The sequence below is a fragment of the Macrotis lagotis genome, chromosome 1 (genome assembly GCF_037893015.1).
Source record: "Macrotis lagotis isolate mMagLag1 chromosome 1, bilby.v1.9.chrom.fasta, whole genome shotgun sequence".
NCBI classification, from domain to species: domain Eukaryota; kingdom Metazoa; phylum Chordata; class Mammalia; order Peramelemorphia; family Peramelidae; genus Macrotis; species Macrotis lagotis.
In genome coordinates this window covers 537791187-537935365 of record NC_133658.1, presented here as the reverse complement: position 1 = coordinate 537935365, position 144179 = coordinate 537791187, and positions in this window count along the sequence as shown.

The window sequence follows — 144179 nt, the reverse complement described above, 5'->3', positions numbered from 1 at the left end:
TTTGGTCATTCCTTCATTTGGTCATTTGGTCATTCCCTTCTAGTTGTACTTTTAGTAGTAGTACAATGTTTCAGAATTACAAGTATCATCTTCCAATGAAGGGATGTAAATAGTTCAGAACCATTTATTTTTTTTTCCTTTTTTTAACCTTTTTAAGTTTCACTTGGGTCTTGATATTGGATGCTGTTGTTGTGGTTTTTTTGGTTACTGTTCAAATTTAGTCTTCTCTTTGGGAAAGCTTTAAATATTTCTATTTCATTGAATGATCATTTTTTTCCTTGAATTATTTTTTTCTGACCACTTGCAGTATTTTTTCCCTCAATTTGATAGTTCTCTAATTTTGTTATAATGTTCCCTGAAGTTTTTATTTTGGTAAATCTTTCCTAGGGTGATAGATGAACCCTTCCAATGACTATTTTATCCTCTGGTTCCAGGATATCAGGTCAGTTTTCCTTGATAATTTCTAGAAAGATATCATCTATAGTCTCCTTTTGATTAGGAGTTTCAGGTAGTTCATTGATTCTGGCATTGTGTCAGCTAGGTCTAATTTCCAGCTAAGTTTTTTTTTTCCAATGAGGTTTTTTCCCCTTCATTTTCTTCTATTTTATTCATTCTTTTGAATTTGTTTGATTGGTTCTTGATGTCTCAGAAAATCAGGAGCTTCTGCTTACTCAAATCTAAAGTTTACAAAGTTGTTATCCTCAGCTTGTATACTTCCTTTTCATTTGACCAATTGTACATTTTAAGGAGGTGCTTTCTTTGGTGGATTTGTGTATCTCCTTTTTCAGTTGGCCAATTCTACTTTTTAAGCAATTACTTTCTTTTTCTAAAACCTCTCTTACATCACTCTCATTCTTTTTCCCTATTTTCTTCTACTTTTATATGATATTTAAGTTAATTTTTGAGAACTTACATTAGTTTTTTCTGCTCTTGAAATCACTTCATGTTTTTTCTTTAGGGTTTTGTCTAGAGTTTTGTTTTGACATAATTGTCTTCTTCTGAGTTTGTATCTTGATATTCTCTCTCTCTCTCTCTCTCTCTCTCTCTCTCTCTCTCTCTCTCTCTCTCTCGTCTTTTTTTAAAAATTAAGTTCTGACTTCTGGGACAGAGACAAGATGGTCGTACAAAGCTAACCTGCTCCTAGAGCCTTTCCCTACCAAAGATAAGTGAAGCCTCTACTATGAAATTCACTCTACAGATCCCACCAAGAAAAAGGGAAGATTCAAAGAAGTTTTCAAATGTAGATATCATGGAGGATCTTCTGTGAAGATCTTTCTCTTTGGGGGAAAAGGGGAAGCAAAGTCCAGGAGACAAGAGAGTGGGGAAAGTCAGCTGGAGGCTGTTAGTCAGAGTGCAATTCCTATTCCAGCAGCTTAAAAATAACAGTGATACTGACTGCTAGATAGAAAGCCATCAGGGAGAATCCCAACCCAAAGAAAGTCTGAACCCTGAGGGCACCTGGATAAAAACAGGACTGAGTTGAGAACAATCCTCTGTTAAGTCAGAACCCAGACATAAAGGAGGAAACAAACCTCTGCAAAGGCAAGGCCTGAACTGCATAGGCAGCATCTTGGCCAAAAATGAGCCAGGGATAAGACAGCAGTCCCAGCAAAATAAGAACTTGGATCTATACTCAATATATCCCAGGAGCAGAACTACAACAAAAATGAACAAAAATGCTAAAAGAGCCCTCACTATAGAAAAATACTTCACAGATAAAAATGACAGCAATGCCATGTCTGAAGAAGAAAGCAGTGAAAAATTACTCCAGAAGAAGTATTAAAACAGTGTATAAACTGGACTCAAATACAAAAGCACCTCAAAGAGCTTAAAAAAAGAATTTAAAAACCAAAGAAGAGAGGAAGAAGAAAAATGGAAAAAAGAAATGAAAGTCATGCAGGAAAATTGTGACATGTTAACCAAAGAAATCACTTCCATTAAAAGTAAAAATAACCAACTGGAAAAGGAAACATCGAAGATAAATGACAAAAATAAAATCCTAAAAATTAGAATTGAACAGCTATAAATTAATTAATCTACAGGACTACCATATTCCATTAAACAAAATAAAAAATTGAAGATGTTAAGTAGCTTCTAGGAAAAAAGAATGACCTAGAAAAGAGATCCATGGAAGACAATCTACCAATTGCTGGATTACTAGAAAGCCTGGACCAACAGAAGAAGCTGGAAAACATTAGGCAGGAAATTATAAGGGAAACTGCATCAACCTACTAGAACAAGATAACAATACAACAATTGAAAGAATGCACAGAATTCCTCTAGAAAGAGCCCCCAGAATAAAATCTCCAAGGGCTGTAATAGCCAAATTCCAGAACTCTCTAATAAAAGAGAGAATATTGGAAACAACAAAAAGAAACCAATTCAAATATGAAAGGAACACAATCAGACTAACACAGGGACCTATCAACCTCAACATTAAAGGATCAAAAGAACTGGAATAACATCTTTCGGAGAGCTAAGGACCTGGAATTACAACCTAGAATGTATTATCAGAAAAATTCAGCATATATTGTCAGGGAAAAAGATGGATGCTTAATGAAATAGAGGACTTCCAGAATTTCCTGCACAAAGACCAGAATTGAACAGTGAATTCAATCACAAAATACTTGACTGAAAAGCTACATAAAAAAAGAAAAAGATAAATGAAAAGGGGACAAAAAACAAAATTATTTTAAACAAATGTTGATCCCTAGAAGGGATAATAGAACAATTCTAATTCTTTAGAACTTTATTTCTCTAATGAAAATTAGAGGGAAGAATATAATTGAAGAGAATGAACATAAAGGGTAGAGGTATAATTGGGTCTGGTCTCTCAATTGAAGAGGTCTGAGATCACATCACTATGTTTGAGACAGAAAAGCCCTGGAACAAAAAGCAGGAGTGGTAACTTAGAGTGTTTCATTATACTATAACTCACTTTACTCACTGAGCACCTTTTCCAATGAGAGCATCATGAGCTGTGAGGATCTGAGACAAAGTCTCTGCTGCTTACTATCATTTGTAAAGTTCTCAGTGAGACTTCTAGAGCATCCCAGTACTTAGAAATCTTCAAAATTCTTATAATTAATTAGATCAGTATCTGGTGCTTCACTTAACAAAGGGTTAAGGACCCTGGGTGGGGAGGGGGAGGGTAAAAGGGGAGAGACAATTGGCCTTGGTTCACTTAACAAGGTGTTCAGGACCTGGGGTGGGGGTGGAGGTAAAGTGTGAAAGAAAATAGGCCTGGGGGGGGGGGGGGGTGATAGGGTTTTGAATAATACTTTGGCTCATGAAAGAATTGTATGCACTTGAAATATACTTGAAAATGAGGTAAGTTTAAAAAATGATGAAATTTACAATTTGATGAAATTTAAGTCAATGCTACTTATCAAGCAATCAATTAAACAATCTGAGATATCTTGATAACAATAGGAGCTTATCAAGCCATCAAATAAATGCACTGTGTTTAATAATATTAGAGCACTGAGAAAAGAGGCACAAAGAATTATAATTTTAGAGAGAAAGAAGGGAGAATGTGAATGCTGAGTGAATTCTATTCAATAGATTTACCCTTGTGAGGGAATAAGATACATCCCCACTTGGGTTTAAAAATCTAACTTAATCTACAGGGAAGGGGGGCAGTGAAGGGGAAGGATAAGGGAAGAAGGAACTGATAAAAGGGAAAGGAAGGTATAAATGAAAATAAACTGAAAGTTAAATTCCTAAAAGAAAAGTCAAAGGGGAAAAGTAGTAAAATTTTGGTGAGGAGGAATAAAAGACCAAGAAACAGTTAAATTTAAGTGGAAAAAGAAAACATGGAGGGAAATACAGAATTAGTAAATTTAACTGTAAATGTGAACGGGATGAACTATCCCATAAAACAGGAACAGATAGCAGAATGGATTAAATTCCAGAATCCTACAATATGTTATTTACAAGAAACATATTTGAAGCAGAGAGATACAAACAGGGTCAAGGTAAAAGGCTGGAGTAAAATATATTATGCCTCAGCAGAAGTAAAAAAAAAGTCTGGGGTAGTGATCCTAGTCTCAAACAAAGAAAAAGCAAAAAATCAATCTCATTAAAAGGGATAAAGAAGGAAACTTCATCTTCTTGAAAAGCAGCATTGATAAAGAAGCTATATCACTATTAAAGTTGTTTGCACCTAGTGGTATAGCATCCAGATTCCAACAGGAAAAGCTGAGTGAATTACAAGGAGAAATAGAAAATTTTAAAAATGGGAGAAATCAATCTCCCTCTCTCAGAACTAGATAAATCTTTTTTTTAAAAGAAAGATTTTATTTATTTTAAATTTTATAATTTTCCCTATTCTTGCTTCCCTCCCCTCACCCCCCCACAGAAGGCACTTTGTTAGTCTTTACATTGTTTCCAGGATTTACACTGATCTAAGTTGAATGTGATGAGAGAGAAAACAAATCCTTAAGGAAGAAACAAAAAGTATAAGAGATAGCAAAACTACATAGTAAGATAAAATTTTTATATTTTTTTTATTTAAAGGTAATAGTTTTTAGTCTTTGTTCAAACTCCACAATTCTTTATCTGGATACAGATGGTATTCTCTACCATAGATACCCCAACATTCTGTACGATTGCTGAATTAATGGAATGAGCAAGTCCATTAAGGTTGACCGTCACCCACATATTGCTCTTAGGGTGAATAATGTTCTTCTGCTTCTGCTCATGTTGCTCAGCATCAGTTCTAATAGAACAATAGTATTCCATCACATACATATACATATAAATAATTTGCTAGGTGATTCCCCAATTGATGGACATTCACTTACTTTCCAATTCTTTGCCACCACAAACAAGGCTGCTATGAATATTTTTGGACATTTGATGTTTTTATCCTTTTTCATAAGCTCCTCAGGGTATAGACAGTGGTATTGCTAGATCAAACAGTATGAATGTTTTTTTTTACCCTTTGTGCATAATTCCAAATTGGTCTCCAGAAAGATTGGATAAGTTCACAGCTCCACCAACAATGTACTAGTGTTCCAGATTTCCCATATCCCTTCCAACATTGAACATTTTCCTTTCTGGTCATACTGGCCAGTCTGAGAGGTGTGAGGTGGTTTCTCAGAATTGCTTTAATGTGCATTTCTCTAATATGTAGTGATTTAGAGTGATTTTTCATATGACTATGTATTGCTTTGATCTCCTCATCTGTAAATTGCCTTTGCATATCCTTTGACTATTTGTCAATTGGGAATGACTTGGTTATTTTTTTTAATGTGACACAGTTCTCTCTCTCTCTCTCTCTCTCTCTCTCTCTCTATATCTACATATATATATATATATATATATATATATAAAAATATATATATATATATATATATATATCTTAGAAATTAGTCCTTTGTTGCAAAAATTGTTTCCCAATTGACTACATTTCTTTTGATCTTGGTTATTATAGTGGTTTTGTCTGTGCAAAAGATTTTTAATTAAATGTAATCAATATTACCTAATTTGTTTTTAATGATATCCTCCATCTCTTCCTTAGTCAAAAAAATGCTTCCCTTTCCATAGATCTGACAGGTAAACTATTCCTTGATCTCCTAATTTATTTATAATATTCTCTTTTATGTCTAAATCCTGTATCCATTTTGATATTATTCTAGTATACGGTGTGAGGTGTTGGTTTAATCCAAATTTCTGCCACACTAACTTCCAATTTCCCCAACAGTTTTTAATCAAAGAGAGAGTTTTTATCCCAAAATAACAGCAGATTACTATAATCAAACAGCAGATTACTATAATCTTTTCTTGCTATTGCACCTAGACTATTTCACTGATCCACCACTCTATTTCTGAGTCAATACCAGACAGTTTTGATGACTGATGTTTTCTAATATAATTTTAGATCTGGTAGGGCTAAGCCACCTTCTTTTGCACTTTTTTCATTAAATCCCTGGAGATTCTTGACTGTTTATTTCTCCATATGAATTTACTGACAATTTTTTTCTAACTCATTAAAGTAAATTTTTGGAATTTTGATTGGTAGGGCTCTTAATAAATAGTTTAATTTTGGAAGAATTGTCATTTTTATTATATTAGCTCAGCCTATCTGAGCAGTTGATATTTGCCCAGTTATTTAAATCTGATTTTATTTGTGTAAGAAGTGTTTTTTAATTGTTTTCAAAAAGTTTCTAAGTCTGCCTTGGCAGGTAGACTCCTAGGTGTTTTATATTGTCTTCTTACTTTGAATGGCATTTCTCTTTCTATCTCTTTCTGCTGCATCTTGCTAGTCACATAGATACAAATGTTGAGGATAAGGGTTATTTTATATCCTATGATTTTGCTAAAGATGCTAATTATTCCTAGTAGTATTTTAGATGATTTTGGGGGGGGGGGATTCTCTAGGTATACCATCATGTCATCTACAAAGAGTGAGAGTTTTATCTCCTCCTTCCCAATTCTAATTCCTTCAATTTCATTTTCTTCTCTTATTGCTGAAGCTAACATTTCTAATACAATATTGAATATTAGCGGTGATAATGGGCATCCTTGTTTCACCCCTGATTTTATTGGGAATTCCTCTAGCCTCTCCCCATTGCATATAATGCTTGTTGATGATTTTAGATGGATACTGTTATTATTCTAAGCAACAATCCATTTATTCCTAGACTCTCTAGTGTTTTTCGTAGAAATGGATGTTATATATGGTCAAAAGATTTTTCAGCATCTATTGATATAATTATATGATTTCTGATAGATTTGTTATTGATATAATTAATTATACTAACAGTTTTCATAACATTGAACCAGGTCTGCATTTCTGGGATAAATCCTACTTGGTCAAAATATAGTATCCTAATGATAACTTGTTGTAGTTGCTTTATTTAAGATTTTTGCATCTATATTCATAAGGGAGATAGGTCTATAACTTTCTTTCTCTGTTTTAACTTTTCCTGGTTTATGTATCAGTACCACATTGGTGTCATAGAAAGACTTAGGCAGAGTTTCATCTTCACCTATTTTTCCAAACAGTTTATAGAGAATGGGAATCAATTGTTCCTTAAATGTTTGATAGAATTGATTTGTGAATAAATCTGGCCCTGGAGATGTTTTCCTAGGGATTTCAATAATGGCTTACTGAATTTCTTTTTCTGAGATATGGTTTTCAGGTATTTAATTTCCTCTTCATTTAACCTGGGCAACCTATATTTTGTAAATATTCATCCATTTCACTTAGATTATCATATTTATTAGCATAGAGTTGGGAAAAATAATCCTGAGTTATTATTTTAATTTCTTCCTTATTGCTAGTGAATTCACCTTTTTTCATTTATGATACTAACAATTTGGTTTTCTTCTCTTTTTCTCTTTTTATTTTATCAAATTCGCCAAAAGTTTATCAATTTTATTGTTTTTTTTTAATAAAACCAACTCTTGGTTTTATTTATTAGTTCAATAGTTTGCTTGCTTTTGATTTTATTAACCTCTCCTTTAATTTTTAGAATTTCTACTTTGGTATTTAATTGGGAGTCTTTAAGTTGTTCTTTCTCTAATTTTTTTAATTGCAAATTTAGTTATTGATTTCCTCTTTCTCTAATTTATTCATGCAAGCATTTAAAGATAACAATATATCCCCTGACAGCCATCTTGAGTATATCCCATAGGTTTTTGCATTTTGTTTCATTATTGTCATTATCTAGGATGAAATAATTATTTTTTTCTATAATTTATTCTGTGATCCATTCATTCTTCAAATTGAGGTTATTTAGTTTCCAATTAGTTCTGGGTCTATATCTCCCTGACCCAATATTGCATGTCAATTTTATTGCATTATAATCTGAGAAAGATGTATTCACTATTTCTGCCTTTCTGCAATTGGTCATTAGGTTTTTAATCCCCTAGTACATGTTCAATAGCAAGGGAACTGATGAAAAAAATGTAAAGGAAGCTGGCCTAGCTCTATCAGATCTAAAACTATACTATAAAGCAGCAGTCATCAAAACTACTTGGTACTGGTTAAGAAACAGAGTGATGGATCAGTAGATTAAAATAGGTTCAAAAGAAAAATGCAGTAAATTACTACAGCAGTCTACTATTTGACAAACCCAAACATCAGTCTCTGGGATAAGAACTCACTATTTGGCAAATTTCTTAGGAAAACTGTTAAATAGTATGTCAAAAACTAGGCATAGAGCCACATCTCACACCCTATACCAAAATAAGGTTAAAATGGGTACATGATTTAGACATAAAGAGCGATACCAGAGATAAATTAATAGACCAAAAAATACACTGTCTATCTGATCTATGAAAAGTGGATTAATTTATGACCAAACAAGAATTAGAGCATACTATAAACCTCAAAAGGAATAATTTTGACTACAATAAAATTAAAAGGTTTACACTAATAAAATCAATGGTGGCAAAATTAGAAGGAAAGCAGAAAGCTGGGAAACAATCTTCACAACCAGGAGTTCTGATGAAGGTCTCATTTCTAAAATATATAGAGAATTTCATCAAAGTCATCAAGTCATTCCCCAATTGATAAATGGTCAAAGGATATGAACAGACAGTTTTCAAGTGAAGAAATTAAAGTTTTATATATATATATAATCATATGAAAAAATGCTCCAACTCACTATTGATTAGAGAGATGCAAATTAAAACAACAATTGGATTAGCCCAGGTGAGAAAAAAAGAAGATGATCAATGATGGAAAGATTGTGGGAGGATTAAGACATTAATGCATTACTGGTGGAGTTGTTAATAGATACAACCTTTCTGGAGAGCAATAGGGAATTATGCACAAAGAGCAATAAAACTGTTCATATCCTATGACCCAGCAATTCCAATTCTAGAACTATATGCAGAAGAAATTGTAAAAAATGGGAAAAGTCCTACATGTTCCAAAATATTTATAAGCAGCTCTTTTTGTAGTGGCAAAGAATTGGAAACTGAAAGTATGCCCATCAATTGGGGAATGGCTACATAAGTTATAGTATATGAATACTATAGAATATTATTGTTCTGTAAGAAACCAAAAATGGTTCAACTCTAGAGAAGCATGGAATGACTTATGGGATTTGATGCTGAGAGAAGGACATAGAGCCAAGAGAACAATGTACACAATAGCAACATTATGAGATGAACAACCTTGATGAACACAACACCTCTCAACAGTACAGAGAGTTTGGACAACTGTATTAGACTGGCTATGAACTATTTTATTTCCAAACAGAGGAAGAAAGACAAAACAAAATAAAACACACACACACACACACACACACAGAGAGAGAGAGAGAGAGAGAGAGAGAGAGAGAAAGACCCCTACCAAATCTGATGAACACTTAATAAAAACTATCTCTTATCTCTTTCCCTTAATCCTAATTGCTCATGACAAAAATTACTGATTTGTAAATATGTTTAATACAATATGTATGTAAAATGCTAACCTGACTGTTCCCTACTGATGAGAGGGGGCTGGGAAGGAAGGCTGGAGGGAAATTTTGTAACTTGGAAATATGCATGTACAAATGGATGAAAATTTGAAAAGTTAAAAAAAATTAAAAAATAAAAAAAATAAAATTTGAGTTCTTCCCAGAGGCACGGACTGTATCCCCTCTGTCAGTGGCTATAGGCCCTAGCTATTTACCTGGTGGTGCACCAATATTGCCCTAAAGCTCATGGGGGACCCTCTTATCCAGTACTGTATTGAGAGCATTGGGTTGGGGGGTATAGAGGTCTGGAAGGTTACCTGGTGCTAAGGCAGGATCCTAGTGCTGACATCTGGCATGTACTAAGGATGGTGGTGTGTTTATCCATTTCATGGAGGTTCTGCTAAAGCAGGTGAAGGTCTGACCACAGAGGGCTGCCCCTTTTGCCCAGGACTATGCTACAGAATGTTTTGATTTGACCACTGGAGTTTGCCTTTTTGGTCCAGGGTTATATTAAAGTATGTGAAGATTGTTACCACTATAGTCTATCCATTCCCTTTGCTGTGCTGAGGCACATAGAGAGTCCTTGTGTTGCTTCCTTCCTGCTCCATTGCATTGGGATTCAGTATCTCCCACTGGTTAACTGAGGTAAACTTTACTTCTGACTTTCTGATTCACTTCTTGTCCTGGAATGTGTGAGACCGACCTTTCTTGCTGAACTTCCAAGCTTTTTGAGCTAAAAGACTATTTCATTCCATTTTTTTTGCTGTTTTGCTATTCCAGGATTTGTTTTAGGATAATAATTTATGCTTATTTGGGGGCAAAAAAGGGGAGATTTATGGTAATTTGTTTAGTCCTAAATTATTGTTCTTATCTCTCTATTTTTTAATTGATAAGAGATGGTTTTAATGATCTTTGACTATTAATCATCAATACCCAAAATTCTCTCTGTGTCTAGAAAGGAGGAGGAACAATTTTTCAATTCTTCTCTTAAGCCAAGCTTGACTATTACAGTATTTTAAATTAGTGTTCTGTTTCATTTTGTTGTTGTTGTTGTAATTAATCTATAATCAGTTTACCTCTGCCCCTATCTATTTATTACAGGGGACGGATTGCTAAGTAGAGAAATGGAGAGAATATACAAAAGCTGTCAATAAAAATTAACATAATGTTTAAAAGAATAGAACTAGTATTCTAGGACAAATCTGTATTTGACACTGCATATCAAAATGTTCAATAAGCATAAACTACCTAGGCTATAAAGGATATGAGATCAAATGATGAGTGAAAATGAGCAGTGATCCAAATTATGAATTCCATGTCAGTAAGACTAATATCATAGTAGCCTACCAGCAACCTGCACCAAAAACAATCTATCTTGAACTTGGGGACCTGTTGATAAATTCTGTGTCATCCTATGATGAAAATGTTCCGACCAAAGTCTGGCAATCTAGAAAATTACCACTTTCTGTTCTCTTTGAATAATATTTAAATAGTCAGGGAAATTAATTAATTTTCTGTCATAATTCACTTAGGTTATAATCTTTTTCAGGCAAATTGAGACAGAATTCATAAAGAGAAGAAAACTGCATCAAGCATATTCTTTTTTTTTTTTGCAAGGCAAACAAGGTTAAGTGGCTTGCCCAAGGCCACACAGCTAGGTAATTATTAAGTGTCTGAGACTAGATTTGAACCCAGGTACTCCTGACTCCAGGGCGGGTGCTTTATCCACTACACCACCTAGCTGCTCCCATCAAGCATCATTCTTAACAAAAGAATAAATGCTACAAACAGAAAATGGTAGTAGATGAACCCATTTTCCTGGATGAAAAACAAAACCCACTTTTTAAGTCAGTTATCTTTTTTATCCATCAGTTATCTGTTCCAATCATTTAGGAATGCTTATAAACCCCTAGAATGAATCTTCAGCAGGGATTAAAATTGATATTTTTTTCATTTTCTTACCCTGCCCATCCCTCTCTTTTTTTCTTTTTCTTTTTCAGGTTTTTGCAAGGCAAACGGGGTTAAGTGGCTTGCCCAAGGCCACACAGCTAGGTAATTATTAAGTATCTGAGATCGGTTTTGAACCCAGATACTGCTGACTCCAGGGCCGGTGCTTTATCCACTACGCCACCTAGCCGCCCTAAGCCCATCCACTTTCAAAGGCTTAAGTTATGAATATCTGCCTTTGTACACCTACACAGATACATGGAATCTCACATAAGCCCCTGTCACCAAATCCTGAGTCTGTATGCTCTTATCACTGTTAAGCAGTATTGGAGCCCTTGACACAGATGATGCAAACCTCTGCCTCATCTACTTGCCTTTTTTATCCTGGATTATCATAATAGAACTTATGCAATATATTTTTTCCATACTCTTCTTGCCTTTAATGATTTTGCCTAGTCAATCAGAAAGAGCATTGTTCTGATGGTTAAAGAGTTCTAGAAGAGGTTCTATCAGCAGCTAGCAGGACAACTGGACAAATCTGGCAGCTTCTTGGAACTCAGCTTCCTCATTTACAAAATGGATTTATTAAAGAATAAATGGAATGGTAAAAGATATCATATTTAAAAAGGCATTCTGAAAACTGGAGGGTTTTATAAAATGATGAGGATAATGACAATGACAATGACCAAGGTGCATGGTATGATGGATATAAATATGAATATAAAATTGCATCCCTGATATTCTTTCAATTCTCATTTATGACTTTGGGTTTACCTGGCTTCCTTCCAGACCTTGCTAAAATCTTATCTTTTATAAGAAGCTTATCCCTAATGTTTTTTCTCTACTAATTATCTCCAACATTCTATACATATACAAACATATGTCTTATTTGTAATAGTTGATTATATGTCATCTCACCTATTAGACTGTGAGCTCTTCCAGAGCAGGAGCACCCTTGTGCCTTTTTTTTTAGAGGGGGAGGGGGAGGGGGAGGGGATCATTGGCACTACCTTATACACTAGGCCTTTAATAAATTATTATTGACTAATGGACTTATTGCAAGGAAGACCTGAGTTCAGGTCCTTTCTCTAACATTTACTGTGTGATCCCAGGTAAGTTATTTAACATCTTGGTTTTTTTAGGCAATGCTCTATGTCAATAAGTTGCAGATATATTGTCAACCTGCAGTAATAACAGGAGTTTCTTCATCTGAGAAAATAATGTGTACAGACCCCTTGCTTTATTACTATTATAATAGGAGAGAATAGAATTATTTTCCTATAATTTCTTAAGGCAAAAGCAACTGAAGAGTCATCAGTAGAATTATGATGTATTCTACCCAATGTCCAAATACTTTCAAGTCTTACTTCCTGAAGCCAGAGATCATTCTTCATAGAACCTAATAGAACAGAATATACAATGGAACTTAATAAATTTCTATTGATTATTATTATCATTATTTTAACCTGGACCTATGATGTCACTGATATGAGGAATTCCCAATGTGGAATTCTTCCACTGATGCCCAGAAGTCTATAATTTAGAATCTTCTAGAGCATTGAGAAATAAGGAAACTCATCCACTATCATACAGTTTGTCTCAGTGGCAGGAGCTGAACCCAGCTCTTCCAGTTTCCAGGAACAATTCTCTCTCTCTCTCTTCTATACCATGCTGCTTCTGGTTATTTTTTCTGTTCAATTACTGTGTCTGTCTTTTTGTGATGACAGCACAGTTAATGTAAGAAGCTAGATTTGAACTCAGGTATTGCTGACTTCAGTTCCTGCACTCTGTCCAATGCACCACTTAAGTTATTTGCTTACCAACTCAAATGAAAATGGAAGGCATTGAATGTGCCAGGTTGTTCTCTATAAAGGATCTCAATAAATGTTCAACGGCCTAGATTGTAGAAATTTGTTGCTGTTTTCTCTAAGTATTAGATATTATTTTAAAAGATGTATCAAAGATTGATTTAAAAACACATTTTTTTATTTCATTATGAAAGTATTTTAAGTTAAGAAGCTCTGCTAGCAGATCTTCTCTCATGAGAAATGGCTCTTAAAACTATTCTACCAGACCAGTTTCTCATATCCTAAAATCAGTCCAGTGCCTTGCTCTGAAAACAAGATAAAATAGAAAAGATTCAGTGAAAATTTGCATAAAATCCCCTCCCATGAAACCACAGCAGACATTCAGCTGCATTGCACCATCAACTGCAGGGAACAGCATAAACCAACTCTATGTGGATCCAGAATATTTCTTTACCACAACCCCCCCCCCCCCAGTGAAACATTTGCTTTCAGAGATTTGAGTGAGGGAAAGCAGGGAAGAAGGGGGAGGGGAGGGGAGGGGAGGAGAGAGAGAGAGAGAGAGAGAGAGAGAGAGAGAGAGAGAGAGAGAGAGAGAGAGAGAAGAGTTGGCGAGACAGAGAAGGAAGGGAGAGAGTATAAAAACATCCCTTTCTTAAGCAGTGGTTACAAAGGATTCTTTTGAGAGCTTCGCTTGGTGAAAGTTGGACAGTCATAGAAGCATGTAATTTTGAGATTATGGGGGTGTTTTTACTAAAAGAGCAATTTCACAGTGGCCATCCCTAGACTAGTGGATAAAGTACCAAGTTAATGATAAAGTTCCTGGGTCCTATTGTTGGTTTTATTATAGACTCAATATCTAACCTAAGGCAAATTCACCCTCTATTAGCTATATGACCTTGCAAAGAGCATTTTACCCCTCCTCCCAACACTAAAATTCTGTATTCCAAATTCTGGTCCTTTCTTTAACATTATTTTAGGAATGAATAATATATAACACCTGCCTCTTGCTCATGTGAGAGTTATCCTGAATGCAGTGATTCTGGAAATCCCTTTAAAAGTCAGATAGGTAGATAGATAGATAGATACATACATACATAGATAGATACATACATAGATACATAGATATAAACGATAGGTAGATAGATGAGAGAGATAGAGATATATAGGGAATATTCAGGGTATAGTATTTAAGAACAGGGCTGTGGGAACATTTCCTGAGGAAAGAGCTGGGGGGTTTGGGAGGGAACTATAGTGGAGGGTGGGGTGGGAAGAACTACTCAGAAAGAACTTATTGAAGGTGCTAATCAGGTTACACCATCTTTTGCTGTTCATGTTCAAAAGAGAATTAATTGCCTCAATAGCCTGGCCAGCCCTTTGCTGCACCTAAATAATGCGGTCCTCCACCTCTGTGGAGAATAAACTAAATTCAATACAGCCAGGTTTAATTTGTAGCTAAAAATAGCCCCTGTAATCTCCTTGAGAGAACTCCCAGTACCTTTTTTTCCCCCTTTTACTGCTTTTAGAAAGGCTAGCTCCTTGTCTGCAGCTGATAATGAATGGATCTTGCTCCCTTGAGATACCTCCCCCCCCCCACCCACACCTTTTAAAAGATAGCTAAATTGAATTTGTTTCAGACATTAATGGCAAGTAGGCTTCTTTAAATCTGTGTGATCTTTTTATGAAATGACTCCAGTAACCTGCCACTGGAAGGCTTGGTAAATATGCCACACTGCCTAGAGGCCTTGTTTAAAAATTTAAAAAATGAATGACTTAGACTAGAGCTTCAGGTAATGGTTTAAAAGATAGATATCTCTCTTCTTGATTTCTTTTTCTACCTTCCCAAATATCCACTATTTGAATATCCTATCCATGCGCTCTTCCTTAACCCTTGGCAGCCTGACTTCCATCACTCAATCCAAAGCTTTCATTTAGTGATCACTGTTACTTTTTGAAAAAATAATTTATTTTTATAATTTTTATTACCACTATGATGATCCCCAAATCCATATCTGCCATTGAATTCTCTCCTCTGAGTTCTGATCTTAAATCTCCAATGATTTTTTTCAATCCCTTTTTGGATGACTTACAATCTTCTCAAAAATCAATATTTTTAAGGAAATTCATCACCTTGGCTCCCCAAACTGAATTTTCCCCTCCTAACTTTTAATTTCTAATAGTCACATTAACATTCCTGCAGCAGGCATCTAGACTCCAAAATTGAAATTCGTCTTTGATTCCTATTGAGTTTTTTTTAACAAAAAAGATATTGTGCTATTTCTTTTCTTGTTTTGTATTTTATAGTATGACAAACCACATACTCAGCTAATATTGAAGAACAATAACCCATTTAAAAAAACTGGATTTAACAATGGAAGCCTCAGATTAAAATCTTGGATGTTTTTTGTCACATATCACACATACAATTTTGGGCAAGTTATTCAAATTCTTTATGCCTCAATTTACTTGTCTATAACTCTCTCTTCAAAATAAGAGAGAGCATGTTCATGTCAGGAAAGCAAGTATGGTGATGGATCAAACTACACTAGATGAAGATTGTAGGAAGAAACTTAGAAAGTTTAGTCTAGGGAAAAGAAGACCTAGATTGATACATTTTTCTACTTTCAAATATTTTAACGATTATCATATAATAATTAAAATAATAATAATACAATAACAATTAGCCTTTATATAATGCTTAAAGTTTATAAATTTTTTTCCCCTCAGGATAATGACCTCTACATTTCACATATTTGTCTTGTCATTTAACTGATTAGGCTTCAAAGTTGGTGAGTTAGGGGGATGTCTTACCTGAAGATTCCTTGGCAGAAGGAGTGGATAAGAACAATCTATTCTAATGGCCAGAATGGAGGCTAGAGCAGATACAGAGGAAAACATGAGCTTGGTCAGACATCAGAGATGCTAAGATCATCCATTGAATATTGGTCATTGTTTGGGATTTGACTTTTGTTCTGCCACTGAACTTCTTTGACTCAGAAAGCGATAGTGGGACTGCTGATTTTGCTCCACTCCATCTCATTTAAATCCAATTGATATATAACTTAAGATCAGCCCCATAATGTCATAGATCTTTTTTGAATACAAAAAATTAACAGCAACAATTTTCTAAATAATAATAACAAAAGGGGTGGCTAGGTGGCGCAGTGGATAAAGCACTGGCCCTGGAGTCAGGAGTACCTGGGTTCAAATCCCGTCTCAGACACTTAATAATTACCTAGCTGTGTGGCCTTGGGCAAGCCACTTATCCCCATTTGCCTTGCAAAAAAAATAATAATAATAACAAAAAGCTAACATCTCTAGAACATCAGCTGTGTGAAGGCACTGTGATAATAAGCACTTTATAAATATCTCAACAACATTGAGAGATAGATATTATTATTGTGCCCATTTTACAGTTGAGAAAACTGAGCAGAGGATTTAAGTTACTTGCCCAATCCACACAAATGGTAAGTGTCTGAGTTGGATAAGATCTCAAGTCTGACTACAGGACCAGCATTCTATCCACTTTGCCACCCAGCTGCCAATGATTTGTTATGGTTCATTTTCTAGTTTCAAAAATTTATACTAAGATTGACATTCATTAGATGTTAAATGCTTTCAACTTGTTCATTTCTTTCAGTCTTGGTTGCAGAATGACATTTTTTTTAAAAACATTTAACTAAATTACACTTTTTAATGTTTTGATGCTCAGAATTTCTTCAAGGGACATTAAGGTAGTTGTAGGTATCACTTTGTTTACTGTTTTAACCAAGAACTCCAAATTAGAGCCTAAGGTGTAAGGGACTGTTCTGTTTGTGTGTGTGTGTGTGTGTGTGTGTGTGTGTGTGTACTGCAAATTTTTATCACCTGGTGTCTTTGAGCACCAAAGCCTTATTTAACTGGTTGATTGTAGAGTGCCACAGGAGTGGGAGTGAACCAGGGACTGGAGAGGATATTTAAGTACTTGTATTTGGTTTAATTAAATAGAAAACTTGGCTAGCTTGGAGAACAATCCACCCTTGTCTCCTGCCCCTTCAACATTTGCCTAGGTAAGGATAAGCTAGCCAGCAGGAACTTAACACTTCCTGAGCAGCTAGTCTAGCTAGAACCAAACAAATGGTGCCTGAACAGGGAAATGAAGGTGGAGCTAGCTGAGTGGAGTTTGGGATAAGGCCTTGCAGATGCAAACAAGAGAAATTCCAGGGGACATCCTGGAGCAGAAGACTTCGAAGAGGTAACAGGTTGATTGTGACCAGGGGGCTGATTTTAAGGAAGGTGGTATGAAAGAAAGAGAAAGTAAGAAGAAACAAATAAGTATCCAGCATTCAGGAACCAGCAGAAGTAAGAAGAAACAAGCATTCAGTATTGAGGAGCCAGAGAGAAGTGGAGTCTCCAAGGAACAGGGGACTGAGCTTCTTCCTCAACAGCAGTCTATCAAGGAGCACCAGTGACATGAACAGAATGCGGGGGAACTGCTTGCTGTGCCTTTTGGCCTCTGCTGCCTGCCTGACTGCTCTATGCATGTTAAACACAATCCAAACCCTACTCTGATAGAGACCCTGATGCCTATGACAAATTTCACTCCAGAAGCCACAACTAATTTCACTCTCCAATCTACAATCAAGTACACCACAACTCTTGCTCTGACACTAGAAAGCCGTGATGTATACACTAACTGCACTTCCTGTGTTGAGAACAATGCTATTGGACAATTTGTAATGGTGTTGATTACTGTTCAGAAAATGCAACAACTCCAAATTGTACTGTTGTTAACAACTCAAGTAATTTCAAATGCTCTCTATCATTCTTGGCTGCTCCCACCTTCTGCAGAGGGAGGGGGGAGGGAGAAGAAAAATCTTCCTTTTTGGAAATTTGAAATTCAAACCTATGTCTCAAAAAACTTATTTTAGAAATAAAGGGACTCCTATGCCTTCTTCCTGGTTTGGGGAGGGGGGGGGGTTGGGCAATGACTATGTTTTTCTTAGGCTATTGATTGGGAAACTTAGTGTTCAATTAGTAAAGAAGAAAAAGGGGAAGAAGACTTTTTTTCTGGGACTGGGAAATTCAGATTTCATCTTTTGAATTAAGCCTGTGCCTATGGCTAATATCTCTGTAATAGAGTAGATAGCTTTGAATTTTGTAAGTTGTTTAAGAATGCATTCAATTTTTTCTGATTGGCTATTTTAAGATTTTCATGAATATATATATATTATATATATATGCATATATACATATATATATACATATATATATATATATATATATATATATATATATGTGTATATATATATATATATGAGACTCCTCAAGAAATTCTGTTTGATTCCAAAAGTTATTTTTGACTGGTCTTAATTGGTGCGTTATATGTGTATATGTGTATTTAATCATCAATAGGACATTTTCCCATCTCTCCACTGGATTGGAGAGGTGGGAAAATGTTTCTATATTCTGATATCTGGTACTGGCCAGGGTAAATGTGATATAAGAGAGTTGTTTCTGTTGTTTGTGTCTGTGTGTGTAATTCACTTTTGAATTTAATTGCTTAAAAAGTTCTAGTTTAAGTAATTAATGTAGTTGAGATCTCAGCCTATCCACTTATACCATTTGAAAGTTTGTAAATTGCAAAGTTTGTGAAATGATCTCAGCTGTGAGCTAAGCTTTTGTTAATCTAATATTGATGGAGAGCTGTATTCAACTTATGCTAATTGAGACATTATGGTTTAGTAAATGTGGACTTCCTGACCCCTCCACCCTTTCCCACAAGGGGCAGGGCCCTGGATGAGGTGCCAAGGGATTGGCCCTCCCCACCAGGCACATTTCCACTGATCCTTGATCCTTAGGAGTTGGGTTGCTAAGGAATGCAGCCCAAAGTGGAGTAAATTTCCTGCCCTCAGGAGGTTTTGAAGAGAGGGAGGGAAAAAGACATCTACCTTGTGTTTAAAAAAAAAAAACTATCTGTGAGTAATTTAGTCACCTAAGTTTTGTAACAAGTCTTGAGAATTTGTATATGTTAAGAAGGAAACTATGATTGGGATGAATTGTATTTCAAGGAATTTGAGAATATTGAATCATATATAATCTACGAATTTCTTTTGGGAAAGAGATATTTGTACTACCTGATTTGTTTTGATGTTAAATTGATATAATTGTCAAACAGTTACTTTATGTTATATATTCTTTGTCTCATCTATCATCACTTATTTGTGGGAAGAGAAATATCACAAATCATGACCTCCTTCTGGAATAAATCTGTGAATTCATGCATTCATAAGGAATTTTGCTTCAAAAAAAAAAACAAAAAGGGGGGATATGTTAAGAACTGTTGTGTCTGGGACTACTGTAAACTTTCATCACCTGGTGTCCTTGAGCACCAGAGCCTTATTTTACTGCTTGATTGTAGAGTGCCATGGGAGTGGGAGTGGACCAGGGACTGGGAAGGATATTTAAACACTTGTATTTGGTTTAATAACTGGAGAACTCGGAGAACCTGGAGAACTAGGAGATCTTGGAGAATTTGGAGAACTTTCCACCCTTGTATCCCACCCCTTCAACGTTTGCCTGGATAAGGATAAGCCAGCCAGAAAAAACCTACCACTTCCTGAGCAGTTAGTCTAATAGGAACAAAACATTAAGGTCTTTACTCGGTAGATTATTATTGTTTCTCTTATGTTCTTTTTCATGTTTTTAATGGGGTTTACATTAGAAATGGTCTTAGATATGTAACTATCCTGCTATTATTCCTTTATTTTCAGTGTTTGACAGAAATATGGCATGAGTGAATAAAGTAACAGCTTCTTGTAGTCAAATAAAATTGTTAGAATGTTAATTCATCCTGTGTAGGCCTCCTGGAGGCATCATCGTATAACCCTTTTAGTGGACAGGATTATAGCAATAATATGTAACTTATCTTATCTTCCTATTCCCACATGATTCTGTCCTTCTGGGGGTCAGATCCTAAACTTAGAAAGTTCTTTGTTGACATAGAATGGAATTTATGAGTACTTTGCTAGAAATACACACGTATTTTCATACATATATATGTGTTCTAACTGTGTATGGAGGATAGTGAGTAGGAGAACTAGAGATATACAATTTTGGGCAAGTTATTCAAACTCTTTATGCCTCAGTTTATTTATCTATAAAAATGAAGGAATTGAAGTAAATGACCACTAATATCTTTCTCTATGGTCACTTCTTTTCAGAGAATATTTTTGGTATGTGTTTTCTTCTCCACTAGTATAGTGATTAGCCAGAAGAATGAAATCATGGATTTATTCAAACACTTACAAACAAGAGAGAGCAGGTTCATGTCAGGGAAGCAAGTATGGTGATGAATTAAACTACATTATGTGATGATTGTAGGAAAAAACAGAGACAAAAATAGAGAGAGACAAAGACAGAAAGATATTTATTTTTGTGGGTCAGTGTTATGTCTGAGCAATAGTGGATATTTAAAACCCATCCTAATAGTCTAATACAGTTTATTGTCCATTCCAGTGAGGTTTATTTACTAAATTCTCCAGCTGTCCAGTAAGGCTTATTTACTAAGTTCTCCAGCTACTTTGAAGTCTGAAATCTAGTATAGAAAGGCATCATCCATTTGTCCATTAATGGCACAACAAATTTCTGATGCACCCAACATATTATATCTCACTCAAAGTTTGGTTAGGTTGTTTAATTTTCATAAGTCTGTAGCAATGTGTTGTACTCGCTTAACTAATTCTTTACATAATCATATTCCTTTGGACTACTACTTATTTGATTTTCTGGTTTTGATGACCTTGCTATGAATTGCTATCATAAATCCTTCCATTTCCAAAAATAAATCTGTATAACTCAGATATTTGTTCAATGCTTTATTGGCAACATATTGAATGAGTTTGTGTAGATATTGACCATGGAGAGCTGTTTTATTCCACTCTTGCATCTTAGTTATTTATTAGATTTCATCCAGAGATCATCTATTTTCCACTATATTTAACAAATTCAATAGACTATCATCATCTTTTACTTATTTTCAGTTGTGTCGAACTCTGCAACCCCTTTTGGGGTATTCTTGGCAAATTACTGAAGTAATTTTCCATTTCCTTCTCCAACTCACATTACAGATGAGGAAACTGAGACAATAATAGCTAAGTGACTTGCCCAGGGTCAGACACCTAGTAAGTGTCTGTGATCATATTCAAACTTTTACTATTGCCTAGTAAATGTGAATTGATATCTGTTTATTGCAGAAATATTTCTAAAGGCTTTTGGCCTATTTATTATTTCCTCTTAGAATGTCTAAACTCAAACTGAAGAACTTTCTCTCTTCTTTTGAGATATAGTTAATAATTTTGTCTTCTTTACTCCATCAAATTGACTATCCTGCACCTATAAATACTGAAGTGTTGTGATTTGGATAAATTTCATTTTTTTGTCAAGGTGCAAATGAATTCCAAATGATGGCCCTTCAGGCTTTCTAATAATAAATTATTTTTCTATGCTTCAGCCCCTTGACAATTCCCACATCATATTTGTGATGTTCTAGCTAGGTATCTAAGTTATTCTCTCTAGATAAGCAGACACTCCTCTCTACAAATAAATAATGAGTCCCTACTGACTATACTGCTAATTGACAATCTATTGAAGGGGAAGAGGGTAGATTTATAACTTTGATAACATTGGATCTCTTATTTGAAAAGAGCACAATTCATGCCCTAGAATTCTCTTGATATATCCCATGGTCTATCTTGCTTTCTCTGTGATTGACTTAATCCCATTCAACTACTCCTGGCACACATATAAGACATGGTAACTCTTTTGATATAGAGCTTCCTGACTTCATGTCTCCTTGCTGGGTTTGTGCCTTTACTATGACAATGCTCAAACAAAGAGTGCATTTACTCTTCCCTCAAATCCATATAGCCTCAAACATAAAACAGAACAACACAAAATAAATTAAACCTTGAATGAATCCCCAAACTGTAATCTTACTGCTAAGTATAGGGGCATCTAAACACTCATTGGATATCCAAATTATATGTGTGTGTGTGTGTGTGTGTGTGTGTGTGTGTGTGTGTGTGTCAATCACCTCCAGAAGTCCTATTAGTCCCACTCCATACTTCTCCTCATATAATAAAGGAGCTTTGAGTTTGATTTGTAGGATTACAAACTACATAGTGGAAGATGTATTGTGCCTAAAAGAGATTTCAAATGACATAAGTGAAATTACAGAAAAAGGAAAATGATGAATTTATCTTCCAAAATGAATATCGTCTTTGCTAAAAAAAAAAAGAATTCAGTTGATTTTTAAACTCCTGTGTTCCTCCTCTAGGAGTATAAACTAATAAATATAATCATATGCTGATAAAGCTTTGTAGTCCTTGGGTGATGACTGCCAGTCATCTGTCTGTTCTTTAACTCTGGATTGGTAGATTATAATGGTACTAATTTTGTTTTAAAAGAGCAATATTTAATTAAAGAATTACTTTTTGAAAAATTCATCTCAGAGAAAGTGCATTTCTTCCCCCACCCCTGCAATTATTGTCAATATCACAAAGAGCTCTGTACATTTTTCTATTATTGTTCCATAAAGATATGTTGAAAAAACTGTTGAATCTTCTCCAAGAGTATGATTTTGTTTTAACAGATGAACCCAAAGCAAGAAAAGAATTAGTATCCATGTACTAGGCTATATTAGAGAGATGGAATCACCTGACGGATGTTTCACTATCCCTTTCCTCCTCTCCTTTTTAGTGTTCTTATATGTCTTCAAAGAGGATTGGAAAATTGAATTAACTAAATCCTGTGATTCCTTCCATCTTTCTTTGTTGCATAAGTCTCTAACCAAACCTTAAAATAGGCATCAGTTCTCTAATTGGAATACAATCACTTCTTTCTGTATAAACTTATTAAATAAAATATATTTTAATGACTTCATTATATAGGTTTATATTTTATTGATTTTGTCATATTGTTTAAAGATTGCCTTTAGATCCTTTGCTTTGTTTTTCATCATATTTTATTTTCATTTCAATTTGTCTGCAAATGTCAAAACCACATGTACACATAAAATAAAAATGAATATGAGTAAAAAAAGTTATGTCTTATTATTGGCAAAATATATTAAAAGACTAATCAAATGCCATTGCAGTTGTGGGAACCAGTTTTAGTAAAAACCCTCACAATTTAATTTATGCTTCATACTGAAGAAAAAATGCAAAGCAGATCTCATATTTACAAGAAAAAAGTCATGTTAATGTTAATTCAGCTGAATAAAATTTTCAGACAGATTTTAAAAATTGTATGTATCTTATGTAGGTCATCAACCTTTAACACTTTTGAAAGAAAAAAATAAGTAAATATACTGAACATCTTACATTTCATGAAATTTGATCTTTCTGAATGTGGCAGCATTTACATAGAAAAAAATATCTAAGATGTTTCTTTGAAGTTTTCAGGCACTACAATCCTATAAGATTTGAGAACACTAGAGACTCGGGGCTCAGAAGACATTTGTTACTAAATATGATCATAGATTTAGAAATAAAAAGACCTTCTACTCTCAACTCTTCATCTTGCAAAGGAAGAAACTGAAAGCTAGGGAAGTTAGGTATCTTGTCCAATAACACACACACAGTGAAAAATAGGTCTTCTAATCCAAGAACCCTGACTCCTTAAACTAAATCATATGTTTCCCCAATGGAGGGGATATATCATTTCCCCAGTGTGGGTACATTTTAGAGGTGCAAAATTGCACCATAATAACCTCCCTGTGCCATATGCTTTTGAATTTCCTTTAGACAGGTAAACTTTTCAAGACATATAAAAGTCTCATAAAATTTATAAAATGCTTATAAACTTATAAAACTTACAAAAGATTCCTTACACATGGAGATTTATCAGCTTTTGTTCTTTTTAAAAAATCAGTAGTATTTTGCTTTTTCCAATTTTAAGCATTTATTTTATAAGATTTGAATCTCACCTTTTTTCCTCCTTCCTTTCCTTCATCCCCCCCTCCCCTCTTCTGAAAATATTTGGCATTATGGTAAATGTATGCTATCATGCAAAACATATGCCCATATCAGATTCGGTTGTGTTAGAAGAAACAGATAAAAAGGAAAAAAAATAGATGCTTCAGTCTGAATTCAGGGTTAATTCTATATCTGGATAAGGATAGTATTTTCTTTTGAACTAGTTTTGTATCGTTTTGTTTCTGAGAAGAGATGTCATTCAAATATGATCATCACACATCACTGATACTGTGATCATTGTTTTCCTGGTTCTGCTCATTTCACTTTGCAACAGTTTGTACAAGTCTTTCCAGGTTTTTCTGAAGTCCACCCAATCATCATTTCTTATTGCACCATAGAGTTCCCTTACATTTATACAACACAGCTTGTGTAACTATTCTCCAATTGATGGGAATTCCCTCGATTATCGATATTTTACCATTACCAGAAAAGCTGATACAAATATTTTTTGCACATTATTATTTTATTACCTTTTTATGATCTTTTTGAAATACAGACATAGTAGTGGTTTTGCTGGTTTCAAAGGATCTGAACAGTTTAGTTGACCTTTGAATGATTTCAAATGTTCTCCAGAGTGGTTGCCTCAGCTCACAACTCCACCATTAGTGTCTCAATTTTCCCATGTCTCCAGCATTCATCATTTTCCCTTTTTGTCATCTAAGCTAGTCTGAGAGGTCTGAAGGTGTGGAATTGCTTTAATTTATATTTCTCTAATCAAAAATGATATAGAGAATTTCTTCCTATGCCTACAGATATCATTGATTTCTTCTTCTGAAAATTACCTATTCATATTTATCATTTGGGGAATAGCTTATGTTCTTATTAATTTGATTGTTTTCTACATATTTGAAAAATGAGTTTTTTATCAGAGATACTTGCTATAAAAATTGTTTCTTAGCTTTCTTCTCTCCTTCTAATCTTGGTTGCACTGGTTATGTTTATTCAAAAAAAGTTAATATAATTAGAATTATAACTCATAACTTCCCCAAGAATTTGAATGATATTCATTTGGTGCATATGTGTTTAGTATTAATAATACTATATATTTTATGGTATCATTTAGAAAAAATGTAGCTTTCTTTTCTTATCTCTCATATATTTTAATGTTTACTCTGTGTTTCTGTTTCAAGAGTGTTTCTTGTAAACAATATATTCTAGGAATCTGGTTTTTGATTCACTCTGTTCTTTTATTTTTTGGAAAGAGTTCATTCAATTAACATTGACTCTTGAGATTACTACTTGTAGGGGGCAGCTAGGTTGCACAGTGGATAGAGCACAAGCCCTGGAGTCAGGAGTACCTGAGTTCAAATCCAGCCTCAGACACTTAATAATTACCTAGCTGTGTGACCTTGGGCAAATCACTTAACCCTACTGCCTTTCAAAAAAAATCAAAAAGATTACTGCCTGTATATTTTTCTTTCAATTTATTTTCCTCCTTTTTTGTCATCTCTCTCCTTTTACCCTTCCCCCCATTGCAGTTTGCTTCTGTCTACCAAAGACCCTGATCTTTGCTCCCCTTTGTCAGTCCCCATCCTACTCCACCTTTGCTCCTACTTCCCTAATGGATAAGATAGATTTCTATATTCAACTGTTGTATTCCCTTTTTGAGCCAATATTGATGAGAGTAAGTTTCAAGTGATGCTCATCACTTTACTAAGTCTTTTGCACCTTTTCATGTGAAATAATGTACACAATTTTATTTCTCTTCCATCAAAAGCCATTTACTTTTCTTTTTCATCTCTTAACTTTTTGTCATTCCCTCAAATTCTTCCTATTCCTGAACTCTGTCTACATATATTCCCTCTATCTGTACTATTAGTGACATAATTTTTAAGAATTACAAGTGTCATCCCTTATATTTTCTTTTCATTTTTACTGTTAGTGCTTCTCTTTCATCTTGATATTGGAGGTCAATTTTGTGGCTTAGTTCTGGTCTTGTTAGTAAAACTTGAAATCCTTCTATTTCTTTAATTATTCCTTTGATTTATTGTGCTTAATTTTGTAAGATAGATGATTCTTGGTTCTAGTCTTAGCTCTTTTGCCTTCTAAAATATCATGCTTCATGACCTCTGATCCTTTAATATTTCAGCTGTCAAGCTCTGTGTTAACTAATTGTGACTCCCTGGTATTTCTTTCTTTCTGAACACTTGCAGTGTTTTTTTTTTAAGTAGACCTGATAGTTTTGAAATTTCCCTCTAACGTTTTTGGATTTTTCAGTTTGGAATCTCTTTTGAGGGGTAGTCAGTAGATTCTTTCAATGTGTGTGTTTAGCCCTCTGATTTCAGGACATCAGGGCAGTTTTCCCTAACAATTCCTTGAAAGATGTTCTCTGGGTCTTTCCTTTGATTATGGCTTTTAGATAGCCCAATGATTCTGATGCTGTCTCTCTTAAATCTGTTTTCCAGGTCAGTTCTTTTCCCCCATGAAGTATTTTACATTTTCTTTCACTTTTCATTCTTTTGAATTTAATTCCTTCTTGAAGTCCCATGGATGTCTCATTAGCTTCCACTTGCTGAAGTCTAATGTTTAATGTATTGTTTTTCCTCAATGAACTCTGTACTCTTTCTTTTCATTTAGTCAATTATATTCTCTAAGGCATTTTTTTTCCCTCAGTGGATTTTTTAATCTCCTTTTCTGTTTGATAAATTTACTTTTAAACTATTGACTCTTTTCCCATAATTTTCTGGAATTTATCATTTCTCTTCCCAATTTTTTCCTACATCTCTTAAATGATTTTTAAACTCCTTTTTGAGCTTTTCCAAGAGTTATATCTGGACTTGAGACCACTACTCTTTTTTTTTTGTTTGTTGGTTTTTTGGAGTTGTGCCCAAAGATGTTTTATATTGCTTTCCTTTTCTAAGTTTGTGTGTTGGTTATCCCTATCACCATGATAACTTTCTATGGTCACATTATTTTTATTATTTTGGCTCATCTTTTTTATGGAAGGGGTGTCTTTTTCCTTTCTTTTAGATTTGGGCTCTATTCCTATGGTGGAAAAACCACTGTCTCAGGCTTCTTGTGCCAGTGAATGCAGCTCCTGTCTATTTATCCTGTCTATTTACCTAGGGTTGCATTGATGTTGCCCTGAAACACACAAGGAAAGGAGACCCTTAGCACTGGGCTAAGGGAAAGAGGGGTGATTAGCATTGCTTGATGCTATAGGGATCTGAGATGGGATTGTAGTGATGGAACCTGACATGTACCGAAGCTGGTGGGATGTTTCTGTACTTCCCTGAATGACATTGAAGCACATGGTGCTTCTGGAGGATGCTTGTTTGCCTGAGACTGTCCCGAAGAATGTGATGATGATTCTTGGAGTCTGCTGGCTCTCCTAGTTAAGCTATTTCATGGCCAGGAGGTGGGGAAAGAGAGAGAGGGTACAATCATAGTGGGGGGGTGAGAGGGAAGGAGTGAGGTTGGTGTTGGTATTTGCCTACTCCAGACTGAGATGGATGTTTTTCAAAGTTCTTCCAAGTATCTTAGGCTAAAAGTTTGTTTTATCCTATCTTTTTGCTGCTTATGTTTTAATTTTTTTTTAATTGTTAGAATCCATGTTCTAACCACAACCATCCAATTTTATCTCCCACTCCTTCTCAGCAAGCACTTTCCATGCCAAACTCTTCTACTTGCTTTGTCCTGAATATTTCCAGCTCTAGGTTTTACATATTTTACTTACTTTATGTAGATACCCCTTTTTCTTTCTCTCTACCTGCATAAATCCATATCTACTGAAAACTGGAATCAAGACTGTTTTTCCAACCTTTTTGAACTTCTATAGAATGATACTTCAATGTAATTCATTTGGCAATTAATTATATGAGATGTGAATTGTCATTTTCCTGCTTTGTATGTGTATGTGTGTATTTAGAACCTAAAAAGGTTCTAAATATTATTCTAAATAATGTCAAGTATAAATAATTTCAAGTATAAAACAGACCCTTCTTTTATGGCCCCATGGTACCTGATACAATGTTGACTGCACAGAAACAATAAATAAATACAATGTGAGTGTACAATACCTTATGTGGACAGAGGGAAGCCAGGCATTATTTTAAGCTCTCCTGGCTTTCCCCAGAACCAACATGAATCAAGCTTCTTAACAGATTTTTGGATTGACAACTCACAAAGAAACAGATAGGAATATCTTCCAGGAAGGTCTGTCAGAGGGGAACTTAGGCATGTCCAGAATGGATAGGCGAGACCTAATGCATGGGTGGCAAGATGTTGGGGCTAACCTGAGAACCATGGAACAGAAGCCCTTATGGTATGTGCACTATGCATACTGGGATAGCTCCAGCATGGCTGCCTAGGACGCCCATTTGGTCAGTGCTGCTGGTCTAGATAGCCCAAACTGTTAGCCTCCGATGTTCCCAGAGGAGTCCCAGCCATCCTTGTAGGAGGGTTTGACCTTCTCCAGAACAAACACAGAACAGCCCCAGGTGTTCACACCTTTCCCTAAAACCCAGGTGGGTAGGGGACTTCCCCAGCACTAACATCCAGAGAAAACCTCTGGCATTTCCAGTCCTGTTGACCTAGCCCAGCAAGTGGATTGTGTAAGGAGAGTCTATATCCAGCTCCAGGCCTGGGGAGTGGGCTGTTGACATCCCCAAAACAATCCAGAGAAAGCTTCAGGTTTTTCTTCCTGGTTGATCCCTTGAAATTACTGAATCCAGTAAGTACCTGGGTTCTCAGCACCACAGAGCTGAATATAAGTCCCTCCCCCAACACAAGATCCTAGGGAAAATTAGCATCCCAAAATAAAAAAAAAAAATCCAACACAAAGGAGGGTCTATTGAATGTTATCCTGAGATTAGGACACTAGCTCAGAAAAAGAAGACAGAAGGGATGCTATACATGTAGCTTCAGAGAAGAATATGAATTAGTCTCCAGCCCAGAAAGACTTCTTAGAAGAAATCAGAAAGAAATTTAAAAAACAAAGGGGAAAATGGAGGAAGAAATGCAAGAGGAAAATTAATGTTTTAAATTAATTAATGTTTTAAAATAAGAAATGGTAGAAGAAAAATCATTTTAAAATACAATGCAGAAATACAAATACAAGATAATAAATCCTTTAAAAACAGAATTTGCCAAGTGAAAAAGATGCCAAAGCTAAATGGAGAAAATAACAACTGAGACCAGTTGGAAGCTAATGATTTAATGAGGCACCAAGGATCTACTAAAATTTTTTAAAAATGAAAAAATAGAAAAAAATGTAAAATATCTCATTGTTAAAATACTTGATCTAGAAAATAGATGCAGGAAAGACAATTTATCAGTTAAGAAGAAAATACTGTAGACAACCAGAAAGAAAACAATTCTAATACCAAAGAGCCATAGTTAGAATTATGTAGGACTTGGGAGCATCAACATTAAAGGATCAAAGGGCAGAATATGATATTCCTGAGAGCAATGGAACTTGGATTATAACCAAGAATCTAGTCAAACTGAGCCCTTTCAGGGGAAAAGATGGACATTTAACAAAATAGATGACTTTCAAACTTTCCTAATGAAAAGACCAGAGTTGAACAGAAAATATGATATTCAAGAGATACATGAAAAGGGAAATGGAGAAAAGAAAAAGACTGCTATCCAATAAGACTAAATTGATTATATCCCTATCTGAAAAGAAGATTCTCATAACTCTTGAGAATTGTAACTCTAATAGAGTGGAAAATACTTAGGCCGAAGGTATGGACATTCAGGGCATACCCATGACTTTGGAGTGATTTTTAAAAATAGAATATTTAAAGGGGGGACTGTAAAGAGAAGGCGGAAAGAGGGAGGTAGATTACATAAGATGAAAAGGTACAAGGTTACCTATTGCATTAGATGAAAAGAAGTCAGGAGGTATGAATCACCTGAATCTTTTTTATCATCTGATTTGACTTAAAGAATTAACAGACATTCAGTTGGGTTTAGAAATTTATCTTATTTTTCAAGTATTAGGAGGGGAAAGGTTGGGAAGGGAAGAAGGACAAAAGGGAAAGGGGAAAGAAAAGGGAGAATGGTGGACAGAGGGGAGGTGGTTTCCAGAAGCAAAACAGTGAAGAGATATAAGGTGAAAGCAGGGAAAAATATAAACAGAGGGGAGATAGCATGGAGGGTAATAAAGAGTTAATAATTATAACTGTGAATGTGAATGGATAAACTCTCCCATAAAAGGGAAGTCGATAGTAGACTGGATTAAAATCCAAAATCCTACAATATACAGCTTACAAAAAATATATTTGTAGCAGATATATGTATATATATACACAAAGTAAAGATAAAAGAGTGGAGCAGAAAATATTATGGTTCAACTGAATTGAACAAAGCAGGGATAGCAATCCTTATCTCAGACAAAGCAGTTGCGAAAATGGTATCATTAAAAAAGTTAAGTAAGGTAACTATATCCTCTTTAAAGGTACATAGACAATGAAGTAATTTCAAAACTAAATGTGCCTAACTACCAAAATAGTAACAAAATTCATCTGGAGCAACAAAAGACCAAGAATAGCAAGGGAAATGGTAGGAAAAAAATGTAAAGGAAGGAGGCCTAGCTCTACCAGAATTAAAACTATGCAATAAAGCAGCAGTCATCAAAACTGTCTGGTACTGGTTAGGAAATAGAGTTAATGGATCAATGGATTAGGATAAGTTCAAAAGAAACTGCAGTAAATGGCTACAGCAATATACTATTTGACAAACACAAAGACATCAGCTTCTGGGATAAGAACTCACTATTTGACAAAAATTGTTGGGAAAACTGGAAAATAGTATGGCAAAAACTAGGCATAGATTTTACACCTTATTCCAAAATAAAGTCAAAATGTGTACAGGAATTAGACATAAAGAGCAATACCAAAGATAAATTAATAGACCAAAAAGTACTCTGTCTATCTGATCTAATGGAAAGCGAATAAATTGATGACCAACCAAGAAGCAGAGAACATCATAAACTGCAAAATGAATGATTTTGAATATATTAAATTAAAAAAGTTTTGCACTAATAAAATCAATGCTGTCAAAATTAGAAGGAAAGCAATAAAGCTGAGAAACAGTCTTCACAACTAGGACTTCTGATAAGGTCTCATTTCTAAAATATATAGAGAATTGCATCAAATTTATAACATGACAAATCATTCCACAATTGGTCAAAGGGTATGAACAATTTTCAAATGAAGAAATTAAAGTTTTATATAACATATGAAAAAATACTTCAAATTATTATTGATTAGAGAAATGCAAATTAAAACAACAATGAGGGTTATCTGTGATGTAGCATACCGTTTATATCCAGAGAAAGAAATGTGGAGCTTGAACAAAGACCAAATATTATTACCTTCAATTTAGAAAAAGAACCCATTATCTTATTATGTAATTTTGCTATCTCTTATATTTTATTTTTATTCCTTAAGGATAGTATTTCTCTCTCATCAAATTCAACTTAGATCAACATATGCTATGGAAACAATGTAAAGACTAACAGACTGACTTCTGTGGGGGAGGGAAGCAAGATGAGGGGAAAAATTGTAAAACTCAAAATAAAATCTTTCTAAAAAAACAACAATGAGGTATCATCTCACACCTGTTACATTAACCAAGATGAGAAAAAGGGAAGATGATCAATGTTGGAGAGGCCATGGGAGGATTGGGACACTGATGCATTGCTGGTAGAGTTGTGAATGGATCTAATCTTTCTGGAGAGCAATATGAAACTATGCCCAAAGAGCAATAAAACTCTTCATACCCTTTGACCCAGAAATTTTAATTCTAGTCTATAACCAGAAGAAATTATAAAAAATGGGATAAATCCTACATTTCCCAAAATATTCATAGCAGCTCTTTTTTTGTAATGGAAAAGAATTGGAAATTGAGGGGATGCCATCAATTGGGAAATGGCTAAACACATTATGGTACATGAATACTATAGAATATTATTGTTCTATAAGAAACCATAAATGGTCAGACTCTAGAGAAGTTTGGAATGAGGAAGTAACTTCTTTCAGCAGTCCAGAGAGCTAGGGCAACTGTATTTGACTGGCTATGGTGTATATTAAACCCATAGAGAGGAAAAAAAAACAAACAAGAAAATACACACACACACACACACACACACACACACACACACACACACCAAAAAATCTGAATATGTTCATCTGAATCTGATGAACACATTATAAAAATCATCTCTTATGTATCTCTTTCCCTTAATCCCTAATTCCTCATGCCAAAAATTACTAATTTGTAAACATGTTTATCAAAATATGTATGTAAATTGCTAACCAGACTTTTTCCTGCTGAGGGGAGGCTCAGGTAGGGAAAGGAGATTGGAGGGAAGTTTTGTAACTTGAAAATATGCATGTTCATATGAATGAAAATAAATTAATTTAAAAACTAATTATGCATGCACTAAACAATTTAACATCCATATTCCTTAGAGGAGAAGCTAAACGAATAATAGGAAGATATAGAGAACAAACTTCAATCTCTCTCTCTCAAAACCGCATAAATCTAAACATAAAATAAACAAGAAAGTTGAGGAGGTGAAAAGAATATTAGAAAACTTAGATATGACAGAGTTCCAGAGAAAATTGAATGGTGATCGAAAGGAATATACCTTTTTTTTCTGCAGAACATAACACCTACACAAAACCTGACCATATAAAAGCCTCATAATCAGATTCAAAAAGGCAGAAATATTGAAGGCATCTTTTTTCACATCATGATGCAATAAAAATTGCATGCAACAAAGTTCCATGGAGAGATAGAACCAAAATTAATTGTAAACAATAATCTAATTTTAATGATCCAGCAGATCAAACAGCAAATCATAGAAAAAATTAATGATTTTGTCCAAGACAATGTACCAATATTATTCTCTAAATTGTTACATAAATAGAACAGAAAAAGAGATCAATAAACTGTGCATGCAACCAAAAAAGTTGGATAAAGAACGAATTTTAAAAAAACCTTAATTAACTATCAACTTAGAAATTCTAAAAAATTAAATGTGAAATTAATAAAAATTGAAAGCTGGAAAACTACTGAATAAATAAAAAACAAGAATTGGTTTCATGAAAAAAGATAAACTTTTGATTAAATTAATTTTAACAAAGAAGAAAATCAATTTATTAATACCAAAAATTTAAAAATTGAATTCATCACCAATGAGGAGGAAATTAAAAAAGGAATTTGGAGCTATTTCACCCAACTGTGTACCAATAAATTTGACAATCTAAGTGAAATGGATGAATATTTACATTTATTTCCCAGGTTAACTGAGGAGGAAATTAAATACTTATATAACACTATGGCAAGATGGCGACATGAAGGGATCCAGTCTTGGGAGCTCTCTGATAAAAACTCATAAACTAAGGACTCTAATTAAACTTTCGAGAGACAGAACCCACAAATGGACCCAGGGAGGCAGTTCTCCTACTCAAGGTAACCTGGAAAACAGCAGAAAGGCTCTGCTCCCCGGGGTCGGAGGGGCTGCCCGCCAGAGGGGTGGCCCGCCAGAGCAAAAGAACTTCAGCCTCGTGGAGGCAGCCCCAGGGCCCTGGGAGCCATGGCTCACAGCAGCCGGGGAGTCTCCTGAGCTGCACCCCAGGGAGCACCGGCACAAAGTGGGGGAACAGCTGGGGACCTCTGCCAGAGCGAGCACGTGGAGCCCAGCCCTCAGGGCACACAAGGAGCAGCTGGGTCTTTCTGCAGCCTAGACCAGGAAACAGAAGCAGGTGGAGCCTGTAAGCAGGAGCCCCCAGGGCATGAACCCATTGAGCTGAGGGAGGGGAGTGAAGAGAGAGAGAGACTGCCTAGCTCTGTCCTCTGCCCCTGGAACAGAACTCTGGGGCTCTGACCACATTCAGATCCTGATAGCAGTCTAGGCCCCCCCATAGAACAACAAGGCCCCCCCCCCCCACCTCGGCCCCATGGCAGAGGGGGGCGCTTATGGTCATTCACAGACCAGGAGGGAGGACAGAGCCTCACACACTGAGACCCTTGTGGGAGTGTCCCAAAAGCTCAGGAAGCACCCCCAAAAGCAGGCTTAGGCTGGGAAAATGAACAAGCAAAGAAACAAGAGGAAGACCATTGAGAAATATCTTGCAAATGAGCCTAAGAAGGATCAAAATACTCAGTCTGAAGATGAGGAAGCACAAGCTCCTGCATCTAAAGACTCCAAGAAAAACAGAAATTGGGCTCAGGCTATGATAGAGCTCAAAAAAGACTTTGAAAATCAAATGAGGGAGATGGAAGAAAAACTGGGAAAAGAAAGGAGAGAGATGCAGGAAAAACATGACAATGAAGTCAGCAGCTTAGTCAAGGAAATCCAAAAAATGCTGAAGATAATAGCATGCTAAAAAACCAGCTTAGGTCAAAGGGATAAAACAGTTCAAAAAGTTATCAAGGAGAAGAATGCTTTAAAAAGTAGAATTGGCCGGATGGAAAAAGAGATAAGAAAACTCTCTGAGGAGAACAAATCCTTCAGACAAAGAATAGAATTTAGGGAGATTGATGAATTTACCAGAAATCAGGAATCAATACTTCAAAACCAAAAAAATGAAAAATTAGAAGAAAATGTGAAATATCTCATTGAAAAAACAACTGATATGGAAAACAGACTTAGGAAAGATAATTTGAAAAGTATTGGAATATCTGAAAGTCATGATCAGGAAAAGAGCCTTGACATCATTTTCAAAGAAGTACTACAGGAAAATTGCCCTAATATTCTAGAAGCAGAGGGCAAAATAGAAATGGAGAGAATCCACCAATCCCCCCGAGAAAGAGATCCCAAAAAACCAACCCCCAGGAATATTATAGACAAGTTCCAGAACTCCCAAGTCAAAGAGAAAATATTACAAGCAGCCAGAAGGACACAGTTCAAATATCGTGGAGCTGCAGTCAGGATCACACAGGACTTAGCAGCAGCTACATTGGAAGCTTGTAGTGCTTGGAATACAATATACCGGAAGGCAAAAGAGCTCAGAATGCAGCCAAGAATGAACTACCCAGCAAGGCTGAATGTCCTCTTCCAGGGAAAAAGATGGACTTTCAATGAACCAGGGGAATTTCAAAGGTTCCTTTTGGAATGGCCAGAGCTGAACAGAAGGTTTGATGTTCAGATACAGGACTCAGGTGAAGCATGGAGATTGGAGGAGAGGGGGGAAATATGAGGGACTTAATGATGATGAACTGCATGTATAGAAAAATGATACTGATAATATTCATATGAACCATCTCAGTTAATAGAGCAGGTAGAGGGAGCTTTTATAGTTGAAGCACAGGAGAAAGCTGAATTCGAAGATAAAATATGGTGTAAAAATAGAGTCAATAGGAAAAAAAGGGAAATGGAATGGGAGAAAGAAAAAGGAGAGGGGGGAATAGTCCAAGATATCTCACCTAATAAGATTTTTTTTTTATTACAATGAGCTATTGGAATGATATGGAAGGGAGGAAGCAAGGGGGAATGAGGGAACCTTTGCTCTCATCAGAGATGGCTAGGAGAGGAAACGGCAAATATACTCAATGGGGTATAGACAACTGGAGTAAGAAGGAGGGGGGAGCAGGGGGAAGGGGTGGGGATGTAAATAAAGGAGGAGAGGATGGACCATGGGGGGACAGTGGTCAGATATAACACATTTTCTTTTTTACTTCCTGCAAGGGGCTGGGATTGGATGGCCCGTCCAGGACCATAGGGCCAGGTGGATTCTGGGCCTAAGGGGTGGTATGGGGGCTCAGGGCTTCTTGGCCCCAGGACCAGGGATCTGTCTGCCGCACCACTCAGCGACCCTACAGCAGAGTCAGAGTGAAAGGAGAGAGAAAATATAGTACATGGTAGTGGAGAAATAAGAAAGGAGGGAGTTGCGATCAGCAATGACAACGTTGGAAATATATGGAAGTAACTTTTGTGATGGACTTATCATAAAGAATGTGATCTATTCAGGACAGAGTTGATGGTGTTGGAACAAAGACTGAAGCACATTTTTTGTTATTATTATTTTGGGGAGGGTGCAGGGCAAGTGGGGCTGGGTGGCCTGCCTGGGGCCACATAGCAGGGTGATTTTTGGATGTCTGGGGCTGTATTTGGACCCAGGTGCTCCTGGCTCAAGGGCCAATGCTCTATCTGCCACACAGCCACCCCTACTATTATTACTATTTTATTTTATTTTGGGTCTTTTTTTTCTTCTTTTTGGTTTTTGCAGGGCAGTGGGGATCAGGTGGCTTGCATGTCACATGGCTGGGTGATTATTGTGTTTACGAAGCTGAATATGTGCTTGGGTGCTCGTGGCTCCAGGGCTGGTGCTTCGTCCATTGTGCCACCTGGCCATACCTACAATTATTACTATTATTTTTTAATTTTAATTTTTTTTCTCTCCCCTTTACTTTTTTGCCCAAGAAAGTCTATCTATATTCAAGGGGGGAGGGATATTTTGTTTACATGTAAACAAGTATATTTTATTAATGTAAAAAAAACATTTGTACAAAATGAGAATAAAAAATAAATTAAAAAAATAACACTATGTCAGAAAAAAAAATTGAACAAGTCAACACTGAACTTCCTAAGAAAAATCTCTAGGGCAAGATTGATTCATAGGTGAATTCTACCTAACATTCAATGAACAATTAGTTCCAATTCTATAAAAACCATTTGAAAAAGTCATTGAAGAAGATCGTCTACCAAATTCCTTCTATGACACCAATATGGTTTTGATACCTAAACTAAGAAAAGTCAAAATAGAGAGAGAGAAAATTATAGACCAATTTCCTTAATGAATACATAGGCAAAAATTTTAAATAAAATATTTGCAATGTGATTATAGCAAATTATCATTAGGATAATACACTATGATCAAGCAGGATTCATACCTGGAATGCAGGATTGTTTCAATATTAGCATAATTGGCCACATCAATAACAAACCTAGTAGAAATCATATGATTATCTCAATATGTGCTGAAAAAGATTTTAATAAAATACAGCACCTATTATTATTAACATGAGAGAGCATAGGAATAAATGGAATGTTCATTAAAATTATAAGCAGTATTTATCTAAAACCATCAACAAGCATGATATATAATGGGGATAAGCTTGATGCCAACATTATCCCCATTATTATTATTCACTATTGCATTAGAAATGTTCACTTTAGCAATAAGAGAAGGAAAAGAAATTGATGGAATCAGAATCTATAATGAAGAAACAAAATACTCTCACTCTTTACAGATGATATGATGCAATACCTAGAGAACCTTAGAAAATCATTTAAAAAACTATTGGAAACAATTAGCAACTTTAGCAAAGTCACAGGATATAAAATAAACCCACATAAATCCTCAGCATTTCTATATATTACTAAGAAGATAAAGAAGCAAGAGTTAGAAAGAGAAATTCCATTTATAATAACTTCAGATTCTTTGGAGTCTACCTGCCAAGGCAGACTTAGAAACTTTATGAAAACAACTATAAAAACTTTTTTACACACAAATAAAACCAGATCTAAAGAAATGGGTAAATGTCAATTGTTCATGAGTAGGCTGAACTAATATAATAAAAATAAAATTTATACCTAAGTTAAATTACTTGTTTAGTGCCACACTAATCAAACTCCAAAAAATGTCCTGTAGTAGAAAAAAATAATAACTAAATTCATATCCCTATAATATCAAGGGAATTACAGAAAAAAATGCAAAGGAAGGTAGTCTTTCCACACCAGGTCTAAAATTACATTATAAAGCAGCAGTCATCAAAACTGTTTGGTACTGACTAAGAAATAAAGTGGTGGACCAGTGGAATACCTTAAATTCATAAGAGACAGAAGTAAATGACTATCTCACTCAGCATCAGTTCATGCAAATCCTTCCAGGCTCCCCTGAATTTCTATCCCTTCTGGTTTCTAATAGAACAAAAGTGTTCCATCACATACATATAGCACAATTTGTTTAGCCATTCCCCAATTGATAGACATTCCTTCAGTTTCCATTTCTTTGCCACCACAAACAGAGCTGCTATGAACATTTTGTACAGGTGATGTTTTTACCCTTTTTCATCATCATCTCTTCAGGGTATAGACTCAGTAGTAGTATTGCTGGATCAAAGGGTATGCACATTTTTGTTGCCTTTTGGTCATAATTCGAAATTGTTCTCCAGAAAGGTTGGATGAGTTCACAGCTCCACCAACAATGTATAAGTGTCCCAGATTTCCCTCATCCCTTCCAACATTGTCCATTGTCCATTCTGGGAGGTATGAGGTAGTACCTCAGAGATGTTTTAATTTGAATTTTTCTAATAATTACTGATTTAGAGCAATTTTTCATATTATTATGGATGGTTTTGATTTCCTAATCTATAAATTGCTTTTGCATATCCTTTGGCCATTTGTCAATTGAGGAATGGCTTGTCTTATTTTAAAAAGTTTGACTCAGTTCTCTGTATATTTTAGACATGAGTCCTTGGTCAGAAACACTAGTCGTAAAAATTGTTTCCCAGTTTACTGCATTTCTTTTGATCTTGGTTACAGTGGTTTTGTCTTTGCAAAAGCTTTTAAATTTAATGTAATAAAAATTATCTAGTTTATTTTTAATGGTGTTCTCCATCTCTTCCTTGGTCATAAACTGCTTTCCTTTCCATAGATCTGACAGGTAAACTATTCCTTGATCTCCTAGGTTGCTTATAAATATATTTTTTTTTCTGTCTAGATCCTGTATGCATTTTGATGTTATCTTGGCATAAGGTGTGAGGTGTTGGTCTAATACAAATTACTGCCATACTAACTTCCAATTTTCCCCACAGTTTTTTATCAAAAAAGAGAGCTTTTATTACAATAGCTGGACTCTTTGGGTTTATCAAATAGCAAACTCCTATAATCAAGTCCTCCTATTACACCTAATCTATTCCACTGGTCCACCACTCTGTTTCTTAGCCAAAACGAGACAGTTTTGATGATTGATGCTTTAATAATATAATTTTAGTTCTGGTAGGGCTAAGCCACCTTCTTTTGCCATTTTTTCATTAAATCCCTAGAGATTTTTGACTTGTTATTTATCCATATGAATTTAGTTAGAATCTTATCTAACTTGTTAAAGTAATTTTTTGGAATTTTAATTGGTAGGGCACCAAACAAGTAGTTTAATTTTGGTAGAATTGTCATTTTTATTATATTTTCTCAGCCTATTTATGATCAGTTGATATTTTCAAGTTATTTAAGTGTGATTTTATTTTTGTTAGAAGTGTTTTATAATTGTTTTCAAAAAGTTTCTGAGTCTACCTTGACAGGTAGACTCCCAAATACTTTATATCATCTGAAGTTATTTTGAATGAGATTTCTCTTTCTAGCTCTTTCTGCTGTATCTTGCTAGTCCTATATAGAAATATTGAGGATTTATGAGAGTTTATTTTATATCCTGTGCCTTTGCTAAAGTTGCTAATTACTTCTAGTAGTTTTTTAGATGATTTTTTAGGATTCTCTAGGTATACCACCATGTCAGATTCAAAGAGTGAGAGTTTTGTCTCTTCCTTCCTATTCTTTTTTTTTTAGGTTTTTGCAAGGCAAATGGAGTTAAGTGGCTTGCCCAAGGCCACACAGCTAGGTAATTATTAAGTGTTTGAGACCAGATTTGAACCCAGGTACTCCTGACTCCAAGGCTGGTGCTTTATCCACTACGCCACCTAGCCGCCCCATCTTCCTTCCTATTCTAATTCCTTCAATTACTTTTTCTTCTCTTATTGCTGAAACTAACATTTCTAATATGATATTGAATACTAGTGGTGATAGTGGGCATCCTTGTTTCATTCACCCCTGATCTTTCTGAGAATGCCTCTAGGCTATCCCCATTGCGTATAATGCTTGTTGATATTTTCAGATAGATACTGTTTATTATTCTAAGGAATAATCTCTTCCTACACTTTCTGCTGTTTTTAGTAGGAATGAGTGCTGTAATAATTCACTCTTTTTTTTTTAGATTTTTGCAAGGCAAATGCGGTTAAGTGGCTTGCCCAAGGCCACACAGCTAGGTAATTATTAAGTGTCTGAGACGGATTTGAACCCAGGTACTCCTGACTCCAAGGCCAGTGCTTTATCCACTACACCACGTAGCCGCCCAATAATTCACTCTTCAAAAAAATTCCTTTGAAAACTGGAAGTCAGTGTGACAGAAATTAGGCATAGACCAACATCTCATACCCTTTACCAAGGTAAGTTTGAAATGGGTAGAGGAATTAGACAAAAGAGGTAATGTTATAAGCCAATTAGAAGAACAAGGAATATTTTACCTCTCAGATCTATGAAAAAGGGAGCAGTTCATGACCAAAGAAGAGATAAAGGACTTTATAAAAAACTGGATAACTTTGATTACATGAATTTAAAAAGGTTTTGCACAAACAAAATCACTCAAACTAAGATTAAAAGGAATAGAGTAAGTTGAGCAACAATTGTTCCAAGTAGTGTTTCTGACAAAGGACTCATATCTAAATTATACAGAGAACTGAGTCAAATTTATTTTTAAAAAAAACCAAATCATTCCCCAATTGATAAATGGTCAAATGATATGGAAAGGCAATTCTCAAAGTTATCTATGCTCATATGAAAATTGCTCTAAATCATTATTGATTAGAAAAATGCAAATTAAAACATCTCTGAAGTATCATTTCACACCTCCCAGATTAACCAACATAACTAGAAAGGAAAATGATCAATGTTGGAGGGAAAATTGGAACCCTAATGCATTGTTCGTAGAGTTGTGAACTGATCCAGTCTTCCTAGAGAGTAATTTAAAATTTTGCCCAAAGGAAAATTAAAATGTGCTTACCTTTTGATCCAGCAATAACACATGGACAAAAATAGTTATAGCAGCTCTTTTTGTAATGGCAAAGAAAAATTGAGGGGATATCCATGAATTTCAAGAATGACTGAACAAATTGCAGTATATTATGTGATAGAACACTATTGTTCTCTAAGAATTCAAGAGGGACAGGATTTCTGAAAAGCCTGGAAAGACTTGAAGTAATCGATGCTGAGTGAAATGAGAAGAACCAGAAGAGCATTATATCATTTCAGCAGTACAATAATCAATGACAATTATAAAAGACTGGTGATGGAAAATACTATCTATATCCAAAGAAGTAACTGTGAAGTTCAAATGAAGACCAAAGCTTATTGTCTTCACTTTGTTAATGTTATCTTATATATTGTCAGTTTTTCTCTTTAATATTTTCTTTCTTCAATTTGGACCTGATTCTTTTCTCACAACATCATAAATATAGATATATGTTTATCATGTTTATAAATGTTGTGCCATATCAAATTGCTTTCTGTCAGGCCAAGGGGAGAGGGAAGGGAGGAAGGGAGGGAGAAAAATGTAAAACTCAAAATTTTACAAAAAGATAGTGGTTAAAAACTGCTGATGCATATAGTTGGAAAAACAAATAGAATAAAAAGAATAAAAATTGGAAGAAGAAAGAAAAGATAAGAAAATACAAAGAAGGAAGGAAGACAAAGAAAGAAGGGAGGGAGAGAGGAAGAGAGAAAGAGAAAGAAAAACGAAAGAAATTGGGTCTCCAATGGGATAGTTCCAACCATTATTCACAGAGGTTGATGTTGATCCTTCATTCTCAAAGAGGACCATTACATCAAGGAGATGATACCAACATATATAAGTGAATTGGATTTGAGTGAGGGGGTTTTGTTCTAAGTCACCAGTCTCACTTTCTCCTTCAGAGTCATCTATGTCCAGTGATCAGATATGCATCGGGACAACTGAAAATGATCCTGTATGCAGGGTAATCAGGATTAAGTGGCTTGCCCAAGGTCTCATACCTAGTAAGTGTCTAGTGTCTGAGACAAATTTGAGCTCAGGTCCTCCTGACTCCAGTTTGGTGCTCTATCTACTGCACCGCATATATGTCCCTAAAGAAAGACCTCTTTTACATAGTCCAAAAAATAAAATAAAAAGTAACTTCTCTGCTAAGTATTTGAACCACCATCACTACAGCCACTCACCTAGACCCTATATCGGACAGATCTATATAAGCAAGAAATGCATGTTTTAGATTTGTTTATTTCTCTGCAAACTATTGCCCTGAAAAAGTCAAGGGAGAGTCCACCAAATGTATGACTCATACTTTTAATAGGGAATCTTTAAATGAAGATTTATATACAGTATTCTGGAATTCGCTTCTACTTTGAGACAAGGGCATGGAACTCAGAATCTTGTTTAAACTGAAACTCATATTTCCTTTTCTAGTGTTTCTTAGTAACCACTCAGTCAAAAGGACTATGCCACCACTTTCCTGTCAGAATACCTTCAATTTCAGTATGAGAGGTGTTATAGCTAAGTCATGCCAGGCACTATAACTACATTCTTTATCATTTGTCTTCCATTTAGCTGAAGTCTCACTATCCCATGAAGTGAGAACAAAGGAGCAAATAATGAAAGAGGCATGACTCATTGTATGGACAAGGACATTTGTAAGGACATTTGATTTATCAAATAGGTTAAACAATTTGCCCAACATGACTCAGGTGAAAAGTGGATGACCCAGGCTTTCTGACTCCTGAAAATTGAAATATATTGATTAAATATTGATAATTTAAATGTATAGAACTGGCCTAGCATTAATAGAGTTTTAGAAATATTTCACACTTAGTTGAATTTAATTCTCTAGCATGCTCACATTACTATTCTGATCATGAAATTAGACAGATTACTAGGATCCATAGGACCACTTTAACCCATTATTGAACCTATTTGGTACTTGATCTTAGATCTTTTTGTGATCAGTTAAACGCAAGTTTAAGAAATCTAAAGTTTCCAATTAAGATATCATTAAGTACTTTTTTGGTCCAAGTTTCATGCCAACTGGGTCAACTAAAAATTATTTTAAATAATCTTAATTGAACCCTTTTGGCAAAATGTTATTGTAAAACATATATTCCCTTGATTAACAATCTTCTGTGTAATTCTCATCAATGACTTGCAACTTTTTCTTTTCTCATGACTCCAATATACTTTTCTGTGTCTCTTTTTGCTCTCTCTCTCTCTCTCTCTCTCTCTCTCTATATATATATATATATATATATATATATATATATATATATATATATAGATAATAAATTCCTCTACATTTCTTATCAATCTCTCCTCTTTTACTACATTATCTAGGGAAGAGAAGCCTTTCTCCTTGCCAAGTTCAAACCCTCTACCTGTTGCATCAGTCATATATCTTCTCAATGGGCCCTGGAGTCAGGAGGATCTGCTTGAAAAAATCTGGCCTCAGATACTTGATACTTGCTAACTGTGTCACCCTGAGAAAGTCACCTAAACCTGATTGCCTCACATCCAGGACCATCTCCAGTTATCCTTATTCATTTATGACCAGGGGACCCAGATGACTCTGGAGGAGAAAGTGAGTCTGGTGACTTAGCACAGCCCCCCTCACTCAAATTTAAATTCAAATTCAATTTTTCACTTGCATGTCATCATATCATCTCCCTGATGTCATGATCTTCTTTGAGAACAAAAGACAACAATATCTTCTCATCTCTTCTAGGAGCTTTCCCATTGAACATTCCCATTCTATGTAATTTTTGATCTATCCCTTTCTCCAGCATTTCTCTATTATTTTATGCATATTAAGTTCTGCTCTATCCTTACTGATTATAGCTATTTCACAGCTACTTTATTGATTTTAATTGTTTCAACGAATTCCTATTAGGTGCCTTATATTTCTATTAAGTGCTCATTCTGTGCCAAGAATACGTAAGCAAACTATTCAGGCAGAGATTGAGTGACTTACCTAGGGTCACACAAGGTAAGGTAAGGTTAAATTGAACTCAGTTCTTCCTGACAATAGGTTTAATTCTATATATGTTGCACCATCAAGAATAATAGCTAGTATTTTTATCATCACCACTTTACAGATGAGAAAAATGAGGTAAAAAGGGTCAAGTGACTCATGAAGGATGTTGCAAAGTTATACATGGAGCCATAGTTGAAGGTAGGTCTTCTTAAGGTCAAGTGCACTCTTCTATTCACTCTACCTCGTAGGTGCCTCTAAGTAACAAGGTTAATAATAGTACTTTCTAAGGCTATACAGATTCATTAAGATGAATATTAACATTGATTTATTACTTATTATGTGTTGAAGCTAAGTTTAGCCCAGGGACTCTGGAGTACAAAAGTCTTGTTACCAAAAAGCTATTTCACTTATAAAAGAAAATGAGGTAAATATTGACAAATCAAATCATCAACAAGCACTGTTGTAAAGGCTTGGATATAAGGGACAAAATAGAAACTCTGTGCTTTCAAAAAGCTTACATTCTAAAAAGGAAAAATGTAGCAATATAGCAATATACAAGATGCATGCAAAGTCCTTGTAGTTCTCCCAGGAATCAAAAAGTTTTGCAACACTATAGACCCAAACCTTTTATCAAACTCTTTTCTAAAGATAAAAGATTGAATCTTCTATTACTATGATGCAGTGGAAACTTTTTGATTAATGTCATTTATGACAACAAATTTGGACGAACAATAGTAAGTGCTGGCATGCTGAAATGTTTATGACTATACATCCTCAAATTTTGTTCTGACTCCACCATGAAAAGAAATATGAGATTATCTCCATGATTCACCTCTATCAAATGATTGATGTTAATCTTAGATTAGGTACTTTTTGAACTGCTTATGGAATACATTTGTTTGTTTTGTTTTCAAAAGAAGATAATCATTGCAATGTCTTGGTCACACTACAAGCAATACACTCAAATATTATTCTAGTGAAAGTACTGAGGTCTTGAATTGATTCTGAGAGGGGAAAAGTGCTGTTAATGAATGTAGGGTATGCCAAATTACTCAGTATGACTAGTCAAAGGTATCTACTTTTCCTTGGAAAGTCATAAAGAACACTTTGGTAAAAATCCATTCATTTTACAAGCCACTTTCTTTGAAATAAATTCTTATTTTGTAAGCACTTTTGCATAATGAATCAAAGTATTCCTAGCTCCATCTCAGAATTATGTTGTGATAGTCACAGTACTATGCCAATTATTTGAAATACACTTTTGCCAGATGCTATCCTTTCTAGCAATGGGTTTGCATTTAATTCAACTTAGTTAAATTTTGGAATTTGTGAACAAAACCCTTAATATTTCCTTTTTCTTCTAGGAAATGACAAGATTGAAAAAAGTCTCATTACTTAATATGTTGTGGAAGGACAAGGACTGTTGAAAAGACATTGAATGCATTATTCCATGTTTAATAAAAAGTTAATGCTGCTAAATTAGAAGGAAATGACTTTTTTGTTGTCTTTTTCTTTTTAAATTTTGAGTTCCAAATTCTTTCCCTCCTAACCATCCCTTCCCATGTTCACTGAGAAGGCAAGAAATATAAAATCAGTTATACTTGTAAATTCATACAAAACATATTTCTATATTAGCAGAATTGCAAAAAAGCAATAAAAGTAAAGTGTGAAAATTATACTTCAATTTGAATTCAAAATTCATCAGTTCTCTCTCTGGAGGTGGATAGCAATTTTTTCATCATAAATCCTTTGTAATTGTCTTATATAATTGTATCGATCAAAGTTGCTAAGTCTTTCATAGTTGACTATCAGTATAATGCAAGTGTTGAAATTGTAGTCAAGAGAGAATTGGGTTTAAATTCCAGCTTTAATATTTAGAACTAGTGAGATCATAGCTAAGACATTTCAGTTTTCTTACCCTTAGTTTCCTCATTTGGAGAACAAGAATAATGAAATCTTTACTACTTTCATTTCAGAATTTTTTGTGAGAAAAATGTTGCTTAAAGAAGAAAGCACCAGGTAAATATAAATTAGTAGTGGTGTTTCTGTTTTTGCTTTTCCATTGTGTTCCATTCTTTTGAGGGCTTTCTTAATTTTTTATTTATCTATTTTGGTTTTGAATAATGATTTTATGTTTGAGTTAGTCAATGGTAGCTCCTCGATCAGAAAGAACTGTCATGTTGAAGACTTGTTATCCTTTACTTGTTTTGCTGATAAAATAATTGTAGGTATTTTTCCATACCTTGCAATTTCTATGCCTGCTACTCCCCTCAGGCCCATTTTATTTCACTTTGGCACTAGCAGGATCTAAATATTTAACAACTATCCTGCTAGTAATGAAAGAAATAAAACCTTTGGGTAATTATTTTTTAAGGAATCAGTTTAAAAAATCTGCCTAAAGGGACATGTGTCATTTTGACATGTTTTTAAAGAGAAAACTGAATAGAAAAGGACGTTAGAAAAATAATAATTTGCGGCATCAATGCATCAGATTCTCATTTCACTGAAAAAAGTTCAGATATAATACAGATAGTGCAGTAATGATATGAAAGTTATAAGAACTAAGAGATCAACTGGCACTCTCTAAATTCTCATGACCACAGAGATCAGAACCAAAAACAATGAGTGAAAGTTATAAAGAGGACAATTTAGGTTTAATAACAGGAGAAATTATCTAGCAATTACAGCTACTCAAAAGTGAAATGGTCTGCCTGAAGGGAGGTTGATCTCTCATTTCTTCTAAGATGGTCAAGTAGAGTATGCTATGGGAAGGGAGGAGGGAAGGAAAAAAAGAGAGATGGGTGAAAGAAGGGAGAGGGATAAAGGGTAAGAGGTATGAAGAAAGGAAGGAAAGAAGGAATGAAGGAAAGAAGAAAGGAGGGAAGGAAAGAAAGAAGAACTGATTAAGTACCTAATAAATGCCAGTAATTATACTAAGACTTTCACAAATATTATCTCATTTGATTCTCACAACAACCCTGGGAATTGGGTTCTATTATCACTACCATATTACAGTTGCAGATCCTGAGATAAACAAGGATAAGTGACTTACCCAGGATTGCACATTTAGGAAGCATCTGACATACAATTGTACTCAAGTCCTACTGAGTCCAGGTTCTATGATCTATTCACATAATAAAAATATATCTCATTAATAAATTGTACTTGGGGGCTGCTAAGGTCCCTTCCAACTATCAAATTTTGAGCTTCTATGTGATTCATCTTCAAAACTAACATACTATAATAGTGCCAAATCATACTAATATAGCCCTTTAAGTTTTCAAAGCATTTGACATATTATCTTATTTGATATATTGTGGGATATATTATCACCCCCATTTTAAAGATGAGGAAATTGAGTCTGGGAGAGTTTAATTGACTTGTCCGGGTCACAAAAATTTGAATTCAATTCTTTCTGACTCTAAATCAATATTCCATTCACTGAATCACCAAACTGCTTAATTTATAAGAAATGACATTGGAAGGATCTCGGAAAATGGTTATTGACATGTGCTCTTGTACTCAGAAGTACTCAAAAAAGATGGAGATCTTCCTCTTATGACAGCTAATTGTTATGAATTAACTAAATTTTCCCCAGTAGTTAATACAGGCATTAAAAATATAGGCCAGTTCCCAGATGGAATTATAGCAATAATGAAAGATAAAGGTGCCTCAAATGAGCTATATATTTGAATAGATAATAATAATTAAAGCAAGAATACAGTATCTGCTCAAGGAGAAAACTCCAATTGCAGTACCAAGGAGACCCACTAATCAAGGTCATCTGAACTAAAAGCTCTAATAATATTTATACTTGGCTGCACCTGGACTATATCACTGAGTCTTACAGATTTGAAATGTAAGTGGAGCATAGGGTTTCTTACAATCAATAGTACAGGGAGCCTCAGGTTAGAAATTTCCATCTGATGGGGATACATAAGTAGAATAAGAGAAATCTTTTCTTCACCATTTCTCACCAAGAATGAGGAACCTGTGTCAGTGAGAAGAATGGAGAGGGACTAGGAGCTTATTTCCCCTGTTGGCAAGGAGAGAGAGCTACTACTCTATTTAATGCAGGACCATGAAACCTTTGTTTATAAATATGGGGATGTGCTGGGAATATACTATGGCTGTTTTAGGCAATCTGGCAAAAACTATAATTTCTTCTAAAAGTGCTTTAATTTTATTTTTATTTCTTCATAATTGAAACAAATGCTGAATTTCAGTTTGAAGTTAAGGCAAATAAATTTTGATTCTTTTTCCCCATCCATGTTCTCCTTGAAATTCTCTTGGTTAAGAATCAAGTTAAGAACCCCTGATGTTGAAGATACAAGAGATAAAAATTGTCTTCACTAATCCTGTCTTTCATAAAGAAAATAATTATTTGTACAATCTCCAAAATATAAGAAAGATCTCACATTCCTACAGACCTCTTTCCTAGAGAAAAAGTAATGATTATTTGAAATTTCTGGGTATATTGATTGAATAACAATCAATAAATAATTAGAAACATAGTATATCTGATCCTCTTAAATATACCTTTCATTCATTTTGCTTCGCAGGGACTGCAGAAGTAGTAATGGGTCAGTTGAGTAAGAAATAAGTAGGTTATTTTTGACATCTCTCCACACAACATAAATAAACTTGCTAAATCCTCTTATTCCTTGCTTTAAAATTCAAAAAGGACTCCACCATCCTGTTTCCCTAACTCTCCCCTCCTACCCCTCTGATGGTCATATTGACAAAGCTATTTTTTCCCTAGGAGAAGGGGAGTGTGGAGTTGGCATGCAAAGGGAAGATGCCTAGCTAAATCTAATGCTAATAATAAAGGTTCCTAAGAAGCAAGAAACCTCTCTCTCTCTCTCTCTCTCTCTCTCTCTCTCTCTCTCTCTCTCTCTCTCTCTCTCTCTCTCCCCTCTCCTGCTCTCAATTTATTTTATTTTAAATTCCTAGTACAAAACAAACATTTCCACAATAATGCAATTACAAAAGATTATTGCACATGAAATTGCAAATCTCCCATATGCTGGAAAAGAAAGAACCTCCAAGAATTGAGGTTTAGCCTGAGTAGAAGTGAAGAACTACTTTTCACAGCTTGTGGCCCATCAACTAGTGTTCATTCTTTCGGTGAAATCTGAACCTTGTTCACTCTCTTGGTTTCTCAAACTTTGACTTGATCTCCTCCAAAACTCTTCATCTCTGCTTTATAACTGTGGTCCTTTGCACTCCACTCATGCTTCCAACTTGGAATTTACCTCCTGCCTAGCCCTCTTGACAGAATAATCACTGAGTCACAGTCTCTAGCCTATCTATTCCATATTTTCTTTTCTTATAGTAGAGTCTCTGAGCCTCTCTCTCTCAACTTTAAGGAAGCTCAACTTGTAAGGAAGAGATATTGCAACAATGCAAATATTCTAGGTCCATCTCTTTGATTATTTACCAATCCACACAATTTTTAGCAAATTCTGTTAAATTTTACTTTACCTTAATGCACTTACAAAGACACAAGTAGTCTGTTGGTGTGTTATGGATCCTAATTTCAATTTTTATTTTAAGTCTTTTAAGCCCAAACTAATTACTTTAACTGGATGTTTTTACTTGCATATTGAGACAAATAATTATAACCTTCTTTTCTACCCAGGTACCTAGGTATTTCACAAAACTACAGCTAAAATATGCCACTTTATTCTCTGTTTTAAATTGGCCTATAATTCTTCCTTTCATATCAACAATTCCTCTTTTCCTTACCCCCTCCATGTCTCCTAACACACATTATTTATTCATTGACTTTTTTCTTATTGCTATATTGAAAAAAGAAGGGGAAAATCAGTTGTACACTGGCTATTCTGAATGCCTAGAATTATTTACCTCAATCTTGTAGAATCTCTCTCTTTCTTTGGTTTGGAGTTCATGTACCAGCTTCTTCTACATGAATCCTCTACTCACTCTTTTCCCAAAATGTTAGAGATCTTCATTCCTAACTGCATTCACTGTATTAAATGAAATCTCATTTGCTTGAATTTATATACGTATTTGTCTTCCCATATTGAATGCAAACTCGAGTTGTGGCTGGTTCATATTTTGACCTAGCATTCCCAGGATGGTGCTAGAGTCAACTCTACACATCTTACAGATTAATTGTTATAATTTCAATGTGAACATTTAAAACTCAGAAATATGCTTCAAATCAGGATTTAATTTGTTCTTTTATTGTTTATAATTTCTAAATTGCTAATAATTCATATTAATAAAAATATATGTGAATACTTCCCTTCCCCCACAGAGAGTCTAGGTATTGCCTAAACCAATTCTTTGAGACTACAAGTTACAGATGAATTGATAATTGGTCTCCTTTGAGGAATTTCAATATGAGATCTTTCCAGAATGGATGAGATTATGAGTTTGTAAGACATGACCAGCAGTCAGTCAACAAACATTTTTAAAGAAATTATTACATGCCAGTAACTATACTAAGCCAAACAAAAAAATGCAAAATATTATCCTTATTTATTCTCAAAAAGTTCTCATTCTATTGAGGGATAATTATGTTCATGAAAGATATCTGCATAGTAGGTGAAGATTAATATTTATATGAAAGCACTAGATGGGAGAGGCAAGGATAATAAAGAGAAAAGTCTCAGAAATGTGATTTCTGAGTTGAGGTTTTGAGGAAAGTCTAAAAGGGTGAGGCAGAAGTGAAGAGACAGAATAAAAGACACAGAGATGGAATGAATGAGGAGAATCAGAGAGGAATGAAAAAATAGAGAAGAAAAAAATTCGTCACTTCTGTACAATGCATCTGAAAAACATATCCTGCTCACCACTACACACATTCATTTTATGCCTGAAATGATGAGTCCTTCTCTATTCCTTTCCTGTCTTCCAGTATCAGTACATCATAGATTGTACTAAGAAAGAAAGAAGGAAGAAGAACACAAGGGAGAAGAAGGAGGAGGAGGAGGAGGAGGAGGAGGAAGAAGAAGAAGAAGAAGAAGAAGAAGAAGAAGAAGAAGAAGAAAGACTAAATAAACCAATTCCAAAGACCACACAAGTAGATGGCACAGTAGAGAGTAGAGAGAGACTGAAGTTCAAATGTGGCCTCTACCTGTATGACTGGGGAAATCACTTAATCCCCACTTGTATAAAAATCCCCACTTGTATAAAACTGGAGAAGGAAATGACAAACCACTCCAGTATCTTTGCCAAGGAAATTCCATGGTCTCTTAGTCCACAGGAACACAAAGTGTCAGATGTGACTGAACAACAAAGACCAAACATGCAAGGTAGTAATTTACCTCTCTCCTATATGCCACATCCTTGTGTTTGATAAAAATCTGCCATCCATTTTACCACTTGAAAAGAGGAATTTGGTTGAAAAACCACAATAATAAAAAGCAAAAGATCATTAAAATGTTTTCAAACTCTGATTCATACATTGGTCAAACTTAACTCCAAATTCCTGAAGGGAAATAGGAAGTGGGCTTCAGGTGCAAAATTGTATCATTCCAAACAAAACCAATAGGATGGTTTATTTTGCTTGTATTTATTTATTCTAAAGGAAAATTCTATTTGAGCAGTGTGGAAGGAGGGAAGCACTGGGAAAAAAACCTGTGATATTAAAAAGATAATGCATGAATTTAAAAAATTAAAACAAAAGCATAGATTTTTGAGTGTTTCATATTTTTTTCACAGTGTAGATATTTAATAAATGGTTATTGAACACATGTACAAATGATTTGGAGAGGTCTTTGAGGTAAAGTCTTTCCCTCAAGAAATGTATTCATCTTATATCCATTTATTTATTGTTGGTGAATATTATTATCAAAGGAACTACTATACTTGCCAGCCACAGAGTCTTCTCTGTCCTTCTTTGTTCCTTATTTTGGAATCTAAGAAAATCAGTAGTTTTTAAAGATAAAGTTTAAAGTTTTAATAGTCAATAGCCTCTTTCATTATCCTTCGTAAGATATGTAGTAATTGATCATACAGCTGCCAAAAGTGATCAAGTGATCAAGGAACTGAATGAAATATGTAGCAGGATGACCTTTTAACTTGGAATTATTCACAATCATTTCATGTTTTCTACAAATTTAAAGTTTTGGAAAAACCACCTGCATTTCAAATCTTTTTTTTATGTTTGTATAGCATTTCTCTGAGTTTGTTATATCTTTTTTTAAGTGAAAATTCTTTCTACTATCCATGGATTTAAAATATTGATCCATTATACTCTTAAAACTCATATATTTTTATTTATCCCCAGTTCTTAAAAATATGTAAATAGATGGAAAGTATTCTTTTTCTAATAAATTCAATAGCTTAATACCTTAAAATCACCAACAATATTAATATCATCATGATTTCCCAAGTTTATTCTTTTTCAAATCTGAAACTGTTTAGCTAATGAACTTTCTTGACTCAAATAAGAAAATTCAGCAACAACTCACTTCATCTGCCCCAAAGTTCTTTGGTTACATGAATCTTAGTCTCATCTTCTTCACTGGATCATTAGGAACTTGCATTTCAAGGCTGAAGTACATTTTGAGCTTTTAAATAGTTGTCTCTCAGATATGGGGAAGAGGGAAAGGAGAAAAGCAAGTTTTATCTATTTTTTAATCAATCTAAGCCACAAGGAAATTGATTTTAGTGTCCCTACCTCAAATGCAAGATGGGTCTTATCTTATGTAACACAGTTCTCATTCATTATCATATCTCACTCATTTATCATTGATCTCATACTTCAGTTTGCTAGTTTTAGATTTAAGTACCTCAGATAATACCATACAAATCTAAATGGATATTAATTGCATTTTCCATTTCAATAGATATCTGTGCATGCCTCATTTTTTCTGTGCCAGAAATATCTAAAATCAGTGGTTGAAAATTTATTTGATGAAAACATTCCCATAGCCACCACCCCCATACCTGATTTAATAAGAAGGGGACAAATAACTGCTGAAGGAGTGAGAGAAGGAAAACCTTGGAGTGGGGTAAGGTTTATTAGTGGTAGAACATAACTTGACAGAGAAATGATTTATTGAGATGGTTATTTTTGAACATGTGAGTTTAGGGAATAGTTTCTGATAAAAAATTCTCCTTGCTATATAGTACTGAAAGTTAAAATTTTCCTGTTTAGAGTGGGGGTGAGGGGCAGAAATCATGCAATAGTATTTTAATATACTATAGACTCCAAGAGAATTCTATTCGAGGGAATCTTTTCACTCAATCCTAAGGATATTTTGGGGGAAAAGATATATGTCAAAATTAAGATAAATGCTGTCTTTTCATTCACAGATACTCTCAGACCATCCATATGAACTAGGCATCCAGGAAAGCATAAACTGAAGCCAAAAGACCCAAATTGTCCCAAAATCTTCCTTGAGGTTAATGTCAAAGTCTCTTTGCCTTCACAGAAACTTAGAGTTGCATGGTGCCCAATCTTCACCTAGGTAATATTACCTTCACCATCAGGAGTTCTTAATCTAGAAGTCCATAAACTTCCTTTTTTAAATTTATTTTGATAACTAGGTTCTAAAATAATTGGTTTCTGTTATAATACTATGTATTTTACTTTAAGCAATGAAAACATTTTTCTAAGAAAAGGTCTATATGCTTCATCAGACTTACAGAAGGGTTCTTCACACACACACACACACACACACACACACACACACACACACACACACACACACACACAATGTGATGCTCTATGTTATAATCAGCAAGTGGTAATCCAGTTTTCCTCTAGTAAGAGGAATTTATCACCTGATCTCCATTCTATTTTGTGGGCTCACTAATTGTCAGGAGGATTTTTTTTTCTTGCATGAAATTTAAATATGCTACTTCTCTACAGCCAGCCCTCTTCTTACTTCTATCCTCAGGAGTCAATCAGAACAAGTCCAGTCTTTTTCCTGTATAAAAGACCTTTATATAATTGATACAACCATCTTCTGCTCACCATGTCTTTTCTTATCTGAACTTAATTTTACCATTTTCTTTTTTTTTTTAGGTTTTTGCAAGGCAATGGGGTTAAGTGGCTTGCCCAAGGCCACACAGCTAGCTAATTATTAAGTGTCTGAGACCAGATGTGAACCCAGGTACTCCTGACTACCCCACCTAGCCTCCCCTATTTTTCCATTTTCTTAAACTACTCATATTACACTCACTGAAGCCTTTTTATCATCCTGGCTACTCTTCTGGAAAGAAGAATAATTATTATATTTACATTAAAATCAATTATTAATATCTTTCCTTCTTAAATATGGTATCTAGAACTAAGCAAAATATTCCAAATGCAGTTTGTCCAGGACAGAGTATAACAGAACTTCCATGTTTCTTCTCCTTGACACTTTTTAGTTCAATTAAGATTGCATTAGTTACAATTAATATTCATTTACATTTTTCCTTCATAATACTATTGGCTCATTGGGAATGGCTTCAAGTCATTCTGCATGGGCTGTCCTTGGGAGCAATTTAGCAAATGCACTTCTTTCTTATGTTCTACCTAATCACCAGGTTTTCTTAGCAGGTCACAAACATGTGGTAGGCCCCCTTCAAATGATCTCCCTATTGACTAATGAAATGCCTGTGACTCTCAAAACATTTCCCATCTTACAAACTCTCAAACACAGATCAAAAGGCAGATGTGACTCTTGGTCAAACATTATCCATCAGACACAGAGTAAATCATGTGATATGGCATTATATGTGTCTAATATATGAGAGGTCAGAATGAGCTTTATCCAAATATTACTGGCTAAGTGTCAAGGTGGATACTCAATTTGAAGTTAAGGAGGACTGAGTTCAAATCTAGCCTCAAATACTTTAGAAATTACATGGTGTTGGGGAAATCATTTAATCTTTATCTATCTCACTTCCCTTCTCTGTAAAACTAGACATAATAACAGCTACCTAACAAGTTGTAATGAAGATCAAATAAGACGATATTTAAAATACTATGCAATATAAATGTCAGTTTTACTACTACTATTATTACTACTATTCCTCCTCCTCCTCCTCCTCCTCCTCCTCCTCCTACTACTACTACTACTACCACTACTACTGTTATTTTTACTACTAAGATTTCATTGACACCAGTCTGTTCAGCGATTAAATTGCAATTAAAATATGCTGTCTATGGATTTTCTTTAGGATAGTATGATACCTACCTGCCATTTGGAGTAATGTAGTTGACTCTAGAATTTTGAGTTTAATAGGAGAAAATTCTAACAGAGAAACCATACTCAGGGAAATAATTCTCCATTGTCTTTTCACTCCCTTGTTTTGGCTAATGTACAAGTTTTCTCTCAAAAGAATGTCTATACTGGGTGAAATGATCTTTGACCTTTAGGATATTGTTTCTGTCATTTCTTTTGATTGCCAAAGACAAGAATTTTATGTGTCCTGATTCCAAATTTTTGCTGGTCCTTATACCTTCCAGACAATAATTTCAAAAGGCAGACTTGTCCTTCTAACACACCAAGGAAAAGTCATATTGTTCAGTTGTTTTTCAATTGTCTGACTCTTCATGACCCCATCTGGGATTTTCTTGGGATATATATATATATATATATATACTGAAATGGTTTGCCCTTTTCTTCTCCAACTTATTTTATAGATTAAGGACCTGTGGCAAAAAAAAAGGATTAAGTAACTTGTCCCAGGATTGTAGAACTCTTAAGTGTCTAAGATTAGATTTGAACTAAGAAAAAGAAATTTTCCTAACTCAAGATCTGGCTCATTATTCACTCCACCACCTAGCTGCCCCCAAAATCTTGTACTTCTTCCTTAATATCTGCTGCATAGTGTTCATAAATCTATGTTCTATACCAGTTTCAGAGTTCTCTAAGTTACCAAAATAATGATTAAATTGTTTCATTACTAGAGATTGCAGGAACTTGGATCCTAACAACTGACTTCCCGTATCTTGTATTGAATTCTTTTAAGGTTTGGTTTTTTTGCAAGGCAAATGGGGTTAAGTGGCTTGCCCAAAAGCCACACAGCTAGGTAATTACTAAGTGTCTGAGGATGGATTTGAACTCAGGTACTCCTGACTCCAAAGTCAGTGCTCTATCCACTGCACCACCTAGCTGCCCCCCTTGTACTGAATTCTTAAATAATCTATTGCCTCTTGGTTTCTCCATTTTCTTTACAGCTCCTCACTTCTTGGTACTTAAAGCTTAACTCAAAAACCACCTTCTGCATGCAGACTTTGCTAAATTTCCATTTGTTAGTGCTATCCACACTTCAAATTACTTTGCATTCACTTTGTGTAAGTTTTATATTTATGAAGATGTGAATATATAAATATATATATACATATATTTTATAATGGGGGAGAGAGAGAGAGAAAAAGAGAGGCAGAGAGGAGGGGGGAGGGAAGGAGAAAGAATTGAGGAGAGAGTATTTTGTTTTTCCCTTCTTTAGAAGGTAAGCTCCTTTCAGAAAAGGAACTATTTCCTCTTTGTTTCTGAATCTCAAATGCCTAGTGCAGTCTGACATAATAGGCATTTTTAAAAATGCATATTGAATGAATGAATGAATGAGTAAATGTCCAAATATAGGCAATAGTCATTAATGTTTCAATGACAACTACAGGGTATTTGCAATGGAGTATTTCAGGAATCTGTCTTTGACTCTATGTAACTCAACATTTTATTAATGTTAAATATTATATCTAAGAAACCATACTAATGAAATATTCAGATGATAGAAACCCAAAAGGAATACTTACTTACCACCCTGCATGATAGAGTCAGCATCCATAAAAATTTTGACCAGCTGGAAAGAAGGGCCAAATTGACGAAGATGAAATATACTCATGATAAAAGTAAGATTCCATATTTCAGTTTTTAGGCAGAAATGGGAAGGCAAGCTTAGCCAACAATTCCAGTTTTTTAAAAAATTCATTGAATTTTAGTGGATTTATGTCTGATATAGTAGATATGATTTTTTAAAAAATACTCAATAAATGTTTGCTGTCAGTCATAACTAGAGCAAACCTAGGCTGTACTGAGAGAAATAGTAACCTTAGGAAAGGAAGTAAGAGTTTGATTGTATTCTGCTCTAATCAGATCACATATAAAAGTGTTTCAGTTTGGGGTGCTATATTTCAGGAAGGATATAGAAAACTTTAATTAAATTTAGAAGAAAACAGCCAGTCTAGTATAAGTTTTTGCTGATTTTCAAGGGTTGAAGGAACTAGGTACTTTTAGCCTGGAGAAGGAGAGATTAAGGGATGCATGGTAGTTATCTTCAAATATTTTGATGTTTTGTTTCTACTTGGCCTCATAGGACAGACATAGAGCAATTGATAGACATTGCTTTTGTTGTTCAGTCATGTCCAACTCTTCATGATCCTGTTGAACATACCACACCAATACTGTCCATGGGATTTTCTTGCCAAAGAAACTGGAGTGGTTTGCCACTTCTTTCCCTAGTGCATTGAGGCAAACAGAGGTTAAAGTGAATTGTCCAGTAAATATCTGAGGTCAGTTTGGAGCTCAGGTCTTTTTGACTGATTCAGTATGCTACTCAGTGAGCCCCCTTCCAGAGATTGCATAGCAGCAAATTTAGCCTTTGATGTAAGAATAGTTCTCAGGCAATAAAAACTGACCAAAAGTGGAACATGTGACATCTTCTAATAAAGAGGCTTTCCCCTTATTAGAGATCTTCAAACAGAGGTTGCAGGATGACTCACTGGGTATTCTGTGTCTGGGATTATTTTACAGGTACAAGATGGATTGTATGACTTGTTTCTTAAGTCACTTCCAACTCAAATTTTGTGATTCTATGATTAGTAGAGGAGACAGAAAGAACATTTGCCCAAGTCCAATGTGACAATTGAAGACTTCAGAGAACCTTGGAAAGTCCCCCATTTAGTAGAAGTATATATATATATATATATATATATATATATATATATATATATATATATATATATATATAGCAACAGACAATCCCTATGCCCCTGATTTGCCACCATACCTAAAAACCTAAGGAACCTTTTTAACTTGCAGCTGAAATCTTTTATATGTTGTCTCCCCCATAAAAAGATGGGCTCCCTGAGAGTAGAAACCATCTTATTTTTCTATTAGTTTCCCTAGCAATTTTCACATAATGAGCATTTAATAAATGCTTTTTTATACATTCATAACATCATAACCTCTGAATAGCCTCTCATAATGCTACTGATGTCACATTTATAAAGATCTTTAAAAGCATATTTCCCCAATAGATCCTGTAGCAGAGTAACTTGGACTCAGAGTTGTTACTGTACTGCCCTTTGGGGTAGAAGAAGACACTGTATTATGGACAGGTTCAGTGACTGCTATCTTAACCTCCTTGGGGACCACCTCTGTGGTAGAGTACTTGGAGTCACTCCTTAAACACTACTCTTGTCCCACCCATCAAGGTAATGCATTTAAGCAAAAATCCCACCTAGGTGGTAGTTCACTCTTTCCTTGACTCCAGGCCAGGCTGCTTCCTCTCTTCTCTTCTCTAAGCTGGATCCATGTGATGTAATGCATAGTGTTGGAATAATATGGCCCCAGCTCCCTGCAACTGGATCTCTGTTGATCTAACCTTCTTTTCTTTCCCCTTTATCTTTTTAACTTGATTACTCCCTTCCCGGCTTGTAATTACAAATATAGTCCCAGCTCCAATTGGCTAAATCTATATTGATCTAATCTTTCCTTTTCCTTTTTCCCTTTTTAAGCACTTTAGTCTTTCTTAACCTCAGTTACTTCTAATCAATCTGTCCTTTAAGAAACTCACTATCATGATGCTTCTCCAAAGAAATTAATCTATAGACTTTGTAGTAACTTGCAAACTTTCTGTGCAACATGTAAATTAAAGTTGAAGTCTTTCTTATCACCCTGAGTCAGATTGGTGAGTTCTTTACCTCCAAATGAACACCATATGTTGATCTTTATCCTTTAAATTCTTTTTAGGTTTTTTGTGGAAGACAAATGGGGTTAAGTGGCTTGCCCAAGGCCACACAGCTAGGTAATTATTAAGCGTCTGAGACCAGATTTGAACCCAGGTACTCCTGAGTTCAGGATGGGTGCTTTATCCCCTGCGCCACCTAGCCGCCCCATATATTGATCTTTAAACCCTCTTTCCTGAAGCCCATTTCCTCCCATGTTCAATATTATAAATATTACTATCTCCATTGTAAAGATGAGAAAAGTAAGATTCTAAAAGGTTAAATGACTTCTCCACAGTCTGGAGTAAATGTCAAAACTGATACTTAAATTTACATCTTCTGACACAAAGGTTATTGTTATTTCCATTGTTTCTGAAAAAAAATGATGGATTCATTCTGTTCCGCTGATTTTTGATCAATTCCTCTATTGGTCAATATTCCATTCTTTTATGAACTGATCAGAAGAGTAACCTAGGAATAGGAAGAACCCGAATCAAGACCCCCAGAAGCATAGATAGAATTATTCCACAGTTTATAAATTATCCTTCCTGTTCTGACTTTAGTGAGAAATCTCTCTACAATGCTTAGAGCTTTTGGGATGTTCTTCCAAGAGGAAAGGCAAAGGTCTAGGGTATAGGTTCACTTTTCTGGAACATCAGGAAAGGAATGAATCTGATGGTCCCTACATACTTTGAGAGAGAGAGAGAGAGACAGAGCGACAGAGACAGAAAGACAGAGAAAGAGACAGAGAGAGAGACAGAGACAGAGAAAGAGACAGAGACAGAGAGAGGATAGACAGAGAGGTGGAGAGACAGAGACAAAGAGAGACATAGAGAGACAGAAAGAGAGAGACAGAGAAACAGATAAGGGGAGAGAGAGAGAGATAATGCTTCAAAGAACATTATCTGTAGAGATAGGAGAATTATATCAAGCATTCTTTATTACATTAAACTTTTATAAGGCTATTTTGGAAATTTCACTTGTACTAAAAAAAAATCATCTGTTTGGAACCTGAATCTCAAGTGAATAGATAAATACAGCAACCAGTGATATTCCTCTTTGCTATTATTAGGTATTCAACATTAACTCAGAAACCTTCCCAGCAACCTAGAAGGAACCATGGCCAAGAATCAGTGGGGACTGAAGGAAACTTGTCACTGACCTTGACCACCACTCATTAACACAGTCAGTTTGTTTGTAGATTTTTCTTGGTTTTAAAGGGTTGGAAGCCTGTTTAGACAGTGACTATCTGGGGATGAAGAAGTGTCAAATTGTTTGGGTAATAGTGCTAGTTTTCACTGTGTTTAAACTTTGATCATCATTATGGAGAGACAGAGAGGTCATTTTTGCCCTTTTCTCTGAAGAAATACCAGCTTTACTAATAATAAATTTACGATGAATTTCAATTCTTTCTCCCCAGCTGGGATATTCTAATTGATTTGTTCCAGTTATTTTGAATCTGAAGATGTTTAATTAATCTGTGCTTGGGTTTTGGTTTTGGTTGTGGAAGTATAGGTTTTTCTGTTTGAGTCATGTTTGGGTGAGCAGAAGATCTTGCCCTTCCCTCCCAGGCTCAGGAGCCTAATAGGATTTTACTACCCAAGCACATCTATCATTTTTAAGGACTTTTCTACAATTAAAATAATTTGCTTTTGAGAGTGGACAGTACTTTAGCTTGGAGTCAGAAAAACTAGGATTATAAACCAATCTCCTTAATATCTATGAGACCATAAGCAAATCATATAACTTTTTGGAACTTCAGGAAACTCACAAAAATATAAATTATGAAATATTGTGATGTTATATACTTTAATTAATCTTAATGTACTTCCTCTGAGAATATTCCCAATGTATCCTATATATCTTATTTATATGGAAACTGCATATTGTCTCCCCATTAAAATTATGAGTTCTATGAGACTAGAGCCTACTTTTTAACCTACCACTAGAGCCTACTAATTCTTACTTTTTACCCCTAATTACTCACTAGGTAGATGGACAAATCACTTGACCTCTCAACATCTCATTTCCTCAGAATAATGTCTCCTCTAAACACATAATGCATAGAAAGTACTTTATAAATCTTAAAGTATTAAATAAATTATTTTGCACTCACTAACATTTATATGGTGTTTTAAAGTTTGTATGGAACTTTTCAATTATTATCTCAGAAGATATTATCCACATTTTACAAATGAAGAAACTGAGGCAGGCAGCAATTACGGGAATTATTTGATAGGTTCATACAGTTAACGAGTATCTGAATCATGATTTGAACTCAGATATTTAAACATTAAAGTCCCAAACTTTTTATCCACTACATCTCTACTAATAGAGGAGGAGTACATAGAAAGCTAGAATCAATGAGAAGGGACTGGATTCAAGTCCCATCTGTGAATCCATGACCCTGGCATTTCACCCAACTTCTCAATGTTCCCAGGCAATTCTCTAATATGGCAAGCTGTCAAATAGTTGCTGAACTATGATGGAAAGAGGTTCATCACTGGAGAACTCTCAACATTGATGGCATCACAGATTTGGACAAAAATAAGTAAATATTTTAATAAAATTTATTAAAACTCCTTACTTACAATACTATCTTCATCAGCTTTACCCTAAACCAAACTATGAAGTGGGGGGGGTGATTTATATAACTTTTTTAATGTCCCACAATGGCTTAAATTTCTTTTAGGTTGAGCTCTTAGCAGTTCATTCTGTAAAGTCTGGTGCCTATGAATGTGATATGGGCACTGTATTTATAATTGTAAAATCTGGGAAGCATCTAGCAAGTCTTCAAGGCAAAGACCTCCCTGGGGACTGAGTTGTTATTGCTTTGAGGGCCACTTCTCAATTTCTTAGACAAAGAATTTCCAAGCTTTCTTCTTTTCTCATCTCAAAGTTCATTCCTCCTGGGAAGAATCTCTTTGACCCATCCCTTCTGTTTAATTGACTATTTATATGCAGCAATTACTACAGACTCTTTACCCTCTTGAGTGCCAGATAACTGAGCCCCAGACCTGACTTTTTTTTATTATTATTTTAATCATTCCATGGCAAGTCTCACCAGGTGAGAGAAATCTGCCTATGGAATAATTCTAAACTGATTTCATAGTACTCCCATGGTAAAATGCCATCAGGTGATAGGAATTTGCCTATGCACCAACTTCATAATGGGACCTTGTTAGAAAGACTACAAGGAGAAAGTCATGGGCACATTCTAATAAATGTCTGTGTCAGAGACTTGCATGAGTTTTCTCACCACATTTAGTGCTGGCAATGGTCCTTGAAATAGCTAGAAATAGTTTATGTCATCAGTTAGGATTAAAATCAGTAACATTTCCACATAAAATGCCCCTCATAAATCACAAATATCCTTGCACCGAATTTTAATCTGGTCTGCTTCTGAAGTTATATTTCATGTCTTACCTTTGCTTACTGTTTTACATAAGGCAATTTTTCACCTCCCCCCACTTTTTTTTAACAAATAAAATTCTAATCATTTTAAAATTTCCTATTCTTTTTTAAGCACTGGATGACAAAATATTCCAAACATGATATTGTAACTTTCATTCTTAAGAATTTAAAATTCTGCTATTTAAACAAAATATCACTTTATTACTTTTTTAAAATCACTTATCATATATGAATTTTTATTATCAGGAGAGAATTAGCTCTATAGAACTTTGCTGATTAAATTCTGCTTCCAGAATATATTACAGTAATCTAGCTTCCATCCTACTGAGTTCCCATTTCCAACCATCAAGTCTCTTTACCTATTTTCAAGTAAAGAGCTCTTATTATATTCTCAAAAAAAGCCTAGCCAAAGTCTAGCCAGCCTTAGTCCTTCCCAGGTCCCTCTAACCCAGTTAGTTCCTCTGGTACTCTGAATCGAACTACCAACAAACCTCAGACTTTGATATAATACTCCTTTTATCTCCTCATTTTAACCATGACCTGGTTCTCCTATGAAGTTGACAAATTCCATGCAAAACTCTTAATTGAAAACAACTTCTTATCTTACTACTCCACCATCACTAACACCACCAATACGTCCTGCCATAAAGAAGTAAAAATCAAATATTGATTCATTTAGCACTCACAACTCTAACTCCATTTTATACTTAAGAACACTGAGGATGAAAAAAGGAAAAGTGTCATCCAAATTCAAAGAGCTAGTATCTGAGAACAGATTTGAAGTCAGTAAGAGCTATTCCTATTATATTTCCACTTCATTCTCTTTGATCTTTTATTGTTTGATAAATCCATGCAATCTCTGTATGATATCCTACTCACTTTTTTGTCAATGTCTTCTATTTGGTTATACTTTAGACTTTCTTAATGATTTTGTAAGATTTTGTGGTATTTCCTTCCTTGCCTTCTCCCAATATGCTAAAGAACTTCAGTATTCATAGAGATTTTTCTTTTGATTACCAAATCTATACATTTCCTTTTCTCAATTCTTTTCTCAATTCGATTTTCTCAGTTCTCAATTTCTCAATTTCTTTTTCTCAATATTTTCCATTCCCCTCACTTCAGCCATAGCTGGTAAGGACTTCCATTAGTATTCACTTTCTTTCAGAACTTTAAAATTCTATTCTCTTATGCATTCATCTCTCCCACTTTCCTTCTCTTATTGAACTGACACTTCCATTTGTTTTAACAAATTACCTTCACCTCATCCCTATGTTCTCAACTATTTTCATTTATTTCTTTCTATGACTCATACCAGTCATTCATAATCCCATATTGCAAATTTTGTTGTTCTCAGTACCTCCTTCTTACTTCTTACTCCAAAATCATTTAAGTCCTATTTATTCCACCACTGCAATATCTTTTGAATCCATTCCCTCTTCTCTATTCCCACTGTTACTATCCTAGTACAGTTTAATTACTTTTTCCCCCAACCAGAATCAACCTAATATTCTTATTTGTTTTTCCTACTCCATTCCTCACTCAATCTGCCCTTCATAACACTGCCATAGTAATATTTTCTTATGAATAGATATGATCCCTTATTCAAAAATCTATGATCTCACTATGGTCTCATAAGTGGTTTAAACTCTTTTTCCTACTATTCATGGACCTCATCAACCTGAATCCAACCCTACACTTCAAGTTTTAACTCATATTATTACCCTGTATATAGTCTAACTAAAGAGATCCACTCTCTGTCCCATGAGTATAGCATAGGCTTTCCCACCTCTAATTATTTACACTGTTCTCTATGTGTGAAAAACCTTTCAATTTCCTTTTCACTTGCTGAAATTTAAAGCTGAATTCTAATCCTTTCTCCTCCTTGAATTCTAACATGATCAATCCTCCTAGTAGCAAAGTATACCCTCCTCTTGCCCTCCATGAAGCTTATGTAACATTTGGTTATGCAATTCCCTAATATATTAATAGATTGTGGTGCAAATTATAAATATTTATTTTGATGCCTTTCACCCCTTCTACACTTTAAAACCCTTATGGATTTTAAAAATCGTGTCTCACCTAACTTTTTACCTGACAGTGTTTAATAAATGCTTTAATAAATGCTTGAGTGAAGGAATTAGTTACTTACTTATATATTTTATCAGTTTGACTAGATTATAAGTTCCTTATAGATAGTGACTGGGCTTTACTTACTTTTGTAATTCTCCCAGTGGCCTAGAAAAATACATAGTATTTAAAACACATATGTTAAAGGTTACTTGAACATTAATCACACTTTATAAGGAGGCTGAACTAAGAGCTTAAAACAGCTCCAATATATTATTTATAACTGAACTATAAGGATAAAAATTAGCATTACTAGGACTAGATATTGGGGAAAATGTGAGCTTTCCTCATGTTTGTGAATTTTGTAATTCCCAATCTATAGCTATTCTGCCTTCAAGTACTCCCTCTTCTTAGTTTTATAATCTTACCACTATGAAAACTTACTCTTAAGAAATGAAAATTCACTGTCAGGCATAAGTGACTGATAGAAAAAGGGGATATGAATTTTTTAAGTAGTATGCTACTTCAGGGTAATAGGGTTTCAGAATTTATTGGGAGACTAAGGTTTCTGATACCCCAAAATTACATCATGTGACTGTTCACCTGCTTCACTTAGGGGTAAGTTAAATTACCTAAAGGGATCCTTTTATAGTTGTTTTTCATTTTCAGGTTCATAGAAGATCAATTTGCCAATTTAGCACCAGCTGGAATTCCTAAGGAGGAAAAAACAATCCCCAATAAGCAGCTGGCAAGGTTTGCTTGTTTATTGAACTAATATTATGACATGGACATGCTCTTGTAATGTTGGATTTCTTCCTGAAAAATGACACAGAAGTAAACATGTGTCCCTGCCAATGATAAAGTCCCACTCCTATCTTGGAGCTAGAAGAAATGCTAATCACTTCATTCATGTCTAGGCTCCAGCTACAGAATATAGAAAATAGAATTCCATCTCCTTGACACATTTTGTTTCAGCTATTAGGGAAATAAATGACTTCTCTGTCTTGCATCATCATTCATAGGCTATTACTGGCTTTGCTGGAGTGGCAGAAAAAGATTTCTGATTTGGATCTCCACATATCATTGGGATTTTTTCGTCTGCAACATTTAAGGAGCTTAATGCACAAAGAAAAAGCATTGTGTATCAACCTTAAACTGAGGCACTGAATTACTTATTATTATCTGTTTCCCTGAAAGTTCAAATTTAAGGGACAATGACAATTTCAAACTCATGTAGCCAAGTGTGAGCATTGTGTCACATGATATAGTTTATATATTGCTATAGATATTTATGCAACTGAATACAAATATTTATTAATTAGTCCTCAGTGGACAGAAATATGGAAGAGTATGTAGAAGCAATCCTTGGAGGAAGAAAGATGATTGGTTCAATTTCTGCATCTGACATAAACTGTATGATTCTGGGCAAATCACTCAACCCCTCCGTGCTTCAGACAACTCTTTAAATAATCATTTACAGATGTATTACTATTTTTCATGCAGAAAATATTTTTCCATGGGGAAAGATTTTGCAATATCAAAAGTTACTCACAACAATGAGATCATAGGACTACCCAAAAATAATGACCACTGTGAAAGTAAATAGTGCTTCTCAATAGATTGATGTTTTTAGTTCAAAGTAAATTAAGTGACTCTTAGTTGACCTTTTGCAAATCGGAAAATGGATATGTTGATTACTTTTTTATGAGCACTGATCTCAGGACCATCAAATGATTGACTTTTGAGGTCTTCTTAGAGTCCAATTCTTACATTTTTCAGGTGAAGAAACTAAGATCCAGAGAGGGCCATAGAATTTAGAGTTGAAAGTAGGAAGGAAGGAAATATAATAGATACTTGTGAGAAGCACTCTGCTTGAAGATCATTTGATCCTCACAATCACTCAGGATGGTGGGTACTATTATTATCTTTATTTTTTCAAGCAAGGAAAATAAGGCAGGAAGAAAGATTAGTGACTTGCTTGGAGCCACCTAGCTAGCAAATCTAACAGGTATTCAGGCCCAGCATTCTATTTACTACTTTACCTAATAATCTATACTAAACCTTATTTTATAGATTCCAAAGTCATACAGATTATTTTCAGCAAAGATGGAATTACAACACAGGTCTTTTGGCTAGAATAAATGAAAAAGAATTTGTTAATTGCTTACTATATGCTGAATTCGGAGCATACAAACGAAAAATTCCTCTCAAAGAGGAATGAGAATTATAAACAGAAACAGATGAATTCTAATTTCAGAATTAGAAGAATTAAAATTCTGATGGAGAGAACCATACATCTAGAAATCTTCAGCTGTCAGTCAAAAAGGAAATGATTCCTGGTCCTTAGGGAGCAATGACAATGAAAATGGTAAATTTTCATCTTTAATATCACTTCTGCTCAAGAAATCAAATCAGCTTCTGATATTGAACCATTTAATAATGCCATGGGCTTTGGTAACAAGATCTTTTTTTTTCTGGGTTTTCAGTAGCTGTGTCTCTGGCACCTATAGACACTTTTCTAAATGTCATTTCCTGAGATGATGGGCTGAGGACTGGAAAGGAAGTAGAACCAGTGTGATGCTAATTATCCAGCTCTTGGAATTACCTGAGCCTTTTAGCAGCAGTTTGTACTGGTACTTGTACAAATGGGACCTTTATCTCCAGGTATTGATCTCCTCAATGCCAGCTGTAAAGCCCAGCTTTAAAATAAAAAGGACCAGTACTCTTTAGGGTACTGTTTTTCCAAAGTTTTTCAGTTAAGGATTCTTATATTATATCTATTAGAGTTTGAAGATAGTGGTAATTGAGGGGCTAGATACCTCCTGTATTTTCCTCAGGTTGTCTTGTTACTTCAGATAGTGGTTTCCTTTCTACTTTACTCTGCTGACATATTTCCAAAGTCATACAACTAGGAAATTTGTCAAATTTCAAGTCAAGTTAGACTTTTTCTTCCTTTTAATAGAAATAGGTCTCTCTTATGTGAGCCCTCCATCACTATCAGATTACAACCCTTGCATGCCTTCTGTCATTCATATTCTTCTATAAATGTTCCCTAGAGTTTCTTCTACTCAATGGATTGAAAACCTGTTTCAAAGTCTTATAACCTTCCTTGAGTACCAATGTAACTGTTCATCTAACATATTATGTACAGTTCCCTGCTTCAAAACTCAAGAAGAATGTAAAAATATGAACATAATTCTAAAAGGAGTTCTGAAATTAAGTTATAGTTTTTTGAAACAAGTCATTAAAAATCATTCTAGCATCATTTGTTTAAGGTAAAGGGAAACTGAGAAGCAAGAAAAATAGTTAATTTTGCTTTTAATTGTTCACAACCATTTTCCATGTTAGACCTCAATCCACCCAATGAAATTAAGTTAAAACTTACAGGAATTGGCTTAGATCTAAGAATATCCCCAACAGAAGAAGTTCTCAAACATTTATGTGGGTTCCACAGATAATTTAAATTTCTTTCTCTGAGAATTTTAAAACAAGACTATCTCCTTTCAGTCTGAGATATCTTAAATGAGGTCCCATCTGACAATAATCAATGACAATTCTTTAGTTCCCAAACTGTTTAATAGGAATTGTGATGCCATTGATGTGGTATTACACTGATAGTAATTCAAATTTTAAGATGCATTATGCATTCAGAGGAAATTTAGAATTTCAGTCATTTTTCCTCAGGATAAAGAAACAACTAATTGTTATACTTAATTTATCTGTTCAGTAGCGATCACTGGAAAATATGAAAATTTAACATTTCATAACATGACTTCACAGTTCTAGTATAGTAGAATTCTATTTATGTATAAAATAGGAGTAATAATAATACCTACCTTTCAAGATTGTGAAGATCAAATAAAGCAAACATAAATAAATTATTGTACCAATTTTAAAGTGCTGTAAAATATTGTTGGTATTATTCTTCCTAATTTCTACATGAAGACTTTCCTGGTCATCCTCACTCTTAGCTTATTGATCAATTAATTGATGATTGCATTTTTAAAGTATAAATTTTTTTATTTAAGTGTGTATCAAAAATGTTATATTTAAGTTAAGAGAAAGGAAAATGAATCCCAAAATACATCAAAACACTTCTATCCAGAATAGGAAATATTTAAGTTATCCATTGACAAATGCTTCTTTTTGATGGTGAACAAGAAATTGTCCACTCTTGCAAGTAAGTAAAGATAGGTCTTGGCAGGTGTCATTCTTATTAAATAGACATTCCAATTAATCGGTGTTTGGAATCTAATTCTCTTCCACCTAACCTGTATGATTTTTATTTACTATTCTGCCTTCAGTTCAATCAATTTTGACCCACAGTAAGAAAGAAGAGGGGACAACTGAAGCATAAACACTGCTGGAGTCAGCAAAAGGACCCCACAGATATTTAAGACATTTTTGAAGTTCCTTCAAAATTCACACTGAACTTGTATAGCATAATTCCCAGTAAAACTTCTCCCTTTATTGAGCTATGTTCCATTACCCAACTAAAAATATGCAGCAAGAATGAAAGGTCTCTCATTTTCTTGAAATGAAAAATAGATCATTGTGCTTTGGATCATCAGTGAGTCCTAGAAAGCCTTTTTCAGTTAGTCCCAATTTTACAAGTCACATATCATAGTAACAAGATGACCATTTGGGGTCTCTCCTTGCATCCCAGAGGAAAAAATCAGGAGTTAAGTATCATCAAAATTAAAAACTAAGTGGAGCTTACTTTTTGAAATTCATTGTTGCTTGAATCATTGTGACTATAGAGTATAGAGTGTTCAGTGCATAGAAATAAGTAAGAAAAGCAATAAGATTTACTAAGAATATGGTACCTTTTTTGTTTCTTACAGTGCTTGCAGAGTAAATCATTCCAATATACCAAGTTATAGTTCTCCAATAATAATCTTTCAGTTTGTTCAAATATATATCTTTCTCTCGGGGAACATATGACTTTCTTCACTAGGGAATCCTATAGAAAAATATCAATTTTATTTGATACAACAAATATTTATTAGACAACTATTATGTTCATGATAGCATGTCAATTGTTAAAGTTTTTAATGCTGTGTCTCCCTCAAGGAACTTATAATCTATTAAAGTACCATGACATACAAAAAATAAATATATCATAGATAAAATATGACAGTGGTGATTGTGGTTGTTGTCCTTCTTTCTTAAAGAAGACCAAAAATGACATCACTAGGTTGAGTGTATCACAAGGTATAGTGTATCTGAATGTGACTGATAAAACCAATATGAGCTTCGAAGACTTTAGCACAGATAGGGCACAAATAGCTCTTTGGAGTAGAGATATTTCTAAATTTGTACATATCATATCTCTTTTGAGCTCTTTTGAGCTAAATTTCTGTTTTGCTCATAGAGCACAATGCCTTTTTAGATACTGGCACACCATGTTTGACAGTCTTATATTAGTATTATCCATGTCTCATAATCCATTACAAAGTTCTTTAGAGACCTTGTTATGATTTTTGTGTTGCTTCTTCTGACCTCCACTGAGTGCTTGCCTTGTGTAAATTTTCAACACAATAAATTTTACAACATAAGATATAAAAGATCAGATAAAAGAAATTAAAGGAAAGAAAAGATTGAGACAAAGTGGTCTAACAAAATTTGAAGAAGGCATCATTTTCAGCTAAGGGAATATAGGAAAACTTCAGAGAGGAATTGGAAGATGAAATAGTAATTGAAAGCAAGATTTCAGCAGGCAGAAATTTGGAGAGTGCATTTAATACATGGAAATTGGTCTGCATGGATGTACAGAGTTAGAAAAGGGTACCTTGAAACTGAAGAATAGCTGCCCCAGCTATATTATTGTTCAGTCTACTTAATGGGCTACACATGGAGTTCATGAAGAGTAGAATGAAATATTTATGGAAAAGTAATTTGAAATCAAATTAGGGAGAATTCTAAATGTTTAGGAATACATACTGGTAAGACTCAGCCCCATCATCTAGAGCAGAATCTACTCATAATTAAATAATACATTTTGAATATGGCCTTTGATCAGTTTTTGTTGGGTGATGCAGCCCAGGAGAGATAAAAGGTTGGACATATCTATTCTAAAGAGACTTAGAAATAGATAATGTCCAGGTACTGATACATATTCATGAATTCAGCACTGTCAGGGACTCTACCAACTCCCATGACTAGTTTTATTTGATCTATTCATAATGGGCATATTTCTAAGAGGTTCCCACTCTTTTGCATATTTGAACTCCTAAAAACTGCTCAACTAAAGTCAACTTCTTGGGAAGTCATGTATGTAATTTTATTCCTGAACCAGACAAGGATGATAAAGAATGTATTTCTTCTTATATCCTTTCTGTACAAGTGAGCAAATTTGCTGATGTTTTGCATGTTATCAATTAAAGGTACAGTTTGATCAATTGAAATGATATTAGAAAACAATTTTTTTTAAATCAACACTTCAAAAGAGTTCTAGGCTGTTTATCTCCTCCTTAAAATACCACTCAGATGTGGCACACTCAGTAAAAAGAACCTTACTTTAACTTACAGACACTGAGTAAACAAAGGATTTCAAATAAAGAAATAAGATGGTTAACCCTATCTATTAAAAAGATCAACTTGTCAGCTGTTAGCTAGTAGAATTGAAAATAATTTAAAAATTTAGGCATCAGGAGTCAAAGATGACTTGGAAGTTATATCTGAGTGGCTAGAAAGGTGTTTGTGTTGACCAGGGAATATGTTAGGATGTCATGGCAGAGGCAGTCTTTGAGGTTGCCTTTCTCTCTGATTCAAATGTTATTTTTACTGCTCAACAAGCTGTAAAATGTACTCCTTTCAGTCAACTGGGTGAATAGGAAGATGCAGTCTCCTGTATTAAAAAAAATAATGTGAAAGCCTTAGTTCTTTCTCACATTTTCTCAAAGATACTATAGATCTGTCATAGATATAAGAAAGTAATTGCTTGTGTATCGAAAACATTTGTTTATTGGTTATTGTTCAGTTCATAATAAAAAGAAAGTAAGAAAAAAGAAAGGTGGGATATATGACACTACTTAACGAACCTATTTCTATATCCTCTTATATTGGTTTAATTATCAGTATGTATTTTGTCTTCTCTATTCTACACTTCCTTGTTTTCCAGAATTTATACTTCAGAATCAGTTCTTTTTCTTCTTTTTAGACTCATGGCTGGTCTGATTGTTGCCTTCTTTTTTACCATAGAATCCCAACAGTTTCAAATTCTATTAATTCTAACCCCAAGTCCCTCTCTCTCTATTTATATTTCCACTATCTTAGTTCAGCCTTTAATTATTAAGAAGCCAGGTCCAGAAAGGACAATGGTACTCAGAATAGTGTATGATGATGGTAGAAAATAAGGTTTACTGTAATAAACACTCAGAGACACAATTCATCAGTGTTCTCAGTACCTACTCTCACCTTAAGACAATGGTGCTTGACCTCCATTTTGCAAAATTCTTTCTTTTTTTAATTTCTTTCTAACATTGTGATAATTGTTTTTCAATGTATTTCGTTGCCTTTGTTGGAAAAGGAAATGGCAAACCATTCCAATGTCTCTTCTAAGAAAACCCTGAATGAGATCATGAAGAGTCAGAAATGGATGAAGTGCATGAACAATAAAATGTATTATGCTATGTATTTTATTTTATGCATTTAAAAGCACCATTTTGAAAAGGGATCCAGAAGTATAACTAGATTGATAAACTTCATGAAACCTTAAAATATCTGAAAGAACAGAATTTCATCATCAAGGAGTGGGAGAAGCACTAAAATTCTGAATCTTTTAAAAAGAAAGAATGGACAATGAGCACATTTTCAGCAAGGATATATTAGAAAAGTGATGAGAATGATAAATTATTATAGACAAAAGTTGCCTGAGGAAGTAAAAGGTATGACATTTGAATAAAAGATTTATTTCAGTGGATAAGTGCTTTGCAACTAAGGGAAATAATTCATGATATCCTGGGGAAATTGAAAGTAGAAAAACAAAGTCTAAAAAATAAATAAATAATCACACTCTAAAATGATTAAGGAGAAATTCCTTATGGAATGTTTATGGAATGTTTATTATGGAATGTTTCAGAAATCTAGGAAGATAGCAAAGAAATAACTACAATATATTTATTATTTATTTATTTAATTTAAAATTTATGGAATAAAACAACCATTTCCAAAATATAATATAATAAAAAGATGATTGCACAGGAAACTATAAATCTACTAGGAACAATTTGCTATTCCTTTTAAAGTTGTAATAAATATAACATGTCAATTTCTTTTAACACTTTATTTCTTCTCTCCCCTCCCTAAGATTGTTAACGTTAGACACAAACAAGTGAATGTGTATAAATGCACACACATAGATGAGCAGAACCAGAAAAATACTGTACACCTTAACAGCAACATGGGGGCAATGATCAACCTTGATGGACTTGCTCATTCCATCAGTTCAACAATCAGGGACAATTTGGGGCTCTGTGCAATGGAAAATACCATGTGAATCCAGAGAAAGAACTGTGAAGTTTGAACAAAGACCAAGGACTATTACCTTAAATTTAGAAAAAAACTGATATCTTATTATCTCTTATACTTTATGTTTCTTCCTTAAGGATATGATTTCTCTCTCATCACACTCAATTTGGATTGGTGTATACCACTGAAACAATGTAAAGACTGACAAATTGCCTTCTGTGGTGGGGGGGGAGGGAAGTAAGATTAGAGGAAAAACTGTAAAACTCAAAATAAATAAAATCTTTAATATATATAAAAAAGAAGAAAATAAAGAAAATAAAAGAAAATTTAAAAATACACACATATAAATATAAATTGTCCTTTGCATAATTCTATTCATCAGTTCTTTCTCTGGAGGCAGATAGCTTCTTCTTATGTCCTTTATAGTTAACTTGACTATTTGTAATAGTTCAAATAACTCATTCACTCAAAATTGTTCCTAAAAAAATGTTGCTGTCACTGGATACAATGGTCTTTTAGTTCTGCCCATTTTTCTCTTCATTATTTCATGCAAATCTCATTGACCTCATCAATTCTTATATCAGAATAGTATACCTACCATCACAATTATATACCACAACTTGTTCAGTCATTCCCAATTTGACATATATTCCTGCAATTTTCAGTTCTCTTCTACTACAATGAGAGCTACAATGAATATTTTAGATCATATAAATTCCTTTCCTCTTCCCCTAATCATCATTGGTATTTAATAACCTTAGGGGCTTAATTCCAGATCAGTCTTTTGAAATGATTAGATCATTTCACAATTCTACCAACAATGGATTAGTGTCTCAATTTTCCCCCATACTCTCCATTATTTGTCATTTTCCACCTTCAGTCCTTTTAGCTAATCTGGAAGGTGCAAAATGAGATCTCAAGATTGTTTTAATTTGCATTTCCTAATCAATAATTATTTAAAGCTTTTTATTATATAACTATAAATTGTTTTGTTTTCTTTATCTAAAAATTGCCTGTTCATACTTTTGATTATTTATGGACTGGGGAATGACTCATATTCTTATAGATGTTGCAAAATTTTTTATGTATTTGAGATATAAGACCTTTTATATCTGAGAAACTGTCTCTAAATTTTATTTTTCTTTATTTTTTAATTATATGTTAGGATAGTTTTTTACATTTATTTTAATACAATTTTCTCCCTATACCTATCCTTTCCTCTATTCCAAAATAGGAAAAAAATCTGGTATAAATTAAAAATGAAAAATCATGTTACACATATTTCCAAATTAGTTATTTGGAGATGACACTCTTCTTAGAGTAGGCTAGGAAAAAAAGCAACTCTACTTTCCTTTTAAACTTGTCTCTGGATACACATGGTATTTTCCATTGCACAGAGCCCCAAATTGTCCCTGATTGTTGAACTGATGGAATGAGCAAGTCCATCAAGGTTGATCATTGCAAGCTTTTTAAGGAGGTCATAGGAAGAAGTAAGTGGGGATAGATAGCTCAGAGAGCAGAAGATTAAGTAATGAGAGATATGTTAGTGATGAGGCAGTAGTTGAAAGAGCAGAGGTGGTAGCTCAAAACCTTAATCCCTTCAGATTATGACAAGAATCCATTGTTTTATTGATAGGGTCTAGTCTTTTGCCTGGGGGTAGGGATTTACTGAGTCTTTGTCATGAAAGGGCATGGTACTTTACTAAAAGTTCTTTGACCTCATCTCATAGTTTGGAATATGAGACTGTGAGGGAGGTGGAAGGGGGTGGTCCATGTTAAAATAAGGTATATGATCTATTCAGAGGGAAGAGATTATTAACTATAAAAAAATTTCTCTATCCAATATTTCCCCTACTTCACTATAATATGTAGTTGAATTAGATTTAAGCAATTAGAATGTGCCAAAGCATCAGTCTCACTTTCTCCTCCAGAACCATCTGGGTCCAGTGGTCAGATATGGTTCACAACTGAATATGACCAGTGAAAGATATTGGCCTTTTAAAACTATGGTCTTTCCCAGGTTACAGTTTGCCTAAGGCAAAGCACATTCAGTGATTAAGGTTAGATAAGAGAAAATGGCCAAGAATAGTCACTTTTGCTTGAACTGGAATGAAAAGATCCTCAGGGCTTCTCTCTGTAAGAAATGAATAGTCTCTTTTTCATAGTCAAAAAAAAAATTGATCTGGTAATGTTTCTAGCTGAAACAGAACCAATTGCTTTTTACATTCACTCTGAATCACCCAGGCCCAAACTACAAACAAGTGGACTTAGCATGGGGTTCTGCACTTTTCTGAGCTCCCTGAAATGTTGTGACTCTTACAAATTCTAGAAAGTCAGAGCAAGTCCTGAGTGCTGAAACATTTTTTGCTCATTAAAAGATGATGAGTAATGGGTTTAATCAGGATACTGCTCTGATTTACAAATGAGATCTCTATCAGAAAAACTGATTGCAAAAAATTGTTTCCCTGTTTTCTACTTTCCTTTTAAACTTGTCTGCATTGGTGTTACTTGTACAGTTTTTTTTTAATTTAATGTAATCAAAATATCCATTTTGCATTTCATCATATTCTCAAACCCATGGTTGGTCATAAATTATTTTCCTTTCCATAAATCTGACAGGTTACCCTTTAAGTCTAAACCATATAATCATTTGGACCTTATCTTGGTATAGGATGTGATATTTGGTTTATGCCTAATTTTTGCCCTATTATTTTCTAATTTTTCCTAGAAGTTTTTGTCAAATGATAAGTTTTTATTCCAGAAATCTGAGTCTGAGTTTAGCAAAAGTGGATTATAATTGTTATTTACTACTTTCTCTTATGAACTTAATCTATTGCACTGATCCACCATTTTATTTCTTAGCAGTTTTGATAATTGGAGTTTTATAATATAATTTTATGTCTGATATGACTAGGCCAACTTCCTTTGCATTTTTTCATTAATTCTCTAGATATTCTTGATCTTTTGTTTTTCCAGAAAATTTTTGTTATTATTTTTTTCTAAAGCTCTATAAAATAGTTATGTTAGATTAAAGGTTAGATTAGTTCTGAATAAGTAGAATTATTTAGGAACATTGTGATTTTTATTATATTAGCTCAGTCTTCCCATCTACATTTGATATAATTCTGGTTGTTTGTATCTGATTTTATTTTTGTAAAGTGTTTTCTAATTGTATTCATATATTTCCTGTGTGTGTCTTCACAGGTAGACTTCCAAATAGTTTATGTTGTCAGTAATTGTTGTGAATAGAATTTTTCTTTTCTTCTCAGGACTTTGTTGGTACTATCTACACATGCAGATGATTTATGTGTGTTTATTTTATATTCTTCAACTTTGTTAAAATTATTAATTATTTCAAGTAGTTTTAGTTCATTCTCTAGGGTTCTCTAAGAATATTATCTAATCATCTGCAGAGAGTGACAATTGCCTATTTTAATTTCTTTAATTTTCTTCTTTTATTGGTAAAACTAACATTTCTAGGCAGAGCCAAGATGGTGGCAAGAGAGGAATGTCTCTCTTAGGTGCTCTTTCATAAAACTTATAAATTAAGGACTCTAACTAAATTTTTGAGACACAGAACCCACAGAGGGACACAGTGAGGCAGTTCTCCTACTCAAGGTAACCAGGAAAAGAGCAGAAAGGCTCTGCTTCCTGGGGTTGGAGGGGGTCCTGTCAGAGGGTTGGCCCACCAGAGCGAAAGAACTTCAGCCTCCCGGAGGCAGCCCCAGGACACTGAGAGCTGATGTTCACAGAAATGGGGGAGTTTCCTGAGCTACACCCTGGGGAAGCACCGGGAGCAAGCTGGGGGAACAGCGGGGGACATCTGCCAGAGAGAGCACATGAAACCCAGCAGCCCAGATGCAGGAAACAGAAGCAGTCAGTGGAGCTGGTAAGCAGGAGCCCCCAGGGCAGGAGAGTGAAAAGAGAGACTGCCAGGCTCTGTCCTCTGTCCCTGGAACAGGATGCTGGGTTTCTGATAGCAATCTAAATCCCCCCATAGAACAGCAGGGCCCCCCCACCTCATCCCTGTGGCAGAAGGGGGTGCAAATGGTTATTCACAATCCAGGAAGGAGGACAGAGCCTCACACACTGAGATCCTTGTTGGAGTGTCTCAAAAGCTCAGGAAGCACCCCAAAGACAGGCTTAGGCTGGGAAAATGAGCAAGCAGAGAAACAAGAGGAACACCATTGAGAAATATTTGCATATGAGCACACAAAAAATCAAAATACTCAGTCTGAAGATGAGGAAGCACAAGCTCCTGCATCTAAAGACTCCAAAAAAAAAACCAGAAATTGGGCTCAGGCTATGACAGAGCTCAAAAAGGACTTTGAACATCAAATGAGGGAGACCAGAAGGAAAACTAGGAAAAGAAATGAGAGAGATGCAGGAAAAATATGAAAATGAAGTCAGCAGCTTAGTCAAGGATATCCAAAACAAATGCTGAAGAAAATAGCATGCTAAAAACCAGATTAGGGCAAATGGATAAAACAATTCAAAAAGTTATTGAGGAGAAGAATGCTTTAAAAACAGAATTGACCAGATGGACAGAGATAAGAAAGCTCTCTGTGGAAAACAAATCCTTCAGCCAAAGAATAGAACTCAGGGAGATTGATGAATTTAAGAGAAATCAGGACTCAATACTTCAAAACCAAAAGAAAGAAATATTAGAAGAAAACGTGAAACATCTCATTGAAAAAACAACTGATATGGAAAACAGATTTAGGAAAGATAATCTAAAAATTATTGGAATGCCTGAAAGTCATGATCAGGAAAAAATCCTTGACATCATTTTCAAAGAATTACTACAGGAAAATTGCCCTGATATCCTAGAAACAGAGGGCAAAATAGAAATGGAGAGAATCCACCAATCTCTCCAAGAAAGAGATCCCAAAAAATCAAACCCCAGGAATATTATAGCCAAGTTCCAAAACTCCCAAGTCAAAGAGAAAATATTACAAGCATCCAGATGGACACAATTCAAATACCATGGAGCTGCAATCAGGATCTCACAGGACTTAGCAGCAACTACATTAAAAGCTCATTGGGCTTCAAATATAATATACCAGAAGCCAAAAGAGCTTAGAATGCAACCAAGAATCAGCTACACAGCAAGGCTGAATGTCCTCTTCCAGGGAAAAAGATGGACTGTCAATGAACCAGGAGAATTTCAAATGTTCCTGTTTGATCTTCAAATACAGGACTCAGGTGAAGCATAGAGAGTAGAGGAGAAGGGGAAAATATGAGGGACTTAATAATGATGAACTGCATGTATTCCTGTATAGAATAATGACACTGATAATACTCATATTAACCTTCTCAATTAACAGAGCAGGTAGAAGGAGCTTTTATAGATGAAACACAGGAGAAAACTGAATTTGAAGATATATTGTGATGTAAAAATGGAGTCAATAGATAAAAGGGAAATGTAATGAGAGAAAGAAAAAGGAGAGGAGGAATAGGCTAAGATATTTCATATAATAAGATTTTTCTTTATTACAATGAGCTATTGCAATGATTTGGAAGGGGGAAAGGCAAGGGGGAATGAGGGAAACTTTGCTCTCATCAGAGGTGGCTAGGAGAGGAAACAGCATATATACTCAATGGGGTATAGACATGTGGAGTAAAAAGGAGAGAAGGGGGACAAGGGGAAGAGGTGGGGATGTGAATGACGGAGGATAGGATGGACCATGGGGGGAGAGTGGTCAGATATAACACATTTTATTTTTTACTTATTGCAAGGGGCTGGGATTGGATGGCCTGTCTGGGAGCATAGGGCCAGGAAGATGATGGACCTTAGGGGTGGTATGGAGGCTCAGGGCCTCTTGGCCCCAGGGTCAGGGATCTGTCTACTGCACCACTCATCTACACTACGGCAGAGTCAAAGTGAAAGGTGAGAGAAAATATAATACATGTTAGTGGAGAAATACCAAAGGAGGGAGTTGCAATCAGCAATGGCAATGGTGGAAAAATATGGAAGTAACTTTTGTGATGGACTTATCATAAAGAATGTGATCCACCCGTGACAGAGTTGATGGTGTTGGAACACAGACTGAAGCACATTTATTATTATTATTATTATTTTGGAGGGGTGGTGCAGGGCAAATCGGGCTGGGTGGTCTGACCATGGCTGCATAGCAGGGTGACGTCACATTTGGTGTCTGAGGCCAGATTTGGACCCAGGTGCTCCAGGCTCAAGGGCCAGTGCTCTGTGCACCACCCAACTGCCCCTACTATTATTACTATTTAATTTTATTTTATTTTTGGGTCTTTTTTTCTTTTTTTTGGTTTTTGCAGGGCAGTGGGCTTGGGGTGGCTTGCATGTCACATAGCTGGGTGATTGTTGGGTGTACAGGGTTGGATATGGGCTTGGCTGCTCCTGGCTCCAGGGCCGATGCTCCATCCACTGCACCACCTGGCCATACCCACAATTATTACTATTATTTTATTTTAATTTTAATTTTTTTCCTCTACCTTTTACTTTATCACTCAAGCAAGTCTATTTTTTGGGGGAGGGGGGTATTTTGTTTACTCTTAAAGAAGAATATTTTATTAATGTATAAAATATTTGTACAAAATGAGAATAAATAGATATTAAATTTTAAAAACCTAACATTTCTAGTACAAGATTGAATAACAGTGGTGATACTGTTGCCAGTTATTAAAGATTTAGAGACTGAAGACAGAAGATTTAAGGTCACTGAAAAGGCGAAAGAATTCAAGCTCTCTTTGGGATGCAAAAAATGCTCAGGATTTTATTATTGTAAAAATTGTTAAAATTCCTGGAAAAGCAGTAACCACTTTAAGATAGGGTAGGTGAAGTTTGAATGAGAGTTAGAGAGAAGAGAGAGAAAGACAGACAGACAGAGACAGAGAAAGACAGACATTCAGAGACAGACAGACAGAGAGAGAGAGAGAGAGAGAGAGAGAGAGAGAGAAACAGATCTGGCCACATGGCATGGGGCCCATAGTGATCCTCCAGGTCTTAACATAGGAGCACATGGCCTAGATAGGAAAGAGAGACATAGACAACTTGCAGAATCAGAAGATAGAATCAAGAAGAAAAGCCAAGATGAGTTGGTGTTTCCTGTTAAATAGCCTTCTGTGGTAGTTTGGGCAAGGGGTGGCATGTGGGGAATGGTCTTACACCTGGGGCCAAGTATCTTCCAATGGCAAGCTACATACTAGTCCTTCCTGTTCCAAGGTGTGCAACCCCCAAATTCAACATATCACTTCCTGTCACCCTAGTCTGAGAAGGTAAGATGAAGGGGAAATCTTTCTCCCCTTAAATGACCAGAACCCAGGTGAAAGGTTGGAATCTGGGGATTGGAAATGACAAGACAGGATATAAATTTTGTATTAAACAATGAAACAATAAGAGGCAATTTATACCTCAAGAGCAAAGACCCTCCACCTATTTAACAAGATTTAACAACATTTAAAATTGTAGCATTTGTTTCTGACTATAAATTTTCACGTTAATAATTCTCTACATCACTCCCTCCCCTCAAAATTATTCAGGAACCAGATTCTTCTGGGCCTTTCAGGGTCCATTTGGAGATGAATGCAATGTAGCAAAGAACTCCATTGAGGCAGGTTTCAGAGGGTATGGCTATCAGGACCGACAAAACTGACTGCCATCCTGCAGAGGTTGATCTTGGAGATGTACATCTGGTAACCTAGAGAAACAAAACTAAGAAAAAAAATAGAGCAAGCAAAAATCAGATGGAGATTTTAACAGAGAAAGCTATTTAATAGAGGCCCAATAATAAGGAGAAAAGCCTAGAAAATCTGTAAAGAGCAAGAATTATACTTTTATGATCCTAAGCCAGTTTCAAAATACTTTTTATAAGAACATGGGTTCCAATATAACACATTCATTAATGGATGCCACATTAAGTTATAATCAAAAGTTCAAAAATAGTATAAACAAATGTGTTGAATAATCATTTTAGAACTACACATAAGGAATTTGCAACAAATTTTTGTATTTTAACTTTGGCCATGTTTTGAATGAACAAAAATTCTAGCTTAAGAATGGCTCTCTACTTTAAAGAAGTTAAAAAAAATAGATCAAATAGGCATTATTGCAGCCATAATGATATTTCTTTTCCCTAAGAGAACTTATTGTAATAAAGAATTTTATCCTATGTTAAAAAGCCAAGACTAAATACTTACCACTTGTTAAACCATGCTTAATTATGGTTCACCAGACATGATTAAGGTAATTTTATATTAAAGAGCAAAGTGGGACATGAAGACATGTTCCTTTATATATTAGATATCCTTTACAGGCAAAGGTTCTAGACAATTCTTTTCAATGAGCCAGGATCCAGGTCTGCCAGTTTAGTGCTTCCTTTAAAGGAATCCTATCTCAATTGAAGTTCAGATTGTTCTCTCAAGGGTGACTCACTCCATCTGCAGTGTTATATTCACTGGAATGCTGCTGTCTTTCTATTTTAACATACCTGATGTCAGATCAATTATCAATATATTGTAATAGAACAATTACCTATAACCAAAATTTCAGATGACTTGAGCTCTAAGGGATAATCAAGAGTCTTCCAGGCTGATATTTGGTATGAGATCCGGGGAAATATTATGATTCAATTGTTGCTCATGTACCTAAGGAGTTCTTTAAATGAAATGCAATAAGCAGAATTTGGGATATAAAATATAATAATCCTTATAAAAGTAACTTTTTACAATGAACTCATATATTAACTATGTTTAAAATAACTAAACAACTCATTTGGTCAGGGGATTGCCATCATCTCCAGACTTTTCACATAACAATTAGCTACAAATTGCCACAGAAAAATCTCAAAGTATCACTATTATTTTATCTTCCTCATGTTGCATAGGTGCTTTTCTCTCAAAGCAAACAACAACACTTTGGGACATACCCAAACACACACACATACATACACACATACACACATGTGTGTATGTGTGTATGTATGTGTGTGCATATATATACATAATGTATTCCAATACTTACATCCACAATAATCCCAAGTCACATATATAAATGGAAATTTTAATTTCTGTACATAAACTTGTTTAATTACTAGCTATATTCAAAATAAAAATTAATACTTTCAGAATTATTTTTTATTTAATATTTATTCTCATTTTGTACAAATAATGTTTTTATACATTAATAAAATATTCTTGTTTAAGAGTAAATGAAATGACCCCTCCCCCCATAAATATAGAGTTGCTTGAGTGATAAGGGGGACAGAAAAAAAATGAAATTTAAAAAAATAATAATAGTAATAATTGTAGGTATGGCCAGGTGGTGCAATGGACAGCGCACCAGCCCTGGAGCCAGGTGCACCCAAGCCCGCATCCAGTCCTGTACACCCAACAATCACCCAGCCATGTGACATGCAAGCCACCCGAACCCCACTGCCCTGCAAAAACCAAAAAAAGAAAAAAAAGACCCAAAATAAAATAAAATGGTAATAAAAGTAGGGGTGGCTGTGTGGGGACAGAGCATTGGCCCTTGAGCCAGGAGCACCTGGTTCCAAATCAGGCCTCTGACACCCAAAGATCACCCTGCTATGCGGCTCCAGGCAGGCCACCCAGCCCCATTTGCCCTGCACCACCCCCCCAAAAAATAATAATAATAAAAATTGTGCTTGAGTCTTTGTTCCAACAAGAACAACTCTGTTGTGGGTGGATTATGATAAGTCCCACAAAAGTTACTTCCATATATTTCCACTGTTGCCATTGATGATCACAACTCCCTCCTTTCGTATTTCTCCACTACCATGCATTATATTTTCCTTTCAACTTTCACTCTGACTCTGCTGTAGGGTAGCTGAGTGCTACAGCACACAGATCCCTGGCCCTGGGGAAAAGAGGCCCTGAGTCCCCATAACACCCCATAGGTCCAGCATCCGCCTGGCCCGATGGTCATGGATAGGCCGTCCAATCCCAGCCCCTTGCAATAAGTACAAAAGAAAATGTGTTATATCTGACCACTCTCCCCCCATGGTCCATCCTCTCCTCCATCACTCACATCCCCCCCTTCCCCCTGTCCCCCCCTTTTCTTCTTACTCCAGATGCCTACACCCCATTGAGTATATATGCTGTTTCCTCTCCTAGCCACCTCTGATGAGAGCGAAGCTTTCCTCATTCCCTCTTGCCTTCCCCCCTTCCATAACATTGAAATAGCTCATTGTAATAAAGAAAAATCTTATTATATGAAATATCTTGGCTTATTCCCCCCTCTCATTTTTCTTTCTCCCATTACATTTCCCTTTTTCTATTGACTCCATTTTTACACCATATTTTATCTTCAAATTCAGCTTTCTCCTGTATTTCAACTATAAAAGCTCCCTCTACCTACTCTATTAACTGAGAGGTTTCACCTGAGTATTATCAGTGTCATTTTTCTATGCAGGAATATATGCAGTTCATCATCAAATCCTTCATATTTTTCCCCTCTCCTCCAATCTCCATGCTTCACCTGAGTCCTGTATCTAAAGATCAAACCTTCTGTTCAGTTCTAGCCATTCCAACATGAACATTTGAAATTTCCCTGGTTCATTGAAAGTCCATCTTTTTTCCTTGCAAGAGGACATTCAGCCTTGCTGGGTAGTTGATTCTTGGTTGCATTCTAAGCTCTTTTGCCTTCCGGTATATTATATTCCAAGCCCTACGAGTTTCCAATGTAGTTGCTGCTAAGTCCTGTGTGATCCTGACTACAGTTCCATGATATTTGAACTGTGTCCTTCTGGCTACTTGCAATATTTTATGTTTCACTTGGGAGTTCTGGAATTTGATTATAATATTCCTGGGGGTTGGTTTTTTGTGATCTCTTTCTCGGGGGGATCGGTGCATTCTCTCCATTTCTATTTTGCCCTCTGCTTCTAGAATATCAAGGCAATTTTCCTGTAGTAATTCTTTGAAAATGATGTCAAGAATTTTTTCCTGATCATGACTTTCAGCTATTCCAATAATTTTAAAATTATCTTTCCTAAGTCTGTTTTCCATATCAGTTGTTTTTTCAATAAGATTTTCACATTTTCTTCTAATTTTTCATTTTTTTTTGGTTTTGAAGTATTGAGTCCTGATTTCTCATAAATTCATCAATTTCCCTGAGTTCTATTCTTTGTCTGAATGATGTGTTCTCCTCAGAGAGTTTTCTTATCTCTTTTTACATCTGGCCAATTCTGCTTTTTAAAGCATTCTTCTCCTCCATAACTTTTTGAACTGTTTTATCCATTGATCTAAGCTGGTTTTTAGCATGCTATTTTCTTCAGCATTTTTTTGGATTTCCTTGACTAGGCTGCTGACTTCATTTTCATGTTTTTCCTGCATCTCTCTCATTTCTTTTCCCAGTTTTTCTTCTATCTCCCTCATTTGATTTTCAAAGTCCTTTTTGAGCTCTGTCATAGCCTGAGCCCAATTTCTGTTTTTCTTGGAGTCCTTAGATGCAGGAGCTTGTGCTTCCTCATTTTCAGGCTGAGTATTTTGATCCTTCTTGGGCTCATATGTAAATATTTTTCAGTGGTGTTCCTCTTGTTTCTCTGCTTGCTCATTTTCCCAGCCTGACCCTCGTTTTGGGGTGTTTCCTGAGCTTCTGGGACACTCCCACAAGGGTCTCAGTGTGTGAGGCTCTGTCCTCTCTCCTGGTCTGTGAATGACCATATGCACCCCCCTCTGCCACGGGGCTGAGGTGGAAGAGCAGCTGCTGTTCTATGGGGGGGGGGGGGGGCTAGACTGCAATCAGTATCTGAATATGTTCAGAGCCCCAGAGTCCTGTTCCAGGGACAGAGAACCAGAGCTCTGCAGTCTCTTTCTTCCCTCCCCTCCCTAGGTTGAATGGGCTCATGCCCTTGGGGCTCCTGCTTACGGGCTCTACCTACTTCTGTTTCGTGGAACTGGCCTGTGGCTCTGCTGGTGCTGGCCAGTCTGCTAGCTGTGTGCCCTGAGGGCTGGGCTTCATGTGCTCACTCTGGCATAGGTCCCCCCGCTGTTCCCCAAATGTGTGCCTGGTCCTCCCCATGGCATAGCTCAGGAAACTCCCCCGCTTCTGTGAGCCACGGCTCCCAGCTCCCTGGGGATGCCTCCAGGAGGCTGAAGTTCTTTTGCTCTGGCAGGCCACCCCTCTGGCGAGCCTCCCCTCCAACCACAGGGAGCAGAGCCTTTCTGTTCTTTTCCAGATTACCTTGAGTAGGAGAACTGCCTCACTGGGTCCCTCTGTGGGTTCTATCTCTCGAAATTTTAGTTAGAGTCCTTAGCTTAATAGTTTTATGAGAGAGAGCCTAAGACACGATCCATTCTTGTTGCCATCTTGGCTCCAGCTCCTACTTTCAGAATTCTTTAAAACTATTAGAGCATCTTAGGTGCCTTTAAATTTCCAACATTCCATTATAATAAAACAATAAGAACAGCCAGGTATTCAATAAAATTAACACAAGAGTTATTAAATTTTACAAAACAATATTTCCATTATTATGCATCATTTAGTAATATTTGTAATACTTGTGGTGGCCTTGGTTTTGATTTTTCCCTTTCATTATCCTTACAAAATAATGAGGCAAATAGCTTATATATACTCAGAAGAGATAACCAAATAATAAAAAGTCTATAAAAACATTTCACATAACTGATAAAGATTTTTCCACATCTTACTTACAGACCCTTAAACACAACACACATCAGCAGAAAACATCCCACAATCAGGACATACTTTCAAGTTTCCTGTTCCTCTGTCTTCACTTTACATGAGGGAAGAAATCTGCATTTTTTTTAATTCTTTAAAATTAACATATAATTATTAACTTACATTAAACATAAGATTTCGATACTAACATCTCATTCCCCATAATAAAACTAAACAATGAAAAAAGAAAATTAAAACCCAAGGATTCGATGTTATGATATTTTTTTTCAAAATCCCAATTAACTCTTATTTATTCCATGAATGTTAGACAATTTTACAAGGTTTCAAATTGATACATGCTAGCCATAATTTTCTTAATTTACATATAAAAGTACATAGTTAGTTTATATATGAAGTTCTATTCTCAAGGTTCATCAAAAACTCCAAGGGTGGATGGCATCCCCATCAATACCAACACTGATACAAAACTTTGGGGTCATTTTATACAGAAAGAGCAAAGGATAATAAACACTGAATTAGGTAACCAATGAGATTTCACAATGATATTATGGTTTTACAATATGCCTCTCTCAAACTTTATAATATTTGCTTAAAATTCTTATTGACAAGAATCACACTTAGGCTGAAGAGTACATGCTTACAAATAACTATAAGATTTTCTCTCTCTTCTTCCAAAATGTCTTTTTTTTTAGTTTCATTGACCAGTAAAGAATTCACTGGTGCCATCATCAAGATGACCAGATAGTACTGACACAGTTCAAGTCAACATGTAGGAAACAGTCCTTACATAGCAGAGAAAATACATTTTCTTATTTTCAAATAACAAATGGTAAGTAGATTTTACTTTCAGTCATGTATATACATATATACATATATGTATATATGTATGTATTCCCCTCCATCAACATGTGATGTGGGACAAAAAATTATTACAGACTCTCTTCTTTTATCAACAAAAAGCCTTGTGAAATTGTCTACAATGTATTATCAATATTAATTTAAAAATCAAAACAAATCAGATCACAGAATTTAATAGAGTATTTTCTTTCCCAAAAGAAACCAGTGAATATCCCTTATAAGATAATATATTCTTCAGTATCATAGATTCCCAAGTTTCTTCACATACAATTAATCTCAATTAAATATTTTTTCTTTGTTACACATATAAATTCCCAAATTTGTTACAGAATTTTCAAATATTTTGAAGTTAAGAAAAGATTAAATTACTCTACAATTTAGAATTTTTTTCTTTAACCACAAGGTAGGAACCTTTCCTATTAAGAGTCTTCCAGCCCCCCCCCCCTTTTTAAAGCCTCTTGAGGGCAGGATGTCCTGAAAAGAATTGAGCTCTTTTTTCCAGGACAAATGAAACAATAAATGACAATTAGCTACATTTCTCTAAACACAAGAGAATAATTAAAATTTCAATTAATTAACACAGGCTAAATATAGTTGTCAATCAGTATCAGCTTAACGAAAAATTTAGTTTACAAGTATTTTGCAAAGGTTTTCATAGCACAAAGCTTATAACCTATACCCTTTTAGATGTAAGCACAGATTGGGCTGTTTACTTTCTAATTTATACCTGGTTTAAAGGAAAATATTCTTTGCAATTTATAATTGAGGTCAAATGGTATTAAAATTCCCTGGCAACTAGGAGGTAGGCTCAAATCCCAACTCCATTATTAATCACTTAATTTTAAATTAACCTTTTTAAAACAATTAAATCCAAATAACACAAAATAAAAATGAATAACATGTAACTCAGGTAACAAAAGGAACTATTTCAGATCTGAATTACACAACGACAAGGGATTTTAGAATCATAGACACAAACACAGTTCTTTTGAACAAAGGTTACACATTTACCAAAGTGAGATTTCTCTGAAGGCTCTGACCAGCCTTACCAAATCTCAAATGTAGAAACATTTTCCCATCTCTCCAGGTCAGTGAGAGGTGGGAAAATGTCCTCTTCCATTTCTGCTTTATACTCCCTTCAAAGGGAAAAAAAATGGATCTTTAATGATCCTGAACAAAATTGAAAAGAAAATTTGACATTTCAGCAAAGTACTCACGAAGAGTATTTAAAGCAAAACATGAAATATTAGTCATAAAGGGCTTAAAAGGAATCCTACCTCCTCCAACTAAGAAATAATATAGAGAAATATAGTCCTGATGTGGAAGTTAGAAGAAAAAGATGAAAAAAAAATCAGAAATGGAAGTCTGAATTAGATTAGCTATGACAAGAGGAAATATTAATCTTCTAAAATTGGAAGAAAAAATGGCAAGATGAAGGTAAATATAGAGATGTTGAAAAAAAGGTAATAAAGAACAAAAGAGACATTTTCCAATGAAGTCTCTTATTACTTATTTCTATACATTTGGTCCCATCATTGGACTACTTGCTATTCCCTGAACATGCCTATAGTTTTACTACATTTTTTCTTTTTTCTCAGCTTCATTCTTATTCCCAGCACAATATATTATACATAAATGACACTTAATGCATTTTTTTTAGGTTTTTGCAAGGAAAATAGGGTTAAGTGGCTTGCCCAAGGCCACAAAGCTAGTTAATTATTAAGTGTCTGAGACCAGATTTGAACCCAGGTACTCCTGACTCCAGGGCCAGTGCTTTATCCACTGCACCACCTAGCTGCCCCATACTTAATGCATTTTTAATGAATAGCAAGATAGATTGTCAAGAACCTTGAATGTCAGACTGTTGCAGCTTTTCTACAGTCATATGTGTCAACCTGTAAGGAAATAGTACTTTCCTTATAATTCAATCCTGGACTCATGACTGGTCCCATTAGTTGGTTCTTTGTGAATCTTTCTATTAACCCTATTTGTGTCTGACTTTGGTATGTGGGAAGGGGATTAGAAGGCTTTGACATTGTGTTTATTATAGCAAAATTTACTTGGTTAAAATCCCATTAAAAATATGGCAGCATCCAACTACAGGAAATCAAAAAGAGCAAAGCACTAATAGAAACAAAGAAGATATTTAAAGCAATAATACTGTGCCATAACTCCCCTGGTATTCATTCATAATATACTCATAAAGAAGTAGGGGAAGCATGGACCAGGGTCATAAGATCTAAATTCCAAATTTCCTTAGTATATGTAAATAACAAAATATTCATATACTAAAACAATCAATTTCCAACATCACAAGAGGGTAAAGAAAATACCCAAATCAAATCTCTATACCTTTGATGATATTCACTTCCTCTCTGTCAATATGAATCCTAAGCTGAATCCTTCAGGGATCCAATTTAACTCTTACCTCCTCCATGAAACCTTTTCTGGCCAGATCAGGGTGGTATGAACTTGCCATCCTCTAAACTATTCTATCAATTCTTGTTGGGGGTTTGCTCTTTACTGCCTTATATTCTAAGTTATCATTTTCATTTTTGATTTTCCTGTTTCCTGAACTAACTTTCTTAAGTCAGGGATCCTATATTATTGCCATCCAAATACCACATAACAATCAGAATAACATAAGGAATACTAAGTAGTATCTTAGAATCATAGGACCATAGATTTGTACATTAAAACTTGGAGGCCAATGATTAATTTTTAAGGTGATAAAACTGAGGCTGATAAATGATAACTCAGATCAAAAGTTAAAAATGTCTTGCGTAGGATTTGAACTCGATTATTCCAAATTTTATGCTCTGTCCACTAAGTCAACATGGATATTCATTTACTAGTTAGTTAATTAATTTTATATTATAAAAAGCATAAAATTCATCATTATAAATATATATTGACAGAAAAAGAAGTAGGTAGATTTTGCAACAGTAATGAGGGAAAAAAGCAAGAGAGCCTGAAGGCTATATTCATATCCATCAAATATTAAGAAAACAAAAGAAAAGGCTCCAGAGCATTGTGTGGTCAGTTGATATATCTCAGGCATAAGATTACTGTCTGCTATGTATGGTGAATGTGTGTGTGTGTGAATGCCTGTGTGCATGTGTGTACCATATACCAAATACCACATACATGCTATGTTTATGTGTGTATGTATGTATTTATGTAGTGTGTTTCTGAATAGATGCTTGTATATACATATATATGTGTGCATGCATGCACACACTCATACCCACACATATTACCAAAACATTTAAAGACTATGGAAAGTAATATTTGAATGTCATATGGTACATAGAATGGTTAAGAACCATTTTTGCATTGGTAATCCATCCCTTCAGCATCCTGATGTCAATTCTAAATGTAAACCCACTCACTGAGCACTGGGCAAGCAAGGTTTGATGACTGGCTTAAGAGCATAGGTTACCAATGAAACAAAAGAGATTAACATGGAAACATGGTTGGTTACCTTTAATTTAAATAAATTGAAATGATTTCTCTCCAAATGATAATAACAATAACACTAGAAACATTTGGCAGTTTCTCTGAATGTATAATGAAGGATTACACTTCCACCCACATTTATTTCCTGTAGTGTGCTATACTGATAGAAGGCCAGAAAAGTGACAACTCCTTAATTAGTTAACTGTAGGTGACAAATTGAGAAAACTTACTGCAAAATCTGTAGCAAGGGAGGAGACAGTAGAATTGGCCAAAAAAAATTTAGTTCACTCTCTATCTTATATATGGCATAAAATATAAGATATGAAAACCCAGAGAGATGATTCCTCACTAACTATGGTGAAAAGCACATGTAATTATGAACTCCTCATTTATCGAACCAGATATAGGAGTTTCTGTCATTGTGATTCCTCTTGTGATAGGAAGAACAATTAGAACAAAGAACTGGATTTTATTCAGTAATGTCTCTACTTAATGCAACCCAGTAGAGCATTCAAAATTGAGGTGTAACATGAGGTAAAATGACATGTGAAAAAAAGGTCTTTTATTTTTTCAGTTGACCACATGTTCCTGGCTTAACACTAACACTGAAGGAGCTTTGAAGAACAAGAAAATTCCCTTATTGGCCACTGAGTAGAAAGAATTAATGTCCCAGTAGATATTTAAAAGGGTGAGATTCAGGGGTGAACTACTCATGAGACCTGATAATTAAATTTTAGTGTGAGTATTTAAATATTAGAAATTGATAAACAATACAAATCAAGGTTTAATTTATTGTTTTGTTGATTTTCTAGACTTAAGAAAATGATGGAGAAAAATGCTAATAATACAGATTAAACTTGAAAACATCATATGCATACACATATACAATATGTAAATATATACATGTGTATGTATATGTGTGTGTTATATATACATATATGTATGTATGTATATATATGTGTGTATATATATATATATATATATATATATATATATATATATATGGATTCATACTTAGAAATGTTGTGGCTAAGCATAGGATGTCTGAGAAAGAATTCCCTAAATGAGGGTCATCTCCCAGGCAAGTAGGCATTTTGGGGGTACTGTGATGGAACAGTGAACTGAGAGATCTGGAAGATACTCTAACAAAGAGAGAGCTAACATTTTTATTTATATAGGGATAGAGGAAGGAAGAAAGAGAGTACGAAGTGTTCTCACTAGGTGATTAAATCTATCAGGGTGAACTCTGGATGTCATAAGCTGGTGCCACTAAGAGACACTTTATAATTGTTATTAATGTGCTTCTTAAGGAGGACTTTTTGGATATCTAAGAAAACCTGTAGATACTAATAATAGCTCATTTAGTCTCTAGGCAGAGCCTCATGAAGAAGATAAAAGGGCAAAGATGGCCTCAAGCAGGTCTGGAGCAGTAGGCACCAATAATAGCCAATCAGAAGACAAAAAGGTCTTGGACAAAAGCAGAGGCAACAGTGCCAATATTTAAGTAATAGCTAGAATTCCTGGTTCTAGCAATGACCCAGGAAGAACACTTAGAGCATATCTTAATGTTGGAGAGGGTTCATATAATAGTTGATTTCTGGAGTGATTTCTCCCTCTTCCTCTATTCTCAGTGATTTCCTCTTTTTTGTGGATCATGTTAACACACTCTCAAGCTACTTTCCAATAAAGGTAATTAAAATGAAAGCCTTTTTTTATCTTCCACCCTGGCTACCATGTAATAATAAACACATGACAGAAATTAAGAACTGAAAGAGACCTGGGAAATCATCTGATCCCACTCACCCTGAAGAAAATAGTGTTCAGAGAGGTTAAGTAATTTGTCTAAAGTCATAAAAACAAAGTCACAAAGCTAGTGTTGAAACATAGATGATCTGACTCCAAACCTCATTATGTCATACTTCCTCAAGTAGAAGCTAGCCATAATTTGTGTTCATCTTCTTTTAATATTTGTTCTTTCCTGATATTAGGTAAATATCATCTAGAGCAGACCAGTTTGAGAAGTAACATAATGAATCTGAGAAGTTCAGAAGTCTTAGTTTCCCTTTATTGGAGTTGACTGGTGGCCTGAGGAGTTCCTAATAATTTTTTTAATGCCCTTGGAGAAAATGATTTTCAACAAGGCAATGAACCCCAAACATGGCTCATTTTATCAGAAGACATAGACTAGTAGTTGTTTGGGCAAAAGAGAACCAAAGTCAAATGTAATTATACTTACTCAACAATCTCTCCTCTGTTGTTCCTCTATCTCTCTTACTTGGTTTTCAAAATCCTTTTTGAGCTCTTCCATGACCTGAGACCAATTCAAATTTTTCTTAGAGACTTTGGTTGTAGAAGTTTTGACTTTGTTATTTTTTTCTGAGTGTGTATTTTGATCTTCCTTATAACCATAGATTTTTTTTCTGTTATTTACTCATTTTTCTCAACCCTATGGCTTGATTTTTAACTCTTTATTAAAGTCAGGCTCTGCTTCCAGAGTGGAAGACACACTGTCTCAACAGTTTGGGTTTTTTGCAGCTATTTTCAGAGATACTTCTAGGGACCTGCAAGTTTTCAATTCTTCCAAGGTCTTATGATCAAATAAGAGATTATCATTATTTCTGAGACCTGTGCTCTTGTCTGTGGGTGGCCACAAACACTTCTTTCTGCCTTTCTGCCTTGGAAATGTGAAGAGGATTCCTACTTCGCTGTAGCAATAACTCTGTAAAAGAGAAATTTCATATGAGTTATCAATATCATCTTTCCTTGCAAGAATCTAAGTAGTTCAACATCATAAAGTCCCTTATGATTTACTTTCCTGTTTATTTTTTTATTCTCTTGAGTTTCATATGTGAAGATCAAATTTTCTATTAACCTCTCCATTTCATTAAGAGTTTGAAAATTCCCTATTTCATTTTACCCTGAAAGAGTAAGTTCAGTTTTGCTAGGTAGTACATTCTTGATTGTAATCCAAGCTATTTTGCCTTCCAGAATATCATATTCCAAACCCTGTGATCCCTCAATATAGAAGCTGCTCAATCTTGTGTTATCCTGACTGAGATAGCATGATATCTGGATTGTTTCTTTCTGACTGCTGGCAAAATTTTCTCCTTTACCTGGTGCTCTGAAATTTGGCTATAATATTCCTGGCATTTTTCCTTTTGGAAATGCTTTCAGATGGTGATTAGTCAATTCTTTTAATTTCTATTTTACCCTCTGCTTCTAGAATATCATGGCAGTCTTCCTTGATAATTATCTGAAAAATGTCATCATGGTTCTTCTTTTGATCTTGGCTTTCAAGTAATCCAATAATTTTTAAATGCTCTCCCTTGGATCTCTTTTCCAGGTCAGTTGTTTTCCCATTGAGATAGTTCACATTATCTTTTAGCTTTTCATTCTTTTTTTAATATTTCTTGATTTCACATAAAGTCATGAACTTCCCTTTGCCCCATTCTATATGTTAAAGAATTATTTTCTTCAGTGAATTTTTTAATCTCTTTTTCTATTTAATTTCCATTTCCAAAAAGTCAATTTTGCTTTTTTAAAGATTTTTCCTCCTGAACAGCTTTTTGGACCTTTTTTTTCCATTTGTCCCAATCTGGTTTTTAAAATTTTATTTTCTTCAGTATTTTTTGTATCCCCTTCACCAAGCTGTTGACTCAGTTTTCATGATTATCCTGCATCACTCTTTTTTGGGGAATCAGATAGAGGGAACAGCTTGCTATAGTAACTGAGAAAAAAATATTGAAACAACTTTCCCTGACAAAGAGCTCTTTTCTCAGAGAACTAGGTTAAAATCATAAAAAATAAGAGCCATTCCCCAATTGATAAATGAACAAAAGTAAGAATAGTTTTCAGATAAGATTATAAATGCTATCTATTTAAATCATTTAAAAACATCCTAATTGGAACAATTTTTTTTTTGTTTATTTAAAGCAATGGGGTTGTGGCTTGCCCAAGGTCACACAGCTATACAATTATTAAGTTTCTGAGGCTGGATTTGTACTCAGGTTCTCCTGACTCCACTGCTCTATCCACTGCTTCATCTAGTTGCCCCCTGGATGGAACAATTCTGAGATACCACCTTATACTAGTTGGATTCATTAACAGAACAGAAAGGAGGCAACAAATGTTGAAGGGGAGGCAGGGAAGGTGAGATTACTGCACTGTTGGAGAAGTTGTGGAGTAATTCAAAAATTCAGAAGAGCAATTTGAAACTATGCCCAAAGGACTATAAAACCATGTGTACCCTTTTACCTAGTTGTACCTTTGGTGGCTCTATATTCTAGAAGTGATTGAAAAACAGGAAGAAAAAGGAGGAATACATATAACAACTCTTTTCCAGTGACTGGGAACTGGAAATTGGGGAGATGCCCACCAGTTGGTAAATCACTGATAAATTATGGTATGTGATCGTTATGAAATGCTATTCTGTTACAGGAAAGGATGAAGAGGATGTTCTCAGTAAAAAAAAAAAAAAAAAACTTACATGAGCAGATGCAATGGGAAATGTCATATATGTAAAGTAACAAAAACATTGCAAGATGATAAGCTAAGAAAAGTTTACTTTTTCTTGGCAATACTATGACCCAAGACAACTTTGAAGAATTTATAGTAAAGAAAACTATCCCCAAAACAGACTTGATGGTATCTTAATTACAGATTGAAGCCATTCTTTTTTTACTGTATTTTTTTAAGGTTTCTCTTTCCTTGGGGCAGGGAGGGCAGGTTATGTTTACTTTTACAACATGATGGTTGTACAATTAGACTCCATTACCTCCAATGAATCCATGGTTCCAAATCAGTTACTAACTTGGTCTGCCACTGTAATGGAAGTTATAGGGGAAGAATAAAGTACTCAACCAATCATATATTCTCAGTTCTGAGATAACTCTGGAATGGCTATTTGCTTTGCAATTAAACTCAACCTCCTCTTCTAATAATAGCTACATTTCCCCCAGAGATTTATGTTTGCAATTATGGAATACCCACTGAGAGTGAGAACAGGAATGAGACAGAGAGAAGTCAGAAAGCAATAATTCATTTTTAACAATTTAAAAGTCCCTATGTTTTTTTTTTTCCTTTAGAAGATAAGAAACTATAAAGATGTTGGTTATGTCCTGGAGGGATAAAACTGGGTCACCATAGATATGTGTTCTTTAACTCAGAATTCTAAATTGTTAAAAATGCAAGAGATCTGACAGGTCTACTAGACCAATTTGACATTATGCTCAGTAATTTCATCTAAACCAACCCAGTGAATAGCCATCTACCCTCTTTTTTTTCTGGGAGGGTGAAGAAATTCATTTCCATTTGGGGTCAGCTCTCCTAAGTAGAAATCTCTTCCTCTAATTACATTAGTATTGTGCTTTTAATAAATTCAGTCCTGCTACTGGTTTTGTTACCTGAAACTAAATAGAACATCTAAATCCTCCTCTCTTAATAACTCTTCAAATATTTAAATATTTAAACTGCTGTTCTCTTGCAGCTCTCTTCTCACCTATATTTTCCACCAAAGCTTCCTCTGCTTCAATCAAAACATCCCCAACTCCTTCAGAGATTCTAAATAATGAAACTGTCAGATCCTCTACCATGCTATGGATACCCTATGCTGTGTCAGAATGTATTGCCCAGAGTTGAATATAATACTCTAAATGTGGTCTGACTTGCACAACACACAGACTCCTTTTTTTCTCTGGACATTCTTTTCTTATTAAGGTAGACTAAGACTTTATCAACAGTCACTGGATAAGACTGACACTGAAGTCAGAAAAACTTAAGTTCAAGTACTTTCTCTGACACAAACTGGGCAAGTCACTTAAGCTCTCAATTCCCTAGGCAACTCTAAGAATGCAAAGTCTCTACACCAATGCAACCATGTATTTGGGAGATGGAATAGATTTATTAACTGCTATAATAGCTACAAAACATGCCTAACTCATATAGAGTTTGTAAGCAAATAAAACTTCAGGCTTTTTCCCCTAAATCAGTATTCAGCTGGGTCTCACCTATCATATGTATATATATATATATATATATATATATATATATATATATATATATATATATATATATATGTATATGATATTAATTCTTTAACTCAAATATAAGACTTTTACATTTATCATCATTAAATTCCATGATATCTATTTGGAGCCCATAATTTCAGTCTGGTTGAGATCTTGGAAGTTGTTGCTGTCATTCCACAAGTTGTTCTGTTCCTCAATCATGGACATTCAGCTTTGTGAACAGTCTTATGAACCTGGATCCAGGTATAAGCAAAGATTGTTTCCTCCATAGATCAGGGAAGTTTTGAGGCAAAGAAGCAGACAGATAAGAAAAGCCAGGGCAGTCCAGATTTTAAATTATTAATGCAGGTGATAAGGATATATGAGAAAAGTACTGAAAGAAATCAACTGAGCAATTTCCTGTCCTGGGGGAAAACAAATATAAAACGCACTGAATACATGGGCAGAAAGCAAGTTTCAGGAAATAAATCAAATTGGAGTGAGAATAACACAGAAGAGATCCAAAGAGTCATATTTACCAGGTCTGACAACTTGATTGAATTGTTCCCTACCTGGCAGCATTTATTTGTACTAAGATGAGCTGAGTATTTGTTCAATTTTCCCCCCATTCTTTCCTGCTTAGTGGGATCCACCCTACTAAAAGCTGATTCTGGCAATAATCATGTCTTCTGAATTTACATTTAAAGTACTGCTTATAAGTTCAGTGATCAAGAATAATCCTGAGAGATCTATTAAAGAAATGCCATCCACATAAAAAAGAAAAAAAACATGGATACTGAATGCAGAGCAGAGCATACTATGTTCACTTTTTAAAACTTCTTTTATATTTTTACTTTCTTTCTCATGTTTCTTTTCCTCCTTAGTTCTAATTCTTCTTTCAAAACATAACTAATATGGAAATATGTTAACCATGATTTACATCTACAACCTCCATCAGTTTGTTTCCTATCATGGGAAGGGGAGTAGGAAGGGAGGGTGGTAGAAAAATGTGGAACTCAAAAGTTTACAAAAGAATAAGTGCTGACAACTATCTTTGTATGTAATTGGAGAAAAAATGTTTGAATTCATTTGAGAAATATATTTATTGAAAGTAATTTTTATAATGATGAACCTCAAAACCCCAAGGACAGAGATGCATATGATATATCACTAGACACCTTTTTAAGGTATTTTATAAATTTTATAAATTTTATTAATTTAAAGTATTTATTAATCTATTAATTTGAATATTAATCCTTTACAATTCCACCTAACTGGTGGGTTGATTTAGATAAAACCAAAATATCTGCTGCCAATATTTGATCTTATAATCTAGTAACAAGGTAAAAATGGAAATGAATATAATGTGAACTTAAGCTGCACTGTATCAGGGCAAGTTCACACCTTGGAAATTGTCAGATATTGCAAAACAGGACTTTATTTTTTTTTTTCTGAATTGCTTAGGCTTAAGAAAGATAAGATAAAATGTTGGTGACTCAGATTAAACTTTTAAAGTTTTTTTTTTGAGAGAACTGGTTTTTAACATTTACCAGCATTCCATAATTATCCTTTTTAAAAAATGTTTACAATAAATCTATTACTCTATTTTAGATTTTTCTAGAGACCAACATTAGACTCACTAATGTTCAGTATTTAAAAGACTCAGTCTTTACCTCTGTGCTCACTTCAAGCTTGAAATCTGTGATTCTATGATCCAACTGGTTCCTTTTTTTCAATATAAATCTTTTGCCATTCCCATACCTTTGGGACAACCTTTTCCTGTTCTCCATGATTTCTCAAAAATTACTGGCAATAATTTTCCAAACACATATAGGACTTTGTTAGAATCTTGAAACATAATTTATTTCAACCATAAACTTGAACTAAGTAAAAGTAGCTAGAGTCTTCTTATGAACTTCTCATATATCCTGAGTTCCTGGTATCTGTGAATTATATTTATTGTATTCATATGCCTAGCATATATAAGATGATTAGTAACTACATTGTTGAGGAATGATAAATCTGTTCAAGCAGAAAGAGAATAGCTGACAGATATCCAGGTGCCAAGATGACTAGGTACCTTATATTTACTTTAACAATGAAGGATCCCCTATGACTTCAGCAGCCCTTGCTAATTTCTTCCTTCTCTGATGATCCATGTTATTAATAGCTTTTAACAAAAATACTTAATACTTAATTTATAAAATTTATAAAATTCTCAATTATTTTAGATGGATTAGTTTAATTTCTACTAATAGACCAATATAGACCCATAGATTTGAGCTGGAAAAATACCTTAGAGGCCATAAATCCAACCATTTCATTTTACATATGAAGAGGATGGGTCTCAAAGAGGTAAAGTTACATTATTACGTAGCAAAGGGGCTCAAAGGTAGCTCAGATTTCTATATGTCCAGATATGAATTAGTCTTGATGCATATTAAACAATAAAATGCTTTTTAGTCATTTATTTTTTCAGTCACTTACTATGTACTTCAGACTCAGGTGCACCATTGCTGGTTGTCATCCTTTCTCAAAGAGGATCATTTTTTTTCAATATTTTATTTATTCATTTTTCCAACTACAGGAAGTGGTATTTTTCAACTATCATTTTTTTTGCTAAGGGTTTTTTCTTTTACATTTTTCTCCTCCTCTTCCCTCCCCCTCCCCTAAGAGAAAGCAATCTAATATAGGCTATGCATGTGTAGCCATACTAAATACAGATCCATATCAATCATATTATGAAAAAAGAATCAAATCAAAATAAAAAAATAGAGAAAAAAGTAACACCTAAGACAACTTTTAAAAATTGAAGATAGGAATCTTAATTCTATATATAAACTCCACAATTCCTTCTCTGGATATGGATGTTATTTTTCCATCACAAGGCTTTTTGAATTGTTTATTGGGCTACTGAAATGAACCATCATGGATGATTATCATCCAATGTTGATGTTAGTGTGTACAATGTTCTCCTGGTTCTGCTCACTTCACCCAATATTAGTTTATGCAAGTCTTTCCTGGCTTTTCTGAAGTCCCATCCCTCATGATTTCTTACAATAGTATTCCATCACATTCAGATAACACAATTTGTTCAGTCATTCCCCAGTTTATGGGTATCCACTCAATTTCCAATTATTTGCCACAATGAAAAGAGGTGCTATAAATATTATTTTCATATGAGTTTTTTACCCTTTTCCATGATCTCATGGGGATAGACATTAAGTAGTGGCATTGCATAATTCCAAACTGCTCATCAGAACATTTGAATCAGTTCATAACTCCACCAATAATTCACTAATGTTCCACTTTTCCCACATTCACTCCAATATTGATCATTTCCCTTTTTTAGTCATATTGACTTTGGCCTTTTTAAGCTAGTCTTTACTAGGTCTCAGTCTGAGTCAAAGTCCCTTCAATGATTTAAAGTTACATGAGAAATGAGACAAAAGATAGGTTTTTCTAGTCAAAAAAGAGACACAAAGGAAAAGAAAAAATAATCTGGGTAGGGAAGATGTTCTGGGTTTCTAGCCAGAATGGAAACAATTACACTCTTACACTCACTCAGAGTCCACAAAACTCAATGACCTACTTAAAAGCTTGGACTGGGACCTATTATTGGTCAATCAGTGAGAAACCAGTGATTGGATCTTAAGGCATAGTCAAGTATTTCCATTTGAATTCTTTGGGCTTTATCAAAGTCTTACTTTTCCAGAGTCCTCTTTCAAGAAATTTATATTTCTTTCAATAGAGTACACATATACAAGGATATGATTCATAAGGTGGAGGAAGGAAGGAAGGGAGGAAGGAAGGGAAAGAGGAAGAGGAGTGAAAAAGGAAAGGAGGGAGGGAAAAAGCAGTTACAGTAGGGCACTGCTATTTCCTTCCACATCTCTTTAGCTGCTTACACCTATTAGTATCTTAAGATGACTCTTTTCCTCCTCATTTGAATGTTTTGTAATTAAATGGTAGAATTTAATTTTTTTTAAAAAATGTGACACCTAAAAATCAACCTCTTAAACACAGGGGATTTCCAAAAAGTGAGGGGGGGGGGATATTCTAAGTTCAAGGAATGCATAGGTCTAAATCCTGTTCCTGGACCCTTTCTGAAGCCCTTGGCAGTGTTCTTTCCAAGGAGGTACACACTGACAATTTTGTTGACAATCTTATTGTTAGAGTTAGTTCAGTATTTGGGAGGCTCCAAAAGAAAGTGTGACAGACAAGAGATATTAGACTGACTACCAGACTGAAAGGCTACAGAATCATTCTGCTGAACTCATTGTTATATGCCTGTGAAACCTGGACAGCCTACCAGTGCCATGTCAGGAAACTAAATCACTTCCATTTAAATTTTATAACCTTAGTCAAGCTTCTGAAGAAATTCCAAAAAGGTTATGTTTCTTTTACCTCTGGATGAACTGAGAAATCCTATTTCAACGTGAAAAAATATGCATACATACACACACACACACACACACTTTATATATTCATATATATATATATATATATATATATAACTAAATTACTATATTAGCATAGTAATTGCATTTCTCCTTATATATGCACAAAGAAATACACTTAACAATGACCACAATTCATTCTTCTTTCTCAGCTCTGCCTTCACTCCATATATTTTAGCAAATATTTATTCATGATATTCCCAATTATGCAATTTTACAAGTCACCTTAAAATAATGCTTCAATGTATAAAATAAAATACTTAGGGTTACAAACAAACATTATTTACTTTCAACTAATGGATTAGCATGGAATATTCAACTGAGGATTTACTTTAAATAAAGAAGGATTCACTTTCCCCATGGGGAAAAAAAGTTGAATCTAACTTCTCTTTTTAGCTTGGATATAAGAAGCTTAAAGTATAAATTTTAGTCAGATTGTAGTCTTTCCACACTTAGCTACCAGGCGAATGAAAAATGTTCAGATGCTTTTTAGCCATGTGAAGAAGAATCTGTTTATAACCAAAGTCTTAATCATGAGCACATTTTTTCCCCTAATAGGAGTTCTACCTTTTAAAGACTAAACACTTCTTTTTTTTGGAACAAAGAACAGCCATCCAAGTAAGTAGAATCTGCAGGTATTTACTGTCTTTGAATCTCCTTTTTCATTCTCACATGGAGCAGCACCTTTATTCCAAATACCTTCCTCCAAGTTAGAAAGAACCCATTTTCCAGAGCATATATTAAGAATATTTTGAGGTATTGGCATTATGGCATTTTGGCTATATATCTTTATAATAGAAATTTTGTTTCCATTACTTTTTTGATAAAGAAGAGGAAGAAGAGAAAGAAGGAGAAAAAGGTAGATCTCCCTGAAAAGAAAAGAAAATCTAATTTTTAAATAAATCATCACGAGTTTTACAACTTTCTGCTACTAACCTGCCTTCAAAATCATTTCTCAAAGATTGTCTTTAATCAGACCACAAAAAAGTCTATGGTTCTAAGATTCCACCAATTTTCAAAACCACTCAAAAGATTTTTGATCTTTCATGAATGATAAAGGTCAGAACAAACAGATATACACTCAAAAAAACAAGTAAACAAAGTAACAGGTGGAGGCATCAATCCTTTGTCCTAAATGTCTTGCTTTATTATGTCTATGTGACCACAAATTATTTCTCAAGGGTTTTGAACATAAAGGTTCTTTTTTTTTCATTCTCCTCCTTTTTTTAGTCTTTGAGCATAGAACTACAACTAACCTTTTCTTTGTAAAACTGACTTGTGTGAAATAAACATAAAGTGGTAATACAAACTGAACCCTACATTGGAAGAATGAGGAAAGAAAAGGAAAAAACAGCTAGAATAATTAATAATCCCTGAGTGTAGGTCCTTCACTTTCTACAGCAAAGGATATTTTCTAATTTCTGCACACATCCTTAACTAACCCCAAAACTGGTGAATTCTTCTTTTGATAATGAATGATATTTTTTTAATTATAAAGATTTTATTTATTTTAAGCTTTACAATTTTTGTCCTAATCTTACTTCCCACCCCCAACTCCCCACAGAAGGCAATTTGCCAGCTTTTACATTGTTTCCATGATATACACTGATCCAAATTGAATGTGCTGAGAGAGAACCATCCTTAAGGAAGAAACATAAAGTATAAGAGATAACAAGAACAGAAAATAAGCTATCAGGTTTTTTCCCTAAATTAAAGGTAATAGTTCTTGGTATTTGTTCAAACTCCACAGTTCATTCTCTGGATACAAATGGTATTCTCCACTGAAGACAGTCCCAAATTATCCTTGATTATTGCATTGATGGAATGAATGAGTCCATCAAGGTTGATCATCACCCCATGTTGCTGTTAAGGTGTACTGTGTTTTTCTGATTCTGCTCATCTCATTCAGCATCAGTTCATGCAAATCCCTCCAGGCTTCGCTGAATTCCCATCCCTCCTGGTTTCTAATAGAACAACAGTGTCCCATGACATACATATACCACAGTTTGCTAAGTCATTCCCCAGTTGAAGGACATTTGCTTGATTTCCAATTCTTTGCCACCACAAACAGGGCTTCTATGAATATTTTTGTACAAGTGATGTTTTTACCCTTTTTTATCATCTCTTCAGGGTATAGACCCAGTAGTGGCATTGCTGATACATAGGATATGCTTATTTTTATTGCCCTTTGGGAATAATACCAAATTGCTCTCCAGAAAGGTTGAATGAGTTCACAGCTCTACCAACAATATAATAGTGTCCCACATTTCCCACAACCCTTCCAATAATTAACATTGTCCTTTCTGGTCATGTTGGCTAGTCTGAGAGGTGTGATGTGGTACCTCAGAGAAAGTTTAATTTGCATTTCTCTAATAAGCAATGATTTAGAGCAATTTTTCATATGACAATGGATTGCTTTGATGTCCTCATTTGCAAATTGCCTTTGCATATCCTTTGACCATTTGTCAATTGGGAAATGATTTTTTAAAAAAATTGACTCGGGGTAGGCTAGGTCGTGTAGTGGATAGAGCACCAGCCCTGGAGTCAGGAGTACCTGGGTTCAAATTTGGTCTCAGACACTTAATGATTACCTAGCTGTGTGGCCTTGGGCAAGCCACTTAACCCCATTTGCCTTGCAAAAACCTAAAAAAATTTGACTCAATTCTCTGTATATTTTAGAAATGATTCCTTTGTCAGAAACATCAGTTGTAAACATTGTTTCCCAGTTTACTACATTTCTTTTGATCTTGATCACAGGAGTTTTGTCTGTGAAAAAATTATTTAATTTAATGTAATCAAAATCATCTAGTTTGTTTTTAGTGATGTTCTCCATCTCTTCCTTAGTCATAAACTGCTTCCCTTTCCATAAATCTGACAAGTAAACTACTCCTTGATCTTCTAATTTGCTTATAATATTGTTTATTATGTCTAAATCCTGTATCCTGTTTGTCTTGGTATAGGGTGTGAGGTGTTGGTCTAATCTAAGTTTCTTCCATGCTAGTTTCCAATTTGTCCAACAGTTTTCTTCTAAGAGAGTGTTTTTATCCCAATCGCTGGACTCTTTGGGTTTATCAAACAGCAGATTACTATAATTGTTTCCTGCTATTGCACCTAGTCTTTTCATTCCACTGGTCCCATTCTATTTCTTAGCCAATACCAGACAGTTTTGATGACTGATGCTTTAGAATATAATTTTAGATCAGGTAGGGCTAAACCACCTTCTTTTGCCCCCCTTTTTTAGTTTAGTTTTTGCAAGCCAAATGGGGTTAAGTGGCTTGAACAAGGTCACACAGCTAGGTAATTACTAAGTGTCTGAGGCCAGATTTGAACTCAGGTACTCCTGAGTCCAGGGCCAGTGCTCTATCCACTGCACCACCTTTTGCCCTTTCTTTCAACAAATCCCTGGAAATTCTTGACTTTTAATTTCTCCATATAAATTTACTTACAACTTTTTCTAACTCATTAATGTAATTTTTTTAGAAATTTGATTGGTAGGGCACTAAACAAGTAGTTTAGTTTTAGTAGAATTGTCAATTTTATTATATTAGCTTGACCTATCCATGAGCAGTTGACATTGCTCAGTCATTTAAATCTGATTTAATTTGTGTGAGAAGTGTTTTGCAATTGTTTTAAAAAAGTTTTTGACTCTACCTTGGCAAATGGACTCCCAGGTATTTTATATTGTCTGAGGTTCCTTTGAATTGGATTTCTCTTTCTAGCTCTGCCTGTTGTATCTTGCTAGTAAAATATATATATTGAAAAGTTGAGGATTTATAAGGGTTTATTGTATATCCTGAAACTTTGCTAAAATTGGTAATTGTTTCTAATAGTTTTTTGGTTGATTTCTTGGGGCTCTCTAGGTCCTCTGCAAAAGGGTGAGAATTTTGTCTCTTCTTTCCCAATTCTAATTTCTTCCATTTCATTTTCTTCTCTTATTGCTGAAGCTAACATTTCTAATACAACATTGAATAGTAGTTGTGATAATGGGCATCTTTGTTATACCCCTGATCTTATTGAGAATGCCTCTAGCCTCTCCCCATTGAATATAATGCTTGTTGGTGGTTCCAGATAGATACTGCTTATTATTCTAAGGAACAGTCCATTTATTCCTACACTCTCTAGTCTTTTTAGTAGGAATGGGTGCTATATTTTGTCAAAAGCTTTTTCAGCATCTATTGATATAATCATATAATTTCTGATGTTTATTGTTGATATAATTAACTATACTAACAGTTTTCCTAATATTGAACCAACCCTGCATTCCTGGTATAAATCCTACTTGGTCAAAATGCATTATCCTAGTGATAACTTGTTATAATCGTTATGCTAAGATTTTATTTAAGATTTTTGCATCTATATTCATCAGGGAGATAGGTCTATAATTTTCTTTCTCTGTTTTATCTCTTCCTGGCTTCAGTATCAGCACCATATTGATGTCATAGAAAGAGTTAGAGTTCTGTCTTCCCCTATTTTTCCAAACAGTTTATATTGAATTGCAACAAATTGTTTCTTAAATGTTTGGCAGAATTCACTTGTGAATACATCAGGCCCTGGAGACTTTTTCTTTGGGAATTCAATGATGGCTTGTTGAACTTCTTATTCTGAGATAGGGTTGTTTAAGTATTTAATCTCTTCTTCATTTAGCCAGGGTAACATATATTTTTATAAATATTCATCCATTTCACTTAGATTCTCAAATTTATTGGCATAGAGTTTGGCAAAATAATCCCAAAATATTACTTTAATTTCCTTCTCATTGGTGGTGAATTCACCTCATTCCTTTATGATACTAGCAATTTGGTTTTCATCTTTATTTTTTTTAATCAAATTGACCAGAGGTGTATCAATTTTATTCTTTTTTTTCATAAAACAACTCTTGGTTTTATTTATTAGTTTAATAGTTTTTTTGCTTTAAATTTTATTAGTTTCTTCTTTAAATTTTATAATTTCTAATTTGGTATTTAATGGGGGGGTTTAATTTGTTCTTTCTCTAATGTTTTTAGTCACATATTTAATTCATTTATTTCCTATTTCTCAAATTTATTCATGTAAGCATTTAAAGATATAATATATCCCCTGACAATCACTTTAAGTGAATCCCAAAGGTTTTGGTATGTTGTTTCATTATTGTCATTATCTGGGATAAAAGAATTAATTCTTGGGCAGCTAGGTAGCACAGTGGATAAAGCACCAGCCCTGGAGTCAGGAGTACCTGGGTTCAAATTTGGTCTCAGACACTTAATAATTACCTAGCTGTGTGGCCTTGGGCAAGCCACTTAACTCCATTTGCCTTGCAAAAACCTAAAAAGAAAGAATTAATTCTTTCTCTAATTTGATATTTGATTCACTCATTCTTTAAAGTGAGGTTATTCAGGAGTGGCTAGATGCCACAGTGGATAGAGCACTGGCCCTGAAGTCAGGAGTACCTGTGTTCAAATCTGACCTCAAACAATTAATAATTACCTAGCCTTGTGGCCTTGGGCAAGCCATTAAACCCCATTGACTTGAAAAAAATCTAAAACAAATGAGATTATTCCATTTACAATTAGTTCTGGGTCTGTATCTCCCTGGCCCAATATTGCATATGACTTTTATTGCATTGTGATCTGAGAAAGACATATTCACTATTTCTGCCTTTCTGCAATTCATCGTTAGGTGTTTATGTCCTAGTACATGGTCAATTTTTGTATAAGTGCCATGTACTGCAGAGAAAACAAAATATATTCCTTTCCCCATTCAATTTCCTCCATAAGTCTATCATATCTAGTTTTTTAACAATCTACTTACCTCCTTAACTTCTTTGTTGTTTATTTTATGATTCGATTTATCTAGATCTGAGAGAGGGAGTTTGAGGTCTCCCACTAGTAGAGTTTTACTGTTTATGTCTTTCTGTAGTTCTTTCAGCTTCTCCTCTAAGTATTTGAATGCTATCCGATGTGGGTGCAAACATATTCAGTATTGAAATCACTTTTTTGTCTATGGTACCTTTTAGGAGGTTATAGTTTTCTTCCTTATCACTCTTAACACTATCTATTTTTGCAACTGCTTTGTCTCAGATGAGGATTGCAACCGCTGCTTTTTTCATTTCAGTTGAAGCAAAATATATTTTGCTCCAATCTTTTACCTTTATTCTATATGTATCTCTCTGCTTCAAATGAATTTCTTTTAAGCAGCATATTGTAGGATTATGGTTTTTACTCCACTCTGCTATTTGCTTATGTTTTAAAGGAGAGTTTATCCAATTCACATTCAGTTATAATTACTAACTCTTTATTGTCCTCCATGCTATCTTCCCTCTGTATTTTCCCCCTTTCCCTCCTTATCCATATTCCCCAGTATTTTTTCTGAATACTACCACCTTCATTGTGTTTGCTCTCCTATATCCACCCCTCCCCTTTCTTTCCTCTTCCCCTTTTTCTCTTTTCAGTTCCCATCCTTCTGTTAGTTCCCCTTTTTCTCTGCCTCCCTGTCTATGTCTCCCCTCCCCCTTTCCCCTTTTAATACTTGAAAGGTAAGATGTTTTTTAAGTTAACTGAGTGTGTGTGTGTGTAAGTTAATCTTAAGCCAAGTCTGATGGGAGGAAGATTCAGGTGTTTCTCAACTGCTCCCTTCTTCCCCTCTATTACCATAGGTCTTTTGTGCCTCTTTATGTAATGAGATTTACCCCATTCAATCCCCCCCATCCTCCCATCTCCTTCCTGTCCCCCCTTTTTAAGGAGGAAGTATTTTAAAATCATTGTATCTGAGTCATATAAAATCCTGAGTATCCATCACTTCTGGCTAAGTGTATTCTCTCTAATAGAGTTACAATTCTTGAGAGTTATTAGGGTCTTTCTCCCAAATAGGGATATAGCCAGTTTCATCCCATGGGTAGCCATCTCTTGGAAAAGTTATGAGTGTCCATCATTTCTGGCTAAGTATATTCTTTCTGAGAGAGTTCCAATTCTTAAGAGTTACAAGACTCGATTTCCCATGTTGGGTTATTGCCAATTTAATCTTATTGGATAGCAGTTTTTTTTCTTTACCCCTTTTTTTTTACCTTTTTGTGTGTCTCTTGAACCTCCTGTTTTATGTCTGAATATTCTATTTTGCTCTGTTTTTTTCATCAGGAATTATTGGAAGTCTTCCATTTCATTAGATGTCCATCCTTTCCCCTGAAAGAGAAGACTCAGCTTTGCTGGATAGTGGATTCTTGGTTGCATTCCAAGCTCCCTTGCTCTTCAGAATATCTCATTCCAGGTCCTTTGACCCCTTAATGTTGATGCAGCCAGGTCCTGCGTAATCCTTATTGTGGCTCCTTGGTATCTAAATTGTTTCTTTCTGGCTGCTTGAAAGATTTTCTCTTTTATCTGATAGTTCTAAAATTTGGCCACAGCATTCCTTGGTGTTTTCATTTTAGAATCTCATTCTAGAGGGGAGAAATGCATTCTTTCAATAATTAGTTTGCCCTCTGGTTCCATGATATCATTAATTTTCCTTCACTAAATCCTGTTATAGTAAGTCCAGTCTTTTTTTCTCTTCAATGTTTTCAGGAAGACCAATTATGCACAGGTTGCTCCTCCTCCATCTATTCACAAGGTCAGTGATTTTGATGATGAGATATTTTACATTTTCTTCTATTTTTTTCTATTATTTTAGTTTTGTTTTACAGACTTTTGCTGTCTCATGAAGTCATTAGCTTCCACAGACTCCATTTTTTTTTAGTTTTTTGCAAGGCAATGGAGTTAAGTGGCTTGCCCAAGGCCACACAGCTAGGTAATTATTAAGTGCCTGAGCCCAGATTTGAACTCAAGTACTCCTCACTCTAAGGCCGGTGTTCTATCTACTGCATTACCTAGCCACCCCAGACTCCATTCTTTTTTGTTTTAGAGAAGAGTTTTCTTCATTTACCTTTTGGAACTCCTTTTCAATTGGTCAATTCTATCTTTGAAAGAGCTTTCCATTTGGCCAATTGAGGTTTTGAGAGAATTATTTTCTTTTTGCATTTGCTTAATTGAGGATCTGAGAGAATTATTCTCATTTTATATTTGTCCAATTGTATTTTCCAATGATTTCTGTTCTTGTTGCAAAGTGCTAATCTTCTCTTGGGTTTCTTTTCTCAAATTTTACAATTGAATTTTAAACTCCTTCCTTATTTATTCAAGGAAGTCTTTCTGTGCTGGAGATCAGATCATATTCTCCTCAGAGGTTCTCAGTCTCAATGAGTTAGGGTCTTTACCATCCAAGAATTTTTCTGTGGATCCACCTTTATGCTGACCTTTCTTCATTTTGCTAAGACTTTGTGTTGGGGGAGGGGCTGGTTCACAGAGGTTTGGTGTTGGTATTCCTAGAGGCTTTACTCACTGAGTTAATATCTGTATCTGGCCAGTAGGGTGTGCTAGAGGTTTTGGTCACTGATTGTAATATCTCAATTTGGCCAGTAGCTGTGCTGGTTGTTTTCTCTGGAGTGTCTGTGACCTTGATTGAGGGTCTCTCTCTTGGCCTGGAGGGAGTGCTTGGTTCTGTTAAATAACTTTGTCTTCAATCAGTGGTGTGCTCTAACCTGGGGTGAGGTCATCACTCTCCCTATTGTCACCTAAGGTGGTTCTGAAGCTCACACACCTGTGCCTGTGGCAAAAGGTCTGTAATTATATTTGTTCTGGGAAGAGGCTTCAGCTGAAACAGAGGCATGGACTTGGATTTCCTCCAGATCACAGGAGCCCAGGGATGATGTCTGCAGCTCTCCTGCACAGGAACTCTCCCCCCAGGGCTTCCAGCAAGCTCCCGAGGGTCAGCACCAGCAGCAATCCCTCTGCTCCCTAGTTGACCCAAGCCCCCGTGGTCATCCAGGGCTCTAGCCCCACCACTGATCAAGCTGGTCTGGTTCTCGGGCCCTCAGGCTCCGGGGCTCCAGGCCCACTGCTAATCAGTCTAATTCATGGCTAATCCAGGCTCCCAGGTTTTTCCTGTCTATGCTCCCAACAGAGTACACCCTCTGTTCCCAGACTCACCCATGATTGCGGAAGACAAATCCTGAGGCAGGTATTCTTTCTCCTGGCTTTTCTTTCTGGGTTTTGTTGATCAGATTTCTGTTAAGAGGTTTATTTCATATATTGGGGAAGATCAGGAGATTTTAGATCTGTACCTGTCTTCTCTCCGTCCTCTTGGCTGGAAGTGATGATTAATGATTTTCCAAGGTTCAGTGAAACTATTTTTGAGGAGGTTGGGCATAGGGCAGAGAGTGCAGCTGCCTTTTCATTCTCAGTATAAAATAACACTAATTTAGGTACATGCTTTTTCTCTGATCTAGCTTGTAATTCTGGTTAAGACTGTGATTTTCATGAAAATTATATTATGAGTTCTGGGACCAAAACAGACAGCTGAGAAATCAGGCAATTGATCAGTTAATCAGTTGAAATTATGCTTGTCTCCTTGCATCCTTTTTGTGTGTACCATCAATGTTTTATATGTTATCAGTCACTAATCTAGATTCAGTAATAAACCTTGAAATCTGGAACTATATGTATCTAGAGTGAGACAGATAAAAAATTCTCATTATGAACTTTAACACTGAATAATAACTAGTACTAATCTCACCTCTCCTAAGAACACTTGGTTTGACTAGAAATAGCAAGAACTGCAGCAATAATATACAAATTTATCAGAATGTATTTTTGCAACTTACATAATTTTTCATTCTACACTATTTTTTTATTTCTATTTTGTGAACTGTGATCCTATGATATTAGTGTTCATTCAGTTCACACAATTAACTTTTGTACAAACTTATCTTGTGATTCAAGCTATATTTTATAAAATGAAGCCACCAGTGGACCTCAGGCAGTGGAATATTTTCTATTCATTTCTCAAACTGTGGTTTATAAGGATCCTCTGAGAGTTCTACGAGCTATTCTATAGTATTATGGTTTAGAGTATTACAAGCTTAGAATTATTTTCTCTGATATGAACTATGAATTGGTAGGAGTAAATTAACAATTTACTTATGATAGCTCCCATGGAAGTCTTATCAAAAACTGGACTGTTCCATTGTGGAAATTTTCTAGTTGTGTTAAAAGGAAAAAGAAAGGTTAGTGGTCCACATGGAACAGTTCATGATTGGGTCATTCGATTCAATTCCTTCATTTTACAGCTGAGAAAAATTTTAGCACAGAAAGAATAAGAACCTTGCTTAGGGTCACCCAATTAATAAATGGCAGTAACATGGTTTGAACCCAGGTTTTTTATTCCAAATTTAGTACTATTTCCTATTAAAATGAATTTGGTTAAGAACCAAACATAGGTTCAAATATTTTTATAAACATATTGATTATTACAAACATTTCAATACATGTAATTTCACTATAATTCATAAAATGTTTATTAAAAATAACACTCCGAGAAGGGAGTCCAAATTATCAAAACTGCCAAAAGAATCCATGATACAAAAAAAGGTTAAGAATCCTTTCTTAAATGATTACAGTATCAGGCTTATCTCAATCCTCCCTTATTTCTTTCAATTAATTTCAATCCAACAAACATTTATTAAGTGTTTGTGATCTTCAGAGAACTGAGAGATAGGCAATTTATATAAGATACAGTTTATGCCTTTATGGAGCCAACAGTTAAGAGCTTAGAGTTCTGAACTTGGAGTTAAATCTGGCCTCAGACATTGACTAGCTGTGTGACCCTAGTAAAATAATTTAAATCCTTTCTTTCCTCACCCACAAAATGAGATTAAAAATAACCTTTTCTCCATGGGCAGCTAGGTGGTAACAACAGATAGAGCACAATTGTCTGGAATCAGGAAAACCAGAGTTCAAATTTGACCTTAGAAACTTATTAGCTGTATGTCCCTGGTCAAGTCATTTAACCCTATTTGTCTTAGTTTCCTTATCTGTAGATTGATCTGGAGAAGGAAATGACAAATTACTCCACTGCCTTTGTCAAGAAAACTCCAAATAGGATCAAAAGAGTTGGGCAGGACTGAACAACAATCCACATTTTAGTTTCTTTTTATGTATTATCTTTCCCCATTATAATGAAATCTCCTAAAGCATAGAAATTGCCTTTTTGCATGTGTGTATGGGGTGTCTGTAGTATTTAGGGAGGGCTAGCATCTCTGACATGAGGGTTTTCTGAAGCCATTTTGGCAGTGCTCTCCTTCCACCTGTCACCCAACCCTCACCTGTGGTTTCAAGAAGCTATAGCATGCACACCTCAACCTAATAAAGGTTTCAGTTAGAGGGTAACTAACAAATCTCACAGCCACTGGTGAGTTATGGAGATGTCTACCTCAAACACATTGTGAATTCCCCTGGTGAAATAGGTAGATTAAAACAATTTGTTCCAAACACGGTGTTGTGAAGGTCTTAGAGTTTGGTTAGACATCAGAGATACCAATATCACATACTGCATCCTGGGTCATTGCCAGTCGTTTTGACTGCTCTTCTACTACTGGATTTCAATGACTTTGGATGAAAGAGAAAAGCTGTCAACTTTCTACAACTTTTCCTCACTTAAACCTAATTCACATGTAAGACAAGTCATCACCTGTGATATCATTGATCCTCTTTCAAAAATGAAGGGAAAAATTATGAGAGTTGCATCTCCAGCACTTCAAAATAAATATCTGACAACTAACAAAAATTCCCAATATATAAATAGTCAAGGCAAATGAATGAATAGTTCTCAGAAGTATTATAAACTTAACGGTCATGTGAAAGAAATGGTCCAAAGCACTAATAGTAAAAATGAAACCTAACCAAGTCTGAGATTTCACCTCATACCCAATAAACTGGTAAAAATGACAAAAAATGAAACAGACAATGTTAGAGGGATTGCTCAAAAACAGGCATACAAACTGCTTTGTTGCTAGAATTATGAATTGGTTCAACTGGAAATCAGTTAGGAATTATGTAAAGTAACTAAAATGTCTATTCAACATTTTGATGCAGAGATTCATTCCATTGATAATATACCTTAAGGATGTCATTAAAAATAGAAAATATACAAAAATATTTATAGTAGCACTTTCTGAGGTAGAAAAGTATCAAATATACAATACACACCCATCAGTTAGGAAATGGCAAGACAAATGATACATGAAGAAAATATAGTTATGATTGTGCTCTCTAAGAAACAACGAAGGCAAGAAATATTAAGTAATTTCTATGGGCCAAGCATTGTGCTAAAACCTAAGAAGGGTATATTCTATTGTGGAGCTCATACTTTTAATCAATTATTATGAAACAGAGGCAGCTACATGACACAGTGGATAGAGTACTAGCCCTAGAGTCAGGAGGAACTGAGTTCAAATGTGCCCTCAAACACAATGCTAACTAGCTATACAACCTTGAACAAGTCAGTTAACCCCATTGCCTTACAATAAAAGAGAAAGAAAGAATTAACATAAATGAATACAGAGAAAAAGACAAGGAAAGACTGACATTAACTTATGTATTAATCTGTTAAATTTATCTATTAATCTAAAGTAAAGTTATCAGAGCCAGGAAAACAATATAAATAAATTAATGCAATTATGTACAATAGACATTTATAAAATATTGAAGTTAAAAGGTATACAATAATTATAAAGAATGAGTTTGACTCTAAAAAATAGTGAAGGAAAAAAGAAAGAAAAAATAAGAAAAAATCTCTGCTCCCACTTCCTGCCATTCTTTTGCAGAGATTTGAGGTTCATAGGTATGCAACACCTCGTATATTTAGATTTTTTTTGTGTTGATCATTTTTTTCTTATTTTTCTTCTTCTTCCTTATAATTCATATAATGAGTATGTCTCTGGAATGGGAAAGGAGGAAGGATACAGGAGAAAAATCTAGATGATTTTAAATAAAAGATATTAATAAAATCTCTCTTTTAAAAAATCACATGCTCCAAAAAATAAGCTATTATATATTAAACTCTGTGCCAGGAAATATAAGAGGTTCAAAAGAGATATGAAATAAGTTTCTTGCCTTTAGAATATTTGGGCAGGGCTAATTTACAATAGTGGAAAGAATTAGGGAACAAAAAAGTAGTTGACTGGATGAGATCTGTTAGGATTGTAATAGACATCATTATTGAAAGAGAAGGTTTTAGCTGATCTTTCTAGAATAGTTGGGTAAGCAGAGGAAAAAATGGAGTGTAATATCCCAAATTTGGGGAAGTGGAAAAAAAAAACAAAAAGCTGGAAAAGACTCTGAGGTTTCTGAGTGAGTTAAACATTAGAAAAGAATTTGAAATATTCACTGGATGTCTCATTTGTTAAATGAATGAGTCACAAATCAGATAAATACATGAGAAAAGGTCAGGAAATCACTGGATGGCAAAACAAAAGCAATTCAGAGACAACAAGAAGATAATTAGTCTTAGGAATGTCCAGTCTTATGATCCTTGCTTATCAGAAATTTGGCAATGATAATTTAGAATCTGGATTTTTAGTATTCAGACATGAATACAAATAAAAAAGTCACCTTAATTACACAGGAATGGAGAACCCATTGAGAAAACAAATTAGAGAACAAATAGCTTCAAATAGAATATAAGTAGGAGACTTTGTCATGAGGGAAAAAAGGAAGAGCCAAGTATTTTTTTTAAAGTTTACTCATTTATTTTTTCTAGTTATGTCTAAAGATTATTTTCAATATACATTTTTATAAAATTTTCTCCTTCTCACCCTTCCATTCCCCCACCCTAAGATAGCAAGAAATATGATATGTATACATGTACATTCATGTTTCACATATTTTCATATTAATCACACTGTGAAAGAAGAATCAAAACAAAAGAGAAAACCACAGGAAGAAAAAAAAAGTAACAAATTTTAAAAAGTGAAAATAGCATGCTTTGACAGGCATTCAGATTCCATAATGCTTTCTCTGGATTTAGATAGTATTTTCCTTCTCAGGTCTTTCAAAATAGTCTTTGGTCTCTATATTGCTAAAAAGAGTTAGGTCTATTTCCTGGTTACGCCCACTTCACTCAACATCAGTTCATGAAAATTTTCCAAGTTTTTCTGAAAGCAGCGTGCTTATCATTTCTTAGAGAACAATAGCATTCCATTGCATTCATATACCACAACTTGTTCAACCATTTCCCAATATATGGGCACCCTCTCAATTTGTAATTCTTTTCCACCACAAAAAGAGCCATTGTGAATATTCTTGCTCATTCTTTTCCCCTTTTTTTGTGATCTCTTTGGGATATAGAACTAGTGTTATTACTGGATCAAAAGGTATGCACAGTTTTATTGCTCTGTGGCTATGGTTTCAAATTGTTCAACAGAATGGAGGGATCAGTTCACAGCTCCACTAACAGTGCATTAGTTTCCCATAGTCCTGCAAAATTTATCATTTCAATTTTGTTATTATGATAGGTGTGGAGTACATCAGAGTTTTTTATTTGGATTTCTCTAATTAATAGTGACTAGGAGAATTTTTCATATGACTATATATAGCTTTAATTTCTTCAACTGAAAACTGCCTTCAGAACATTTGAACATTTATCAAATGGGGAATGACATGTATTCTTACAAATTTGATGCAGTTCTCTATTCTTTTTTGGAAATAAAGCCTTTATCAGAAACATTGATGGAAAAAAATGGTTTCCCAACTTTCTTGCTTTCCTTCTAATTTTTGAATGTATTCTTTTGTTTATACAAAAAAGCTTTCAATTAAATGTAATGAAAATTATTCATTTGCATTTCATAAAATTCACTGTTTCTACTTTAGTCAAAAGTTCTTCTCTCCATAGATATGTCAGATTAATGATTACTTGTTCTTCTAACTTGTTTCTGGTATCACCATTTTTGTCTAAATCATGTACTTATTTTGCCATGTGTCACATCTTGGTATAGCATGTGAGATGTTGATCTATTCGTCATTTCTGTCAAACTACTTTCCAGTTTTCCCAGCAGTTTTTATCCAAGGGTGAGTTTTTATTCAAGAAGCCAGAGACTTTGGGTTTATCAAACAGTAGGTTATTATAATTATTTACTGCTATTTCAAGTGAATATAACCTACTTCATTGATCCACTACTATATTTCTTAATAAGTGCCAAATTATTTTGATTGCTGTCCCTTCTTAATAGTTTTATATCTATAGCTGGGTCACTTTCCTTTGCATTCCTTTATATTAATTGCCTTGATATTCTTGACCTTGATTCCCCTGATGCATTTTATTATTATTTTTCTAGTTTTATAAAATAATTTTTGGTAGTTTCATTGATATGTCACTTAATAAGTAGATTAAGTAGAATTGCCATTTGTGCTATATTAACTTGCCTACCCTTGAGCAATTAACATTTTCCAATGATTTTTTTTTATATGAAAAGTATCTTGTAAATATGTCCATGTAATTCCTGAGCTTGTCTTGGAAGGTAGGCTTCCAAATATTTTATATTGTTCAAATTTATTTTGAATATCCTGCAATTTTTCTAAACTTGTTAATCATTTCAAGTAGTTTTTAGTTGATTCTCTATGATACTCTGACATATAACATCATATCATTTGCAAAGAGTGAGAGTGTTGTTTCCTCATCACCTATTCAAATTAATCCCTTTAGTTTGTTTTTCTTCTTATTGCTAAACCTAACATATTTAGTACAATATTGAATAAGAGTGATGATAACAGGTATCCTTGTTTTACTCCTGATCTTATTTGGAATGCCTCTAGCTTATCCCTATTGCATATAATGCTTGCACAGGATTTTAGATAGATTCTGCTTATCATTTTAAAGAAAATTCCATTCGTTCCTATATTCTCAAGGGTTTTAAAAAGGAATAGGTGCTATATTTTGTCAAAGTCTTTTTCAGCATCTATTGAGATAAGCATATCATTTTTAAAAAAAAATTGTTATTGATATGGTTGACTATGCCGGTTGATTTTCTAATATTGAACCCTTCCTGTATTCTTAGTATTAAACCCCACCTGGTCATAGTGTATTACCTTCATGATAACTTGCTTTTATCTCTCTATTAATTTTTCATTAAATTTTTGCATTAATATTTATTAGGAAAATTGGTCTATAGCTTTCTTTTTCAGTTTTGGTTCTTTCAGGTTTATGTATCATCACAATATTTTTATCATAAAATGAATTTGGTAAAAATCCTTCTTCACTTATTTTTCCAAATTGTTCACATAGTATTGGTATAAATTGTTCATTAAATGTTTGGTAGAATTCATTTGTAATCCAATTAGCCTTGGAGATTTTTTTCCCTTAGGGGATCATTGATAATCTGTTCAATGGGATTATATAAATTATATAAATATTTTATTTTTTTCTATCAATTTGGAAAATTTGTAATTATGTAAATATTCATCCATTTAACTTAGGTTGTTCAGATTTTGGGCATATATTTGGGCAAAATAGCACTGAATGGTTACTTTAATTCACCTTTTTCATTTTTGATTCTGGCAATTTTATTTTTTTATTAAGTTAAACAAAAGTTTGCCTATTTTGTTTGTTCATTTTCATAAAACAAACTCAGTTTTATTTACTAGTTCAATATTTTTCTTAATTTCAAGTTATGATTTTGTCTCATCTTTTTCATTCTCTTGGAAGAAATTATTGATTATTTCTAGGATTTGTTATTTGATCTACTCATTCTTTAGTATTACATTATTAAATTTTCAATTAATTTTTATTCTATCTTTTCATGACCTTTTATTACATATAAATTTTATTGCATTATGATCTGAGAAATATGCATTCAAAATTTCTGCCTTCCTGCATTTGTTTGTGAGGTTTTTTTTTAATGTAGGTGCTATGTACCACTGCAAAAAAAAAGCATATTCCTTTCTATCTCTATTCAGTTTTCTTCAGAGGTCTATCATTTCTAACTTTCCTAAGATCCTGGCCACCTATTTAATTTCTTTCTTGTTTATTTTGTGGATCAATTCATCTAATTCTAAGAGAGGGAGGTTGATGTTCCTGATAGGAATTTTGATGTTTATTTCTTCCTGTAGTTCACTTATCTTTTCCTCTAAGTATCTGGATGCTATACCACTTGGTGAATTTCTATTAAGTATTGTTATTACTTCATTGTCTGTTGTATGTTTAGTGAGATGTAGTTCCCTTATTGCTTTGATTAAGTCTTTTTGCTTTTGCTTTGTCTCAAAACAGGAATGCTGCCCCAGCTTTTTGTTGCTTCAGTTGAACCATAATGTATTATGTTTCAGTCTTTCACCTTTGTTCTGTGCATAACCTCTCTGCTTCAGGTGTGTTTTTTTGTAGATAACATATTGTAGAATTCTAGTTTTTTATCCACTCTGCTGTTCATTTCTATTTCACGGGAAAGTTCATTGTAGTCATATACACGGAAATGATTACTAAATTTATTTCCCTCCATCCTATTTCCCTTCATTTGTTCTTTTTTCTCTCCTTTCACCCTAGCCCTCATCACCAGTATTTTGCATTTGATCACTAACTCCCTCAATCTGCCCTCCCTTCTATCAGTCTCTCCCTTTTTTCCTCTTTCCCTACCTGCTTCACTCTAAGGTATGATATATTCTTAAACCAATTGGGACTGTATGTCATTCCCTCTTTGAGACAAATCCCTTTAGCGTAAAATCCAATCAATGCTCACACACTCTCTTCTTTCCCTTTATTACAATAGGTCCTTTGAACCTCTACATGTGGTGTGATTTACCCTCTTCTTCCTTCCCCTTCTTCTCCCAGTAAAATCTTTTTTATATTTTTATTGTTTTTTAAAAATTCTATGACATCATTATCAATTTATACCACACCCTTTGTCTAAGTATACTCCTAGCTATCATAAAAGAAACACATTTTTTAGGAATTTACATGCATCATCTTCCCATGTAGGGATATAAACAGTTTGATCTTACTGAATAGCATTTCCCCTGGTTGGCATTTTACACATCTTATATTCAAAGATCAAATTCTCTGTTCAGGTCTAGTCTTTTCATAAAAAATGTTTGAAAGTCCTCTAATTGGCTGAATATCCATTTTTTCCCTGAAAATTATGCTCAATTTTGCAAGATAATTGATCCTTGATTTTATTCCAAGTTCATTTGCCTTTCTGAATGTATTTTCTGAGCTTTCTGATTCTTTAATGTTAAAACTGACAAGTCTTATGAAATCATGACTGTAGTTCCCTAGCATTTAAATTGCTTCATTTTGGCTACTTGGAGTATTTTCTATGAAATTTAGCTACAATATTTCTTGGAGTTTTTATTTTGAAATTCTTTCAGGAGATAATCAATCAGTGATTTTTTTTCAAGAACCATTTTACCCTCTCATTCTATGCTATTAAGATAGTCTTTCTTGACAATTTCCTGAAAGATATTGTCCATAATATTTTTGAATATAGCATTCAGATAGACCAATAATTCATAAAATTATCTCTCCTGAATATATTTTCTAATTTTTTCCTATGAGGCACTTTACATTTTTTCTATTTTTTCAAAATTTTGATTTTGTTTGATGAATTCTTGATGTATTATAGAGTCATTAGTTTCAACTTCATCAATTCTAATTTTTAAGGAATTATTTTCTTCATTTAGCTTTCTTATCTCCTTTTCCATGTGGCCAATTGTACTTTTAACAGTATTGTTTTCTTCAGTGGGTTTTTTCCCAATTTGGAAAATTCTATTTTTTTAAGAGATTGTTTCAGTCAGTTTTTGCACATTCTTTTCCAAGTTGTTGATTCTTTTTTTATAATTCTCCAGTATAACTGTCTTTTCTCAAATTTTCCTCTTCTACTTGATCTTTAAAATCTTTTTTTCACTTCTTTCAAAAGGACTTTTGGACTTTTCCAATTCATAATCCTCTTTGAGACTTCACAGGTAGAGATTTTGCCACTTTCCTCTTCTGAAATTGCATTTTGAGCTTCCCTGTCACCACAGCTTTCTATGGTTAGTGTTCATTTTAGTTTTTCCCTAATTTTAAAAACTGAACTCTGCTTCTCAGGTATGGGGGCATGGTCCTGAGTTTCTTGGACTGGGGGCCAATGGTTTGATCACTGGTTTTCTGCACTGGGACCTCAGGTGCTGGTGGCTTGCTCCCTATGTTGGGGTAGCCAGACTCAATCCTACCTTTTGGCATTCCAGGGCTCCCAATATGCCTTCTTCACTCAGCTGTTACTCTTACTGCTAGCTTGCTGTACTATTTGTCTGTGGAATTGGGACCAAGAGTCCTCTGTAGATCCTTGCTGGCTTCCCCATCCTCTACCTCTACTGAAATGTGCTCTCCCTTTACCCAAGGACTCTCATAGCCAAATTCCAGAATTCACAAATGAAGGAGAAAATATTGCAAGCAGGCAAAAAAAATAATTTAAATACAAGGAAGCACAATCATAATTACAGAGGACTTATCAGTGTCAACATTAAAGGAGTAGAGGGCCTGAATATATTTTTGAGGGCAAAGGACCTTAGATTACAACCAAGAATTTATTACCCTGCAAAATTCAGCCTATTCTGTCGGGAAAAGAGAATTTTCAATGAAATAGAGGACTTCCAAAATTTTCTGATAAAAAGACCAGAACTAATAGAGAATTTGATTTTCCAATAATTGATGATTTGAGAGAAACATGAAAAGGTAACTGGAAAGAGGGAAAAACAAATGCCAGTCAAGAACATTAAATTGTATGCATCATATACATACAACTGAAGTATTTACTATAGACGTATATATCTCACATTTCATTTGAGTTACTTTAATTCTGCCTTGCTCATAGAGCTCTGCACTTTCTCTGATAAGGGTACCCAATGCTGAGCCATCCTGTGTCAGTGTCTTTCAAGCCTTACAGTCAACACTGAAGTCCTTTTTTTTGCAAGGCAATGCAATTAAGTGACTTGCCCAAGGTCACATAGCTAGGTAATTATTAAGTATCTGAGGTTGGATTTGAACCCAGGTCTCCCTTACTCCAGGAATGGTGCTCTATCCACTGCACCAAGTAGTTGCCTAGTCTAAAGTTCTTAAAAGAGACCTTAAAGGACTTAGAGGCTCTTTACATAATTAAATCTGCAGTGATCTTACTTTACCATATACCTCACATACCTTAGTAAAGGAGGGTTGTAACACAATAGAGGCAGAGGGTGGGAGACTACTTAGAAGGATTAGACATAAAGAGATGAGAAATTGATCTTGCTTTAATCCATACTATAGTTAGCAATAGTTATAGGATCATGGTTGGGATGCTAAAGGGACACAGAAAGAGAATCTATCTGATACATTGGTTGTAGGCCTATGAATGGAGTATTCAAGAGGAGGGAAGGGGCTGCTAGGTGGTGCAGTGGATAAAGCACTGACCTTGGAGTCAGGAGTACCTGGGTTCAAATCTGGTCTCAGACACTTAATAATTACCTAGCTGTGTGCCCTTGGGCAAGCCACTTAATCCCATTTGCCTTGCAAAAAAAAAAGAGGAGAGAGTTTAGAGGGGACTGGCAAGAAAATATCATGAAGAGATTTTTCTTTGTTTGACACTTTGACTATAATTGGAGGGAATGACCTGAGCAGGGTGGTATAAATGGTTCATGAAATGATTGGTTTCGCATGATGCTGTGTGGCTCATGAGAATTGTATATACTTGGAGGGTACTTAAAAAGTTTGTAAGGTATAAAGTGATCATATATTAATATGATTTTTAACTCTAGAGAAGGATATTTCTAATGAGTCAGAAGAGGGGAGAGTAATTAGTGACAAGACAATTCTACTTATCAAGCATTCAATCAATCAGCCTTTGAGAATAGTTCTTCCATCATCACAGATAAAAGAATCAGTGATGGGATTCAAATAAATTAACAATGATTCTCTGCCTTAATGACTGTTTTAAATATACAAAAAGTTAGAGCAAAAGTTAAGTTATATTTAATGCATTTATTACTCAAATAAGAACAATAAAAGAGGTACACAAAACTAGATTATTTTATGTTATTTACAGTAAACAAATACATACTTATAGAGTAAAATTAGTCATGTGACCATAGTAGCCAAGGTTGGAACCTATGCAGAACCAGAACTCATTGTACCTATTCTAATTCTTCTTTTCTTCTATTTCCATGGATTATGAAATGGGCAATAACCCTTGAAATATATATTTCTATTGGTTCATTGTGTCACAGTTTCCTAATGGTTTAACTGTTCTAAGTACACTGGTGCATTCATGATGTTTCTGGGGGAGTTTGGGGCATAACACAAAGCAGAAATAAAATACAGCTTGTCAGTCCTAATGAAGAAATTAAAATGCAATATTTCATCAAAGGTAAAAAGGTTTCAAAAATGAATAAGTAAATATTACAAACATAATACTGTCCATTTCTTCTCCTATGAATGGAATGAAAATTACTACAGGCCCTCAGAAAATGCTATTGCACAGATGCATGTTAAAAAGAGTAAGGAATGTAAATTTGTGATTTACACATTGGGTGGCTGCAAAATTCAGCATAAGCTGTCAGGGAAAAAGTTGGATGTTCAAAAAATAGAGGATTTCTAGAATTTCTTGACACAAAGACCAGAACTGAGCAGAGAATTCAGTGGGCAAATACACAACTCAAGATTTGCATAAAAATGGTAAATGGAAAGGGGAAGGAAAAAACAAAACAAAACAAAATAATGTTGGTCAAGACTATCAAATTGGATACAATCCTAAAAGGAAAGATATAACACTTCTCTTTTTTTAGAACTTTACTTCTCTTAGGATAATTAAAGGGTAGAATATAATTGAAGAGAATGAAACTAAAAGATATAGGTATAATTGGGTCTCATCTCTCAATTGAAGAGGTCCAAGATGACATCACTATGAGACAAAAAGCCCTGAAGAAAAGCAGGGCTGTTAACTTTAAACTTAAGTGTCTCATTATCTTTTGACTCACTTAATCATAAGGTGCTTGGCATCTTATCTCATGAGGGCATCATAAACTACTGGGACCTGAGTCAGTGTCTCTATGACTTAAAATCATTTGTAAAATTCTCAGGTGAGATCTCCAGAGCCTCCCAGTCCTTAGAGATCTTTAATATTCTTACAGTTAATTAGATCAGGGTTTGACTTAACCATTGCTTCACTTTACAAGGGGTTTGAGTAACCTGGGTGGTGGGGGTAAAGTGGGAGAGAGAATAAAGCTTGCTTCACTTAACAAGAGGTTAAGTACCCTGGGAGGGGGGAGATAAAGTGTGAAAGAAAATAGGCCTGGGGTGGGGGCTAAAGTAAAAATGATTATAATTATAATTTGATGCAATTTGGATCAATGCTGCTTATCAAGCAACCAAAAAACATTCTGTGATGCTATCTTGATAACATTATGAGTTTATCAAGCAATCAAATAACCAAACTGATTAATGATACCTGAATAATAATATTAGAGAGATAAATAACACCAAGGGAAGAGGCATAAAAATTTCTAATTTTAGAAGGAAAGAAGGGAGTATGTGAATGCTGAGTAAATTCTATTCAGTAGATTTAGCCCAGTGAGGGAATAAGATACATTCCCACTTTAGTTTAAAAATCTAACAATCAATGTGGAAGGGAGGGACTGGGAAATGGAAAGATGGAAGAAGGGACTGATAAAAGGGAAGGGAAGTTATAAGTGAAAAAACAATCTAAAAATTAAATTTTTAAAAGAAGTCAAAGGGGAAAGATAGGGGAAAGGGGAAAATTTTGATGAGGAGGAATAAGAGAAAAGAAAAGAGAAAAATATAAATGGAGAAAGATAGCTTGGAGAAAAACAGTTAGCATAGAGAAAAATAATTAGAATTAGTAATCTTAACTATAAATGTGAATGGGATAGCAGAATGGATTAAAAACCAGAATCCTACAATATCTTGTTTACAAGAAACACATTTGAAGCAGAGACTTACACACAGAATAAAGATAAAAGGTTGGAGTAAAATATTGTATGCCTCAGCAGAACTAAAAACATCTGAGCTAGTGATCCTAATCTTAAAGTAAAAGCAAAAATCAATCTCATAAAAAGGGATAAGGAAGGAAACTACATCTTCTTAAAAGGCATCATTGATAGTGAAGCTATATATTTAATAAATATGTATGCACCTAGTGGTATAGCATCTAAATTCCTAGAGGAAAAGCTGAATGAATTAAAAGGAGACATAGGCAGCAAGACTTTAATAATGGGAGACCTCAATCTCCCTCTCTCAGATCTAGATAAATTTAACAACAAACTAAACATGAAGGAAATTAGGAAGGTGAATGAAATCTGAGAAAATGTAGATATGATAGATCTCTGGAGAAAAGTTAATAGGGATAGAAAAGAATATACTTTTTTCTCAACAGTACATGGCACCTTCACCAAAATTGACTATGTACTAGGGCACAAAAACCTTATAATCAAATGCAGAAAGGCAGAAATAATAAATGCATGATGCAATAAAAATTACATGCAATAAAGGGTCATGGAAAGATAAACCAAGAACTGATTGGAAATTAAATAATTTTATCTTAAATAATGGGTGGGTCAAACAGCGAATAATAGAAATAATCAATAATTATATACAAGAAAATGATAACAGGACATCATATCAAAATGTATGGGATGCAGCCAAGGCAATTTTAAGGGGAAACTTTATTCTTAATGCCTTTATGAATAAAATAGAGAAAGAGGAGATCAAGGAAGTGGTTATGCAACCAAAAAAGCTAGAAAAAAGAACAAATTAAACATCCCCAAATAAATACTAAATTTGAAATTTTGAAAATCAAGGGAGAGATTAGTAAAAGTGAAAGCAAGAAAATCATTGATTTCACAAATAAAACTAAGAGTTGCTTTGTTTGTTTGTTTGATGGAGGTTTTTTGCAAGGCAATGGGGTAAAGTAACTTGCCCAAGGCCACACAGTTAAGTAATTATTAAGTGTCTAAGTTTGATTTTGAACTCAAGTACTCCTGAATCCAGGGCCGGTGCTCTATCCACTGTACCACCTAGCCTCCCCTAAGAGTTGGTTTTATGAATAAGTCAATAAAATAGACAAACCTTTGGTTAATCTGATTTAAAAAAGATAATCAAAATATGAAAATATAAAAAATGAAAAGCATGAACTAACCACCAATAAGGAATAAATTAAAAAGATAATTTGGAGTTAATTTGCTGAACTGTATGCCAATAAATTGGTTAATTGAGGAAATGGATGACTATTTACAAAAATGCAAACTGCCCAGATTTACAGAAAAGGAAATAAATTACTTATGTAATCCTATTTAAGGAAAAAGAAGAAGAAATCAACAATAAACTCCCTAAGAAAAAGTCTTCAGGCCCAGATAGATATACAAATGAATTCTACCAAATATTTATTTCCTATTTCCAACAAACTATTTTAAAAAATAGATGAGGAAGGAGTTCTGCCAAATTTCTCTTATGACACCAACATGGTGCTGATACCTAAACAAGAAAGAACCAAAACAGTCAAAGAAAATTATAGACCCCAATCTCCATAATCAATATTGACACAAAAATCATAAATAAAAATTTTAGCAATGAGAGTACAGCAAGTTATTACCAGGATAATACACCATAATCAGGTTGGGTTTATACTAGGCAGGCAGGGATGTTTCAACATTAGGAAAACACTCAACATAATTAAGTATACCAATCGCAAAACCAACAGAAATCATATGATTATCTCAATAGATGCTGAAAAAGCTTTTGATAACATACTCCATTCATTGCTATTAACAAATACTAGAAAGTTTAGGAATAAATAGTTTTACTTAAAAGAATAAATAGTATCTATCTAAAACCATCAACAAATATTATATATAATGGGAATAAACTCTGAGCCTTTCCAATAAACTCAAGGGTGAAATAAGGATGCCCATTATCACCATTTCTAATCAATATAGTGTTGGAAATAATAGCAGTAGCAATAAGAGAAGAAAAAGAAATGGAAGGAATCAGAACTGGCAGTGAGGAAGCAAAACTTTCACTCTTTAAAGATGAGATGATGATATATCTAGAGAACCCAAGAGAATCATCTTAAAAATCTCCTTGAAACAATTAACAAATTCAGCCAAGTAGCAGGATATAAAATAAACCCACATAAATCATCAGCATGTCTATGTATGAGCAACAAAGCCCAAGAGCAAGAGAAAGAAAGAGAAATTCCATTTAGAATAATGTAGATGACATTAAATACTTGAGAATCTACCTCCCAAAACAAACCCAGGAACTGTATGAGCACAATTATAAAGCATTCTTTGTCCAAATAAAGTCAAATCTAAATAATTGGAAAAATGTCAAAAGCTCATGGTTGGGTCAAGCTAATATAATAAAAATGACAGTTCTATTCAAAGTAAATTATTTATTCAGTGCCAGTACAATCAAACTACCAAATAACTATTTTACTCAGCTAGAAAAAATAGTAACAAAATTCATCTGGAGCAACAAAAAGGCAAGAATAGCAAGGGAACTGATGAAAAAAATGTAAAGGAAGGTGGCCTTGCTCTAAAACTATTTAGATCTTAAATTATACTATAAAGCAGCAGTCATTAAACTGCTGGTACTGGCTAAGAGATAGAGTAGTGGATGAGTAGATTAGGATAAGGTCAAAAGAAACTATAGTTAATGAATACAGCAAGCCACCATTTGACAAACCAAAAGTCATCAGATTCTGGGATAAGAACTCACTATTTGACAAAAATTGTTAGGAAAAATTGAAAATAGTATGACAAGAACTAGGTATAGATCCACATCTCACACCGTTTACTAATATAAGGTCAAAATGGCTACAGGATTTAGTCATAAGAGCAATATCATAAATAAATTAATTGACCAAAAAATACTCTATCTGACTGATCTATGGAAAAGGGATAAATTACTGACCAGCCAAGAAGTAGAGAACATTATAATCTGCAAATTGAATTATTTTGACTATATTAAATTTAAAAAGTTTTTGCACTAATGAAATCAATGCTGCCAAAATTAGAAGGAAAGCAGAAAGTTGGTAAACAATCTTCACAACTAGGAGTTCTGAAAAAGGTCTCATTTCTAAAATATGGAGAATTATATCAAATTTATAAGATCAAAAGTCATTCCCAAACTGATATCCCCAAAGGATATGAACAGGCAATTTTCAAATGAAGCAATTAAAGCTATATCTAGCCATATGAAAAAATGTTCCAAATTACTATTGATTAGAGAAATACAGATTAAAACAACAGTGAGGTATCATCTCACAGCTGTTAGATTAGTCCAGATGAGAAAAAAAGAAGATGATCAGTGTTGGAGCAGTTGTAGAAGGATTGAGACACTGATGCATTGCTGGTGGAGTCGTGAATGGATCCAACCTTTCTGGAAAGCAATCTGCAACTATTCCCAAAGAGGAATAAAAATGTTCATACCCTTTGATCCAGCAATTCCAATTCTAGGTCTATGACAAGAATAAATTATAAAGGTCCTACATATTCCAAAATATGCATAGCAGCTCTTTTTGTGGACACAAAATATTGGAAATTGAGGGAATGCCTATCAATTGGGGAATGGCTAAACAAGTTGTGGTACATGAATATTATGGAATACTATGTTCTATAAGAAACCATAAATTGTTGGACTCTAGAGAAGCCTGGAATAATTTACAGGATGCAAAGCTGAGGGAAGAGAGTAGGATCAAGAGAATAATATACACATCAACAGCAATTTTATGAGATGAACAACCTTGATGGAAACAGCTCCTCTTGATAGTTTGGAGAGCTAAGACAATCATATTTGACTGGCTATAGGCTATATTATTCCATCAAGTGGAAAAAAACACAAAAAACATACAGAAATAAACAACTCTTACAAATCTGATGAACACTTTATAAAAATTACCTCTTATGTATATATCTTTTCCTTAATCCTAATTCCTCATTCCAAAAATCACTAATTTATAAACATGTATATAAAAATTTCTATGTAAAATGCTAACCTAACTATTCCCTGATGAGGGAAGAGGGTTGGGAAGGGAGGGTAGAGGGAAATTTTGTAACTTGGAAATATGTATGTACATATTGATGAAAATAAATAATTTTTTTCAAAAGGTGAAGGTAAAAGTGAAAGTCAAGTTAAAGTTAAAATTTATGTATATTTTGTATTATTAAAAGGTAAAGGGGTTAGGTGAGTTGCCCAAGGTCATACAGCTAAGTAAATATTAAGTGTCTGAGGTCAAATTTGAACTGAATTCCTCCTGTTTTCTAGGGTTGATGCTCTATCCACTGTGCCATGTAGCTGCCCTAAAGTTAAAATTTAACAGAAACATTAAAGGGGATAGGGAGGAAACACTGGTGATGAAAAATAAGAGGAAAGGAAAAAGAAAAATACAACAAGGGAAAGACAGAATGGAGGGAAATAAAGAATTAGTTATCTTAACTGTAAATCTGAATGGGAGGAACTCTTTCATAAAATGGAAGAGAGGAGCAAAGTGGATTAAAAACCAGATCCTACAATATGTTGTTTCCCTTTGAAGCAGAGAGAAACACTCAAGGCAAAGGTAAAAGGTAAAAAATATATTATGCTTCAATGGAAGTAAAAAACAAAATCAGGGGTAGTGATACTGATCAAAGACAAAGCAAAAGCAAAATGATCAGGAAGCAAGCTCCATCTTTTTAAAAGATACCACAGGCAATGAAGTTATATCATTATTAAATATATATGCACCAAGTGGTATAGTATCCAAATTCTTAAAGGAGAAGCTGAATGAGTTACAAGGAGACATAGGCAACAAAACTTTAATAATGAGGGACTTCAACCTCCTCTTAGAATAGATATATCTAACCACAAAATAAACAAGTAGGAAGTTACAAAGGTGAATAAAATCTTAGAAAATTTAGATATGATAGACCTCTGGAGAAAACTGAATGGGAATAGAAAAGAATATACATTTTTAGCATATGTATAGAGCATAAAAAACTTACAATAAAATGCAAAAAGTGAAAAATAATAAATACATGCTTTTCAGATCATGATACAATAAAAATTATATGTAATAAAAGGACATGAAAAGATAAACCAAAAATTAATTAGAAACTAAATAACTTAATTTTAAAGACTGAGTGGTTCAAACAGCTAATCATAGAAATAATCAACAATTTCCTCCAAGAAAATGATAACAATTAGACATCATTCCAAAATTTATGGGATGTCACGAAAGCAATTTTTAGGGGAAATTTTATATCTTTAAATGTTTACATGAATAAAATAGAGAAAGAGGAGATGAATGAATTTGGTATGCAACCCTAAAAAAGACTAGATAAAGAACAAATTAAAGATCTCCAATTAGAAATTCTGAAAATCAAAGGAAAGATTAATATAATTGAAATCAAGAAAACTATTGATCTAATAAATAAAACAGAGTTAGTAAAAATAGTTAAACTTTTATATCATCTTATATTTTAAAAAAGGAGAGAATACCTAAGTATCAGTATCAAAAATGGAAAGGGTAAACTTGCCACCAATGAGGAGGAAATTAACGAGATAATTCAGAGCATTCAACCCAACTGTATGCCAATAAATTTGATAACCTGAGTTAAATGGATGAATATTTACAAAAGTACAAATTACCCAGATTAACAGAAGAGAAATAAAATACATAATCCCATTTCAGAAAAAAGAAATTGAAGAAGTCATCATTAAACTCTCTAAGAAAATGTCTCCATACAAGAGAATTCTCCCAAATATTTATGGAACAATTCATTCCAATTCTACTTAAACTATTTTTAAAAACAGTATGAGTTCTGCCAAATTCCTTTTATGGAACTAATACGGTATTGTTACCTAAACTAGGAACAATAAAAGCAGAAAAAGAAAATTATGGACTAATACCCCTAATGAACATTGATGCAAAAATCTTAAATAAAATTTTAGCAAATAGATTTCAATGAGTTATTACAGGGATAATATCATGATCAGGTTGGATTTTTATCAGGTAGGCAGGAATGGTTCAATATTGGGAAAACACTCAACATTATTGAACATATCAATAACAAAAATCCATTAATCATATGATTATATCAGTAGACTTTGAAAAAACCTTTGACAAAAAACAACATCCATTCCTATTAAAAAACACTTGAGAGTATAGGAGTAAAATGAATTTTCTTTAAAATAATAAGCAGTATCTATTTAAAACCATAAACAAATATCATATGTGATGGGGATAAACTAGAAGTATTTCCCACAAGATCAGTGGGTGAAACAAGGATGTCATTTATCACAATTACTATTCAATAAAGTCTTAGAGATGTTAGCTTTAGCAATAAGAAAACAAAAAAAAATTTAAGGAATTAGAATTGGCGATGAGGAAGCAAAAAACTTTCACTCTTTGCAGATGATATGATGTATATTTAGAGAACCTGAGAAAATCATGTAAAAAACTACTTGGAAACAATTAACTTTAGCAATGTAGCAGGATATAAAATAAACCCACATAAATCATCAGCATTTCTACATATGAATAACAAAGAACAAGAGCAAGAGATAGAAAGAGAAATTCCATTTAAAGTAACTGTAGAAAACAAACTATTTTGGAATCTACTTCCCACTACAATTCCAGAAATTTTAGGAACACAAATACAAAACACTTTTCACATAAATAAAATCTGATCTAAAAAAATGGGAAAAAATGTCAGTTGGCCATGGTTAAACTAAGCTAATGTAATGACAATTCTACTTAAATTAAATTACTTATTCAGGGTCATCCCAATCAAACTACCAAATAGCTACTTTTATTAAGTCAGAAAAAAATAATAGCAAAATTCATCTGGAGCTATAAAATATCAAGAATATCAAGGGATCAGGGCAGCTAGATGGATGCAGTGAATGGAGCACCAGCCCTGCCATCAGAAGCACCTGAGTTAAATCCAGCCTCAGACAATAATTATCTAACTGTGTCTGCTTGGGTAAGTCACTTAACCCCACTGCCTTGCAAAAACAAACAAAAAAAGAATATCAAGGGATCTAATGAAAAAAAGAAAAAGTAAAGGAAGGTAGCTTAGCTATATTACATCTAAAACTATACTGTAAAGTGGTAGTAATTAAAACTTCCTGCTACTGGTTAAGAAATAGAGTAATGGGGGAGGTTAGGTGTTGCAGTGAATAGAGCACTGGCCCTGGAGTCAGGAGTACCTGAGTTCAAATCCAGCCTCAGACACTTAATAATTATGTGTGTGGCCTTGGGCAAGCCACTTAATCCCATTGTCTTGCAAAAACCTAAAAAAAAAATAGAGTAATGGACCAGTGGATTATGATAGGTACACAAGAAATAGTAGTAAATAACTAAAGTAATCTCCTGTTTGACAAACCCAATAAAATGAACTTCTAGGATAAGAATTCATCATTTAGGGGTGGCTAGGTGGCATAGTGGATAAAGCACCAGCCCTGGAGTCAGGAGTACCTGGGTTCAAATAGGGTCTCAGACACTTCATAATGACCCAGCCGTGTGGCCTTGGGCAAGCCACTTAACCCCGTTTGCCTTACCAAAAAAAACCTAAAAAAAAAAAAGAATTCATCATTTGACAAAAACTGTTTGGAAAACTGGAAAATAGTACAGCATAAAGTAGGAATGGACCCACATCTCACACTCTAAATCAAAATACGGTTAAAATGACTACAGGATTTAGACATAAAGACAGATGCCATAGACCAATTAACTGATCGAGGAATACTCTGTCAGATCTATGGAGAAATTTGTGACCAAATTAGGAATAGAGTACATTATAAAATGTAAAATGAATGATTTGACTATCTTAAGACATTTTTGAACTAATAAAACTAATACTTCTAAGATTAGAAGGAAAACAAGAAAACTGAGAAATAATTTTCACAGTTAAGGGTTCTGATAAAGGTCTCATTTTTAAAATGTATGGAGAACTGAATCAAATTTATATGGTTATAAGTCATTCCACAGTTGAAAAATCGCCCAAGGGCATGAACAAGCAGTTTTCAAATGAAGCAATTAAAGCTATATATAATCATATAAAAATGCTTCAAGTCATTATTGATTGGAAAAATACAAATTAAAACAACTTATATCTATCAGATTAGCTAAGATGACAAAAAGGCAAAGTGATCAATGCTGAAGAGATTGTGGGAGAATCAGAACATTAATAATGCAGTTATTAGAGTTGTGAACTAATCCAACCATTCTGGAGAGCGATATGGAACTATGCTCAAATAGCAATAAAACTGATTATCCCTTTGACTCAGTGATACCAATTCTAAACCAATATATGAAAGAAATCATTAAAAATGGGGAAAGTCCAACTTTTTTTAGGAAAGAAAATAGGAATTTATTAAAGGAAGTTATGGCATATTAAGAAAGGGATAGAAAAATTAGAAAGAGTTTTAAGAGAAGACTATGGTGGATTGCTAGCTGGCCAGCATTCAGCAGGAGACTGGAAGGTCAAAAGAGTGAGCTCCTTTCCTCTTTACCCTTAAATTCTATCCAACAGTTCATGGGAGGGGGTTGGTGACCTGGGAGTGACCCAAGTCCCACATTGGAGATTTTGCCTTTTGGGGAGGGGTCCCTTTTGGGTGGTCTTCTAGGACCTGTGCTTTCTGGCTGCCCCAGAAAGGCATTGCAATCCAAGTTGAAGGTCAGATCCTCAGGTGTGGCCTAGATTAGATGATAGAGGAAGGAAGATTCCCTTTATAATGCAAACAAAACATTTACAAAGTTTGTCTCCAACTGAACACATCACTCCCATGGGGGGGGGGGGGTCTCTGCATCATATAGCCTCTCAAATTATTAAGGATCCAGATTCTTCTGGGGAAGTGGGGTGAAGGTCTGTCTTCTGGAACTTCTTCAAAGCTGAAGAATAACCTAACCTAACCTAACTTATTAGGGGCCTATTTAGAGAGGGAATATTCTGCAGACGAAACTTGATTGAGGTGGCATCCAAGGGGTGTGAACACTCAGGATCAGCTAGAGGCTGATGTTTGATCAAGGTCACTAGCTATAGGCCTGTTGCTTGAATCCTAGAGGAAACAATTTGACAAGGAGTTTAAGTAGGTAAGGGCCAAAAAAGAAGCAGAACAATTATTATAAGCGGAACAATCAATGGATTCAGCAAGGAGAGTAACCAGGAACTCCAAGAAGATCCAGAGGAAGGGGAGCTCAAGGTGGAATGGAGATCTTGCATCCAAGAAGCCTCTTACAGTATTTCCTTGGTATGAAGTTTCAGTTATGAAGAATATGACTTAACCCTAAGTCAGGAGAAATAGGAGTGAAAAGACAAAGATAATTAGTAATATAATGTGTTTGATTTAAGGATAGTGAGGATGAGAATAAGAATATGCTCAGCTATACAGAGTGCAAAGTATCCACCGACACTTACCTCCAAGGTTCCTCAGGATGTCTTCTTAAACAGGCACTTCAAGTCTTCCAGTGACTCACAAGAGTTAGGTGGTGTCACCTGGAGAAGGAACTGGGAGAGGGACAGGTTTAATCCTAGAAAGGTGATTCCAGCTAGGGAGACCTTCCAATTTCACTGCTATTGGGGTAGTGAGAATAATTCGATATGGTCTCTTCTATTTCACCCCCAGTGAATCTGTTCCCTGAGCTTTCCAGGACTTTAAGTATTCCATATCCCCTGGACTTACAGATGAGACTTCCCTAGAGTCATTATCTTCAGCTTTGGGCAGATACTTGCTAGCATGCTCAGAGAGAGTTGTTCTAACACAGCCTAATTGTGTGGCAAACTGTGTAACCAAGTGTTGCTCTGGGTCCATAAGAATGTTTGATGTCAGGAATGGTCTACCATATAACAGCTCAAAAGGGCTAAACTTAATGTTTTCCCGTGCAGCAATACAAACTCTCAACAATCCTATTGGTAGAAGTAGTTATCAAGTCTCCCTTGGTCTCTTGGTACAGTTTAGCTAAGGCATGTTTGAGAGTGTTATTCACCTATTCTACCTTTCCTGATGCTTGAGGATGTCAAGCTGAATGAAGAAAGTATGTGATGTTCAAGTCTCTAGCTATTCTCTGAGTTATCTGAGACAAAAGCAGGGCCATTATCACTCTGCAAAGAGCAGGACAGACCAAAATGTGGAATTATCTCCTTCAAAAGGACTTTGGAGACTTCCTGAGCTCTCTTAGTTCTACAAAGCTATGCCTCCATCAAGATGGTGAAGGTGTCCACCAAGACAAGGAAGAACTTAAAGTCTCAACAAGGGGGCATATGTGTAAAGTTGATTTTCCAGTCTTTGCCAGGATGGATACCTCTCCTTTGTACAGTTTTTAGAAGTGTAGCTTAATCCCACCCTCATGGTTCACTTGAGCGTAAATAGAACAGGCTCTGCATATTTGGCTGACAGTCTCACTTAACTTGTGGCCTACAGAACTCACCAGTGGATCTCGATCCAGTTTCCCAGTCTGGGCAGAGGGAATTTCTTCGTGGATCATCAAAATGTAGCCACTGATTTTGGTTCTTGGGTTCAGTTCTTCCCTGTGAAGAATTGTGACTCAGACTTGGGAATGCAGGTTTCAGAAAAAAAACAGAGATTTATTAAAGGAAGTTATAGCGTATTAAGAAAAGGATAGAAATGTTAGAAATAGAAAGAACCACGTGGATTGCTAGCTGGCCAGAATTCAGCAGGAGACTGGAAAGACAAAGAAAAAGTCCAATATTTTCCAAAATATTTTTTTGGCAACTCCTTTTGTAATGGTAAAGAATTGGAAACAGAGGGGAAGCCCATCATTTGTGGAATGGCTGCACAATTTATGGTATATGAATACTGTGGAGTACTATTGTTCTATAAGAAAACATGAATGGTCAGACTCTAGACAAGCTTGGAAAAAATATATAAATTGATGCTGAGTAAAGGGAGAGAATCTAGGGAATATTGTACACATTAACAACAATGTTGTGAATTGATCAACTATAACAGCTGCAGCTCCTCTCAGTAGTTCAGAGATCTGGGATAACCCCAGAAGATCTATTATAGACAACACCAACCATATCCAGATGAAAAAATGTAAAAAGAAACAGAGAGAGAGACTCGATGAATTCTATGTTCACTTTTTAAAAAATTTCTCTCATGTTTTTCCTTCATATTCCATGGTTTTATTTCTTTTTCCTTAGTCTGAATTCCTCATATGCAAAATGACTAATACATAAACATGATAAACACAGATATACTTGTACTCCCTTCCTGAGACTGTTCCCCACTGAGGGAAGGGGGGAAGAACAGAGGATTTAAGAAAACTGTGCAACATAACCATTCAAGTGAAGGAATGTTGAAAAACTTTCATATCATGTATTTGGAAAAATAAAACAAAATATCAATTTAAAATAAGAAAGCTAAGGGAGAAGAGAGAACCTTAAAGGGCTAGGGGTCCAATAAATCACTATATGTAAAATAGAGGCAGAGGAGAGAAGTCATTCAAGCAAGAAGTTTTATTTTATGGAATGAAGGAATGAGTTAGAGTTTAAAATCATTAAAGCATGAAGTATTAGTGAGTTAACCCTACGCATTTCTACTTCTTCTAATATTACTTCTATTACCTGTTAACAAGGAGATAAAAGAGATAGTGGGGATAACTCAGAGTTAAGTAGTGGCATGGAAAGGACAGATGAAGTTCAAGTCAAGAGAAAAATGTATATAATAATCAGAGTACTTTATACTTAATCTCCTTTAAGCATTTTAGTAAGCCTATATTCCCTAGAGGGATTATGTCCATTTTACGGTTGAAGAAATTATGGTTTCGGAAGGGTAAGTGCCTTTCCCATCATTAGTTTCAAAACCTAGAAGAATCAAAGGAAGAATTTGTAACTTCATTGTAAAAATGTCAAACCAACATGTGATTCACATTGTTGTCCTGACTCTCTATGTATATAATAATATATTATTTTATATTTTTTTCATATTATTCTGGTGCTCATAACTTTCTCTTACCCTCAAATTCTGAAGTTATCTCAGATCTACACAATGTCCTTTCTCTAGAGCAATGTTATTTCTACCTACTTTTCAGTCTATTTGAGAAATTCAACTCTTTTCCAATAAAAAATTATAGAATTTTTCTCCTGAAAGCATCCCATAGGGAAACAGCTGTTAAGAACTGATACCAACCTGAGTTATCTAGTCTACTGTAAAACTGATAATGCATGTATTTTGCATGTTTTATACATAAGCTATCTTTTGTTTTCCCTGTGACTCATTTCAGTAGCAATTAAGGGCTTGGGGTTTTGAATTTGTGGGGCTTTTTATGTTTACAAAAAAGCTGTTGGTATTGAAAGATTAGATTAATAGACTCTATAAACATGGCACAAATGGCAAAGATAGAACTTTCATTTCCATAACACATTCTAGAAATTCTCCTTTATTACCAGCACAATCTGCCACTAGTTTTAAAACTACATATTTTTGCTTCTTCCTTTTTCTCTTCTTTTTCTTCTATCCTGCCCCCCTTTCCTTACTGTCCTTTCTGACCTTTTCACTTTTTTTCTCTTCTCTTCTCTTCTGCTCTCCTCTCCTCTTATGTACTCTTTCCCCTTTTCTATCCTTTATTCTCCTCTAAACTGTAATTTGATTCTATCTTTGAGTCCAACCCTCTTAAAGATTATTACACTCAATAGTCAATTATAAGAAGAGGAAGAGATAATGAGAGATAAAATGTGTAACATTGGTTGTGGAAATAAATGGGCAAAGGAAAAGATCATAGATTTAGAAGCCATTTCTAATACTTTCTCCACTTCAAAACAGAACTGAGTGTACCATATCCAACTTGAACTTGTAGTATTATAGATTCTTATAAATGAAGAAATCACCATTAATTAATTCCTAAAAAAAAATCTTAACATTGGGACTACCTGGACAAGGAGATCAATTCATGATTATGAGCTTCTTTTTCACAAAACTTGATTTCCAAGTTTCCTTGATGAGAATAGCAATTTAAAAGTCTAATATTTATAAAATTTAAAATAATAAAGCAAAAAATTAGGGAATGGGATGGTAATATGAAACATTTTAAAGGAGCCTAATTCTCCCACCAAAAGACTAATAAAGATCTAAAAAATTCCACAATGAAAAATAATAAAGTCTATAATAAATAGCAATAATCTATGTTATTCAGTCTGACTGCTTAGGAAGACTCCTGGATGTGTGACCATCTTCTTAGCAGAGGCAAAGCAAGAGAAGAGAAAGTTAGTAAAACAAACTAGGACCTAAAGGCAATAAGATCCCAACCCTGGACTCTCAGGAAAAAAAATAAGGACAGAGACAGTTCTGATAACTCCACTCAAAGGAAGCTAGGACAAAGCAATATATGCTCATCTGAGGTTTTCAAGAGGTCTGAAGTGTATACCTCCAAATGACCTATAGGAGAACCACAAGAGGAGAAAAAGTACTGCAGTACCAAGCAACAACTAGTCAATCTGCTTTGAAATGTCAAAAGGACAGATGATCAGGGACAATGTCCAGGTAATTCACAGCAGAACCAGATGAAAGGATAGATTCAGCACAGTAGCCTAGTAGCCCCAGTACCAGAGAATCCTAAAACTCCATGAATACAGTACTTCTCTCAGAACTGCCTCAAAAGACAGGTCAGGTCAAAAGAACAATTAGCTAGCCCCATCTCTGGTGACCATTAGGAAATCTACAGCCAAAGCAATCTATAGTATCTGTTTGAGATATGTCAAGGTCACTGTAGAGGATGGAATCAATTTCTAGTTTTTAACAATGAAAAAGAAAGAAACCAGTAAATGTCAGCAAATATGATGAACCATGAGAAAAAAAAAAAGATCTTTGGCAAGGATTCCAATAGAAGATACAATCTAGTCTGAATCACTTGATCCATAACTGTAGCAGCAGTTTGAGTCGAGTCTGGTCCTAACAAAACATTTGGGAAATGGATGTTAGAGATATGGATAAAAAGAAGTCATTTATCATAATAAAAAAAACAACATTATGGGTTAAGACAAACCCATGAGATTAATCCAGAAAAACAGTATCTCAAAAATAATCACAAATAGAGACTCAGAAAAGAGTAGCCATGAGCTCAAAGATTTCAGGAGTTCTTTTTAACAGATGAAACAAGTAAAAGAAACAAAAAATAAAATTATAAGTAAAATTAAAAGTTCTTGAAACAATGGAAAGGAGAATAAAGAACTTAGAACTGAAGATGGACTTACTTTGGATATCCATGGAATTCAATGAATGTGTTTAAAAAACAGAATGGAGCAAACAAAACTCAATGATTGCATAAAATAAAAGGATATATAAGAACAATTTAAAAGCATTAAAAGAGTGGCAGTTTTAAGATATTTGCTATCAAAGTAAACCTAAAAACTGTTTAGAAGAGATAATTTAAGAATTATTAGACGTTCTAAAATCAATGATCAAATTTCTAAAGAGTTAGTTTTTTTAGTTATCAAAGAAAAATCCCTTGATATGTTAGAATAAGAGGACAAAGTGGTAATAGAAAGAATCTGACAATCATCTTCTAAAAGTAATCTCCAAATGGAAACACACAGTAATGTCATAGTTAAATCTTAGAGTTTCTAACTCAAAGAACATGTAACAGTCAAAAAAAATTCACAAGGAACAAAATCAAGGAACCACAGTCAGGATCATACAGGGAATATGTCTAAATGAAAGAGAAAAAAAATCATGCAACACAATATTCTAAAAGAAAACAGTGGAGAAGACTTACATGCAAGAATATTTTACTCTACAAAGTAGACTATAATCTTTCTGGAAAAAAAATAGAAGAGAAGATTTGAAGCAATTAGATGGAATATCCAAAACTGGAAAGAATTTTTAAAATTTAAAACTCAAGAGAAAAGGGAAAACTAAAAACGTAAATATTTTTGAACAAGAAAACAAATAGTGACATATTTACATGTGAATAGAATGAAAATATCAAATCCAATAAAATTACATAATTTTTTCAATAAATTAAGAAAAAGCTTTTTTTATACAAAATGCCTTGGTCATTTGTATTAAAAACACTGAAATGCATAATTTTTTAAAAAACATATCTATTTGAAGCCTAGAGCTTAGCATAAGCTTACTTAAAATAAATAGTCCTTAAAACAATTGAAGAAGGTAAATCATTATTACAGATATGGTAGTAGATTGTGTTTAGTTCTAAAAAGCAACCCTTTGTTAGTTATAGGACCTGGAACTACATCTGAAAATTAAATTAGGTCACATTGTCATGTTATGTCATGATATGAGGAAGATCCAACCATAACACACTATCATTGCCTCAGTGATTTATCTTCTTTTATTGATCTAAAGATGATTTTAATTGGAAATTTTAGGATTATCTAAGAAAGCAATCAAGTCATCTTTGAGGAATTTGTTTCTTCCTTGACGATGCCTATTCTCTTTTTTTTCTTAATGCAGGTATGAACATTTCTAGAATTCTTTCACACAACAGTGGTAGCATTGGACATTTTTTACTATTGGAAAGAACATTATCATTTCTTTGTAACAGAAAATGACAACTCATGGCTAAATTTTCCTAAATTTTTCAGTATTGCTTTTTAATAATAAAAAAATCAATGTAACAGATTAGGCAAACCAGAAGTATTGCTGTAGAACAGCATAGTATTCAGTAAATCTAGAGATATCAGTAATTGGAATAAAATGTCTTCTTTCTTAACAATGCTAGGAATAACAATCTGACAAAAATTAAGTTTGGACAAGCACTTTATGCCAGATACCATAATAAACTAAAATCACATAATTAACAGAATTTTAGAGTTGGAGGAGACCTTAACTCAGAAAGAATTAAAACTTTTTTTTGCAAAGCAATGGGGTTAAGTGGATTGCCCAAGGCCACACAGTTAGGTAATTATTAAGTGTCTGAGACCTGATTCTAACTCAGGTACTCCTGACTCCAGGCTGGGGCTCTATCCATTGCACCACCTAGCAGAAGCAACATATTCTGAAGAGAATATGAATTGGTATCCATCCCAGAAAGACTTCTTAGACGAGATCAGGAAGCAGTTTAAAAATCAATTGGAAGAGGGCAGCTAGGTGCATTGGATAGAGCACAGGCCCTGTAGTCAGTAGAAACTGATTTCAAATTCAATCTCAGACACATAATGATTACCTAGCTGTGTGACTTTGGGCAAGTCACTTAACCCCAATTCAGTGTAAAAACAAGCAAACAGAAACCTAAAAATCAATTGGATAAATTAGGGCAAGAAACCCAAGAGAAAGTTAACAATATGCAAGAGAAAATTAATATCTTACAACAAGAAATCAAATCCTTGGAAAAACAATTGAGCAGATGGAAAACTCCTTCAAAAATAGAATTGACCAATTGGAAAAGGAGTTGCAAAAGGTAAGTGAAGAAAATTCTTCTCTAAAAAAAAAAAGAATGGAATCCATGGAAACTAATGACACAATTAAACTAATGAGACAACAAGAATCTGTTAAACAAATCCAAAAAAAATAGAAGAAAATGTAAAATACCACATTAGCAAAACTACTGACCTAGAGAATAGATCCAAGAGAGACAACTTAAGAATCATTGGGCTTCCTGAACACATTGAGGATAAAAAAAAAATGGACTCAATATTTCAGGATCTATTGAAAGAAAACAGTCCAGATATAATGGAACCAGAGAGTAAAATAGGTGTTGAAAGAATACATTGATCCCCCTACTGAAAGGGAATTCCAAAATGAAAACACCAAGGAACACTAAAATCAAATTTAAAAACTATCAGATAAACGAGAAAATCCTGCAATCAACCAGAAAGAAACAATTTAGATTCCAAGATTTCATAGGACCTGGCTGCATCAAGATTAAGGGATCAAAGGGCCTGAAGTACAATATTCCAAAGAGCAAGGAAGCTTAGAATGTAGCCAAGAATTCACTATCCTACAAAATGGAGACTTCTCGTCCAAGGGAAAAGATGGACATTTAACAAAATAGGAGACTTCCAACTTTTCCTGACAAAAAGACCAGAGATAAATAGAAAATCCGGACATCAAACAGGAGACTCAAGAGATACTTGAAAAGGTTAAAAAAAAGAAAAGAAAAAATTGTTTTTCAATAAGATGAAACTGTCTAAATCCCCACCTAGGAGAAAGATTCTCATAACTCTTGAGAATTGTAACTCTATTAAGGAAGAATACACTTAAACAGATAAAGACAAAAGGGAGACAACATATCAAAACTTACGGGATACAGCCATGGCAGTTATTAGGGGATACAGTATATCCTTAACTGCTTACATGAATAAATTGGAGAAAGAGGAAATCAAAGAACTAAGCATGCAACAAAAAAATTAGAGAAAGAACAAATTAAAAACCCTCAATTAAATTCCAACTTACAAAATTCTAAATATTAAAGGAGAAATTAATAAAATTGAAAGTAAGAAAACTTTTGAACTAATAAATAAATCCAAGAGTTGTTTTTATGAAAAGAACAATAAAATTGACAAACCTTTGGTTAATCTGATTTAAAAAAAGGAAGGAGAAACCAAAATTACTAGTGTCATAAATGAAAAAAATAAAGAAGAAAACAAAATTACTAGTAGCATTACTAGTATCTTCACCATGAATGAAGAGTAAATTAAAATAATAATTTGGAATTATCTTTTTTTTAGGTTTTTGCAAGGCAAATGAGGTTAAGTGGCTTGCCCAAAGCCACGCAGCTAGGTAATTATTAAGTGTCTGAGACCGGATTTGAACCCAAGTACTTCTGACTCCAAGGCTGGTGCTTTATCCACTGCGCCACCTATCTGCCCCTTGTGCCACCTAGCCCCCCCCCCCATTTGGAATTATTTTGCCTAACTAAATGCCAATAAATTTGATTATCTAAGTGAAATGGATGAATATTTACACAAATATAAGTTGTCCACATTAAATGAAGAGGAAATTAAATACCTAAATAACCTTATTTCAGAAAAAAGAAACTAAACAAGCTATCATTGAACTCCCAAAAGAAAAAAAATCTCCAGGACCATATAGATTAACAAATGAATTCTATCAAACTTTTAATTAGCAATTGCTTCTAATTTTATATAAACTTTGTGGAAAAATAGGTAAAGATGGAACCCTGCCAAACTTCTTCTATGACACCATTATGGTGCTGATACCTAAATCAAGAAGATTCAAAACAGAGAAAGAAAATTATAGACTAATTTCCCTAGTGAATATGGATGCAAAAATTTAAAATAAAATCTTAGCAAAGTGATTACAGCAAGTAGTCACTAGCATAATACATTATGATTAAGTAGGATTTATCCCAGGAATACAGGGTTGGTTCAAAATTAGGAAAACTAATAGCATAATTGATTATATCAATAAGAAACCTCACAGAAATTATATGATTATATCAATAGATGCTGAAAAGGCCTTTGACAAAATACAGCACTCATTCCTAACATTCCTACTAAAAACACTAGATGACATAGGAATAAATAGATTGTTCCTTAGAATGTTTAGCAATATCTATTTGAAACCATCAATAAGCATTATATGCAATCGCGATAAATAAGAGGCATTCCCAATAAGATCAGGGATGAAACAAGGATGCCTGTTATCTTCACTATTATTCGATGTTGCATTAGAAACGATAGCTTTAGCAATAATGGAAGAAAAAGAAATTGAAGGAATTAGAATTGGGAAGGAAGAAACAAAACTCTCACTCTTTGTAGATGACAGGGTGGTTGGTATACCTACAGAATCCTAAAAAATCATCTAATAAAAACTATTAGAAACAATTAGCAAGTTTAGCAAAGTTGCAAGATATAAAATAAACCCACATAAATCTTCAACATTACTGTATATTACTTGCAAAATACAGCAGCAAGAGGTAGAAAGAAATTTAAAGTAACTTCAGATAATATAAAATTCTTAGTAGTCTACCTGCCAAGGCAGACTCAGAAACTCTATGAAAATGACTACAGGGGCGACTAGGTGGCATAGTGGATAAAGCACCAGCCCTGGAGTCAGGAGTACCTGGGTTCAAATCCGGTCTCAGACACTTAATAATTACCTAGCTGTGTGGCCTTGGGCAAGCCACTTAACCCCATTTGCCTTGCAAAAAACCTAAAAAAAAAAAACCTACTATAAAACACTTTTCACACAATTAAATCAGATTTAAATAACTGGGCAAATATCAACTGCTCATGGATAGGCCAGGTTAATATAATAAAAATGACAATTCTACCTAAATCAAAATACTTATTTTGTGGCTTGCCAATCAATCCTTCAACAAAAGACTTTAATGAGTTAGAAAAAATTATAAGTAAATTCATATGGAGAAACAAAAAGTCAAGAATATCCAGGAATTTAATGGAAAAAAGTACAAAAGAAGGTGGCTTACCTTATCAGATCTAAAATTAAATCATAATGCATTAGTCAGCAAAACTGTTTGATACTGTCTAAGAAACAGGGTAGTGGATCAATGGAATAGATTAGGTACAAAAGAGACAGCAGGAAACAGTTACAATTCTCTGATGTTTGATAAAACCAGAGTTCAGCTTCTGGGATAAGAACTCTCTCTTCAATAAAAACTGTTTGGGAAATTGTAAATTAGTATGGCAGAAATTTGAATTAGAGCAACATCTCACACACTATATCAAAATAAGATCAAATGGGTATAGGATTTAGACATAAAAAGACAATATTATAAGAAAACTAGGAGATCATGGAATAGTTCACCTGTCAGATCTATGGAAGGGAAAACAGTTTATGATCAAGGAAGAGATGGAGAACATCATTAAAAACAAATTAGATAACTTTAATTTCATTAAATTAAAAAGCTCTTGCAGAAACAAAACCACTGTAACCAAGATCAAAAGAAATATAGTAAATTTAGAAAAAAATTTTGCAACTTTTTTCTGACAAAGGACTCATTTATAAAAAATATAGAGAACTGAATCAAATAAATTAAAAAAAAACAAGCCATTCCCCAATTGACAAATGCTCAAAGGATATGCAAAGGTAATTTACAGATGAGGAGATCAAAGTGATCCTTAATCATATGAAAAATTGCTCTAAATCATTACTGATTAGAGGAAATGCAAATTTAAACATCTCACACCTATCAGATTGTCAAATATGACCAGAAAGGACAATGTTTAATGTTGGAAGGATGAGGGAAATCTGGGACACTATTACATTTTTGGTGGAGCTGTGAACTCATCCAACCTTTCAGGAGAGCAATACAGAATTATGCCCAAAGGGCAGTAAAAATGTGCATACCCTTTGATCCAGCAATACCACTACTGAATTTATACCCTGAAGAGATCATGAAAAAGGGTAAAAACATCACTTGTATAAAAATGTTCATGGCAGTCCTATTTGTGACTGCAAAATATTGGAAACTGAGTGAATGTCCATCAATTGGGGAATGGCTGAAAAAATTATGCTATATGTATGTGATGGTACACTATTGTTCTATTAGAAACCAAGAAGAATGGGATTTCAGAGAAGCCTGGAAAGACTTGCATGAACTGATTTTGGGCAAGAGGAGCAAAGCCATAAAAACATTGTACATTCTAACAGCAACATGGAGGTGATGATCAACCTTAATGGATTTGCTCATTTCATCAGTGCAACAATCAGGGACAATTTCAGAGTAACTGTGACAGAGAATACCATCTGTATCTGGAGAAAGAACCATGGAGTTTAAACAAAGACTAAGTCTATTATCTTCAGTTTTTTTTTTTTGAAGTGTCTTATGTACTACATAATTTTGCAATCTCTAATATTTTATTTGTTCCTGAAGGATATGATTTCTCTCTCAACACATTCTATTTCAATCAATGTATATCATGGAAACATGGTATCAGATTGCCTTATGCCCAGGGGTTAGGGGAGGGCAGTAAAGGGTGGGGGTAGTATAAAATTCAAAACATTACAAAATGATAGGTAGAAAATACTATTGTATATAATTTGAAAAACAAATAAAATATTTTTAAAAATAAATACTAGTTAGTCTAATTAATTGTAAAAATTAAATAAATCTAATTCCATAGCTGTCAAAATATTAATGAACTTGACTGTCATTCAGTGTTTTAGTTATTTTTATCATTTTG